Source organism: Adiantum capillus-veneris, chromosome 29 (genome assembly GCF_014529385.1).
Source record: "Adiantum capillus-veneris isolate H3 chromosome 29, ASM1452938v2, whole genome shotgun sequence".
In the NCBI taxonomy this organism is placed as follows: Eukaryota; Viridiplantae; Streptophyta; class Polypodiopsida; order Polypodiales; family Pteridaceae; genus Adiantum; species Adiantum capillus-veneris.
Genome location: NC_140959.1, coordinates 73,355,771 through 73,499,949, shown reverse-complemented (window position 1 = coordinate 73,499,949; position 144,179 = coordinate 73,355,771). Strand labels below are relative to the sequence as shown.

The following is a 144,179-nucleotide window of genomic DNA, read 5'->3' as shown; positions in this document are numbered from 1 at the left end:
CCACCCATTTGCCCCTTCCATAATCTCCTTTTTAATCCCATGGCAAATAAAGAGGCTCCCTTAGACCCCATTCCCTTCCTAATTGGCATGCATCAGCTTCTTCAAGCAACTCAGGCTTTCAAATCTTCAAGTCAAGTACGGACCCAATAGAAACCTCCAAGGAGACACCCAGAAAAGCAAAGATGTTTCATCCAAAGTAGTCAAGAAAGCAAAAGGAAAGTCAAGCAAGTGTTTGTTTCGAGAAATTTAGTCAAAGTCAATGATCCGGTTTGGATTAAAGACAGGGAGTCAACACAGAAAGACAAACACATGGGATGGATAGCTTCACAATGGAGCTTAAAGGAATAGGAGTACTATTAGGTAGCGGACAGATATGGGTGCCAAAACTGCAAGTTAGAGCATATGAAGTAACTTCAGGTCCCTCCCAAGAAAGAAGTCCCACAAGGTATCAACCTCGACAATATCCTAAGATACCTAAGAAGCAAGTATACAACAGAACAACATCGAAAGATGTTGAAGTCTACCACAACCCGCAAGAGCATACAGAAAAAAGACGGATCTCAAAGAATGTTCCTCTTAGACAAGGATTTTACACAGGGTATACAAAGATTTGGCTACCAGTCAACCACAAGCCAACTGCAACTACACCAGACCTGCAGAAAGATCTCAAGAACTCAACAAGATCTAGAACGAAGCAAAGGCAACAATGGAGATACAAAGGTCATCAAGAGATTTGGATTCCTAAGTCTTCCAATGCTCCTAGTCAAAAGCCAAATGCTGATAGCTAGCAGAGGCCTACAACAACATCAAAGACTCCTATCAACATGCTTAATTGGAGAATCAAACAGATAATGGAGTTTTCACATTCAAAGAAGGACAACCCAACCAACGCGAATGCAGATTCAAAGACGATAAAACGGGTATGGCAAAAGAAACCTTCAATGCCAACTTGGTCCTTCACTAATCCTCTTTTTGAGGATTCAAGCTTACTTTTACCTGAAGAAATGTTTGTAGTAAGCACAAGAATGTAAAAAGTCGCAGGGTGCAAAAAACACTCTTTGGCATAGTCAGAGTCGGGGGGCTGCTGAGCCATAAAATGAGCAAAGCATTAGTCCCAAAGCTTCAAGTCATATTAAACTTTGTGCTAAGAGTCGTAGTTATTAGGCTTACTCTCAAGCTGGAAGAGTTGAGCATATCTAAAGTCATGTTGCTCATGCTGGATGAGATGAGCATAAGAGTCGAAGTCTATTAACTTACAATTGGTGGAGTGTCGTAGAGTCCAACACTCACGCACAGTGCACAGTAAGATGAGAGCACATATCCTCGTCAACGAAAACCATTCTTAAAGGGGTGCCATCTTGCAAAGCCATGTCATTTGCTTTTATAGCTACACTATCTTTCTGAAGAACCCCTCAAAATCTTTCTTGCACAACATATTGTTTCCCATGCATTTCTGTGTATGCATAAATAGGATGTCCCATCATTGGACATATGCATTAGACACTCTTTTTTTATTCCACCTATGCACCTTGCGTGGACTACAACAGGCAAACCAATGTTCCATCATGCTACCCTTTCATATTTGCGGTCCTTTTAATTCCCTAATCTATTAGCAAATAAACCCTTGAGTACTTTATTAATATTTCCATGCTATAAGTACTCCAATAATGCGTGTATCCCAAAGGTACCTTTTTCCCACTGGATTTTTTCCCTTTGGTCATCCAGGTTATAGACCCTAATTTAGAACCTCATCATTCTACTTCTCTTGTACATACTTTTTATAAATAAACAAAAGCCTCATCATTATGCTATTACAACGGACAAATGCAACATCATCTCTCACATCATACATATTCGGACCAATGAAGATGCTGCAAAAAATTGAACTTCATCAACAAATCCAACGACAAATGAAGACGATCATCCCATCAAAAACCAATCAAAAGCTTCCCTTGCCTCCACAAACACTTTTCAACTGTACCCAAGGACGGGCACTAAAATCGGAAGGGGGAAATGTGAACGGAGTCAATGTCAGTTATACGGAAGCTGCTAAATACTGAAGATGTGCGAATGCACATCGAAGATCAAAGTGAAGAAGCAGTAAAGATTAAAGTTACACATTTTCCACGTTTTCCCAAAATGGTCATGTATTGTAAATTCCCAAATTATTTCAAGCCATTGTATTATTTTAATGTGTTACGGGCTCAATGGGAGTTCCAAGTTGTAAAGAATAGGTCACTTACTGTGCCTAGGTTGCACATTCAGTAAGTGGTGAGCCCTAAAGGCCTTGGGCGGCTGGACATTGCATATTTTTACCCTAGGTACATAAGGCAGTGTGTAAATGAAATTAGGGTTCTCAAGCTCATTTGTGGAGAGCACTCTTTGGTGAGAGCTCTTGAGGTGTGTGGCTATGGAGTCCTTGAGCTTCTCCTTGCTCATGAGACTTGATTAACATTAATCAATGATTCATTCTCTCACTATGCCTCTCTCATGCTTCTTATGATTGCCTATGATGCTTAGATTATCTAGATCTACAATAATTAGTGGTTAATCCCTCTCTAATCTTGTGTGATTGCTCTCTTTTTTGCTTGTATGTGCATGTAGCTTTGATTGGAGTGTGGTGCTCGATAGATCTATGTGTGTGTGCTTGCGATTAGTGTGTTGCATGATAGGATTAGTATTGTGTGCATCTTGCAATCGTAGTGTGTGTGTTTGGGTTGATTAGAGGTGAAGAGAAGTGGATATGGAGATTGCCCTTCATTGCGGCCTAGCTCCTCCATAGTCCGAGAATCTCACCTCGTAGAGTTAACCATTCGTGTTGCCACAATTAGCTCACTAACCGTGTGAGTGTTTCCATGCCCTAGCCGGGTAGCTCATCCCTTCGGATTGATAATTTTGTTGGTCATTGGAGCTATTGCAACGATGGAACCCCCAACACTTGCTCAACCATGATATACGTGAACTGCCAAGCATGAAACAAAAATCACTTGTGGACACTCGCGTGTCAAAACAGCCAGCCCAATCTGAGCCGGAAAAAGCATATAAGTCTGGCAGCAATGATCTCCCCTTGGGATAAAACAAGCCAAGATGTAAAGTGCCACTCAAGTAGCAAAAAATCCTCTTTACAGTCTGCCAATTCTTAGACCCTGGGCTATGCATAAATCAACTAACTTGTGAGACTACAAACTGAATATCCGGCCTCGTGTTGCATACATAAATGAGCCATCCAACAACAGTTTGGTAAAGAGTGACATCTGCAAGATCACTAGCATCATGAAGACTCGATTTCAAACCTTTCCATGGGAGTGGCAATAGGTTTGCAATCCTCAAGTCCAAACTTGCATAGCAATGTTTCTATGTAACTTTTCTGACACAAGGAAATACCACCATCACACTGCTTAAATTGTATACCCAAGTAATGATGCAACAGCCCCAAATCTTTCATCTTGAAAGTAGCATTCAAATCAGCCTTAAATCAACAATATGTCTCTCATTTGGTCTAGTGATCAGCAAATCATCTACATAAAGAACCACAATGAGAAGTACATCACCCTCACGCTTTACGTACAATGCGCTTTCTGTTGGACTATTACAAAAGCCTCGTTTGACAAAATGAGTGTCAGACTTCTCATACCAAGCACGAGGAGATTGCTTCAACCCATACAAATCTTTGTTACATTTGCACACCTTATCCTCTTGTCCTTTCTTGACAAAACCGTGAGGCTGCGTTACATAAACTTCCTCAAATATGTCACCATTCAAGAAAGCAGTAACATTGCTGACTGATGTACATCCCAACCAAAATGAGCTGCCAATGCACATAGAAAATGAACAATAGTCATACGACGAGTGGGAGCAAAAGTTTCTTCATAATATATGCCTTTTTGCTACGCATAGTCTTTTGCAACAAGTCGACCATCTGACTTGCGTTTCAACTTGTAAACCCACTTTGTACCAATGGCCTTTTTGCCAGGAGGCAAATCACATAAAGTCCATGTGTAATTATCTATAAGTGCATCATATTCTGATTGCATGGCAGCCATCCAATTTTTTGAATTTTGTGCTTCATCAAAAGACGAAGGTTCTTCAACATCATGTAAGCTAGACACATCCAAAGCATAACAATCTGATGCATGGCTAGAGCCTAAACGAGTACGACTAGACAAAGGTGCATCCAATTTACTGTCACGCAATGTATGCACCGGCCATTTTGGCATACCTCTACCTGATCATTTTCAGCCCTTTCCTCATCAAGTACATCATGTACATCTGCATCAATAATAGGCTGATCTATAACATTTTTAGAAACCCCCCCATAGGTTGTACATTTGCTTGTGCGTGTATGTCGCACGTGTCAATGCAAGGAACTTGCCGATACACCGTGTGCGAGCCACAAATGGCTCCAAGCATACAACAAGCCTAAACTAGTAAGCTCAAAGAAGGCGATGGTGTGTCACTCACCGCTCTACGCTTGCTTCATGGAGGATTCCTCGCCGCGAAGAAGAAGGAGCCGCCGCTTCGCCGCGCTCAACCGCTTCACCGCCGCCATGCCGTCGTCGCAATGCTCGAACTCTCTCTCTCTCTCTCTCTCTCTCTCTCTCTCTCTCTCTCTCTCTCTCTCTCTCTCTCTCTCATGCATACACACACACACAAGGAGATGAAGAAGAAGAAGATGGAGATGGAGCAAGAGCACTCTTCTATTGCACAAATGAGAGAATGAGTGAATTTTAGGTTTAGTTGACTTTTATATGAGCTCGCCCCATTCACACTTGGGCGCCCATGCTTAACCAACTAATCCCTTGAATGTTCCAGTTAGAGTGCGCCTCTCATCGGCGATCACTCTTACCCTTTTCCTATTGGATCAACAAGCCCGGTACCTGACTCTACCAAATAAATAATACAATGTCCGTCGTAGGTGATAGGGTGTCCGTGAGCCGTGAGGGTTAACATGCCCCCCTTCCTGATGTAGATTCCGTCCTCGGAAGCTATTGAGTTGAAGCTCTTTCATCGAGGTGGAAGAGCATTTGAGATGAATGTCCTTAGCCTTCTTCAGTCCACTACAAAATCAACAACATTGGCACAGTAATTGCATTCTCATAAGCGCTTAATAAGCATATGTAGTTTTAGGCAGACAAATTGATTGGTAACAAAATTTTAAACAATTTGTCAGCAATAAATATTAAATTGCAATATAATCAAATGCATAAATATATGTAAAGGTAAAAAATTAAACAAGTCTGGGGTCACTAATTTAACGGTCGAAAGGCACTAGAGATCGACGACTATTAATACCATGGGTAAGCTTCTTAATTTTCTCTGGTCAATTAAGTTGTTTAATTGCAAGAGCCAAGTATTTCATGTTTGAGGGCTGACTAGGCTATACCTAGGAGACCTTGTAGTTAAGCTATGATAAAAGGAATTTCTCATGAAATCATCGCCTGACTGATTACCTTTTCTTTGACCCCCCAAATTCTTTTCACAGTGATTCAATTTTGATGTGTGTGCTTATTTTGTATGCCTTGGGTTTTTTGCTTTTCAAGGAAAATCGCCCACACTGGGAACCTCTAGGGTTCTAGTACCATAGGCGATACATGTGAGTGAAGTACCCAATCAAGCTGAGATTTCTCTTCCAGCTTAAGATTTTACATTGTGGCACTTTGATTTTTTGTTTGTTCATTTTCAGCATTTTAATTTTGTAACTTTGGGGGGTCATATAACACTAATACACCTCCCCAGGCTCATCACACAAGTAAACTCCCTTTATAATACTTAAGCTAAAGTTCAATAGGGTCAAGCCCACTAGAAATCCCTAGTACATTTCACACAATGCTACCTAAATCGGATTAAGAACCTAAGTAACCATTGATTATTAGGAAAGCATTCCCCATGGTATTAAGAGAAGATCTCTAACACCTAACTTGGTCAAACTAGCTTAGTCGGATTGCTTGATTTTTAAATCTAAACAAGTGATTATGACAAAAAATTCATTGAATTTAATGTTTGGTACTACGCAAATGCGTTGAATATTATGCTACCAATCACAATCAAAGCAGACAAACATGGATGCAAAAAGATAAGGGGCAATGCTAATGGACAAGAAACACCTGTTTATGTCGATGGTCGCGCTTGATTTGAAGTGTGAATAAGAGAAAGATCCCATGAAGGTCTAAATCCTAACAACAACAACACGTTCCTGTACACACTAAGAAACACAAAGAATACCTCTAGGAGGCACATCAGTGGGAAGGTACCAACACTTATTGAACACAACAAAAAAAACATAAGGAACCCTAACCTAATTATTTGCACTCCCCCTAGAGAGTCAAGGGAATAGGATATTGTAGAGATTGGGGGAAAACCCTAAGGCTAAACCCCTATGCTCATCATCGAGATAAACAAAGTCATCATCCATGAGACCATATGTGACATCCGTGTAGTCATGTAAATCTTCTTCTTCATCATAGGTACCAATGTTTACTAAGAAGGTCAATAGACGCCTATAGTCATCTTGGTCAAAAGGATAGGCTTGTGCAATGGGAGAAACGCTCTCTATTAAGTATGGATCAGTCGTGGTCAAGAGACGTATCAGCCAGTCTAACTCCTCAAAATTCCTCTCACATGCTAGCGTACCTACCAAATCCCATTCACATGCAAGCACCGGAAAGACCATGTGAAACATTTGTGAAAAGTAACGAGGGTACCTCTCACCCAAGGCAGGAGTGGATGACTCTAGCGTACTAGCCATATCTGTACACGCAAATAGATGATGGTTAGAGTGCAAATATTACAAGGGTCGTGTTCTTGTGCATAATGTGTTTTTATGATTTTGTGTTATGGCTCTTGCTCTTTTACTTTTTTATCTTGTTTTTGTGATTATAAGGCTTTATATATACATTCCTTAAGATTGGAGATTAAGAGGTCAGGGAGAAAGGTTGAGAGGGAAGCAAGTGAATGATGGATGTCAACAAGATCATACCGTTTGAAATGATGTCGTCATCCTTTGAAACCAGTTGTTTTAAGTTGTTATAGGTGAAGTCTTTAACCAATAGTTTTCGACCGCTCTATGCGTTTCATCTAGTTGCAAGGGTGGTAAGGTACTCTCCCATGATTTTATTTGCAACATTGTTGTAGGTGGTGAACTTACAACGGGAGGTGTAAACTCTTTCTTGCTTGTATGGATATGTACAATGGTAGGTGGAGGTTGTGTCGAAGCTTCTATTTCCATATAGGAACTACATGAAGAGCAAGAAGCTTCATTTGCTCTCCCTGTTCCTGAGCTAGGTGGAACAAATCGTTCTTTCTTTGGTACCCAAACTAGCTTTAGAGCGGGTGTGTCGCATTCCGTGATTTTTTTCTTTCCACAATCTTCAATTTGTTTTAGAGCCACAAGATTGATCTCACATGGTCCCGGTGACAAGTAAGAGCACAATTTACGTTTTGGCACCCAGATTTGATCATTTCCTTCATAGTAGCATTGGGCTTCCACTAATTTTTTAGGAATCCAACGCAACATTTCTTTACATTTCTTGGGGCGAATGGGACGTCTCTTACCAGGCTTCTGTCTTTTAGCATTGGCTATGGTTGCTAAAGAAGCTTTAGGGACCCACTTGTATGTTTTCTTTGTTATATTGGGATGGGTCTTGTGTGTCTCAAGCTTTATTTCAACTACATCAGTTGAAGCTCTAGAGACTTGGGCTATGGGGACATATGGTTCAACCTCTTGGACATGCAATGTTTTGGGTTTTATTTCCTTAAGAGGCAATATCTCAGGGACTATGGCTTGCGTGGCAGGGCTAAGAGTTGGTTTCTGTGTTGTGACACCCCCTGTCCCCCAATCAATAGTGTATTTGGTGGCTATCATCCACGTGCGTCCTAGGTTTATATTACCCTCCATAGTTCCAACAGGCATGACCAAAAAGTCTTGAGCTACAACCCCATTGCTAACAGAAGTGTGCCAGATTCCAAAAACTGCAGTTTTTTTCTTGTTGACACCCTTGACTTGGATAATACTCTCAGATAGAAGTGGCTTCCCTAACTGACACCACACCCCATATGATAGAAGATTATATTTAGCACCCGTGTCCAAGAAGGCGTTATATAGCACTTTTCCATAGGTGTTGTTTAGCTCAATAGGGTATCGTAGAGGTTAGCATGTGTGACTCCAAGGTTAGCCTCTCGTTTTCGTCTTATACGTTGTTGTCGCTCCTTCGCCTCAGTTTGAGCTTGTATCTTCTTCAATTCTATTTGTGCCTTGGCTGCCTTTTTTGTATGGATGGCACGCAACTCCTCTTGCTTTAAAGGATCATAGTATCTTTTAAATTTGCTCCCATTGAAGAATCCAATGGTTTCAACTCCATCAAGAGTCTCCACATGAATGGTTCCTTGTGGGGTGATCTCACATACTCTATATGGTCCTTTTCCCGCATATTTCAACTTTTTCTTTTCGTTACGCACTCCATACATAAGGACTTTATCACCAACATTGATATCTTTGTTCTTTAGATGACGGTCAAACCATTTCTTCCTCCTATCTTTCTCCACAAGTGCATTTTGCACAGCTAATTGCCTCTCTTCATCTAGCCTTTCAAGGATATATAATCACTCAACTAAGGGGTTACCATCCCAACCTTCTTGAGAAGCTACTCGAAGACTAGGAACGACAAACTCCCATGGCATAACCGCTTCTTGGCCATACACCATCTTGAATGGTGTGCAGTTATGGCAACTTTATACGCAGTACGATAAGCCCATAGAGCTGATGTAAGCTTTAAATCCCAATCTGTGAGATGAGCTTCCACCGTTTTGGTTAAGATAGAGATTAAGGTCTTATTGGTGCTCTCAGCTTGGCCATTTGCTTGTGGATAATAAGGTGTGGATTTATGGTGAGCTATCATAAAGTTGGTAGTGAGTTCTTTTGTTACTCCATTTATAAAATGAGTACCATTGTCACTCACAATCTCAAAGGGACAACCAAATCTTGTAATAATATTCTCAAAGAGAAACTTGGCAGTTGACCTCGCATCGGCCTTACGTGTCGCCCTGGCTTCCGCCCACTTTGTCAAATAGTCATTGGCAATGATAATATATCGAGATTGAGTGCTACGAGCTGCCGGACTAATTGGGCCTACAAAGTCCAAACCCCATTTTTCAAATGGTTGAGTCACTTTAACAGGATGTAAGGGCATTCTATCCTTTCGTTGTGTGATCTTGTAACGTTGGCATTCATCACATCCTTTTGCAAAAAGTGATGCATCCTTAAATAAGGTTGGCCACCAATAGCCTGATTGCAACACCTTTCTAGTTGTTAGTTCCCCTGAGAAATGTCCTCCGGCTATACCCATGTGGTCTTCTTGCAGTATGTATAAATACTCATCCTCACGGGCACAACGTCTAAGAATATCATCCTTCCCTAGCCTGTAGAGAGTTCCCGCAATGAGAGAGTAAGGTTCACATTCTTTTAACAGTTTTCGAGCTCTGTCTTTACGAAGCTCTTTGGGTGGAAAACCATTAACTAGAAATTTCACAATCTTCTCACTCCATTCAGGTATGGTTTCGACTAGGAATAGAGAAGTATCAGGCAATTCATCATAGACTCCAGTAGGGGCTTCACCATTGGGTATGTGAGACAAATGATCAGCCATGACATGTCTTTTATCAGGTCTCACCACAACGGTAATATCAAACTCAAGAAGAATTAACAACCATCGTGTAATTCTTCCCGTGGAACAAGGTTTATTTACTAGATACAACAAGGCTTGATGATCAACATAGAACACAAACTTGTTGGCCAGAAGGTAGTAGTGAAATTTCTTCACTGCATAAATCATACCTAAACCTTCTTGCTTTGTAGTGGTGTAGTTTCTTTCGGCATCATTCAACTGACAACTTGCAAAGCTAATGGGATAGTCCACTTTATGTTCTCCTAGTTAAGCTAGAACACACCCAATAGCAAAGTTCGATGCATCAATATGCACATGAAAAATTACATTCCAATTGGGCACTCGTAGAATAGGAGCGCTAGTCAAGGTCTTTTTCAATGACTCATAAGCATGGTCACACTCCGCAGTTCATTGGAACTCAATAAGAAGCTTATACAAAGGATGAGCTATCTCGGCAAAGTTTAAAATAAACCGTTGGTAATAACCAACATGGTCCATGAACCTTTGAACTCCTTTATAATTTGTAGGTGGTGACAATTTAGCAATGGCTTTAATTTTGCTCTCATCTATGGAAATCCCATTTTTGGACACTATATGCCCTAAAATGACTCCATGTTTAACCCAAAATTGGCATTTGAAAGGGTTTAAGGAGATGCGATACAATCTACACTTCTCAAACACTTTTCGTAAGCATGATAGATGTTCTTTCCAAGAGGAATAAACACAAAGGTCATCTAAGAAAGCTTCACAAAACTCCCTCAAATATTCTCTAAAAGCAGTGTTTATTAATCTTTGAAAGGTAGCAGGGGCATTGGTTAAACCAAAAGCCATAACATGAAATGCGAACACTCCAAATTCGGTTATAAAGGCTGTTTTAGCTTGGTCCTCCAGTGCAATTGTGATTTAATTGTAGCCAGAGTACCCATCTAAAAAGCTATAAGCTTCCTTCCCTGCAACTCTTTCAAGCACGTGTTCTGAATATGGCAAGGGGTAATGGTCCCTCCTAGCGGCGGCATTGACCTTCTTGAGATCCACGCACACTCTGAGTTTCCCATTCTTTTTTGGCACAGTCACTATTGGTGACACCCATTCTGAGTGCTCAATAGGGTATATGAATCCGCATTCCACAAGCTTTTCAATCTCTTCTTGAACGATTTTTGCATATTTAGGATTCATTGGGTAGGGTCTTTGCTGAACTGGTTTAGCCATGCTATTCATAGGGATTGTGTGTTGCACCACGAAAGGTGGAACACCTTTCATATCATGATAAGTGCAGGAAAATATATCCCTGAATTCCTTGAGAAGTTCTTTAAGTACGCACTCCTCAGTCTCGGTCAGATCTTGGGCAATGAAAACAGGTTTAGACTCTTCTCCTAGGTCTGCTAACTATATTTCCTTAACTATCGTTGGACCATCATAGACTCCATTGCTCCCATCGATAGGTTTTCGTTGAGCCTTTGTATACATAACCTTATGTTCCTCTGTGGTATAGGATATGAAATATTCAAGTGCAGGGTGTAAGTCTGTGGGGTCCTGTTGTTCTGTGGACTGTGATTTAACTTCTGATTCCTTTTGTTGTTGAGCTAACTCTCGATTTTGTCGTCTCCTTACGGTACAGCTCAACTTTGGCTTCTCTGTAGCCTCTAGTTGTGCGATGTCAATGGATTGTGGACTACACCACATAACGCTTTGAAGGTATTCACCCCAGTTATCTACCAACTTTCGATGAGCATCACATGCCCCTATATAATTAAGCCATTTTGCGGTAGATTTCTTTTCATTTATTCTAGCACACACATTTGCTCGATATCATGGCCTCTTATATCTCTTACTCTTCTTGTTTAATGCTCGATTACGGTCGATTTCTAGTGAAGACTCACTAGATGAATCACTACTTGTGTCTTATGCTCCCTTGGATAGATTATCATCTAGGTTACCACCACTGGGCCCTAAATGGTTTGTTCCCACATTTGCACTAAGATTTAACTCAGATTCTTCGTCCTCAGAGTCAATTTCAACTGATGATTCTGACCCCAAATCGTGTGGGCTATAGTCTTGTGAGGCGCTACTGGTTTCAATGCCAGTCAAACTTTCATCTTGTAGATCATCAGAAGCTATATGCATTGCTTCTAGCATGCTTAAGGGTACAAGTGGTGGTATTTCATCCCCCTCAGGTGTTACCCAGGTCGTTCCCCTATTTCCCCAAGTGTCTATGGTTGCTGCTAGGTGGACCCAATCCACATTGTCCGACTCGGTCATCCCAGGTAGTACATCCATATAAGGAGAATCTTCCCCAACATCAATGTCCGTTTTACACATGTAACAATACTACAATGGGGCCGAGTGAACTGTGGTGTCATATCTATGATCAATTATAAACCTATTTCCTAGAGGATGTGGTTGACCCGTCACAAGATCCACTCGAATGACAGAATCTTGGAACTGCAGGTAGACATGGTTTTTGGACCAATCATGCACCATTTTTGCTTCCCTCATGAAAGGACGTCCTAAGATCATCTCCGATGCCATGGTGTGTTTGGAGAAATCCATAACAATAAAGGTAATCCTTATTTTATGTCCAAAGACCTTGATCTTGAGATCTTCTAGCATCCCAATAGGTTTAACAATAGACCCATTGGCCATCTTCACTACTATGGTTGTGGTCGCAAGGTGAGGTCTTCCTTGTTTCCCAACAATTTTTAGTCACAATGCTAACCCCAGCGCTACCATCAAGGATTCCCTTCACAGTTAATCCCTTAGTAGTGATTGGTATAGTCGCAATAGATTCATCACCCTCAAAGTATTGTCCCAACTTGTTAATAGGTATTTCTATAACAAGGTTCTCATCTAGGTTGGGTTGTGGATCTATGTATTCCTCCTCTATTGGAATCTCCCCAGCTCCATCCATCTGTGCAAATTGTGGTAGCCCAAACTTCAGTTCTCCATTGAGGAAGGCTCGAAGAGCTGAGACTAGCTTAGGATCTTTATATAGTTTGGACATGATAGTGGTTCTAACTTCTGAAGACATGAAATCCATCAATTTGGCAATGTTTAATGGCACCTTTTGGCCTTGCGTCCCTTGACGTGGGGAAGATGGGATCTCCATTTCTTCGATAGGATCAGGTAGTCCCTCTGTAAACATTCTTTCCATCAAGAAGTGAGTACGTCCACTTTCCCATGACTTTAAGTCACTTTCTTCTTGGATGAGACTAGGTATGTCCAAGGGTCTATGGACTTGGTGAGGTTGTTGTTGTGTAGGGAACACGATGCCTGTAATCTGGATCTTCCTAGGTGCTGGTTCTAGATCCCTTTGGGTATCTTCTACCAAACTCCTTAATTGCTTGACTCGCTCAATCTCCTCTGTAGGGTTTGGGTAAGTTCCTATCTTCTTTTTGAATCCTGGCCATTGTGGCTCATGAAGATCTTCCTTGTTGGTTTCTATGTTAGTGGTCATTTTGGTCTCCATGGTTTCACCTGAATCAGAATCTTCTTCAGCGTCGTTCATATATACGAGGTCGTCACCAGTCCCTATGTTAGTCTTTGAACTGGGGTCTGACTTCGCTGCTTTTTGCGATCTCTTTCTTCGTGTTTTCTTCTTTTTCTGAGATTGGGCAATTGATGCCGTGTCTCTTTCCTCAATAATATAATTTTGTTTTTGGAGCATCGATCGTGTGAGTACGTTTACTGGTACCACGGGTGTACTTGGTGATGGCTCCTCGGTAACTTCAATCAAGTTTAATGGCGTGATCTTTGGTGCATTTGGATTATTTGGACATTGGGCAATCAAATGATCTATGCCACATCGATTACACATGAGTATCGGCATTGTAGACGTGCTCGCTTGATTGGTTTGCATTAGTGTGGCGTTCTTTTGTAGCCTAATAGGACACTCGGCTACACGATGTGGACCTCCACACTCATAGCATTGAAGAGGTGGTCTCTTAAGCAGTGTAATTGATATTTTGGCCTCTTGCCGCAAGAGCAGCTACTTGATATACAGGTTTGACTTGTCCCCAATAGTCCTCCATGTAGTATTGTGGACTTTCTTCAAGCACATCCATCCCATAGGCAATATTAGGATCTATATCTTCCTCACAGCCTTCCAAAGAAGAAATAGATGACTCACAACCCACTTGATTCACAGAAGTGATTCACGGATGTGGTGGTTGCGGTCCTAGCACTGGCAGTGGTAAGGGTGTTGTTTGAACAACATTTTGGGCCCTAGAGACCATGTGTTGTGCTATTTGTTCAAGAGGTGGGGCCGACATCAATGCAGGCACTCGAGGTGTGTCTGTCCATGCTAAGGTTGGTCTATTGGCCATCGCGCGCTTAAATACTATGCAATACTTAGCTTGATGACCATACCTTCCACATGCATTGCAGTTCCCATTGAATTTTACTCTAAAAGTAGGGCATTCACTGGTACTACGCGATCCATAGCATACTGAGCACCATTGCTGCTCCCTTCTTGGATACATATGATTGTTTTGCGGAGCACGATTGTCTCTAAGACTCTCTTGAATAGCCTTGGTGAGATCTGCTAAAGTCATCTCACATATCTTTGGCTCCTTAGCAATAGGCTTTAGGGTCATTGGTTGATGCCCTGATGCTTGCGAGCTAATAGATTTAGTCTCAACAGACACTCTTTCTCCTTGAATCATTAAATTATCCTCCAATTGGATCGCATAGGTGGTGACTGCTTCCCAAGTGGTGATACCTCTAATGACTAGGCCATTGCAGATATCCTCATGTCATAATCCCCTGATGAATTTATCAAGCAATTGGTTATTGTCGAAGCGCTCATTTGGATTACAACGAGAATTCAAATGCCTCAAGCGACTTATAAAGTCTCTCACCGACTCTCCTTTCTCTCGTTGGGCTTTCTGGAGCTGAGAGCTACACCCCAAAGCACTCCCTCTCATATGTATTCTTTTAAGAACAGTCTCCTAAGAGTAGGGTAAATCGTTTTTTCTTCCACCCTTAGGGTTCTATACCAATCCTCAGCCTTTCCACTTAAGGTTAGGCTTAAAGCCTTGCTCTTATGTAGGTCATTGTGTTCTCCTAGAGAATCGCATATTTGTTCAAACACTTCGATATGCTTTCTCTTATCCCCGTCTCCACTAAATTTTTGTGTGAGCTTGGCTATTTGTACTGCCTTACTTCTAGGCTCTCTATCAGGCGCGTAACGCATATTCTTAGCAATAGATCGACCGATAGCTTGAGCAAATGTTGCCAAGTCACCTAAATGAGCAGGCACCGTAGGTGAAGGCGCTCCAGAGACTACATGTGGAGTAGGTATTGGAATTGGGCTTGGCGCATAGGAAGCCCTTGGGTTCCACGTTGGGTATGATGTTGTGCCATGTGGTGGTCCATAGTTCATATGGGTGGCCCTAGGCATAGCAGACGTCGGATGTGACATGCTAATGCTAGCTGGTATAGTCCCATGGAAATAAGAACTTGTATATTGTGGTTGTGGAGCATAGGTAGTTGAAACAATGGTAGGGGTAGGGACTACACGAGTGTGATGACCCATAGGTGCATACGATTGATACACACTTGTAGGTACTGTTACAGGCATTGAGCTACCATGTAGTGGTGCTTTACTAACAAATGAGGTCCATGGCGTGTTTCTCGGCATGCCCATCATTGGGGTAGGCATGGTAGTCGTGGTGTCATCAAGGGAAAGATGAGCTAGACTTGGAAAGGTGAAGCTATCACTTGTGGACTCAGATTGCACTGATACCCCTGGAGAAACAACATATGGGGGATCCATCAGACTTACCAAGGGAGTCTCCATTTGCGATAAGGTCGGTTGTTTAGCCTTCCTTGTATCCAAGAATCTCATGAGACCCATTGAAGGCATGTTGATCCCCTTGTTCTATCTCTCTAACTCAATGACCCTATGGATGACCTCACAAACTCGTTGTTGTTGATCCTCTACACTAGTAGCACCCATTGTGGATTGTAGGACATCTAACCAACCCACATGATAGGTGTGACCTATGTATAGGTCGGTCAGAGTCTCTGTTTGTAATTCGTACTCCCAGTTCTCATTTAAGAACACTCCATCTAGGATTGAGGTGCTAGGGGTGTCCTTTGAGTTAGATGCAATGTTGCTTTCTAGGGGTTGGCCCTTAGCGGCTGCTAAATCAGGAGCACTTGATTGCTCTCTTAGCAAGGATATTGACATAGGAGCTTTCGCTTTTAACTCTCTTCCTTGCTCCGCCTTGCGTAAGCTCTCGACTTCCTTTTCCCTCGCTGCAAGGATATATCGCTCAACCTCTTGCACTTCGGCAAGGCTTCTACCATCGGGTAATATGACCTCGGAGGGAAATAACTCTAAAGAGTCAAGAGGTGCAGTGAATGAAGTATTCACGTGCACATTCTCTAACGGTATAGGGTCTACGTTTGTCACGAATGGAGAATTTACTTCCCCACCCCCCTCATTTACATCATTAGCTCCATGTCGGAGCGAGTGGCTCTACTAAAGGTTTCCTTCAGGCGGCTAAGCACACTCGGCCCGGACCGAGGACCCATGGCATGCATGTCTTGGCTCGAGCTATCGGGATTAGGCATTGGAAAACCCTCCATGACGTCATAGTCAGAGGAAGAGTCACTAGCCGATATGTTCGGGTCTTGGTTTGTACTACCTTGGGTCCCGACCGAGGGTCCATAACTTAAATTATGTGGATATTGAGAACTCGCGTAAGTCAAAATTCTCTCTAGCTGCTCCATTTCTAGCACACGACTAGAGCGCAGATGCATCTGAAGTTCTGTTGTCCTCAAAAAATCAATTTTTAGCTACGTGTAAAGATAAAATTCATAATTTTAAAAGGCGACTGAGGCCTAGGCCTGAGCGTGAGCTTGGGCTTGGGTCTGAGCTTGGGTCTGGGAGATATTCCCGATCCCGGTCCTACCTTTATTTTTATTTTTTATTTTTATTTTTAAGGATAAGGTCACCGCGGCTTGCGCGAGAGCACACACACACTCTATCTACTTACTTCTAACTAATACACCTACTGTTACACACTAACACACTTTATTTCCCTCTCACATATCTACTTCCTACTTACTGTACACAGAAAACTAAAAACCTTAGTACACAGAGAATAAACACAGTACCTTTGAAAACTCCATTAACAAAGAAAACTAACAACCTTAATGCACAGAGAATAAACACAGTACCTGTGAAAACTCCATTAACAAAAAAAACACACAGTATAACACCAAATCCCTCTTCTCAACACACACACCCTCCTTCCTTACCTTTCCTACAATAGAAATTGCACCACAAAAGAAGCACAGAGTGCCATTCAAGCTTAGTGTATGGCAATCCCCGACAGCGGCGCCAAAAATGTGCGCGTATGTCGCACGTGTCAATGCAAGGAACTTGCCGATACACCGTGTGCGAGCCACAAATGGCTCCAAGCACACAACAAGCCTAAACTAGTAAGCTCAAAGAAGGCGATGGTGTGTCACTCACCGCTCTACGCTTGCTTCGTGGAGGATTTCTCACCGCGAAGAAGAAGGAGCCACCGCTTCGCCGTGCTCAACCGCTTCGCCGCCGCTGTGCCGTCGTCGCAATGCTCGATCGCACTCTCTCTCTCTCTCTCTCTCACACACACACACACACACACACACACGCATACACACACACACAAGGAGATAAAGAAGAAGAAGATGGAGATGGAGCAAGAGCACTCTTCTATTGCACAAATGAGAGAATGAGTGAATTTTAGGTTTAGTTGACTTTTATATAAGCTCGCCCCATTCACACTTGGGCGCCCATGCTTAACCAACTAATCCCTTGAATGTTCCAGTTAGAGTGAGCCTCTCATCGGCTATCACTCTTACCCTTTTCCTATTGGACCGACAAACCCGGTACCTGACTCTACCAAATAAATAATACAATGTATGCCGTAGGTTACAACGTCCGTCGTAGGTGATAGGGTGTCCGTGAGCCGTGAGGGTTAACATTTCCTCATTGGAATTTACATTCGTATTTTCACCATTGAAAAGAGGCAACAAAGTGTCATAAATGTCTTGTGAGCTTACATTACTGTTTCTAGTACATGACAGCAAGGGCTGATAAGAATCTTCCACAAACACAACATCCAGTGAAACCAGAATACGCTTTGTTTGTGGATGATACAACCTGTAACCTTTGCTTCAGCACTATAACCAACAAAAATACATTTGATAGCCTTATCATCCAATTTTTTGCGTTGTGTTTGTGGCACCAAAGCATATTCCAAACAACCAAAAACACGCATGTGCCCAATAGAAGGCCTTCTATCATGCCCTGCTTTATATGGAGTAATAGAGTTCAAAGCTTTCGTAGGACACCTGTTTAGTACATAAGTGGCACACATGATGGCCTCAAGCCAAAGAGAATGCGACAAAGCTTGACTTTTGACCATACATCGTGCCATTTCTGTAAGTGACCTGTTTTTCCTTTCAACAACACTATTTTGATGAGGTGTATAAGGCACTATACATTGGTGTTTTATCCCACGACTAGCTAAAAATGCATTAAATTCATGAGACGTATACTCCCGGAATGGAGGGTGCCCATAGTACATTTTGAGACATTTTCAGCCATAGCCAGAAATTGTTTGAAGCACATAAAAACTTCAAACTTCACTTTAAGCGGAAATACCCATGCATGCCTAGAGTAATCATCAATGAAAGTCAGGAAGTGAAGGTAATTTCCCAAGGACGGAGTTTGCATGGGCCCACAAACATCACTATGCACAAGATGCAACCTGCATGTGCCCCTAACTGAACCATCCTTTGGAAACTTAGAATGTTGCATTTTACCCAAAATAGAGCCTTCACAAACATGTTTGACAAGTGCTTCAAGAGGCAGCAAAGAAGCAACCATATCATATTTTTGCAAATGCAGCAAACTGGAAAATTCAGATGCCCAAAACATGCATGCCAAAGTTTTGCATCTGAAATAGCCTTAGAATCCACAACTGTATTTGCAAAATTTTGCCCACACTTGTCATACAAAGTGAGCTTATACAACCCACAACATAATATGCCAGATGCAACAATTTCATCACCAAAATTGAGATCATGGATTGTACATTTGTCATCCACAAACTTGACTACAAGTCCAAGTCTAGCAAGTGCAGATATAGACAAAAGATTCTTTTTGATCCCAGGTACATAAAGTGCATCAACAAGTGTGAAAGAATTGTCATTTGGAGCAATAAGCACAATCTTTCCAACTCCCTGAACCAGATAAGAGGCATTGTTGGCACAAGTGCTTGAATTCCCATGAGGGACAGACTCAAGAGAGGTGAACAAATCACAATGTGAGGTAATGTGCTTTGTAGCACCACTGTCAATGTACCACACATGTGAATCTGCAGCAATTGACATGCATGCATCATGGACAACAGGTTTATAGGTACACTCTGCACTAAAAGCCCATTCTGCATCTACAGCACAGTCTCCTTTCAAAGAAGACTCAACAATAGCTACATTTGTAGTGGAACCACCCTCTTTCTTCTTTGCCTCTTTGGCCTTCAACTTAGGACACTGCTTGATCAAGTGATCATTAGCTTTACAATAATGGCAACGCATCTTCTTTTTTCCCTTATACCTGAATTTACAGACGAATTACTGCCAGCAGACGCATTAGGAAAACTCGCAGAAGAACCATAAGAAGTGGTTGCATTGTTGTTACCACCTTTTCTTTGAGAAGCAATAAAAGCCTATTCAACTGCACATTGTCTAGTCCTGTTTTTTTTGGAAAGTGACTTTTGCAACAATAGCAATGTGCGTAATGCATCAAACTTGACAACTTCAAGATTTCCCTGGCTCATAAGTCTCCAAGTACTAGCAAAAGTCTGGTAAGAATCTGGCAAGGCATCAAGAACAGTCTGCACAAGGGAACTGTCTAAAATGACTTCACCTGTAGAAATAAGTTGGTCATTGATATCCTTGACACTAGCAAGGAAAGTGTCCATATCATCTTCCTCATGCATAATCTTTGATTCCAGCTCTTTACGCAGCAATGCAATTTTGGCCTCATTGCGGCTTGCATAAAGACCAACCAGAATATCCCAAGCCTAGTTGCATATTTCGTTGAATGAATGTGAGGAGTAATGGTACGCTTCATAGACAACGCAATCAATGCATGAGCTTGCGCATCCTTTACATCCCAACGAGCTTGTTTTGCGTAGACAAAACAACTCTAACAACAGCAATCCTTGTAGCAAGACCTACCACATCCTCAACATCGCCTACATCCTGAGAACCAGGATGTACATCAATGCCTTGCACAATATTCTAGACACCTTTGACAGAAGAACATTTTGCATCATGTAAGCCCACAAAGGGTAATTGTCCCCATCCAATCTTTCCTCAGCAGCAAACATCTTGAACACATCTGTGTTGTTGTCAGCCATAGTAAATGTTGCACTTGATGTGAAAACTACCCGAAAAGATGATAAACAAAGCGCGAACAACACGTGCTATATAACAAAAACTGTAGAAGACTGTAAGGGACCTGTTATGCAAAAAACGGCATTGACAAAAAATTTCACAAAATGACGAAATAGCTTGTGCAGTACTTCTTGCAGTGGAAACGGAGGCCAAAATGAGCCCGAATAAAAAATCTAAGCAGACTCAGCTCTACAAGCATTCCGGATATTTTTATTGGCATGCAAAAGCTCGCCAAAGCTCACTGAAATCGGACAAAGTGAGCAGGCGTGTGCTGGAGCTGCTGGCGACTTAGCCCAGGAGGACGCAACCTGCTGTGATACCATTTGTTGGAATTAGGGTTGCAGGAAAACACACACAGCTTGGAGAAGACGAAGGAAGATCTAGGCACACAACAGAGAGTGTATTACTTAGTGTGCAATAGAAAGATGAGAGTGATGGGCATATATACAATGCACGGGGGAAAAAACCTCCTAAAGAGGGAAAAAATGCCCCGGTGGTCCTAGTATGTTCACACAGATCACTACCACATGTATATGGTAACACAATCTACAACCACCCATACCAAGGCATGAATTTGTACAATGGTTGGTAAATCCACAATGAAACCCACATAGATACTTTCCCATTTACCATTAGGAATATCCAATGGATGCAAGAGACCTCCTGCTTTCAGGCGTTCTGCTTTATTTGATTGATATTTTTGGTGGCTCCAATAGCAAAGTTACTAGAATTTGTTTCTAATTCAAATGTTTCAAAGGATCCACAATAGCTAAAATATGAGTTGTAGCTAACGCGTCCTTGAGAGCATCAAAACTTTTATGTTGAGCTTCTCCCCATTGAAATGCTTTCCCCTTGGCTTTCAGTTGGTCCTTCGTCGAAACAACAATATGAACATATTTTTTTACAAACCTTTAGTAAAAACCTACAAATCTCAAGAAAATCTACAACTCTTCCACATCATAATGGTATCCACTTTGGATTTATCCATATGTAGCCTGACAATTGAAATCACATGCCCCAAATAGTGATTTCCTCCTTGAGAAAATAACACTTTGGTTCCTTGGCATATAACTTATTTTGCTGTAACAATTCAAACACCTCAAATGCTCTAAGTGCTCTTCCCTAGAGGCATTGTACACTAGAATTGCATCGAGGAAAACGAATATGGTTTCAAAGCATTGTCCATAAGCATCATGAAAGTTGCAGGCGCATTGGTCAACCCAAAGGGCATAACCAAAAATTCAGTGTTCAAACCTTATTCAAAATGCAGTTTTGGGTATATTTGCAAACCTAATGCATCATACTTAATGATACCTTGATCACAAGTCTATATTTGTAAAGATATGAGTATGGGTGCGCTTATCAAATAGCTCATCCACTCTGGGCAACGGATACTTGTTCTTAACAGTGACACATTCAAACCATGGTAATCTATGCACATGCACATACTATCGTTGTTTTTCTTCACCAATAAGATGGGAGAGGTCCATGGTGAAGGACTGGGCTATATAAACCCTCTACTGAGATAGTTGGCAAGCCGACGTTCCACCTCAACAGCCTCAGAATGACTGATTTGGTAGGGTGGTTTACTTACGGGCTTGCTACCTCCAAACATGTCATGTGGCATAGCACGTGTTGGCAATAACCTTGGTGGAAAATCATTTGGAAATACATCCATATTTATGACTTAAAAATTCAAGGGCGTGTGATACTCTTGAATCTCTAGTGGTCCATCTTTCACTTGAATATCTCACACCTCGACGTCATGGCCATAAATCATCGCTACCTTGGAACGGTGGGAGCTCGGAGTCTGAGGCAAATTGAGTCGTTTCACTAACTTACAAGTAATGAAATTGTGCATACATGCTTTTGAAAACGCTCAGATTTCTTTGAATTTTTTTTTATTTACAAAAAATCAAGAGTTGCACTTTGCCTTCACTTGCCACGGCTACCTTCACTCGGTAGCTTGTCGAATTATCCTTGAAGAGAGAAGATAGGGAGATGTGTACCATGGGAACCCTCTCTTGCATACAAACTCTATGATCCAAAGGCAAAGAAGATACTCATTAATTGCGGCGTGATATTTGAAGAAGGGCCACATGCGATGGAGAAACCAGGTTCATCCACTTATTCATCAAACAAAGAAATAGCTCACCTTTGTGCTAGATCAATGTCAATTGAAAATTCAGAAGGAGGAATTTTTTGATGATGACAACTTAAACAAAACTAACCAACTTGTTGTAGCATCACATAAGAATCCACTACCAAAGTGGGCTTAATAGCTCTTTGATGGTCGAAATGTTCATGTACGCAATCATCATGAAGAGGAGGGTAGTTTGCGAGAGTCAAAGAGAATAGAGGAGCAAAGAAGAGCCTCTACACACATCGTCAACATGGCTCTAATGACTGAAATTGTGGGCTCTGTAAAGGAGCCAACCTCCTCGACGAGGCCATGGATGATCCAAATTGGAAGGAAGCAATGCAGTCAAAGTATGACAACATCACAAAGAATGTCACTTGGGACGTAGTGGATTGGCCACCAAAGAAGAAGGTCATTGACACCACATGGACTGACAAGTCAAACACAAGGCCGATGGCTTATTGCAAAAGTACAAAGCAAAGTTGGTAGCACAAGGTTTTTCACAAGATTAAGGGCGTGATGTGAGTGAAACCTTTGCTCCCACAACTTAAATGTCGTCTAGTACTTGCTCTTGCTGCTACTTTTTGTGGGTTGTTTACCAATTGGATGTAGTATCTACTTTTTTGAATGTACTCAAGGAGGAGGTTTATGTAGAACAACCACAAGGGTTTGAGTTTCCTCATTCAAAATAGAAGGTGTGCAGGTTGAAAAAGGCTTTATATGGCCTAAAGTAATCACCAAGAGCATGGTATGTCATAATAGATAAGTTTTTCAATAAACTTGGCTTTAGAAGAAGTGCTTTTGAAGCAAAGTTGTATGTGCTTAGAGAAAATGGAAATCATATAATTGTTATCTTGTATGTAGATGAGTGGATTATCATAGGTGATCATGAAGAGCTCATCCAACAAACTCGCAAGAGTTTGAGGTCCAAGTTTGAAATGACAGACTTGCGTCTGTTACATTATTGTTTCGGGATTGAGGTTTAGCAATCCATAAAGGGCATCTTCATCTCTCAACAGAAGTATGCAACAGAGATCTTAAAAACTCATTTGGGATGATGGATTGTAAACCTGTGGGCACTCCAATGGAGGTAAATGTGAAACTCTCCATGGAAGATTCTTTTTCCTTGGTCTACATCAAGAAGTGCATGCAGCTTGTGGAAAGTTTAATTGTCTTGTGTAATACTAGATCAAATGCTTGTTTTGCAATTGGTGTTTTTGAGCAGGTTTTCCAACCAACCAAGGGAAACCCATTGAAAGACAGACATGCACGTTTTGCAATATATCAAAGGTACTTTGGTCCAGGGCATCTTCTATGGCATAGGCCCAAATACTCTAAGTGGGTATTGTGACTTTGATTGGGTAGGAGATTGTGATTCTAGAAAGTCAGTTTATAGATATTGTTTCTCACTTGGTTCTAGAGTGTTTTCTTGGATCAATAAGAAGTAGCCAACCATCGCTCTTTCTTCAATAGAAGCAAAGTATAAAGCTGCTTGTTTTGTAGTTTGTGAAGCAGTTTGGCTTAGGAGAGTTCTCATGGACTTAGGTGTTCTTGTTGATCCACCAAAAACACTTCAATGTGACAACCATAGTTGCATGGGATCACCAAGAACTCTGTCTTCCATGCATGCACAAAGCATCCCTGAGACAAAATATCGTTGAAATATCCTTCTCGTCGGAATACCTTAGCTGGACAATGACCAAAAAGTAATCAAAAAATGGCTACCCGATGGCTGGTGGCTAGATTTCAATGGCCGGTGTGCTAAGTTCTACTTGGACTTGGGTACACAAGGGAGGCCACACATCGATGCATGGCCAAGTTCTACTTGGACTTGGCTACACAAGGGCTGCTTCACATGGGCATATAGAGGTTCCCTTACATCTATATAAGGAGGCTTTCTCTATGAGCCATTATGGACACATACACACACACATCCTTATTGAAGGATAGGTAGCCCCTTGTATTCTTACTAGCTCTAGTTGTCTAAATTGCCTCCAAGCTCTATCTTGAGAGCGCATGGGTGGATGACGCCATCATTTTGTAATAAGCTATTCCACATTTCTTACATCGAGGAGTCCTCCAAACCCCTAATGTGGACTGACAATACAAATCAAGAGGAGGGGATCTCACGCACGCGCGTGCACACAGACACACACACACACACATAGAGAGAGAGAGAGAGAGAGAGAGAGAGAGAGAGAGAGAGAGAGAGAGAGGCATGTGTTTGGAGTAGTAGAGAGGGGGTAATTTTAGACTAGGCCACGTGGACAAAGCGAGAGGGGAGAGACCAAATCTTTGAAGATTCCCCATGCTTTTATTTTTTGAAATGGGTACTAACTACTACTACTTGCTCTTTTCCAATTCAATTAGATAGAATCTCCTATTGGAACTGCCTCTTTTCATCATGTAAAATCTTATGCACCTACTCGATATTGATCTCGCCACCACGCTTCTGAGGTTGAATCCTCTATTGTAACCACAACGCTGTGCGCAGCTCGTTGCAAAGTGGGATACCAAATTTGTATAAAAAAACTTGTTCCGTTGCTCATGCTCTCTCACGTAGCTTCATTTGTCCTTTGTCTGCATTGCCTGCTGCCACTTGTTGCTCTACCTTTCTGCCTCGGGTCGTAAAGCGATTTCTACTTTTTGAGCTTCAAAAAAAAAAAAATGACGTCGCTGCTATCCACAACCTACATGTGGCCGCTCCTCCGCCAACTACCATTTTGATAGCACCTACCACCCGCCCATCCTGCGAGATGTCCTTGCCGAGGTCGGCTCCCTTAGCACTAAAGGGCACTGAAATTTAATGAGGCCAAGTGGTGGGGGGCCGTGCACATGAATCTCAAGGAGGTTTAAGGGCTCAAAAAAATGGGCGTCTTGGTGTCGCGCGCAAGATTTGAACCGGGGTGGGGGCCATGCAAGGCTTGCCGCCTATCCAAGACTCTTGTGCGCATATGTTGACCATGATGGGAAACATATGCATGATAAGTAAACGCGGACAGGCTCCCTGCTTGTCCAAGTTTACTTTTCATGTCCTAGTTTACTTTTGGATCGCATCCCGATCTGTGTGTCCTAGTTCCCCTGTCGGTAGATCCCACCGCTTGGGCTTAATTTGGGTCGACTTCCATCGTCCCCTTCATATTCCCATATGTTGACCATGATGGAAAACATATGCATGATAAGTAAACACGGACAGGCTCTCTGCTTATCCACGTTTACTTTTCGTGTCCTAGTTTACTTTTGGGTTGCGTCCTGATCTGTGTCCTAGTTCCCCTGTCGTAGATCCCACCGCTTGGGCTTAATTTGGGTCGACTTCCATTGTCCCTCGCCTTTTTGCTTTGGCTTCAGTTCCAATTCGGCAAGAATCGTGCCACCCTGGGATCTGGGAAAAGTTCTTAATCATCGATCAAGATATAAAAGAAAACAACCTTCACTATGGTCGAGTGTTCTTCCTTTCTAGATCCGTTACGTGCACGCCAGGATGAAGATAGAAGCAAAAGAGGAAGGCTGCAGCAGTCATGGCAGCACCAGACTGGAGCACACTATCAACATCTTAGATGCGGAAGAGATGCATGGCATTTGTGTAGAAAGCTCAACATCCGAGCAGCGCCACACTCTGCTCACAGATCACAGAGGCGATGGCCAGGGAATCACTCAACGGGCCACTTTTAGTGGTAATGCTATTGCTGACAGCTTCGTGTGCACTCGCTTCATCTTCATTCTTCTCAGATTCTTTGGGTAATGATATTTCTTTTGGCTTATCTTGCATTGCCTGTGTTAAGAACTCATGAAACTTGTAGTGGTGCAATGAAGACCTCCTATGAAGTTTTATGTGAAGATGGATGAAGTTTGTCAATGCTGAGAGAGAGAGAGAGAGAGAGAGAGAGAGAGAGAGAGAGAGAGAGAGTTCATTATCGTCCTCGGAGGTCAAATATGACCTATGAGACCAAGAAAACATACATAGATTGACGTCTTATTAGAGGAGTACATGGAGAATCCTGACTAATGTGGATACAACAAAATTGTGACAAATGTCTTTTAGGGGAGGTAGAAGGGGAAGGTGGTTTGGGAGTTTTTGGAGCCCGAAATTCCTCGATGATGGCCTTGCCACCTAGATAGACGGCCCATTTACCGGTTGCTCGTGCTTCGCAAACCTTTTGGAGTTCTTGCTTCTTGACTTTGAGATGGGCAGATGTCAAGGCCTCACTTATCCATACTTTGGTGCCCTTGAGAAGTTGTGCTTGTTGTAGAAGCGTTATACGCTCCTCTTTAGTCTTGAAGACCAAGATGCCTTGATTGGTGCGGTTTGTCATGGTGAACCTTCGCAATCGTATCGGGGTCGAACTCGGTTGGGTGAATGGCTTGGTTGAGCTTGACTAGTGTCGAGGTGTAGTCGTCATTCTCTCTCCACCAAGTAGAGGGCAAGCCACCGATGCGGACGGAGAGTGCTAGTCCTTCCTGTCGGCAATGTTCTTGCATGCACTCTTCTACCTTGGAGAAGACGACGACGGTTGCTTTATAAACTTGAGTGGTAAGGTTGGCCATGCTTGTGGTAAGGGTATGCTCGATTTCCTCAGAAGGTGGTCGTTATCGGCTTTTGAAACTCCAAGGAGGAGAGACGCGTCTCAAGGACTGCAAGACGTGCCTTGAGTTCCGCGTTCTCATCCTTGAGCTCTCGAACTTGAGCATGGAGACAATCCATTAGATCCACCCGTGGGGTGGGCAGGAAAAGTCGTGTCTGCCTAATCGGGGAGAGAGAGCTGCTGCGTTGCATTGCAACTTGGAGAAGCCCAAGAAAGAACTTATACTTTGTAGGTCGAGAGAGCCGACACCGCTAGCTTGCTTGAGGGGTGGGCCGAACTCAGAACTTGTGGCTTTCTGTGGGAGGAGCCCCTTGTTTCTTATTAGGCTTTAAGCAAGGCCGTTGATGTCGGTGGCGGGAGTAGCCAAAAACACCAGCGCTGAGCTTATTGTGGGACAGAGGAGCAAAGCCGGGCTCGCAGCAGAAGCACCACAATAGGAGTGCAACGTTGGGCTGGGCTCAAGGTCGTAGCAACAGAGGCGCCATAGAAAATGCACCGCAGTGACAACACAACAGTGCGCGGTGGATGACGGGTGTAGCTTGGGAGAAGGGGGGGGTGGGGGCGGAGCTTTGGTGTTCATGGCACTCCAACAGGGTTGCCCCCTCGCCCCAGGGAGGCCGAGAGAGAGAGAGTTAGAGTCTGCTACGGCTAGGGTAGAGAGAGAGAGAGAGAGAGAGAGAGAGAGAGAGAGAGAGAGAGAGAGAGAGAGAGAGAGAGAGAGAGAGTGAGTGTTGTTGGTTTTGCAGTCAATTGGTTGGAAGTTGTGTCATTGGTCCTCCTCACATTTGTCATTGGTTGGTCTTGCTTTGGTGGCCAACCAAGAGCTCTTGGCTTCAAGTCGATCTTTGAAAATGTGTTTGCCCCATTGAGACACGCTAGGATGTAGTTGATGCAAGACATATAAAATCGGCTTTTGACTGTCGTGTTGTTGAGTCTTGTAATCCACACATAACCGCGATGAGCCATTCTTCTTGGGATTAAATAGAATAGGAGTAGCAAAAGGACTTAACTCTTGGATGTATAAACCTTCTATCCAACAACTTATCTAGTTGGTGCTGTAGCTCCTCTTTATGAGCGTTGTTAAATCGATATGGAACCTTACAAGTGTGCTCCATCCACAATGGCTATGACCTGAATCACGATCCTCATGATGCCTGGGAGGAAGTGTTGGTGATACATCATCCCAGAGAAAAAAGGGATTCAACTTTTCAAACAACTCACTATACTTTCCAGAAATACCGAAGTTTTTCGATGTAGGGGATTGCAGTGCTACAAGCAGTGCATTCAAAGAGTCTTTCAAACTGCATTGTCTCATTAAAAATTTCCTTTTTGGAGTTTCAGATGGGACTATAAATACCTGGGCTTGTGCTTGGCATACATGTATTTTGCCGAAATCTGAGGGGACTATTAATTCACAGATGTAGAGTTATGCTTCACTTTCTTAGCTTATTGTTCACGGTTTGTTCCTACGCAATGTGGGGTTCTGTAAATAATTGTACCTTTCACAATGGATATGGAAAGTCTTTTTGCATCATGCTATGGCGTGCACGGTTCCGAGATGTGGTGTGTTGGATGCCGCCTCATTGTTCTTTTCTCATTGCTCACCCTTCATTCGTTGTTACTGGATGATTTGAGTGAAGATGAGGAAAGGCCTAGTTCGATAGCTACCTCAGATCTTAGAGGAGTATAAACGTAGCCATCGATATGGAACCCCTCCGTTTGGGACTTTGAGGAATGCCAATTGGGGGAGTGGACTCACATTGATTGGAGCAGATAAAGATTTGCAGATTTCAGCCCCTAGAGTTTTCAGATTTCAGCCCGTCTCGTCGTCGTCCTCATTGTCGTCAACATCGTCGGCAAGTCCAAAGCATTGTAGAGATTTGTGCAATCAATAGTAGACCGCTCTCGCCATAGAGAGTGGGGCCTTCGGAGGAGGGTTTTGACAACATTCTGGTGTCGTATTCTTCTCTCTCTATCTCTCAGTCTCAGCACCTTCATTCACAGTGTTTGCCACTTTGTTTGTGATCATTTGCACTCTCTCACTCAAGGCACGGAAGGCTGTCCCTTCCACAAGTAAAAGGAACCCTTGAGCACAGTTCGGAGCACTCATCTTGAGCAAAGTTTAACATTCACTTCCGCTGCACCTTACACGTCGTCGTTGGCACAGTACCCGATCGCAGGAGATTCCCAGCGATCTCAGTTTTCAGCCCTAGCGTTTTTAGATTTCAGCCCTAGCCTTGCGTCATCGTCGTCGTCACGGCAACATCGTCGTGTCCGTGATGGTCGTCGTCGTCGACATCATCGTCTTCGACATAGACTAGCAGTACTTTGTCGTCGACATCATCGTCTTCGATATAGACCAACAGTACCCGTCTTCGACATAGAACTCGTCGTCGACATCTCCGTTTTCGATAGTACCCCGTCGTCGGCATCATCATCCTCGACATAGACCATCAGCACCTCGTCGTTGACATCATCGTCATCGACATAGAACCTCAGTACCTCAGTACCCCTTCAGTATCTTAGTACCCAGTACCCAACATCAATATCCATTAGCACTAGCATCTCAACGTGTAGTCATTGTAGTAGCATTGTGCAAGAATAAAGAAAGTACTTGCTTTGGCAACAGAGCAAGGGGGCCCTTGAGGGTTGAGCCTGACATCCCTGTGTCGTCTCTTTTCTCTCTTATGTCTCTCTCTTTCCTTCAGTTCAGTTCAATTCTTTCAAGTGAAGTATAGCAACCCTTGTGTTTGAGTGCAGAGTACTAGATCCGAGCAAAATCCTTATTCTCTTCCGTTGCACCTGACACCATAATACTGCATGCTGAGCTTTGGAAAAAGCCGCTTCTTTCCCTTTCGTTTCCTAAGGCGTGCCTTCTCAAAATGTAAGAGCACCCAGTCATCCTCCTTCAACTTCAAGTTGCATCGATGTTTATCTACTGCCTTCTTATGCGTTGCTTGAGACTTCTCTAGAGCATAAAACCCTTCTACGAAGGCCCCACTCTCGTCGGCGAGAGTGGTCTACTTATGATTGCACAAACTGGTACAAACTGAATGCATGTGACTGATGCAAGTCTAGGCTATGTCAACGATGACGACGGGGATAGCGACACTGTCCTAAGGGTTGAAATTTGTAATCTTTTATCTGTTGTCCAAAAACGCTATGGGCTGAATCTGCTGTTGCCGAAAACGCTAAGGAAAACGCTGATTTTGCCGGTCTTTAGGGCTGAAAATCTGCATCTACTGTAGGGCTGAAAACTGATGATCTTTGGGCTGAATCTGCTACTCTTTTAGGGCTGAATCTGCAGGTCTTTTAAGGGCTGAAACTGCTAGTCCTTTTGGGCTGAAAATGTCTGTTCTTATCTATTGAAAACGCTAGGCTTGAGACTCTGCTGAAAACGCTAGGCTTGAGAATCTGCTGGCGATGGGTTGCTGATGCAAAATGCTAGGGCAAGGACTGGATGGCGATGACTACTTGCTGGAGAAAACGCCAATGGGGGATGGTTCTTCTTGCTTGGAGGGGGAACCACCAAGGGGATCTTGCTTGAGAAGTTGCCTGTTGAGCGGTGGAGCTCCTGCTACCTCTTCTGCCATTTAGTGCTAGCGTAGGTTTGCTTATATACAAACTTACTCAATTTGCCCTACCTACTTTCCAACAAAAGTCACTTAAAAATAATAAGTGAAAAATGTCAAAAATAAGTAAAATAGGCTAAATGCACTGGAAAATTCCCCTGAATGATTCTGATGGGAATGCTTATGATCATGCTGTATGCAACTAGAGGATATGCATCTACACTAAGTGACTGGGCATGCACGGTCTACAAATAGACTCACAAAAGTGCCAGATCACTTCTAATCTAGACTGACTGGACGAACTGAACCCTTGTCGTGCTGTAGCTTGTCCATGGACACACAGGGTTGGATGTGTCACGTGACAGCAAGTACTTTTCCCATTGAGTCTTCTGATTCGAAATATAAGACTTCAATAAATCGAAAACCACTGAATTGCCCATTTGTTTGTGAGTGGAATGAGGATGAGAACTGCAACCGCGTGCCAATGTTCTCCCAAATTGCCCTCCAAAACAAACTCGTGAATCGGGGATCTTTGTCTGAAACTATCGACTCAGGCATGCCATGTATCCGAAAAATGTGTGCAATGAACAATCTCACCAAATGATTAGGCTTGACCATCTTCTTTACCGGAATAAAGTGAGCTTGCTTGCTAAATTTGTCAATGACTTTCCAAGGGGCGGGAGAGAATGGGTAAAGACTGTGGAAGTCCTGGTGCCTTATGCTTGTCAAACTTGACCTTTTGACATACTTAATAACTGCGAACAAAGTCATCCATATCCTTTTTGAGCTTAGGCGAATAGAAGTAATTCTCAACACACTTGAAGGTGGTATCTATCCCGCGGTGGCCCGTAAAAGGTGAACAATGGCACTCTGTCAAAACCTTTTCCCTCAAAGGCTGTGTAACACACAACATCGTTTTTCGTATCAAATAGCTGCCTTGTATGGAATAGCCTGAAACTCTCTCCACTGTGTATCCCTGTAAAAATGTCAGCAAAATCAGGATTTGTGGCGTACTGGTCAACCATAACCTCGACGCTTCGATGATGTATCGCGGAAATAGCTAGAGCCAAGGGCTTCCAAGACAATGCATTTGCCACTAAATTTTTTCTATCCCTGGACATGGAAAATCTGGAAGTGAAACTGTGACAGGATGTTAGTCCACCGCATTTGCTTTTTCGAAAGCTGCTTCCGTGACAAGAAGTAGTGTAAACTTTGATGATCCGTAAAGACTGAGAAATCAACTTCGAGTAAATAGTGTCCCCATTGTGTAATATGGATAACTGCCAATAGCTCTTTTTCACAAATTTGTGCTACCATCTGTGGATAAAAGTGCAGCCTATACATGTGTGGCAAGCCCGGAGACATACTAGCCATAGAAGTATGCCGTAGACCTATGTGAAGCAGTAGAGTGGTGTAAATCTAAGACAGGAATCAAATCAATCGTATGGTCCTGAGGACGAGGTGGAGGTAACTCGCTTGATAGGCCTTCTAAGAAACAATCAGCTTGCGTGTGCAAAAATTCTTGTCATTCCTTTTCAATTGAGACATATTTGATCGTTGTTCATCATTCAATTCTTTCAAGAAGATTGAGTAAACAAAAAGATTGGATTTTATTAATTTGGAAATGTCAAAGCCAATACAAGTGGGATGGACTCACCCTTCAATTTTACATCAAGTACAATTTTCCTGCCATTCTCATTCTTCAAAGTAGCTTTCGTGGCCCGAATCAACCACGACGTTGTTCTTGTGGAACGAAGAGACTCCTAGGAGGAGGTCACACCCTTCCAAAGGCATGATATAAAAATCCTCGTGCCCTAAATAACTTCTTGTCACAGAAGCAGCTTTCGGAAAAGCAAATGCGGTGGGCTAACATCTTGTCACAGTTTCACTTTCAGATTGTCCATGTTTAGGGACAGAAAAACTTGGTGGCAGGCACAAGAGGAGAGTGACTCGCTCCTTTGTCAACAGATTACCTCGATTTTTGAATAAGGTCACTGATGTCCCCGTTGGGTTTCAAGGATACTAATGGGCTGACTAGTATTCTGCTATATGACTTTATGACACGGAATTCCCGAAATTGAATATGATTGATTTGTACTCTCTCATTTGACTTGTTTGAGTGCAGGAACTGAAAGACGAAATGACTGCAACATTTCGGTCTCATAAATTTCTATAGACATGATTGCAATAAGGATTAGTCAATCGTGAGGTCCGGACTGGATCTAGATGCAATTACTAAATACGTTGCCGATGGTCATGGTCTGAGATTTGGAATGAATTTTTTTGTGATTTGTCATGTCATGTCCTGTGATGTGACTGTCGTTTTGTACAAATGCTAGATGTGTCGTGTCTAGTGTGTCAGTACTAACAGTCAGTGTCTACTAAGACAGTTTATGGCCTCTGTTTTGCAAGCGTAATCGAGGGCGATTCCAATTCTTTCAAGAGGGGGGTATGTCACAAACTGGTGACGCTGCAAAGCCACCCGGACACAACTGATGACGTGGTTGATTGGTAGACCGTACGGATTCTCGGCATTTACGTTGCAGGTTGATGCAACAGTTGTACGGAATCCCACGATACGTGCTGAGTCGCTGACTGGTGACGTGGCACCGTATGGACAGGTTGATGTGGCATTGTACGGACGCCCACTTTTTGCGCTGACAACAGCGTACGGATTTCCGCAAATTACACTTACAGCTTTTTGTGGCAGTTTTTAGACCACTTGATTTTTAGAACAAGTTGCTTTTGATTTTGAAAGCTTTTGGGGCTGTGTTTTTAACATCCCTTATAACTCTTTATAAGGACCCTAGGGGCTCACTCTACAGAGCATCTAGACGCAGATTTGAGAGCGAGCACCCGCGGGTCGGTTGTACTTTGCTCAAAGATTAATATAAATTTTAAAAATAAATACCGAAAGGGGCGCCAGTCTTTGGTGCCAATATCTTTGACACGGAACTACGCTGAGCCGTGTCGACTCTCTTGTGATCTGTGAAGTATTTTTGAATTGAATCTCTACTGTGTTGCGGTAGAATCTTGAATTGGGGTGTCCAAGTTTGTTACACCAAGTGTGTAGGTTGGACCCTCTGCCATGCGACCCCATGTCTTGCCAACCATGTGACCTGACCAACAGTTCCATGTAAGAGTTTGCCTTTAGTGCTCCTCAATGCAGGTGGATTAGTGCTGCTCAAGTTCCCCCCTTAGGTTCTACCAAGACCAAAGTAGGCTAAATGCGAAACAATCCTCCCATCTCCTGCTGAAGCCACTCTGTGCATCTCTGTGAATTTCCAACGAGTGGATGGGCTCCAAGGGCTACTGTCTGTGGAAGTCGCCTCTGATCCGATGTAAGAAGAGTTCTTTCTAGGGCTCCTCCCCTAGAAGAAGGCCCTTGAGCTTCCCAAGGAGGGCTCTACTCTGCCGTGTTGGATCGACTATACCCAGCCCCCCCTGAGAGCAAGATAAGGTAATGACCTGCCAGGAGACGTTGGCCCGAGCGCACTGTGTCTCTCCCTGTCCACAAAAAGTTCTTGATCAACGTCTCTAGCTGGCTGATACAAGAATTCGAGAAGGTCCATCAAGAAGTGATGTACCACATGGTGGCCAAAAGCACCTGGGTGGCCACAACAGCCCTGCCAGCAAGAGAAACCCTCGTTGAGCTCCAATGTAACAACTTCCTCTTGATGGCTAGGAGGAGGGGGGCAGTTTACTGCTCTGGTGACAAATCCAAGCCAACATGGCAGCCCAAGTAGCGAACATGCGTCCCTGGAGGGATCCAACGAAAGCCCTCTCCAGGCATCCAGTCAGGTATGTGAGCATCACCAACCCAAAACACAACTTTCGCCAGTTGATCAATGCTCTTGACGCACAACAAAACACCTCCAAAGCCTGCTCACACCTGTGCAAGTTTGCCTCACAACCCTCCAAGAACATGCCCGAGTGTCCAGAAGCTCAAACGGGTAGTTGTAGGCCACGCAAAGTGACCTCTTGTGAGGCCAGAAATCTGCTCATCGCCTGTGCGTAGAAAAGAAACAGGAAGGGGGCAAGAGGGCAGGCATGCCATATTGAGCATGCAAGCATGAAGCGTTCCCCTCGCTCTCCTGCCAGCAACACCTGATTGTGAGCACACTTGTAGAGAGCAGACACCCCTCTGATCCATGCATTTGTAAAAGCTTTCCTGCGCAAAGTGCCCTCCAAAAAGTCCCAATCAACTCTGTCGTAGGCCTTCTCAAAGTCGAGAAGGAGCACCATAAGAGCGTCTCCTCGCAGGCGGGCGAGGACAGTTGCCTCCTCAAAGGTGAAGATGTTGTGAAGGATACTATGCTCCTTGACAAAGCCCGTTTGCGTCTTGTGTGATGCTCTCAAGTAGTGGTTGAATTCTCAAACTCAGAGCCTTTGCAAGAATTTTGTAGGGTGAGTTGAGAATGGTGATGGGCCGCCACTGCCGAATCTCAATAGGAGATCCCCCCTCGTTTGGGATGAGGTAGTTCAAACCCTTGCTCATGCTGTGAGGCATCTCCCCAATGTGCAAAATGTGTTGGTATCCACTACATAGGTCCTGTCCAAGCACCTCCCATTACTCCAAGAAAAAGCTGGGAGTCAGACCATTCTCTCCTGGGAAACTACCAGGAGGGAGTGCTCTACGAGCCTCCTGAAACTCCTCTAGCAGGACAGGGCTCTCAAGCATGCATCTCTTGAGTGACGAGGCAAGGCATATGTGCCCATACCTGCTCTGTATGCATCCCTGCGCCCTGACTGCGGCTAAGTTGAGAAGTTCTAGGTAGATGTCAATAGCACTGCCCGTATGTCCTCGGGCTGTGTGGAAACCGTCCCATCATGTCTCCTCAATTGGCGAACTCTGGTCTATGCATGGTGAGGACCCACCATCTCAAAAAACTCTCGTAACTCTGTTGCTCGCTTGGGTCCAGTGAGATACTTGTTGGTGGTAAGCAAACTCATGGTGCCACTCCTCAATGGTGAACAACTCCGTCGAGCGTGCTGCATCTGGTCCTCCATCTAGGGACTACTTGGGTGCCGCTCTTGCATCCTTTGTAGGGAGGCAATGCTTGGCGTAGTCGCTTCTCCTCTCGGGCCGCAACTAGTCGTGTAGTTGACTCTTGGAGAAAGAACCGACTAAGCTCCCTTAGGCCGGTTGCCACTCTAACAGCATTGTCCCGTGCGTATCCAGACTCTCGGTCCATAGCGTAAATACCTGCTCTGTATCTAGCAAAATCCTCTCAGGGATGCGTAACATAACATTGCCACTCCTCTGTCGGCTAGAGTAAGGATCACAAGTGTGTGATCAGAGAAGGTAGTCCTTGCCAAAATGCAAGTGGAACCACCCAAGTCACAAAAGTGCTCACTAGCATGGAAGCAATCTATCTTGGCTAGATTCACTCGGCCTACTCTGTGATCAGATTTGGAAAAAGAGAGGCTATCTGAGGCAGTGCAAAGCCATTATGTTACCAAACATCCGAAATCCGCAAGGTCATACATAGCCGTTCCCAAGCAACCAACTCTACCCCATGTACTGTAGCATGACTGCCCCCAATCCCGTCTAAGGGGTCCTCAAGCATGTTGAAATCCCCCCCAATGCACCAATGCTCTACATGAGGTAGGGACTCCACCAAATGTGACTAAAACTCAGCCCGTGCACTTGCATGGTTGGGCGCATAAATGTTCAAAAAACCCACAAGGCAGCCACATATCTACATAATGACCAATTGGGCCTTGCCTGGTACACTGATGCCTCTGCTCACAATGGCTTGCTACCGTGAATCTCCAATAGTATACATACACCTCCCTGAATGTCACCAGGCCCAGAAGCAGCTGACCAAAGGGGGTCTCATAGGGATAACTGTCACAAACGGGAGTGCATAACAATATAAAATATACTCGGATAAAATAGAATTTATCACTTAATAGTGAAGCCAGAGGATATATACATAGAGAGAGAGAGAGAGAGAGAGAGAGAGAGAGAGAGAGAGAGAGAGAGAGAGAGACATAGTACTGGGGACTAGAAGATGGGCTGGTCCCCCCCCGTAATAGTATCTTTATTACTGAGGAGAAGTCTATACAAGCACTTGAACCGAACGTATTACCACGTTCGTTCTAGAATAAGACTTGATGGTTTTCGGAAGCCTCAGCTTCCGATTCCTAGGGCAAAACCCTATTCCAAGGAACTTCCGTTCCTTATTCCAAATCCTCGAGAATCAAGGTTCTCGCCTGTGGATTTCACCTTCTAGATTCAAGGCATGTCATCCCTGCAACTCTTTTCCGACTCTGTTTCCAGAGTCATCTTCATGCAAAATAACTCTGCTTTCTCGGACACGGAGTGCTTACTTGGGAATCTCAACTTCCGGATCATAACTCGAGAGACTACCTCTCTCCGATCCGTGGATCTACTTCCCAAACTCGGGTACGAAACCCTTGGGCTAATTTGGCTCTAATTCCTCAGAGCGCTTTCTCTTCTCCTACTCCCTCACTAAGAGGAAGTACACCTGCAAACAAATACTAGAGATCCACTTTTGTAGTAGAAAGTGAGACCACTTTTTGCAGCTTTGAATCCCACCTTTCTGTTGTGCCTCCAACCGTGAAGACGCAGCCAGTAGTGCTCTTTGAGTGTGTGTATCACGTGCCATAATCTGCATCAGCGCCTTGCGAGAAAATGTCAGTGCCTCCAAAACACAAAGCATTCGTGGTTGTACGTTTTAGATACCTTAGTATCCACTTCACAGCTTTCCAATGCTCTTTACCTAGATTGTCCATGAACCTACTCACAACTTTCACTACATGTGTAATATATGGTCTTGGTCATACCATAGCATACATAGAGAACCTATCGTTGCAATGTATAGAACTTTAGACATGTGTACTATGTTTTGTCACTTGTATCTCTCGAGCCTCAACTCTCTACTTCTGTAATAAAATCAAATGCAAGCATGATCTTTTTTCGAACATTTCCGTTTCCAATGTCCATGGCCAAATCTTTAATGTTCTAACTTGTAAGACTTAACTTTTAAGTCGTAACTCAATACTAAGTACTAAGGTCTATGTCACGACTCATAGTAGACTATAGGCTCTAAAGATATATGATTTTTTTTTTGCATCGCACGTTACGTCAACGTACGTCTAATTTTTTTTAGTTTGATTAGTACCGCACGTCTTCGTACGTGTAACCATCGTACGTGACCGTACGTGTCAACCCTGTCCCTATCTTGACGACGACACCTTCGTTGCCATCGTCGCAGATCCCTATCTGGACGACGACACCTTTGTCGCCATCGTCGCAGATGCCGAACTTGACGACGACACAATTGTCCTCATCGTCATAGTCTCCATCGTCGTCGCCGACATCATCGTAGACATAGTCATCATCAAGCTCACAACATCTAGACCATTGTACCAGATTTGTGCAATCTATAACATAGACCTCTCTCGCCATAGAGGGGGTGCCCTGTTGGGTTAAAGGCCCTAAATGACCTCTTATTGTACATTTTTATACTTTGTCCAGGTTCACATTGAACTTGAACACATTTTGTAAAGTCACTTATAATAAAAGTGGGAAAACCCACAAACTCATCAATTGAGTTTTCCCCAAATCATATGAGCTCTCTCTCTCTCTCTCTCTCTCTCTCTCTCTCTCTCTCTCTCTCTCTCTCTTTGTGCTTTCGATCTCTAGCGCTAGCTCTCTACTGCACTGTGCCTCCTGCTTCTTGCCCTAATCGTGCACTACATCGCGACGCGCACCTACCGGTACCCTCTGCTTCGCGCTTTCAACTGATAGCAGAGCCCTAGGGTTTCAAAACAGCTGTGCGCAGTCTGCTGGAGAACAAGTTAAATTTGCTCTCCCACAATCAATTTCGCTTCCATCGCGAAGCCTCTTTCTTCCGGGGTCGAAAAGGTTCCCAAAATCGTCAAAACAACCCAAAAAACAAGCTGTTTTTAGGTCAAAACTGGTGATTTACAGGTCAAAACAGCAATAAGCAGGTGTACCAAAGTTGTGGGATCACATGTATTGATGTTTGTCGCGACAAATTGAGTGAACTGAGTACAGGTGTCTGAAATTGCACATTTTAACTGAAATTTCAGATTTGGACTGTTTCATGTAAAGAAATTGTGGCTCTTTGTATGCAAAGTCTTGTGGTTGCTACTGTTTGCTGAAATTTTCAGCCTATTTGTCCCAAAGTGATGACGTGGCGGACAACAGAAACCCTAATTTCTGCCAGAAACCCTAATTTCTGCCAGAAACCCTAATTTCCGGAAATTGCGGAGGCTGAAATTTAAATTTTTTTTTTTTTGGAAAATGATGAGCGACGCAAATTTCGCTTTTTCTCTACTTAAATGAGAAAGAGAGAGAGAATGCTTTTGCTTTCATGTTTTGACTCTCTGTGAGAGAGAGAGAGAGCAATTGTTTTTGATTTGAAGCTTTTGGGGCTCTGCTTTTGGGCATCCCTTGTAACCTTTAAAATTAGTGGTGAGGGCCTCACTTCTCAGAGCATTTGGACGCAGAGTCTGAGAGTGAAACACTAACCGCTCTCTTGTACTTTGATGATTGATTAATACAAAAAGAAATACCGAAAGGGGCGCTAGTCTTTGGGGCCAATATCTCTAGGCACGGAACTCCGCCGGGCCAGTGCAAATCTATTGTGATCTGTGAATTGTTTTGAAGTGGTTAGTTGGTGCTGTCGCGGTTGATTCTTGACTTGGAGTGTCCAAGTTTGTTACAGTGGTATTAGCGCCCGGCCGATTTCTCTTCTACGGGAAATCCGATCCCCGAATTTTTTTCCGCGGCACCTATGGCTTTAGGCAATGATTAGTCGACTCCCTCTACATCTGGAGATGCGGGCTGGGATCACAACGAAGATTCAGACAGAGAGTATGGCCCGCCTCGGCCTACTCAGGCGGAGCAAAGAGAGATGGAGCGTTGTCAATTGATTGGCGATGCAACAAAGATGATGCTCAATTTTGCCAAGGACCCGAAGATGGCAAAATATATGAACCAGACCTCTTTGGAAGAGGTACAGAGGGAGTGGCAGAGAACCACGACACCACTCCCGAAACCCGCTCTCAAGAAACCTTTTGCCTCCAAGAAATATACGGAGAAGGAACTGGAGAACGTGGTTGATGCACGGATTGCTCAGCTTTTCGACGTGCAAAAGAAAGGCAAAAAGCACGGCAAAAAGCAGAACAAAGGTATTGACTTCCCGGGATATTTGGGTCGTCAGTCAACATTCGACAAAGCAAAGAAACTGAAGAAGCGCGTCAAGTTTGAAGGCCTACTAAGTTCTTCTTCTTCTTCTGACAGTTCTTCTAGCTCTTCAGACTCGAGCGAAGAAGACAGGAAAAGCAAAAAGCGAAGCAAGAAACAACGCTTCGGAAAGGGCAAGAAAAAGGCAAGGAAATCTAGGTCTCGCCCAGTGAGTGACACTTCTACAGAGGACTCGTCTACGGACAGTTCAGACTCTGACAACGGAAACTTTTATGCAAACAAGAGGAATTTTTACAAAGCCAACCAGTATGACTTTCTCGAAGATAAAAGCAAGAAAGTCCGAGAGTTTAAGGAAGGTGGCCAAGCACTTAAGTTTGATACTTTTTCGGGATACTTCGATGCTTCAAAGGCTTTGTCTTTTATACAACAGTTTGACATCGCTTTTGCGGGAGGACGCTATTCAGAGCACTCCAAGATTCGGAGAGCTGCCTCTTATTTTAAGGGGAATGCTCGCACTTGGTGGTCCACGCTTCTATTAAGCAAGACTGTCCCAATTACATGGCTGAAATTCAAGAGGCTTTTTATTTCTTCTTGGTTGACTCAAGAGTTTGAGCGAGATATACGAGCTGCTTGGAACCATCTCCGGATGACCAAGAGCGATACAGTGAATTCTTACTGTGAAAGATTTTGGAACTCTTTTCTACCTGCCTCTTCATTCAAGAAGATCTCGTTCAGAGAACAGATTGAGCGGTTTACATTGGGTCTACCTACAGAGATCCGAGACCACTGCTTGGAACAGAAGTCAGCTTCTATTCAGGAGTTGATGAGTCATGCGAAGCGGGGCTTTGCAATTCACTATGGCAGTCTGACCTACCCCACAGATGAGGTCACGACACAACGAACCGGACAGACTTCTGGGAATGAAAGTAGAAAAAGAAAGAGCAACCCAGAGAAAAAGGATGCACGACCCAGACTTACTCCTCAGGAGCGGACTCGCTACATCAGGGAGGGGAAGTGCTTTGGATGCGGGGAAACTGGACATATCTCCGCGAAGTGCCCTAAAAAGGCACAGAAAGAACAGATTGACAAGGACGACGAAAGGCCTGAGAGTTCGAGAGCAGCTGAGGACCGTGTACGAAAAGGCAAGATGAAAACAGGACTGGTTCCAGATTGTGTGGGTACTGATCCCGACACCATGGATGAGAGTACAGAACTTTGCCGAGCTTGGGGCAAAGTGAAAGATCAAGAGACCCTGATTTTCTTTGATGGAGGAGCCAAGGCCAACTTCATTTCACCGGAATTGGCGGTGCGGCTCGAGATTACTCCCGATCGGATGGGACCACTTGCAGAGGCAGTTCTAGCGGCACCCGACAGGGACGTAGCCATTACACCTGTCATTGGCAAACTTCGGTTGCATTGTCAGGGGTATTTGGGACATGAGGACTTCTTCATAATGCCTTTGGAGGGTTGTGATGTTCTCTTAGGGATTCCCTGGTACCACAAGAACAACGCCGTGGTCGATTATCGGGCGAGAAAAGCGACTTTGACTACAGAAAAGGGCAGAACAATTGTACTTGATATTAAACTGAAGGGCGAGTCTGTCCCTATTATATCGGCTTCGGCCATTTCAAAATTAATGAAATCCAGTCTGTTTGTTTACTCGATCTTTATGAAAGAGTTGAGTGATGATGATAGGACAAATATGTCTAAACTTGATAAAGAACGCCAAGATTTTCTACACTCACGCCGATTGCTTCTCAGAAGGCCTGCCAGGAGAGTTACCACCTGCTCGTCCTGAAGATCATACCATTGATCTGATACCTGGTAGTACACCACCGAACCGGTCACCGTACCGTGTGAGCCAAGCACAGAATGAAGAGATTATGAACCAAGTGAAAGACCTCTTGGAAAAGGGTCTTGTCCAGCCTAGTACTTCACCGTATTGCTCTCAAGTATTGTTGGTTTTGAAGAAAGACGGATCTTGGAGAATGTGCATCGATTATAGAGCTCTCAACAAAATCACCATCAAGAACAGATTTCCGATTCCTAGGATCGATGATATACTCGACAGGTTACAGGGATCCTCATGCTTTAGCAGGATTGACTTGAAGAGTGGATATCATCAGATCAGAATAGCGCCTGGAGACGTCTACAAGACAACTTTTCGGACGACTTTTGGGTTATTTGAGTTTTTGGTGATGCCTTTTGGCTTAACCAATGCTCCTGCGACATTTAACCGGATGATGGATAGGATTTTTGGAGAGTACAGGCTATTTGTTGGCACTTTCTTTGACGACATCATTGTTTTCTCTAAGAATGAGGCAGAACACAGAGATCATCTGCTTCAGGTCTTTCAGGCATTACGAGATCACAAGTTAGTGTTTAATGCAAAGAAAAGTGAATTTTTCCTACCAGAGATGCACTTTTTGGGACACATTGTGTCAGCCGCAGGAGTGCAAATGGATCCGGCCAAGATAGAGACTATCCGTAATTGGCCCGACTTGAAGAATGTCCATGAAGTTAAAAGCTTCTTGGGACTGTGTTCGTACTACAGGCGGTTCATACGAAAGTTTGCAGAGGTTGCTTCCCCTTTGCATATCTTGACACAGAAAGGAGTACCTTTTTCGTGGGGACCCACAGAGGTGACTGCCTTTCATACGTTGAAAGAGAAATTGACTACGGGATCTATTTTGACTTTGCCGGACTTGCAGAAGTCATTTGAAGTATTTTGTGATGCTTGTGGTCGTAGTCTGGGTGCGGTCTTGATGCAAGAAGGCCATGTCATAGCTTACGAGAGCCGTTTGTTCTCTAGGCCGGAGATGACAGCACAGATCTATGAGAAAGAGCTTTTGGCGGTTATCCATGCTCTTACTCAGTGGCGGCATTACCTACTCGGAGCGGATTTTACTGTCTTTACAGACCCTCAGAGTTTGCGCTTCTTCTTGTCAGAGAAGCAGCTTTCGGAAAAACAGATGCGGTGGGCGAACATCTTGTCACAGTTCCACTTCCAGATTGTCCATGTGCAGGGACAGAAGAATGTGGTGGCAGATGCTTTGTCTCAGAAACCGTTGGTTTTGGCTATTTCTGCGATACATCATAGGAGCTTCGAGGATATGGTCGATCAGTATGTCACAGATACAGATTTTGCAGATATTTTCACACGGATACAAGATGGGGAGATAGTAGCTGGATACTCCCTTCGGGAAGGCTACTTGATGAAAAAGACTATGTTGTGCGTTACACAGCCGTTGAGGGAAAAGGTTATGACTGAATGCCATTGTCCACCTTTTACGGGTCACCGCGGCATTGCTACCACCATGAAAGGGACAGAGAGATATTTCTTTTGGTCGAGACTCAAGAAAGATGTGGAAGAGTTTGTGCGCAGTTGCTTGGTATGCCAGAAGGTCAAGTTTAACAGGCATAAAGCACAGGGATTGTTACAGCCTTTACCCATACCCACCCGCCCCTGGGAAAGTATAGCGATGGATTTCATTTTTGATCTCCCGAGAACACAGAGTGGTCACGATGGTATCTGGACTGTTATTGACAGATTTAGCAAACAGGCTCATTTCATTCCAGTGAAGAAAACAGTCAAGCCGGATCACTTAGCAAGACTGTTTGTGGCCCAGATTTTCAGATTACATGGCATGCCTCAGACAATTGTCTCCGACAGAGACCCCAGATTTACGAGTTTGTTTTGGAAGGCAATTTGGGAGAACATTGGCACGCGGTTGCAGTTCTCGTCATCGTTCCACCCGCAGACTGATGGGCAATCCGAAATTGCCAATTCAGTGGTTCTAGATTTATTGAAGTCTTATATCTCAAATCAGAAGACTCAATGGGAAAGATATTTACCTTTGGTGGAATTTGCCTACAATAACACGATACACTCGTCGACGGGGAAGGCGCCATTTGAGATTGTTGAAGGTGCTGCAAAGGTTCCACCCTTCCTGAGCACGAAAGATAAGATCTTTGAAGCGGATGAATATACGCGAGATCTGGATACGGCTTTTGCCAAGGTTCGCGAGACTTTGCAGAAGTCTCAAGAACGATAGAAAAAGGCAGCGGATCGCCATCGTCGCGACATGAAATTGAAGGAGGATGATTGGGTGCTCTTACATTTTGAGAAGGCACGCCTACGAAAGAACAAGGGAAAGGAGAGGCTTTTTCCAAAGCTTAGTATGCGATACTACGGCCCTTTCCAGATTACTGAAAAGATAAATGAAGTCTCCTTCCGACTGAAACTGCCAGATACTTGGAGGATTCACAATGCATTTCATGTGAATCTCTTGAAACCTTTTAAAGGTGATGTGCCTGATGATGGGGAGCCTGATGAGCAACCCGAAGTGGAAGAAAACGAGGAGATCCTTGTTCCTGAACAGATTTTGGCACATAAGGATACGAAGAAAGGTAAAGTCCGAAGGCGGTTCTTGGTTAAGTTCAAGAACTTTCCTGCATTTGATGCGAAGTGGATGGAGGAGAAGGACCTAGCAGATACTCCTCGGATTGTGAAACTTTACCTCGATGTTTTGGTTTAGCATAGTCTACTCCAAACGGAACCCAGAAACTCAGCTTGGCCGAAGATCTGGTCCAGTGGGATGCACAAGAGGGGAGTTACTCCACTCCTTTGGCAACAGATGCCTCGATTTTGATACTAAAGTCACTGATGTCTCTTTGAGCTTCAGGGATACTGAGAGCTGATAGTATTCTGCTGGATGACTTTATGAAATGGAATTCCTGATTATGATACTGATTTGTTCTTGACTTCTTGTGAGTGCAGGAACTGATAGCCGAAATAACTGCAGCATTTTGGTCTGATTGATCTCGAATAGACATGGTTGCAATAGGAATTAGTCAATCGGACATCGTTGTGATTGCTAGCTACATTGCCGATAAATCATGGTCTAAGATCCAAATGAATGTTGAATGTCATGTGATGTCCTGTGATGTCTGGTGATGTCCTGTGATGTCGTGTGATGTGACTGTCGATTTTGTACATGTGCTAGATGTGTGTTCCTAGTACGTAGGTACTAACAGTCAGTGTCTGCTAAGACGGTTTATGGGTTTTGTCGGTTTTGCAGGCGTAATCGCGGTCGATCACAATGCTTTCAAGAAAGGGGTATGTCACAAAGTGATGACGTGGCGGACAGCAGAAACCCTAATTTTTGCCAGAAACCCTAATTTCCGGAAATGGTGGAGGCTTTTTTTTTGAAAATGATGAGCGACGCAAATTTCGCTTTTTCTCTACTTAAATGAGAAAGAGAGAGAGAGAATGCTTTTGCTTTCATGTTTTGACTGTCTGTGAGAGAGAGAGAGCAATTGTTTTTGATTTGAAGCTTTTGGGGCTCTGCTTTTGGGCATCCCTTGTAACCTTTAAAATTAGTGGTGAGGGCCTCACTTCTCAGAGCATCTGGACGCAGAGTCTGAGTGTAAAACACTAACCGCTCTCTTGTACTTTGATGATTGATTAATACAAAAAGAAATACCAAAAGGGGCGCCAGTCTTTGGGGCCAATATCTCTAGGCACGGAACTCCGCCGGGCCAGTGCAAATCTATTGTGATCTGTGAATTGTTTTGAAGTGGTTATTTGGTGCTGTCGCGGTTGATTCTTGACTTGGAGTGTCCAAGTTTGTTACACTATTGCATCTCTCTTGTATACACACTTGTGGTTGAATTAAGATGGCTTCTTCCTGTTCCACATCTGACACTAAAAGTTTGATGGAAATCAAACGGTTCGATGGTCAAGGCTTCGATCTTTGGCAAGAACGCATGCAAGGTATCCTTTTTTTACATGATTGTGAAGATGCATTGAAACAGAATAAGCCACCAGGTTTGTCTGACGAAGAGTGGGCCAGGTTAAATAAGAAGACTATGGTCTACATCAAAATGGCTATCAATGATGACATTTTGACGGACATCAAGCGTTTGGACTCTACTTATGCAATATGGCAAAAAGCTAAAGTCGAATTATGAGAACACAACGCCTGTGAACTAGGTGCATTTGATGCGAAAGTTGGTGAATATGCAGCTTGATGACTCGAAGTCAGCTTCTGAGCATTTGAGTGCTTTTACAAGTGTGTTGAGTCAGTTGCAAGACAGTGGGCTTCAACAATTCGATGACAAGCTGAAAGCTGTTTTATTGCTTATGACATTGCCAGATACTTGGGAAACCTTGGTTGTCTCCTTGAGCGGTGTGAGAGGGTCTAATCTCAATGAAGAGATTAGACGCAAGTCTAGTAGAAAAGGTGTTCTGCCTACACTGCAAGAGGTAGAAATCAAAAGCATGATGCAGGCAACAAGATTGAAAATAGAAGTAAGAGCAAGACAAAGGATAAGGATGTCACTTGTTATCAATGTGACAGAAAGGGTCACAAGAAACCCGATTGTAGGTATTTCAAGAAAGAGCAGGAAAGGAAGAAGGAAACGCAAGATAAGAAGAAGAAAGATGAGAAGAAAGGGGAAAAATCAGTAGGTGATTCCTCCAGGGATGTTGAGAATGCAAATGTATCCTCTAGTGTGGTCATTGAGGAGTTGTCAGATGTTGAGGAAATCTTAGTTGCGGCTTTATACCCCTCAGATTTAGTGATAGCTAATGTAGAAGACATGCTTATCTCTAAGAAAGATGTCATTGATGCATTGCTTAGTACTAATGATGGCCTATCCTAGTCATGGATATGGATTCTAGTGCTTCATTCCATTTGACTCCATCTTTGGAGTGTTTTGCTACATATGTTGCAGGCAATTATGGCAAGGTGCACCTTGGTGATAATTTTGCTTGCAATATTGAGGGAATGGGTACTATGCGTTTGGCTCTTAACAATGGTCAAGAGCTTGTGTTGAATGATGTCAGATTTGTACCAGACATTAAGAAAAGTTTGCTATCTGTTGGCCAGTTAGATGCACATGGTTATACTACCATCTTTGCTGGGGGTTCATGGAAGTTGATTAAAGGCTCTATGCTTGTTGCAAAAGGGTCTAAAAGAGATACTTTGTACTATCTTCGATGCAAAGCTTTGCCTGACAAGTTTCTTGCTGTTGCTGAAGTTGCTTCACACACGGAATTGTGGCATAAGAGACTTGGCTATATGAGCCAAAAGGGTATTGATGTGCTTTCCTCTTTGAAGAGGGTTGATGTAAAAGGCAAAAACTTGGATTTTTGTAACGATTGTTTTTATGGAAAGCAAAAGAAATCTTCTTATTACTCTGGTGTCTCTCGCAAAGCTAATCCTCTCGATCATTTTCACTCCGATGTATGCACTATGCCTGTTAAGTCTTTTGGTGGTGCATTGTATTTTGTTACATTCATTGATGAGTGTACTAGGAAAGGATGGGTGCATTTGTTGAAAAGTAAGAGTGAGACTTTTAATGCTTTTAAGAAGTTTCATGCTTTTGTCACTACGCAAAAGAGTACTAAGCTTAAATGTTTTAGATATGATAATGGAGGAGAGTATGTATCTGTTGAATTTCAGCGTTTTTGTGATGAAAATGGGATTAAAAGGGAGTTGACAACACCTTATAATTCGTCTTCTAATGGTCTGGCTGAGAGGTATAATCGTACTTTTTGTGACAGAGTGCGTTGCATGTTGTCCACCGCTAATCTTTCCCAAGAGTTTTGGGGGGAGGCATTGAAAATTGCAGTTCATATTTGCAATCGCTCTCCTAATAGTACACTGAAAAATGACATTCTAGAGGACGTTTGGTTTGGCAAATCTGTCTCTTATGATCATTTGAGAGTATTTGGCTGCGAAGCTTTCGTTCATGTACGCAATGACTTGAGAACAAAGCTTGATATGAAGTCCATTAAGGGGGTCTTCCTAGGTTATGGGGAAGAAGGTGAAATGGGCTATAGAGTGTGGTTACCATAATTTAGAAAGGTAATTCGTAGCCGAGATGTAGTGTTCAATGAGGAAAATTGCTTAAGAATGCTACAAAACCTGATGGTGACAAGAAAACAGTTAGATTTCAATCTTCCGTGCCACCCATTGATGTTGAAAAAGAGCCTCATGATGCATTACCGCAAGCTGAAATTGATAATCAGGCAGTTACCCTTGAGCCAGAAGAGGTAGGACATGATATTGATGCTTCTAATGAGGATGACAGCCACCTGAATTGGTTGAAAATGAATTTCAGCAGCATGATAGAGTTGAAAACGAGTCGCCTTATGATGTAGAACCGTTGCCTGAGAATGTAGATCATTGGGTACGCACGTTAACTCGTTTGAGAAGGCAACCTCAGAGATTTAACCCCTCTTTGGATCATGTAATGTTGACAGACGAGGGTGAACCTCTTACATTTAAAGAAGGCCAAATCATGTAAGTCGAGCAGTGAGTGGGAGCTTGCAATTCAAGAGGAAATAAAATCCTTGTATGCAAATGATACTTGGGATCTTGTGCCATTGCCTAAAGGGAGAAGGCTCTTCCTAACAAATGGGTGTACAAGATTAAGATTGTGGATAAAAACTAAAGTACAAGGCAAGATTGATTGCAAAAGGATATGCACATAAATAAGGAATTGATTTTCAAGAAATCTTTTCCCTTATTGTAAAGCTTACAACTTTACGTGTCCTTTTTGCTCTCGTTGCGGTGCTTGATTTGGAATTGAATCAAATGGATGTAAAGACAACGTTTTTGCATGGTGACATTGAAGAGGACATATACATAAAACAACCTGAAGGTTTTGTAGTTCCTACACGTGAGGAACTTGTATGCAAACTGAAAAGGGCATTGTATGGCTTGAGACAATCATCACGACAGTGGTATAAGAAGTTTGATACTTTTATGCTGTTTCAAGGCTTTAAACGCAGCCATGCAAATCATTGTTTGTATACGAAAAGGGATGAAGATGGTAGTCCCATCATACTTGTTCTCTATGTTGATGACATGCTGCTTGTCGGGAAACATAAGACTAGTTTTGATGCTCTGAAACGTAAGCTAAATTCAGCATTTGCTATGAAGGATTTGGGTGATGCAGAGCATATTTTGGGCATGCGTATTAAAAGAGATAGAAAGCTGAAATTGTTGTTTTTATCTCAAGAAAAGTACATTGCAAAAGTACTTGACAGATATAATATAGCTGATGGTAAGCCTCTTGGAGTACCTTCACCTTCATACACTAAGCTTAGCAAAGCAGATTGCCCAAACGATGAGGTGGCATTGAAAGCAATGAAGGGAATCCCTTATGCATCAGCTTGTGGTTCTCTTATGTATGCTATGATTGCTACTCCTCCCGACATTGCTTATGCAGTGGGAGTTGTAAGTCGATACATGTCGAATCCTGGCAAAGTGCATTGGGAAGCTGTCAAATGCATTTTGAGATATTTGAAAGGTACACAATCAAAGTGTATTTGTTATGGCAAAAGTGACTTAAAGTTGTAGGGGCATGGATACCAGGAAATCTACCAGTGGATATGTATTTGCTATTGCTGGTGGTGCAGTCTCTTGGTGTTCTCGGTTGTAGAAAATTGTGACGTTGAGGACTACTGAGGCATTTCAGCCACAGAGGCTTCAAAGGAAGCTATTTGGTTGGGCAGACTTGTAAAAGAACTTGGCATGCCTGCTCATACACCCGTGTTGGGTTGTGATAGCTAGAGTGCCGTCTATTTAGCCAAAAATACCATGTTTCATGCGCGTACCAAACACATAGATGTGCGATACCACTTCATACGTTAGGTATTGGAGGATGGTCTAGTCACCTTGACTAAGATCCATACATAGGAGATGTTCTCACCAAGAGTCTGGCTAAGGCTCAACATGAGCATTGCATACAGTCGGTGGGAGTTGGTTAACTTAAAGGCATCATTTATGCCTTTAAGGGGGAGGTTGTTGGGTTAAAGGTCTTAAATGACCTCTTATTGTACATTTTTATACTTTTTCCAGGTTCATTGTTGTTTAGGTTCATTGTGTCTAGGTTCACAATGAACCTGGACACATTTTTTAAAGTCACTTATAATAAAAGTGAGAAAACCCACAAACTCATCAATCGAGTTTTTCTCAAATCGTATGAGCTCTCTCTCTCTCTCTCTCTCTCTCTATGTGCTTTCGATCTCTAGCGCTAGCTCTCTGTTGCACTGTGTCTCTTCTCTCTCTCTCTCTCTCTCTACTTTCGATCTCTAGGGCTAGCTCTTTGCTGCACTGTGCCTCCTGCTTTTGTCCCAATCCTGCACTACATCGCGACGCGCACCTACCGGTACCCTCTGCTTCGCGCTTTCAGGCCCTCAGAGGAGGGTTTGAGAACTGCTTGGTGTCGTATCTCTCTCTCTCTCTCTCTCACTCATTCTCAACACTTTCATTCACAATAGCATTTACTTTGTTTGTGATCATTGCACTCTCTCTCTAAGAACGGAAGGCTCTCCCTTCCGTAAGTAAAAGGAACCCTTGAGCACAGTTCGGAGCGCTCATCTTGACCACTATCAACATTCACTTCTGCTGCACCTTATATCTGCCGACTCATCCTACTATAAAGGGTCGAAACGGTTTTTTCACAAGACGGGCACCACGTGCCAATAGAAAAGAACAGATTGAACAGACTTTTAGCACTTCAATAACAACTGAACTGAGAGAGAGAGAGAGAGAGAGAGAGAGAGAGAGAGAGAGAGAGAGAGAGAGAGAGAGAGAGAGAGAGAGAGGGCACTAGAGATGGTCATACTTGGCAGACAGGGTATCGTTTTCTCTTTATTGATGGCCCCTTGTCCACCACCTCCCTCTCACCCTTCATCCGATCGCTCCTTCAGATTTGGGTTTCCATGCGACGGGCTATCATACGCTCACCTCCCTCATGTCGTGAGGAGATTGAGCGCAAGCCTCTCATTTGGAATGCTGCAGTTCTTGATTCTTCGGTTGATCCACCCCGTCAGCTTGGAGAGAGGACTCACATTGATTGGGCTGCCTGGGACACTGGCCCTGTTGCCTCTATGCGGTTGTTTCATGAGACACGTATGCTGGATGCTGATTTTGTGGCAGAACATTATGACATTGGTCGCGGGGTGACAAACGGACTGCTTGAGATTAATTCCGCCGTTCTTTCACAGTGAGATGCAGTCATGAGAGGCACGGTTCAGATGCCTCTCCATTGTGGCTGGGAAGGCCTCTTTGCTCAGAGCGCTCTCTTATTAGCTCGTTTAGACACCATGCTATTCACAGTTGATACTGACCAGTCTCAAGGGATTCATGCTAGATTGGCATATGATGCCACCTCTCCGCACCTTGCCCTTCCCGGAGCTCGATGGGAGGCCATCAGAGTAGTTGGCTCCCGCGGGAAGCGTCGTCTTGTTGACCCCCGTTTCGCTTCCGCTGATGCTGTACTTTGGAGGCTTTGGGTGTGGGAGGGTCGTGTCCTATCTCAGCTTTATTGGGACCCAGGCGAGTGGCATTGGCCTCACTTTGACCCCACCGGTGCACCTGTATCCTTCTTTGAGTACACTGTCAGGATTGGACGGTTAGCATTGATGAGACAGCAGCCAGAGCAGCCCACTCGTATGCGTTTTTGGTTACATTCAAGCCTTACCCATGCCTATTTGCAGCAGTTTTGGTCCGCCATCTGGGATTTACATGCGGCTCGTCGTCTTTCTTTTTTCATGTGGATGATTGCACATGCGGGACTTCCAGTTGGGACTTGGCTAGCTACTATCGGTCATGATCCGTTATGTACTCGCTGTCCTTTGCAACTACTTGAGTCACATGCACACTGTCTTTGGTCATGCTCAGCTTCCCATGTAGTGTGGCTTGCAGTTTGCTTTCTACTTAGTAGAGCAGGTGTTCAGCATGGATTTCTTACTTGGGGATCTGTCTCATGGTTGATGCCGATGCCCGGCCCCCATCTTTTCTACGAGGGCTCAGACACAGATCCAGCCTTTATGCTCACCTTGGCTGGCTATCGGCGAGGGACTTTGGCTATGCTACCACAGATTGCTTGGCAGGGGGATTCTTAGACACGTGATGAAGTTTTTTCAGTCATCACTAGTATTACACTATGGAATGTTTGGAGAGCTCGTTGTCTCCACATTCTAAGTGCGGCTCCATAGCTCCTTCAGGATACCCTCACTGCCATTTGGCTGGACATCATTCACACCCTGATTTGGCAGTGGGATTCTTCCTCAGGTACATCTCGAGCAACTGTGGCTCGCCGATTTGCCTTCCTTCGGCGTTGGGCACGATCCCCACTCTTCTTCACACTTACAGGTGGCCAGATTACGTGGCATTACGCCCCTCCTCGGTGGTTTCTCCTCCACTCGTCACACCGACCACCATGAGATTGTTCTAGTCGAGTTGTCACTATAGTGGCTCTCCTCCTTACATTCAACTTGTACACCCCACGTGATAGGCTATTTTGGCATCCGCTGGGGATTATATTGTACTTAGTAATATACAGCCCTGACTTTTTCCGAGAGAGAGAGAGAGAGAGAGAGAGAGAGAGAGAGAGAGAGAGAGAGAGAGAGAGAGAGAGAGAGAGAGAGAGACGACACGCGACACTGAGTGGCGGAATTCCGCCCCAGAGAGTATTGGCCCCAAATCTTGGCGCCCCTTTTCGTATTTCTTTATATTACTGTTGATTCGCAAAGTACAACAGCGTGGGAGCACCTGCTTTGCAATCTGCGTGCTAAAAGTGCCAGAGAGGGCCCCCAAGGCTCATATTTAAAGGCCCAAAGCATAAAGCATCAAATATGAAAAGCTGACCCCAAAAAATCACTTTCCTTAAATTTCGGAATTTCCCTAAAGATCCGCCGCTAATTCCGGAACGTCTGTACAGGTGCCACATCATCATATTTTGATGTGCAAAGTCTTTTGAGTGTGTTCTGCTTTATTTTTAATGCCTTTATGTCACGTGGGCCCCATCGGACGGGGTCCCTTAAGTTGGTGGGAACTCTTCTTTAAAAATAGGCCACTCGTCAAGACTTTGTAAGTTTGTAAAACTTCTTCTTCTTCTTCTGCTGCTTCTTCGTAGGGTTTCTGATTTTAGGGTTAGGGTTTCAGGCAGAATTAGGGTTTTTGATTTTAGGGTTAGGGTTTCAGTAGAATTAGGGTTTCGGGTAGGATTTAGGGTTGGGCTTTTTGCTCTTGGGCAACCACGTCATCACTTTGTGACATTTCTTCTGTTACTTGTTCTTCTTAGGGTTTAGGTCCCTCGACCGGTAGCTCTGTTCTTCAGTAGGTCGACACGTCAGCAGTTTGTTACATCTCCCCTTCTTGAAAGAGAGTAATCGTCCGTGATTTCAGCATATCTGCAAAACAACTCAAGTTAGCTCAAAAATTTCCGAGTCATTCCGAGGGACAATCAGTTTGCTCTTTTTATTAAGGAGTTAGCTTCTCCTTTCTGCTCTTTTGATCAAGGAGTTAGCTTCTCCTTTCGGCTGTTTTGATCAAGGAGTTAGCTTCTCCTTTCGGCTCTTTTGATCAAGGAGTTAGCTTCTCCTTTCGTCCAGATCGGAACTCTTGATATTCCGGCGTAGTAAAATTAGCCATCACACCCAGACCCTACTGATCTTCCACGAGTGTCTTGATGCACTAAAATTACATACCTAGACAATCTCATCCAATTAGGAATATTCAGTAATTGGCACATCACAATGCAACACAAATGCTTACATATGCATGTTACAAGACACAACAAACAGCGCCGCTGAGCACTCCCCCGAGACAAACGGTCTGTGGTATGAAGCTACTCAACGACTACCTCGTCACTCCCCCTCATTTGACTGATGTACAGTTGTGTGCGTTCATGCTTTTATGCTGAGGCAAGAGCCTCCTTGAGCAGGAACAGGGGTAGCTAACTGATACTCCAAAGCAGGCACCGGTGAGGGTCATAACCTCACCGTACAGGTACATTGTCAGCGCTGTGTATGCGCTGTAAATTGACTGTTTTTCAGCCATACGGATGCCAGAACCATTGGGAATAGTGCACCACTGGTAGAGGACAGTTAGGGGACTGTTTGGGGCTGAAAACAGGGCAGAACCCAGTAAATACAGCGTGCTGAATTTACTGTTTTTGGGCAAGAATCAGAGGGTTTATGCAAGTGGAAGAGAGTTCTAGCAGGCGAATTTGTTTCGCGCAAGTTTTGGGGCTGTTATGTTGCCGAAATTTGGCCAAAACAAGTGGTATCTAGCTTGACACAGATAAAGGATTCCCAAGACTCTTGATTGTAATTTACCCTCCTAAAGAATAAAGAAATACCGAAAGGGGCGCCAATTTTGGGGCCTACAGGTTGTCGGCGTCTGCTCGGAGCATTCTAGCTTCCGAGCCGTGTGTGTGTGCTTAAGTGTTAATTCCTGTTGCAGGTTCTTTTTGCAAAGTGCTGTGTGTGTGTGTCTAAAGTAAAGAATTTCGGGTGAAAGCCAAAGCCTACCGCCCTACCACGGGCCGGTTTCAGTATTTCTTTATATTACTGCTGATTCGCAAAGTACAACAGCTGGGGAGCACCTACTCTGCAATCTGCGCGCTAAAAATTGCCAGAGAGGGCCCCCAAGGCTCATATTTAAAGGCCCAAAGCCTAAAAGCATCAAATATGAAAAGCTGACCCCAAAAAATCACTTTCCTAAAATTTCGGAATTTCCCTAAAAATCCGCCACGAATTCCGGAACGTCCGTACAAGTGCCACATCATCATATTTTGATGTGCAAAGTCTTTTGAGTGTGTTCTGCTTTATTTTTAATGCCTTTATGTCACTTGGGCCCCATCGGACGGGGTCCCATAAGTTGGTGGGAACTCTTCTTTAAAAATAGGCCACTCGTCAAGACTTTGTAAGTCTGTAAATCTTCTTCTTCTTCTTCTGCTGCTTCTTCGTAGGGTTTCTGATTTTAGGGTTAGGGTTTCAGGCAGAATTAGGGTTTTTGATTTTAGGGTTAGGGTTTCGGGCAGAATTAGGGTTTTTGATTTTAGGGTTGGGCTTTCTGGTCTCGGGCAACCACATCATCACTTTGTGACACTTCTTCTGTTACTTGTTCTTCTTAGGGTTTAGGCCCCTCGGCCGGTAGCTCCGTTCTTTAGTAGGTCGACACGTCAGCAGTTTGTTACAGGTTTCTTTTGGGAACCCACTGATGTAGGCCTGGTGCATGCCGACTACCAGGGACGCCAAACTGATGTGTTGGCCCCTCGTGATAACGGCCACAAACCTGCTGCCAGCCCTGCTCTGCCTGGGCACCTCTCTCAGACTAGGTACCCGCCTGTGCTCCCTATGTCTCTGCCTGCTGAGGCCGACCAGCCTTAGTAGGGTGGGTCTGTGGTGCGGGTCGGGGACTCCTCCGTGGACAGGCCTTGGCAAGATGGCCCATCTGTCTGCAAATGAAACACTGGTTCGGAGACCCGAATACTCCACACTCTCTCTGATCGAACCACCACTCACCCGAGGCAGCAGAACCACCTTCGGGAGTGTGTGTGTGTGTGTCTCTAACAAGAACCTGCATTGTGGGTAACCCTGTGGCCTTGACCACAATTGAAGCGGAGGTGTGCCGAGTCTCCAAGACCGTCCCAAACATGGAGCCAATCTTGGAGAGTAAGGGAAGGTACTCCTGCCTTAGTCTTGGAAAGCAAATTGAGATGGGAAGATCTGCCTTCTCCTAAAGCACTTCTGTAGTTGGTTCGAAGCCGTGATGCCAGTGTTTGAAGTAAGCTCGAACCGCCCGAATGCCTAGTGGGCTCATTGAGATCACTTTAGCTGCCATCTCTGGAGACTCGAACTCTATCTGGTAGTAGCCTCTCCTGAGAATCTGCACATTGACGATCTTGCCTACTTCGGTGAGGCGTCGGGCGTGTAGCAGGTCCCGAACCTCGCCTCTGTTGGGTCTCGTGCCAACAATCTAGCAAATGACCAAGGTGCCTGGAGCCGTTCCACCTCAGCCATCAAAAGCTCACCTGCTCTTCTGGCGAAAGAGCAAGTCGAAGGGTCGGCTCCGCGGTGTCGGACGAGGGGGACTTGTGTGGAGTCCCTCTAAGGTGGAATAGGGGCCGCCATTTTGTGTCTGCTGTTGTGAAGAGTAAGGCGAAAACAATGATGAGGGCCACCGAAGTGTTGAAGGCAGCCCACCAGCTATTGGTGAGGGAGGGGAGAGGTTTTTTTTTAGGGGTTGGGGGGGGGGGGGGGGGGGGGGGGGGGGGGGGGCAAGATGCTGCGAGGGTTACAGGGTGGGACGGGGTGTGGGCTGGGCTGGCTGAGGTAGGACGTAGGTGAGGGCAGATGTGCGGGCTGGGGCTGAGCGTGGGAGTGAGCTGAAGCAGGGCGAGGGCTGGGGCGCGTAGGGGGAGTTGCACAAGTCCGGGGGGGGGGGGGGGGGGGGGGTGAGCTTGCAATGGCAAGAGGGAGGGGTGCAAGCAGCAGCGAGCGTAATGATATGAAAGAGTTATTGGCTCTCCCACATCTTGCCAAAATTGTCCATTGAACTTCATACCCTGATCTTTCTCTTGCCTCTCTCCTTCTGCTGCACACTCCGACATTAGGGACAGGTGGGTGGGCAGCTACACATGTGGCCTTAAAAATTGAAAGTTTGGGGCTGATTTTTTGCGTTGTCAATGCTGGGGCAGAAATGGGGACAAATTGAGGCAGGGCGGTCTAGGCCGAAAACTCAAATGCGTTATGGCTGATGCAAGGGCACAAAAAGCCTATTTGCCCAAATTATTTAAAAATAGCAAACTACTTAGGTGGAGATATCTTTGTAAAGTTATCAGTTAAGGATCAAATTTACAGCTTTGAAAATATCGATCTCAAGGTTTGGAGTAAGATGCTCAAGTCTCATTCTACATTTCGCATAACTGTCCAGAAACTTGTCTTGGTTATCAAGCATAATACCATCCCAAGACACATTACTGTACGTTACCAACTTAAAGTTCATTGATGCAATGTTAGTGTCTAAATACGTGTCTTTTGTTGAGGTAGAAATTGGCCGATCCCTATTAGGTTTACTTGAGAATAAACCAAGACTTGAGACCCCCAAGGCTTTTTGTGGAACACTTCAGTATATCCTTTTTAGGACAAAAGCACACAATTGTTCACAGAGACCAATGGTGTGGCTATATTTGAAATCTTGAATTAAGAAAACCCACTTGTACAAGTTGAATTTCTGTTGCATATCAAAAGTCGCTGATTTGGAGTACTCTCACCAAGAGAAGATTGTGTAGACATTGAATGGCTTTTTTGTGCTGAAAGTGCTGTTCATTTCAGCATGGGATATCGGTGGATGATGAACATGGCGGCACTCTTTTTGTATGGCATCTTCGTTCTACCAGGAGTTTTGCAAGGTTTGATTCATCATTCAGTAGAATTTTTTTGCAAATACTATCTTTGTATGCTAGCACTTTATAAGCGTCTCTTGTTGTTCATGTCATGGATGGCACAATGTAATTCATACCTTATTTCTATTTGAGTGAATCTTCATTGTGGATATGGATGTGCTCTTGGAGTCGCAAGTAATTTTGCTTCTTTGCGGCTTTTCTTGTGGGTAAAAGACCTTAATAAAAATAACGGTTACATTAATGGTATGCAACCATTTCTATGCTTGTAGAAGGGCTACAGTGTCACTTCACAGGACATAGAGTTGGACAGTGGGTTACACTGGGACTGGTGGTTCACACTAGACGGACCCTCTGGACGGACGTCTGGTCTGGGAGTGACACGGGGCAGGGTACCTACCGACGACCGACGGTGGCCTAGTGGACCTCGTGGCCAGGTCACCACATGGCTGACATTTATGAGCTGTTGGTGGCTCTTTACTGTGGTACATATGAGTAGTTGTTTGGGGCAGTTCTATTATCTTGTACGTAGTCGTCTAGAGCGGGTCTTACACTGAGCACTGCTTCACCATCCCTGCACATCTGAGCCTCGACACCCCATTTTGTACCTGTGAGCCTTGGGCTGGAGCTGAGTGTGCTGCCACGCCTGAGTCTGTACATGGTTCTTTGAGCTAGTCGAGTCCGCATGTTCTGGTCCACTGTTGTGTCTCTGTTGTTGTTATCCATTGTTCCTGTGTTTCATTCTGTTGAGAGAGTTTCCATTTGTTTGAGTGAGATTGTCGCGCACATTGCACTGAGGGGCACCCACACTGTAGAGAGCACGACACATTATCCGCGCTATAGGTGCTCTCATTTTGGCGATCACGGTGGGACCTCAACTGAAGTCTCACTCTGTTGAGTAGCTGGTTTCTTCGCTTCGCCTGCTTCGCCTGTGCAGCCTGTTGGTCTGGTCCAGTTTCACCCTTGACAGCTTAATCTAGCTGGTCTAGTCTCTCGCCTTGTTGGTTTGGTCCTCTCTCGCCCTGGTCCATCCAGTGCTCGTCCTGGTCTAGTCCTTCTCGTCCTTGGTCTAGTCCTTCCTCGTCCTGGTCCAGGCCAGGTGGTCTAGTCACTCGCCCTGGTCTAGTAGAGTCTAGACCAATGTTCACCCAAGTGAAGGTTGTCTGGCCCAAGTGAAGGTCTTCTTGCCCAAAGCTTGGTGGGGTTGGCGGTTACTGCATGACACATACAAGGAGGTCTTTGGAGTGTCAAAGTGCACTACTGAGTCCTCTGAAGTACTACCACAGACGACGTCAACCCTTGGTGCCCATTAGAAGCATATTAACCCCATCACCCATACCTACTCATACGGCTACCTCCATTCCTTCGACCGGTTCTACATCCTCCAGGTCACCTTCTCCGGTAAGGCTCTCCCCTATTCTGTTACAGCAAGCTAGTGAGCAACAAACTCAGGAGCAAGAGGCCATGGAGGAGCTCACAAGTGTTCTGGCAAAGGTGAACATCAAGTTCCCTACCTTTAAAGGTCTCTCCGCAGAAGATGCAGACGACCATGCTCGGAGGTTTGTCTCTCTTTGCAGAGGTCATGGCCTCAACAGAGAAGACGCATACCTGGTGCTCTTCCCGTCCACCTTGGATGGTCTTGCAGATAAATGGTACAGTCAGTTTGCTGAAAACCACTTTACTACTTGGACCATGTTAAGACAACAGTTCTGTGAAGCTTTCCGACCAGGGGATTATCAAGAGAAGATTCTAGATGAGTTGGCCAACCTGTTGCTCCAACCCAAGGAGACATTTGCAGAGCTCATGACTAGAACAAAGTCCCTGGTCGCCAAGCTGCCTCAACAACCAGGGGAATTCATGGTGAAGAAGTGGGTAGAGAAGGCTCTGCCTAAGACTTCTCAACAAAAGATTAGAGAAAGTCTCCGTCCTGAAGCGAGTCTGGAGGACTTTGTTGCTACTGCTACTAGAATAGAGGGAGCAAGAAGGCAATTCACTGACTCTCCTCAGTTAGATACTGCCCCTGTACTCATGGACAGTCCATCGGATCCCTTGACTTCGTTAAGAAGGGAACTAGAAGCCCTAAAGTTACAGCGAGCCCTTCACGAAGAGAGATCCTTCTCTCTCAGACAGGAGAAGCCTCCACATCAAGAGGCTTATGATCAACTTAAAAGAGAGTTAGAAGAGCTCAGGTCTCAGCAGAGACTAAGGCTATGGTATGGTGTAGTTCATGCCGCTCTCCAGGAAAATCCTCCACTGGACTGTCCCCTTCGCTCTTATTGCCATTTCTGCGAAAAATCGGGTCATGAAGATAAGGATTGCTACTATATAAAGGGATTGCACAAAATACAACGAAGTCTTGGTCCTACTCTCCAACAAGGGTTAGCACCAGCATCCAACATGGTTTCCCACTACAACCATCCCAACTACATGCCACCTTTGCTCAATACCCCTGCTATCCAAGGTATGTCAAGTACTTTCCCGACTCAAAGTTTTTATAATGCTAATGCCACCTCAACCCCTCAGAGCTTCTACACTTCAGCCTCCAACTCCATGCAGCAACCACCTCGTACCCCATTTCGTCCTTCCAATCGGCCCATACTCTGCTACAGACGCGGAGAATATGGGCATTATCAGAGCAAGTGTCCTTTACCTGAGGGGTCCCCTCCTTGTCGTCATTGCCCTGATTCGAAGGATCACTACAGTAAGGATTGTCCCACGCAAAGGGCATCCATGTCTTCAAGCTCGACTCAGAACCAGCAAGAATTCACCTTCCCGAAGATAAACTTGATTATTGTGAACACCGTGCCTCAACCATCACCTGCTACTCATGTGGTTAAGCCACTGCAAGAGGATGAGCCTGCTGGTGTCCTTACTCGGGCACAAAGAGCAGCTCTTGGTCTCAGTCTGCCCACAGGTCCACCTCGCCAGTCCTCACTTCCTCAAGCTGGTCTATTTGACCCAAAGGACGAGTCCTTCAAAATTGCTCAGAGCAAACCAACTTCCCTGTTATCTGACATTGATGGAGCCTTCTTGGAAGCAGTGGCTGACTTGGAACAGATTAAGGCCCCAAAGGGAGCCTAGTTCGAAGGTGCCCAGCCCACAGCAGAAGCCATCTTGAAAAATACTTTTCAGCAGGTGTCACTATACGATATGCTAAGGCTCGACGCCACACTTAGAAGTGACACCCTGTCAGTCATTCACTCTCTGTACCCAGGGGCTGGGCCTAGTGGCGGGCACCTCCCTGTACAGCCCTCAGAGTCTTATTTGATTTCCTATCCATCTGCTCTCCTCACCGATTATAAAAGTCCTTGTCTCACTGTATCTATTCTTGGGCACCAGCTATCCGGCGTCATCGTTGATGGTGGATCTGGAATTAATTTGATGCCCGAATTCACTATGATGGCCTTAGGTCTAAAGCCTACCCGACCTGCTCCTTTCACTGTTACATTGGCCGATCAGAGAACAGTCTACCCAGTGGGCATAGTCGACAAGGTGCCTCTGAAGGTACAAGATTTCACTTTCAACTTGGATTTTGTGGTAGTTAATCTTCCCCAAGTAGAGGGAGGTTATCCCTTGCTGATTGGTAGGCCATGGTTGCGACATACGAAAGCACTTCACGACTGGGGAAACGACGCCATGTGGATACATAATTCTGGCTCCTCGATGCAACCCATTCTCTTAGAAGGTGGTATGGATCCCGTGGTGCAGCAAGTTTCTTTGTCAATGGAAACCAAACCTAAACAAGAACAGCCTATTACATCTGAAGGGTCAGATGAAGATCTGCTCGAGTGGTTGGAGGCCACAAAATCTATGCCTTGTTATTGAGTCTCTATTCACTCTTCGCCTGAAAGAACACCCTCTTCAAATGATTCCACAGTAACTAAATCTAATGTGTCACCTGAGCCTATGAAGAAGCATAGCAGCAGTAAGAAACCTCCTCTACAGGAGTTCACCCCCCCTAAAACATCAACCCTTTTGGTGTCTGCTTCTTTGACCAGAAGAAAGCTCTCCTCTGTGTCTAGCAAACTCCCTTCTCAGAGCCCGTCCTGCAAGATGAATTCCAAGATCTTGATAGCTGTATTGCTCTTGATAGCTGAGTGCTCTTTGTTTGCCACTATCTACCCTCTGTCCCTCCCCCTCTCCCCCTCGCCCTCGCCCTACTCTCCCCCTCGCCTAGTCCCCATCACTACCCTCGCCCTCCCCCTTGCCCACTCGCCCCTACCCAACCTTTATTCACCCTACCCTTCCTCTCTCGTCCCTTCCCAATCCACCTCCAATTGGCCCCTACCCAAATCCCCCTCGCCCCTACCCTCTCCAATTGGTCCATACCCAATCCCAATCCCCTCGCCCCTACCCTCTCCAATCAGCCCCTACCCAATCCAATCGGTCCCTACCCTCTCCAATCGGCCCCTACCCAATCCAATCGGTCCTTACCCTCTCGAATTGGTCCCTACCCTCTCCAATCGGCCCCTACCCAATCCAATCGGTCCCTACCCTCTCCCATTGGTCCATACCCAATCCCAATCCCCTCGCCCCTACCCTCTCCAATTGGTCCATACCCAATCCCAATCCCCTCGCCCCTACCCTATCCAATCGGCCCCTACCCAATCCAATCGGTCCCTACCCCTCGAGTTGGTCCCTATCGCCCCTACCCTCTCCAATTGGTCCATACCCAATCCCAATCCCCTTGCCCCTACCCTCTCCAATTGGTCCATACCCAATTCCAATCCCCTTGCCCCTACCCTCTCCAATCGGCCCCTACCCAATCCAATCGGTCCCTACCCTCTCGAATTGGTCCCTACCCTCTCCAATCGGCCCCTACCCAATCCAATCGGTCCCTACCCTCTCGAGTTGGTCCCTACCCTCTCCCATTGGCCCCTACCCAATCCAATTGGCTCCCACCCCCTTAAGTCCTCGCCCCTACCCACCCCCCCCTCTCGCCCCTACCCACCCCCTTAAGTCCTCGCCCCTACCTACCCCCTCTCGCCCCTACCCTTCCCTCCCTTGCCCTCGCCCCTACCCACCCCCTCACCCTCCCCCTCACCTCCCCTCGCCCCTACCCACTCCCCCTTCCCCCTCGCCCCTATCTAGCCCTCCCTCCCCACCCTCGCCCCTACCTACCCCCCCTCGCCCCTACCCACCCCCTCCCTTGCCTCGGCCCTAACCAGCCCCCCTCGCCCTGGTCAGACTGGCATCCAGGTCAAAATGCTTGCTGGGAGCTCTATCCAGATGGACAGATGCCCAGTAACAAGACTGTTGGTGGAGGTGATGATGCCTTTAACACCTTCTTCAGTGAGACGAGATGGGAGCGGGAAAGCATGTTCCTCGAGCTGTGTTTGTTGATTTAGAGTCCACTGTGATTGATGAACCAACCTGGTTACTTACCCCAGAATTCACTTCATGCTTTCATCATATGCCCCAGTGATTTCGGCAGCTAAGGCCTATCATGAGCAGTTGTCCGTTGCAGAGATAACCAACGCATTTGAGCCATTGTCAATGATGGAAAAATGTGATCCTCGTCATGGTAAATACATGGCATGCTGCACAAAGGGGCAGAGAAATTTTGTGTAATCCTATCACAGCAGCAAGTTTGTGAACCTTTTTGGCTGTTTCCTTGGGGCTTTCAAGCATTCACTTGGTTGCCATCACAATGCCGTTACTGCTTTTCGTTTTGCCATTAAGATGGAGCTTAACCGCATCGCGTTATTACTTGAGCTTCTGATCATCCCTCTTTTCGACAATTTCATCTGCAAGTGTGGACCAGGTCATTTTCTTCTCACTATAGTTATGGAGGATAAAGATGCGTTGGATCCAAACCGAGCATATCTCTTTGCTGAGGAGCCTCAGTCTGTTTTGCGGATTGGGATTCTTGGACTATGCAATCATATTGGGTTCTTGCCTGCAGCCTATTCAAAGGCTTAAGGCGTTGCAAGCAGGACAGTGTTTTACTCCACTTTTGAGGCATGTAAGGTCATGGTTGGGCCTAGCACCTGCTTCAAGAAATGTACGGATGCAGTACCTAGTGGTTTTCTTTATAGTTTTTTTAGTATTCCTCTCACCGAGACGGTGAGCGATTTTGTGGCGGGCAACTTGTAGTAGGGCTACAGTGTCACTTCACAGGACATACAGTTGAACAGTGGGTTACACTCGGACTGGTTCACACTGGACGGACCCTCTGGACGGACGTCTGGTCTGGGAGTGACACGTGGCAGGGTACCTACCGACGACCGACGGTGGCCTAGTGGACCTCGTGGCCAGGTCACCACATGGCTGACATTTATGAGCCGTTGGTGGCTCTTTACGGTGGTACATATGAGTAGTCGTTTGGGGCAGTTCTATTATCTTGTACATAGTCGTCTAGAGCGGGTCTTACATTGAGCATTGCTTCACCATCCCTGCACATCTGAGCCTCGACACCCCATTTTGTACCTGTGAGCCTTGGGCTGGAGCTGAGTGTGCTGCCACGCCTGAGTCTGTACATGGTTCTTTGAGCTAGTCGAGTCCGCATGTTCTGGTCCACTGTTGCGTCTCTGTTGTTGTTATCCATTGTTCCTGTGTTTCATTCTGTTGAGAGAGTTTCCATTTGTTTGAGTGAGATTGTCGCGCACATTGCACTGAGGGGCACCCACACTGTAGAGAGCACGACACATTATCCGCGCTACAATGCTTTCAAGAGGTGTCCTGGACTGTAATGAGGCTTTTTTCAAATTTTTTTCTAGTAGAGCTCCAAGGTCACATGTCGAGCCTAGAGGGATCAATATGCCCTCTACAAATAAAGGTATTTCCTTTCAAACAATGGTAGTCATAATTTTTATCTCAAGTCCTGTTAGTGGTGTTTATGTGTAAAACCCTTTTGGCCTTTGTGGTGCAAGCAAGCCAAGCTTCTCTTCTTCTGGCTCTCTCTACCATGAGATTTTCCTTCTTTTCTCCCTTTCCAACTATGCTCGTGCCAACTGTTCTTTTTTAAGATATTCAGCATTCAGTACTTTTGCCTTCTTTTCTCCCTTTTGTCAATCAGCATTTAGTACTTTTGTCTTATGAGAGAAGAGATTGAAAGAGAGATGTATGAGCCTATGGAAGCTCGCAAGAATCATATGTGTGTACACATGAGAAAGGATCTCCCCATAGAATTGAGTGAATTTTGAACGGAGATGTAAATAGCCTTAATAGGAGAAATGCATGCCAATTTGAGGGTAAAGGTGAGTGTAATGAAATCTATGGTGTAAAAGAAATTGGATGATGTCCTTGCTACTTTTGAATCATGGAAACTGAAAAGGAAAACTACTTAAGTGATAAAGATGCTTTAATTGGTAATCTCAAGGGAGAACTTGCTGGATACAAGAGTAAGCTTGACATAAATGAGACATCTTAGAGCGGTAGAGTGGGTCCGTAGTTGACGTTACATGCAGAGAACGGATTGAGGGCATGGACTGATGTTGTTAAACAACTCGAGAAAAGCGCCAAATGGATAGAAGTGGCTTAAAAGCAAAAAGCAAGTCCCTCACCTTCTTCTTCCAGTATCACAAACGATACAGTAGAGAAAGATGCGATTGTTAAATGTACTAGTTGCGGGATAGAAAGAGGACAACAATTAAAAAGAGGCTACACTGGCTTTATGCATAAAAAGGGGGCAAAAGAAAACTCGTCCATAGATGCATGGCGAGTAGGGGAAGGATGCTTCAAAGGCGAGACCACTTATAATGAATTTTTTTGATTTTGACACACTTTGAAGGGCAAGAAATATTTTTGGAGGAAGATGTCACTCATGCTCAAGTAGCAACATAGAAAAGAACTCACGTCACGTATTCTCGACGAGAGATAGGAAACCGGTTCATAAAGCTAGATCTAGTCACCATGAACAATCTACTGATTTGAAGATTTAAAGTGTCCTATTACCAATCTAGTGTTAAACCTGTCCAGTGGGCTACAAACTGCCCCTGCTACATCGAAATGTGGGGAGACTCTCCCAACGAAAAACAAGATATGTACAAGATGGCTAAAAAAACAAGATATGTGAGAAGAAACAACCATACTGGTGGGTAGTACTGCCATCTAGGCACCCCATGAGCTGAAGAAGGGCCTTCGTGACCAGAGTCGCAAGAAGGCCTCGCGGCACTCCTGCAAACTGTCCCCTGAGTGTATGGATCAGCTCCAACCAAATGTCACGTACAGTCTCCGCCAATGGGATGGGATGGTTCGAACCTCCAAAATGCAGAAACGTCGGGCTCTCCAGATGAACCAAAGTGCTAGGCTGTAGATGAGCTCCCAACAACTCTGATCTCTCTCTGCTCCACTCTTGAGGTAAAAGCTTTGTGGGGGGTTGGAGTCTAGGCAGGCCCTCCTGAATCACAATCATCTTACTGAGTGAAGCCATCTCAAAGCGAAGTGTTGGGCCTGTGAGGGTGGACCAATGTACTAGCTAGTTGTTGAAAGTGCAGGCAACAGTCCAGGAATCCGAAGCCAAACCTGCTGTGCCATGGGGCAGTCCCACAATAGTGGCGTTGTGTCTCAAGTGTATGGTCACAGGTAGTAGATACTGTAGTGTGACCACTATGCACCAACCAATCTCCAATTCCAGTAGCTCGATGGGCAATTAGCCACTGGAACATAGTGTCTGCTGTCCCACAGGCACCCTCGAGTGTGCCAGAAATATCGTGAAACCTTCGTCGTGTGAATGGTCCGCTGCAAATAGGACTAGCATCTCTTTGTGCTGTCACTATGTGACATCCCAGCCGTGCTGTACATTGAAAAAAGGGGGTTCCTTGGTGAACGGCTGGAGTAAAAGGATCCCGCCAGAATTACTCCGTCAGGTCCCATTGCACTCGCACTAGGGGCGGCTCTCGCAAGCCCATAAACCGCTAGTGTCCTGACTTGAGCTGACGGTGTCACAAACTGGTGACGTGGCTGCCCGGTACACACATGCACTGCAAGCTGAAATACTGACGTGGCAAAGCTGTATGGCAGCCCCCCCAGAAAACGCGGAAATCCAGCCAATTTACGGCGCTGCTTTTTGCGGCAGTTTTGGCAGTTTTTAGCTACTTAGAAATTCTACGCTATGCTTGGGAAAATCTTACGCTAAGGCTGCTTTATTCAACGCAATGCAGTAGGAGAGTTTAAGTTGCTTTATTTTATTTTTAAGGGGCAGCTTTTATGGACCGCTTTTGGGGCTCTGCTTTTAGCATCCCGTGTAACTTATTTATTGGTGGTCTGGTCTCTCACTTCTCAGAGCATCTGGACGTAGAGTCTGAGAGTGAGTCCCGACCACTCTTGTGTACTTTGAGTTGTAGATTAATATAAAAAGAAATACCGAAAGGGGCACCAGTCTTTGGGGCCAATATCTCTAGGCACGGAACTCCACCGGGCCAGGTCGAATCAATTGTGAACTGTTTGAAGTGATTTATTGATGTGTCACGGTAGATTCTCGACTTGGAGTGTCCAAGCCTGTTACAGTGGTATCAGAGCAAGACAGATTTCTCTTCTACGGGAAATCCGACCTTTTTACGCGGCACTTATGGCTTCAGGCAGAGATCGGTCAACTTCCTCTCATCCGGAGATGCGGGAAGAGATCACAACGACGATTCACCCGAGGAGTACGGCCCGCCTCGGCCTACTCAGGCGGAGCTCGAAGAGATGGAGCGTCGACGATTGATCGGCGATGCAACAAAGATGATGCTTAATTTTGCAAAGGACGCAAAATATATGAGCGAGACCTCTTTTGATGAGGTGCACTCACAGTGGCGGCAGACCACAGAACCACCCCTCAAGCCGGCTCTCAAAAAACTTCCTACTACCAAGATGTACACAGAGCAAGAATTAGAAGAGGTGGTTGATGCACGAATTGCTTAGCTTTTTGACGCGCAAAACAAAGCTAAAAAGCATGACAAAAAGCAGAAGAAAGGCGTTGACTTCCCGGGTTATTTGGGTCGTCAGTCTACATTTGAATCAGCAAGAAAGTAGAAGAAGCGTGTTCGATTTGAAGGAGTACCCAATTCTTCTTCTTCTTCTTCTGGCAGTTCTTCTAGCTCATTTGACTCGAGCGAAGAAGACAGAAAAGGCAAAAAGCGAAGCAAAAAGCAAAGCTTTGGAAAGGGCAAGAAATAGGCAAAGAAGCCTAAATCTCGCCCTGTGGTTGATAGTTCTACAGAGGACTCGTCTTCAGATAGTTCGGACTGTGATGACAACAGCTTTTATGCAAAGAAGAAGAATTTTATAAAGCCAACCAGTATGACTTTCTGGAAGATAAAAGCAAGAAAGTTCGAGAGTTTAAGGAAGGTGGACAGTCAATTAAATTTGACACGTTTTCTGGTTATAGATGTTGCTAAATTGGCTTTATCTGATAGAAAAAAATTTCTTAATGAATAATTGGATTTATAAGTGAGAGGGTTTTCTCGCTTGGAACACCAAGAAAAATAATTCTAAATGAATTATTGGAATTTTAAATGAGAGGGTTTTTCTCACTGGAGATATCCGAGTACAGAGTATTCCTAGTGCGTCATTCAAAGAAATGACGGGAGCATTGTGAACGGGAATATCTGTAAGGCCACCAGGAACGGTTACTTCTGATGAGTCGGATGGGTGACAGGGAGCATCGGGAAGAAGTATCCGACCATCTAGGAACGGACATCTCTGATGCGTCATAGGATGGGTGACATAGAGCATCGTGAAGGGGATTGTACCGTAAGTTCGGTAGGAAAGGACTAGGTGATGGGTATTCCTGATGCGTCACAAGGTGGGTGACTGGTGCATCGGAAAGGGGATATCCATAGTTGAGAGGAAATCCGAACTGGAAAGAGGAATACGCGTAAAGACGCAAGCACAAGAATAAAGATGGGTTTTGAGAATCTTTTCTTAAAAAGTGGAATATTTTAACGAGTTTTCCGGGAAGAGCATACGCTTTCCCGCGAGGAATCTATGTCTGCATTGCATTTGTGCATGTGGTTGCATCCAGGGACGCCTGGGAAGTGTTGTGAAAAGCATTGTTTTAAACTTATAAGGTTTTATTGAGTTTTTGGGTAGGTTTAGACCAATTTTAAAATATGCCGGCCGCCCACTTAATAAGTGGGCAGCCACTTAGAAAATAAAGCAACAAAACCAGCCAGCGAATTCTCTCTCCCTATTTCGGGTTTAAAAAAAAAAAAAAAAAAAAAACGGCCGCGATCTCTACGCGAGCAGCTACTCGTGCCGTGGCCAAGGAGCTATAAAAGCACCACATGTCCTCATTGAAGGAGGAGTTACCAACGTCAGCAAGAGAAGACTCTATCACCAGATAACGCAAGAGATCGCGAGACTACGAAGCACGGAAGTCGCTTTTCCCACGCAAGAGCGATAGGTATCTATTGTGGATTCGCCATACGAATTGTTGTCGTGTGTTTGCCTGTGTGTTTGCAGGTACTTCATCGCGAAGGAGAAGCGAGAAGGCTTCAGCCTACGCTTGGGAATTCCGGGAACGGAATTCGGAAATTGTCTGCGGAGTCTCGACTCCGAGTACAGACGGAAAAAGGATTGAGAGCTCGTCTCTCGGATTTCCCTTACGGGAAGGAACGACCATCGAGTCAGAGAATTAGAACGGAGGGGTTTTCTCTGGTTCTTGTGCTTGTAAAAAGATTCTCCCTAATAAAGGATTCTCTTTAAGGGGGGGGGGGGGGACCAGCCCATCTTCTGGTCCCAAGTACTGTGTCGATCTTCTCACTCTCTCTCTCTATCTATTTCTCTCTATATCCTTTGGCTTCAATATTAAGTGATAAATTCTATTTATCCGAGTATATTTTATATTGTTATGTGCTCCCGTTTGTGACAATAGAGATGCTTCGAAGGCTTTGTCTTTTATACAGCAGTTTGACATAGCTTTCTCAGGAGGGCGTTACTCAAAGCACTCTAAGATTCGGAGGGCTGCCTCTTACTCTAAGGGGAATGCTCGAACTTGGTGGTCCACGCTTCTATTAAACAAGACAGCGCCAGTTAAATGGCTGAAATTCAAAAGGCTTTTTATTTCTTCTTGGTTGACTTGAGCGTATGAACGCGATATACGAACTGCTTGGAACCATCTTCGGATGACCAAGAAGGATACAGTGGACGCTTATTGCGAGAGATTCTGGAGCTCTTTTCTACCCGCCTCTTCATTTAAGAAGATCTCGTTCAAGGAACAAATTGAGCGGTTTACCTTGGGTCTTCCTATAGAGATCCGAGATCACTGCTTAGAACAAAAGTCAGCTTCCATACAGGAGTTGATGAGTCGTGCGAAATTGGGTTTTGCCATTCAGTCAGGCAATTTGACCTACCCCACAAATGAGATCATGACGCAAAGGGCCGAACAAACTTCGACAAATGAAAGTAGAAAGAGGAAGAGCAATCTAGAAAAGAAAGAAAAGAATACAAGACCCCTTCATAGAAGCTTCGGGGAAGCTAGAGTGTGGTTGTATAGGTGTTTGGGTACTTTTTAGAGGCTGTAACAGTGAAAAACACTGCTTTGCGTTTTCTCGCTAGCCCACAGAAAAACTCCAAAATTACATGGGAAGTCACCTCTAACTTGTACTTTTGGTCTATATAGGTTATAGAGCGGTTATGCTGTCGAAATTGGGCCAAATTCCGAAGTTACAGCCCTAGATAGGTTTGGACAGCTGGTAAAGTTGCTTGGGGATTTCCCATCTCAATCAAATAAAGAAATACCGCAAGGGGCGCCAGTTTTTGGGGCCAACAGGGTGTCGGTCAGCATTGCGCAGGGCATTCTAGCCGCTGGACGCAAGTGTTGAGTCTCTTTCTTTTCCATCAGTACTCTTGTGTGTAATTAACAGGTTGTACATTTGGTACCCGCCCTTTATTGTGTATTGGCTGGTTTTAGAGAGCCTATACATGGAGTCAATCTAGCACTGTATGCATAGCCTAGTCTGTGTGATCCCTGCCACACAATGGAAAAGAGAAACCGACCGTTGTGTCCAATGCATTTGCATCTCTGGCTTCTAAGAAAAGAACATGTACTCTGAAGCAAGTTTCCTCAAGGTTAGAAAATGGGTCGCCAAGGAAGCATGTAGAGTTGTCGTCGCAAAATTCTCAACACGGGTGAATGTCAAAACTGGTCAACCATCGCAGGACTAACTCAAAAGGGAAGTGCGTATCAAAAGTGGTGTCCTCAGATAGGGCTGTCCCTCCCGCTGTAGAAGAGTGTCCAATCGTCTGAATTCATTGAGGAACCATCAAATGATTCCCTTGCTTCGTTGGAACCCTCATATGCACTATCATTCGATTCCCTTTCTTCTCCGGAATCCTTTGATGAACTTTCATTTGGTTCCCTTGGTTCATTGGAGTCCTTGGATGTTCTATCATTTGATTCCCTTACTTCTCTGGAATCCTTTGATGAACTTTCATCCGGTTTCCGTGATTCATTCTCTTCACCAAAAGACTCTTGCCTTGTTGAGGTGGACACTAGCTTGTCCGTATAGTAAGTCAATGAGCCAAGACGCATTCCAAAACCTTGCTTGGCATGTCCAATAAGTCTCTGAATAGAGTCAGACTTCTGTTGCGGACAATATTGTCGAATCTCTTTTGGCAAACACAACAAAACCGCTTAATTTGGTCCCCCAAAGTGACTCTCTGAAATGAGGACATCGGCGAAAAGGTATCCCAAAACCTTTAGCAGTAGTCATCCAACGTGTTTTCTTAGTCATTTTGTCACAAGATGGGCACCACGTGCCAATAGAAAAGAACAGACTGAACAGATTTTTAGCACTTAAATAACAACTGAACTGAAAGAGAGACGACACGCGACAAGGAGTGGCAAGATTCCACCCTAGAGAGTATTAGCCCCAAACCTTGGCGCCCCTTTCGGTATTTCTTTATATTGCATCATCAAAGTACAAGCCGGTACTCCAGACTCTGCACTTCTCCAAGAAGCATGCCAGAGAATGAGCCCTAACCTCATATTTAAAGGCCCTTGGCTTGAAAAGCAGTTAAAGTGAAAAGCCTTCAAAACTCAAAAGCTTTTGGTCCAAAAGCAAAGCCAGAAAGCTGCCATCGTAAATCACGGAAATCCGTTCAACTTGCCACGTCATTAGTCAGCGCAAATTTCGAAAATCTGCCTGCTGCCCTTAGGGTTAGGTTAGGGTTTTTGCAGTTTTAGGTTAGGGTTTCCAGAATTAGGGTTTCAGCAGTTAGGGTTTTGGCATAAATTAGGGTTAGGGTTTCTGCTCTCGGGCAACCACATCATCACCTTGTGACAGTTTAGGCCCCTCGGCCACATCTGTAAGTTGGCTCCATTCTTTAGGCTTTGACACGTCAGCAGTTTGTTACATCTCCCCTTCTTGAAAGAGAGTAATCGTCCGCGATTACAGTATATCTGCAAAGCAACTCAAGTTAGCTCAAAAATTTCAAAGGGTCATTCCGAGGGACAATCAGTTTGCTCTTTTTATTAAGGAGTTAGCTTCTCCTTTCTGCTCTTTTGATCAAGGAGTTAGCTTCTCCTTTCGGTATTTCTTTATATTGCATCACCGGTACTCCAGACTCTGCACCTTCTCCAGGAAGCATGCCAGAGAATTAGCCCTAACCTCATATTTAAAGGCCCTTGGCCTGAAAAGGAGTTATACTGAAAAGCCTTCAAAACTCAAAAGCTTTTGGTCCAAAAGCAAAGCCAGAAAGCTGCCAGCGTAAATCACGGAAATCTGTACAGCTTGCCACGTCATCAGTCAGCGCAAATTTCGGAAATCTACCTGTTGCCCTTAGGGTTAGGGTTAGGGTTTTTGCAGTTTTAGGATTAGGGTTTCCAGAATTAGGGTTTGCAGGTTTTAGGGTTAGGGTTTCCAGAATTAGGGTTTGCAGGTTTTAGGGTTAGGGTTTCCAGAATTAGGGTTTCAGAAGTTAGGGTTTTTGGCAGAAATTAGGGTTAGGGTTTCTGCTCTCGGGCAACCACGTCATCACCTTGTGACAGTTTAGGCCCCTCGGTCACATCTGTAAGGCTTTGACACGTCAGCAATTTGTTACACATTTTCAAATGATGCCAACCTGTGATGACATCTTCTTCATATTCTTCCAATATCCAAGCTGAAGCGAACATTCTCTTGAATTTTACCCACTTCGTAGGTGCTTCTTTGTGTAACAACAGAGTAGACTACCGTGTCTGTGCATTTCCTTGCAAGTAAGATGTTGCCCTTCGCGTTCTGAGAACTGACTTCTTGAGAAGGCAACGTCAAATTGTATAAACTCAAGGGCAGAATGGTGTCTTGGTAGCCTGAAAACGTGTCAAACCTGATTGCTTGACCTCCATCCTTGAACTCCTTGGTCTTCTCTTTGTTTTTCTCACTATCAGAAGAGGACGGGCTCTCCTCCTCTTATGTGCTAGATGGCCTCCCATGCCTTCTAGACTTTTTCAAAGATCTGCTTTTCTGGCTCTCTCTCTGCTTCTTCTGCCTATTTCATCCTCTATGGAGCTAGAGGACAACGAATTGTTGGAACTCTCTGAAGACAAAGAAAAATCTGAGTCATCCTCGAAACGAACACGCTTCTTGGATCTGCTTATCACCTCGAGAGTTGATTTTCGAACCAAATAACTAGGAAAATCGTCCGATTTTCTCTTGTTACAAAGTGCTTTAAGCCCTTTCTTAACTGGTTCATCTTCTTTTCAAGAGCTTGTCAAATTCTTTCTTCGAGTATAGTTTCCGCTTTTCAGCTCTCGGCTTTCTTTTAGCTTGCTTCCCACTTTGAGAGGCGAATCGACGGTCTCTCACCATCTCGAAAGAATCTCATCCATTGAGGTGCTTCACACATTTCCGGCTTCCGAAGTACTTGATCAATGTTTTTACACACCTGACAACCTGCAGTTGACGTTTGTAGTCACAAAATGATGACGTGGTAGTGCTCGGACATGTACACACACCCTAATAAAGTTGTCCCAACTCTAGGGATTATTGGCGAGGGGCACAAAGTGACACTAGGGGCATTAAATTAAAGAAAGCGGCTGGTGACGTGGCTGGCGTACAGATTTTTGCGAATTGCACTGGTTGTACGGATCTCCGCAAAACGTGTTGATTGTACGGATTTCCGCAAATCAAACTGCCAGCTTTTGGATATTATTGCTTTTGAGTTTGAGAAGCTTTTGGGGCTCTTCTTTTAGCATCCCTTGTAAATTGTTTATAAGTGGCCTTAGGGGCTCACTTCTCAGAGCATTTGGAGGCAGAGACTGAGAGTGAGCACCCGCGGGCTCTTTGTACTTTGCTCACAGATTTATATAAAAGTAAATACCAAAAGGGGCGCCAGTTTTTGTGGCCAATAGCTTTTGGCACGGAACTACGCCGTGCCGTGTTATCTCTTGTGAACTGTTTTGAGGTGAATCTCTGTTGTGTCGTGGCAGAATCTTGACTCGGGGTGTTCAAGTTTGTTATAGTGGTATCAGAGCACGACCAATTTCTCTTCTACTGAAAAATCCGAGCCCTATTTTCACGACACTTATGGATTCCAACAAGAATGAGTTGACTTCTTTTGCATCTGGTGATGCGGGAGGAGATCATGCAGAAGATTCTAACGATTTAACAGAGGAAGAGTACGGGCCACCTCGGCCTACTCAGTACAACTTCAAGAGATGGAACGTTGACAGCAGGTTGATGAGTGCACAAAGCAGATGATTAAATTTGCGAAAGACCCTCAGTTTGCAAATTTTTTGTCTCAGCAATCCATCACTGAAGTGCTCACTCAGTGGCAGAAAGCCACTGAACCACCAATCAAACCGGCACTCAAGAAACCTCCTTCTCCGTGGATGTTTACAGAACAAGAACTTCAGGAGGTGGTTCAGACTCAGATCAGTCAGCTTTTGGATACCCAAAATCTTTCCAAAAAGCAAGTGAAAAAGCGCAAGAAGGGGACTGACTACCGTGGTTATTTGGGCCGTCAATCTTCTTTTGCATCTGCAAGAAAGCAGAAGAAGCGTGTACGCTTTGAAGGATACCCAGTTCTTCTTCTTCCTCTTCTTCTTACAGTTCTTCTAGCTCTTCGGACTCGAGCGAGGAGGACATAAAGGGAAAAAAGTGAAGCAAAAAGAAAAGCTTCGGAAAGGGCAAGATAAAGGCAAAGAAACCCGGATTCCGTCTAGTTTCTGACAGCTCTACAGAGGAGTCATCCTCTGACAGTTCGGACTCCGATGACCATATGTTTTATGCAAAGAAGAAGCACTTTTACAGAGCCAACCAATATGACTTCCTTGACGACAAGAGCGAGAAAGCAAAAGAATTCAAAGAAGGTGGACACTCGATAAAACTTGAATCCTTTTGTGGATTCCGAGATGCTCCGAGGGCTTTGGCCTTCATCCAGCAGTTTGACATAGCTTTCCCTGGAGGGCACTACTCAGAGCACTCCAAGATTAGGAGTGCATCTTTTTTCAAAGGACATGCTCGAACATGGTGGTCCACTCTTCTTCTGAGGAAAGAAGAAGAAGCCTTTTGAATTTCAAGTGGTTGAAATTCAAAAGGCTCTTTATTTCTTCTTGGCTGACCCGAGAGTACGAACGGGATATACGAACCTCTTGGAACCATCTTTGGATGACCAAGGGAGATTCTTTGAACGCTTATTGCGAGAGGTTTAGGGACTCTTTTCTACCACCCTCTTCATTTAAGAAGGTCTCTTTTAAGGAACAGATTGAGCGGTTTTGATGCGGACTCCCTATAGAGATCCGAGACTACTGCTTGGAACAAAAGTCAAATTCTATCCAAGAATTAATGGGTCATGCGAAACGGGGTCATCTCTTGTGAACTGTTTTGAAGTGAATCTTGACTTGGGGTGTCCCAAGTTTGTTACATTTGTACTCTGCTCTAGCAAAATTCCCAATCGAAAATTCGCCTAAATCTCTATTGGTTTCTTCAGTATGCACTCTGGAACTCAACTTTTCTTCATCTCCCCGCAAACCCAAGGTCAGAGGGGTGTTGTCTCTATTAGATTCTCCGTGAGAACTTGTGTGCTGTTGAAAGGATTGGATTCTTCCTAGAAGAAGAATCGTTCTGAGGTCTAATACCACTGCTACAAACTTGGACACTCCAATCTAAAAATCAATAGCAACCCACGAACAGAAATTGCTAATCACTGAACTTTACGAAAGAGAGAAGGAGAGTCCACATGGCACAACGGAGTGCCGAGCCAAGACGCACTGGCCTGAAAGATTGGCACCCCCTCTTTATTATTATGCTCGCAAAGTACAACTCTTAAGGGTCCAACTCTCTCCGAGACTCTCTGCATCCAGATGCTCTGCAAAAGAGTGACTCCAAGGGCACTTATAAACAGTACAAGGGATGCCCAAAAACAAAGCCCCAAAAGCACATAATCCCAAAAGAAACTGCAACCAAAGGCAATTGGCCTCAAAAACTTACGTAAACTGCCCAAAAACAGCCAGCAGCACAAATCTGTACAGCCTGCCACGCCAACATATCAGCGTGATTTATAGAACCTCAGCCAGAGATTAAGCTTTTGATTTTTAACGTTTTAGGCCCCTTGACCGGTGTTAAGGTTTTAGGATTTTAGGCCCCTCGATCGGTGTTTTTTAAGTTCTTCAAGTTAGTAGGGGTTAGGTTTTTTTTAATTCCCTACCCTTATAGGCCTCTCGCCTAAATCTTCAAGATTCAAAACTTCCTTTGTTCTTCAGTTTCAATTTCTCTTGTCCTCTCGGCCATTTCTTTCCAGTTGGGCACGCCACGTCATCACTCTATGAGACAGAGGACATCGACACGGTTATGTAGCGACCGATGCAAGCCTCTCCGGATTCTAATACACATATCCACCATTTTGTATGTAAGGTGCAACGGAAGTGAATGTTGACTTTGCTCAAGATGAGTGCTCCGAATTGTGCTCAAGGGTTCCTTTTACTTACGGAAGGGAGAGCCTTCCGTCGGAGAGCCTTCCGTCCATTAGAGAGAGAATGCAATGATCGTAGACAAAGTGAGAGAGAGAGAGAGAGAGAGAGAGAGAGAGAGAGAGAGAGAGAGAGAGAGAGAAGAATACGACACTAGACGGTTCTCAAACCCTCCTCCAAGGGCCCCCCTCTCTATGGCGAGAGAGGTCTATGCTATAGATTGCACAAATCTGGTACAATGGTCTAGATGCAATGGACTTGCCGACGATGTCGACGACAATGATGATGGCGACGAGACGGGGTGAAATCTGGAAACAGTAGGGGTTGAAATGTGCAAATCTGCTATCTGCTGAATTGTGACACTGTGTCGGCGAGGACGGCGATGGTGACGACACGACGACGATGCGCTGAAAATGTAGATGCTGAAATCTGCGAACAGCGAGCTGAAACTGAAAACGCTGGCTGATTTTACCGTGCGGCGAGGATCTGTTGTCAGAAGGTGAGATCTGCAAGGTTTGGGACTTGATCTGCGGTGTCTAACTGCTGAAAATAGAAAACGCTGATGCTAGGGCTGATTCTGTCGCCGGGAATCTGCAAAACGCTGATGTTGGTCTGCAATTGCAAAAACACTAGGCCTGTTATACTGTGATCTGCTAATGCCAGGGCTGATCTGTAATCTGCAAAACGCTAGGGATGATTTTGCTGAAAAACGCTAGGTGGTCTTGTTGGCTGAAAAAACACTAGGTTGTCCCGTCGGGTCTTGCTGAGAAGGTGCATTGCCAGACACTGGGTCTCTGTTGCCTCTAGTGCCAAAAAATGCTAGCGCTAGCTTTTCTTATATATCCACTTAGCCAATTTGCCCTACCCAGTTTCCCAACAAAGTTACTTCTTGATAATAAATGAAAAATGGCTAAAATAGGGAAAATGGGTTCTGTGTACTGTAAAATGCTCATGATGGCTACTGATTGTCATGTTGATGATCATGTTGTGTGCAACCAGAGGATATGCAACTACTCTAAGTGCCTGGACATGCATGGCCTATGCATGCAGGGCCTGCTCACAAGCTCACAAAGGTGCCAGAACACTTCGTAAGTTGACCTGAACCCTAGACTTGAAGTAGCTTGTCCACATGCACATACGGTTAGATGTGCACGTGATATCCCCTCCTTTTTGAAGATGGCGTCGAGGGAGATCGCCAACAATGTCTAGAATCTGGGGAAGGACTCTTCGCCAGCCCACTCTGATACGTGAGTCATGCGATACTTGAACTTCATAAAGGTCTGCAACACTTGCTTCTGTGGGCCACGCTGAAAGCGACACAAAATGATTTGTGGCTGCTTCAATTCTACAACTACGTCTATGGATGTAGATCCACCTTCTTCAAGAATCTCCGAGGAGGAAAATTCTTGAAACCGCTTCCAACACAAAATCATGAACATACCCATTCCATGTAGAGTGATTGGAAAAACACTATGCTTCCTAAATGATTGTGCATGCAATTGAGATAAACCAAGTGACGGAGTGCCAAACTGCTCACCAAACACACGCAAACAATGAATCTTGACTTTTCGGATCTAAATCTATCAACTGTGGTAAATCATAATGAAAATGCCAATGCTTGATGGAAAAATTTTCCTGTGCTCTTTCTGAGACTGTGTCATGCAAACTGTTGTTCTTTTCGATAGAAATCCGCATACATCCGTGCTCATCCATGAGTGAATCATGTGCATCGTACAATACGGCATGCCTGTGGAAAGGGAACACGTAAAGACGGTGACGAAAATACAAGAAATCGTCACGAATGAAACACTCGAACAATGCGTGTTGACTAATCATGCGAACACATAATACTTCTTGAGTGGGTTCCTTAGATCTCGACTCGAGAGCCAAGATGAGGAACAATGAGGCTAGCTTCACTAGAAAAAGCATCAACCAAACCATCATCCTTGTGAACAATCACATCAATCACATCTTTATCATGCAACTCATCATGCTTGTGAATAATCACATCTGTATCATTCAAATCATGTGTATTGTGCTTTGGAGAAGAAAAGACTGAGAGAGTCTCCTTCTCCTTTTTCTTTTCAAGCTTCGCCTGCACATTAGAAACGAGAGATGAAGAATGAACAACTCTCTCCCCACGAATGACAATGGGAGAGTCACTTTTGGCATTGAAAGTGAAAGTATTGTCCGCCCAATCAATGAGAGGGTTATGCTCACAAAACCAATGCCAAGAAGCATTTCACATCCTGAAAGAGGAGACACTACAAATTTTCTGTGGAAGGACACTTGTTGAACCGTGAATAACACATCAAGGCACTCTCCTGTAATGAGAGAGTCCATATCGGGAGCGAAGCCCGACACCTCAAAAAGAGATGTCTTGCGAACCTCCAAGCGGGTTCTTTCGACAAGAGAGACACCATGCATACTACCAGAATCAAACAAGACCACCATGTGTTGACCATTCACACACTTCATGAGGGACTCATCAATGATAGGATCATGAGAAACTTGGGACACATGAGTGTTCTTATTTATGGCATTAACAGAGGATGTGGGTTCTTTAGATTTGTTAGATTCAATCTTAGGACATGTTTTCTTTATACGACCTTTGATGTGACAGTGATAACATCGAACTTCCTTAGAATAAATGACTTGTTCTTCTGCCGTGATGTATCCTCCTATGATTCCTTGTGCAACATTTATATGTGGGGTGAGCTTAGGTTTAGCAAGTGTGTTAGCTTTACCCTTAGATTCATTTTGAGTGTTCTTTTTTGAAAGACTAGATGAAGATTGGCTAGAAGAGTTACCGTTCTTACCATTCTTACCGTTCTTACCGTTTTGAGGGTTCTGAGGAGTCTGAGAGGTACTTTTGAGACGACTTGTTCTCCTTAGGCTTTCCCTTGTTGTGCTTCATCTTTTGTGCGAGAGCAATCGCTACCACCTTGTTGAGATCTATTGGATCGAGTACCTCGACATCATACTTGATATACTTGTCGAATCCATAAAGGGATGCCTCCTTGGGCTCATCATTCGATTTGTGTAATTGGGTGCCGAGTTGCAAAACACGATTAGAGAAGGACATAACTGGCATACCATTTTGCTTGAGACTGCGCCAATCGTCTTTCAACCGTGCTAGGTACTGTGGTGGCATAAACCGCGCCTTGAGCGTGTCTCAAAAGTCGGCTCAATTGAAGGAAATGGGCGTGCCTTTCTCGGCTTCCTCTAGGTGTGCGGTCAACTGTGTCTCTTGCCAAGCGTGGTACCAATTAATGGCATCACTGGCAAGATACATGGCTGCCGTCAAAACCTTGCTATTTCCTATCTTCTTAATTGTCGCAAAATAAGCATTAAATTGATGCAACCAAGAATGAATAATAGTAGTATCCATCTTACCGTCATACTTACTCAACATGATCTTCTCTGTAACGGGGTTGTTGGAGTTCGAATCTCTGCTTGCTACTTGATGAACTATCAACATCTTTGACCGGCTCGGGCTTCGAGGTGAGTACTTGTAGGGCCAACTCTTGTATGCGTTGGTCTCTCTGCGCCTCACGCTCTAACTCCAAGGCCGCTCGTTTGTCTTAGGCCGCTAAGCGTGCTTGCTCACACTCACGCTCCAAGGCCGCTCGTTTGTCTTCGGCCGCCAAGCGCGCTTGCTCACGCTCACGCTCCAAGGCTACCCTTCTGTCTTCGGCCGCCAAGCGCGCTTGCTCGCGCTCACGCTCCAAGGCTAATCGTCTCTCTTCACGCTCGCGATCCAATTCTGTCTCTCTTTCTTTGCACTCGTGATCCAATTCTGCCTTTCTTTCTTCGGTCTCCAAGCACGCTTGCTTAAGCTCACGCTCTAAGGCTGCCGCTCTTTCTTCGCGCTCGCGATTCAAGGTGGCGGATTAAGCTTCTTGTCATAGCATCATGTCCATTATCGACTTGACCAAAGCCTCCATAGGATTTGGTGCAAACGGTGGCGTAGATGGGGAAGGGGGAGGGTCGGAAAAACCTCCTGGTGGGGAAAATTCTTCTTCGCCACCTCCATGCTCATCACCTTCATGCGAAGTATCCATTCCGCTTTGGGTGATGACCATACACTGAGATCTTGGGTACTTAAGTCCACGAGGAACTTGGGTTCTTGTGGTTCTTGGGTTCTTGAGTTCTTGAGGTTCTTGAGGTCTTTCTTTAGCTTGTAATTTGTGTTAGAGAAGGCTTTTCTCTTACCCGAGCTCTACTCTTTCCTGCGGGCACACCCCTTGGCGGCCTTGCGCTCACACCAAGGTTGCTTTTCCCACCTCCCGTTGATTGACTGGCCGCTAAGTGCACGGTCCGCTCTCAATGAGTGAAAAGAGGACCAAGGGGAGGCCGGACAATGTCATGAGGACGTGGCAACTGCTAACCTTAGTTGTTGGTTTCTTTCCAATGATTTTTGTTTTATTTTTGAGACCCTCTTTTTGAAGTTGCAAATGGTCGGACATGTATGGCCAATGTGAACGGTAGTTTCACCCGCAGACGGGAAGTTGGGCGGCACTGGAACTCGTAAAGTAAAAGGATGTCTAGGCTCAGTTCAAGATCATGTAGGTTCCCCCGTCGCACTTAGCAAGTTGATGGATACTAGGAAGTGAACTCAATAAAGGCATAAAGTCAAGGTGGGATCACAAACAGAAAGTATCCGATAGTTGGGTCACATTGCACTTTTGGATGCGGTCCCAATGAGGATAGATGGTCAGATGACCAGTGGGAGCCCAATGGAAGCATCTCCTAAAAATTAGGGAACTGCTATTTTGGGCCGTGAAATGTGTTCGTGTCATTACCTTCGGAATGACAAGGGGAACATTTTATACTCTGTTGCAAAGTCAACTGATGCACCAGTTGAGAGATTTTTAAGCAGGAAGCCCAATGCGGGGAAATTGCATGTACGAGTGCCAAGTGGCACTTTTTGGCCAATTTACCAAGTTTGGGAGAACAGAACTCGTAACTGACTTTTTGGAGCAATTTTGGAGGCTGTTAACACTGATTTTCAGCCATTTCTCTCCATTTTTGAGCTTCTCTTGACTTTACATAGGACCAAGGAGCTCATTTTCAACATTGGAAGGCATCATATGTGTGTTTACAAGGCTGTTTTGCTTCGTTTTCAGCGATACGCAGTTTTTGGAAGCCATGGAAATCTTCCCCTTTTTGCATCTATTAGTTCACAGATGCATTACAGGTCAAGGGCAGCAGAGGGGGCGCTCGATTTATGCTGGGGGGATGCTTCATTGAGAACCTGTCTCACAGGTTAAGAGCTACGGAGTGCTTGCTTTCCTCTCTATGTATACTGTGGTGCTAGGAGTGATGACCAACACACTACACACTGCTCTCTCTCCCCCCTACGTGCAGTTATGTGATGCCCCACAAGAGGGTTCTTCATTTGATTGATGTACAGTTGTGTGGGTTCATGATTTTATGCTTAGGCAAGAGCCTCCTTGAGCAGGAACAGGGGTAGCTAACTGCTACTCCAAAGCAGGAACCGGTGAGGGTCATAACCTCACCATACAAGTGCATTTTCAGCGCTGTGTGTGCGCTGTAAATTGACTGTTTTTCAGCCATACGGACGCTAGAACCATTGGGAATAGTGCCCCACTGGCAGAGGACAGTTAGGGGACTGTTTGGGGCTGAAAACAGGGCAAAAACCAGTAAATACAGCGTGCTGAATTTACTGTTTTTGGGCAGGAATCAGAGGTTTTATGCCAGTGGAAGGGAGTTCCAACAGAGGAATTGGTTTCGCACAAGTTTTGGGGCTGTTATATTGCCGAAATTTGGCCAAATCAAGTGGTATCTAGTTGGATATAGACAAAGGATTCCCAAGACTCTACAGGACTCTACTTTGTAAATTTACCCTCTCAAACTATAAAGAAATACTGAAAGGGGAGCCAATTTTGGGGCCTACAGGTTATCGGCGTCTGCTCGGGGCATTCTAGCTTTCGAGCCGTGTGTGTATTCAAGTGTTAATTCGCGTCGCTGGTTTCCTTTGCAAAGTGCTTTGTGTGTGTGTCTAAAGTAAAGAATTTCGGGTGAAAGCCGACGCCTACCGCCCCACAGGCCGGTTTCAGACAAACCCTTCTTTCTTGGGTTTGCTATCACTCTTCAAAAACACGATTAGGAATTGACACACCGAAGTGGACTTGGGTTACGTGCGACCGCAACAAGCAAAAGAAATTCTTGTGGTTCTTTCCTTGAGTGATACAGAAACATTGCCAAAGCTCTGATACCAATGTAAGGTGCAGCGGAAGTGAATGTTGAACTTTGCTCAAGATGAGTGCTCCGAATTGTGCTCAAGGGTTCCTTTTACTTACGGAAGGCTCTCCCTTCTGAGACTGTGTCATGCCAAGGAAGAGACATGTAAAAGAGATTAACAAAACGCACAATCGGTAAACAATGTGAATTCCTTGAATGCAAACTTTTTTTCTTTTCGAGAGGTATCCGCATACATTCGTGCTCATCCGTGAGTGAGTCATGTGCATCGTACAATACGGCATGCCTATGAAAAGGGAACACGTAAAGATGGTGACAAAAATACAAGAAACCGTCACGAATGAAACACTCGAACAATGCGTGCTGACTAATCATACAAACACACAATACTTCCTGAGTGGGTTCTTTGGACCTCGGCTCAAGAGCCAAGATCGGTCCTGCGTGACTGATCATATCTGCAATGAGGTTAGCTTCACTAGAAAAATCATCATCTAAACCATCATCCTTGTGAAAAATCACATCTCTATCATGAAAAAAATGTGTGTCGTGCTTTGGAGAAGAAAGGACTGAGAGAGTCTTCTTCTCCTGGTTCTTTTCGAGCTTCACCTGCACATTAGAAATGAGAGGTAAAGGATGAATAACTTCCTCACCACGAATGATAACGGGGGAGTCACTTTTGGCATTTAGAGTGAGAGTATTGTCTGCCCAACCAATGAGAGGGTTATGCTCACGAAACCATCGAATGCCTAAAATCATATCACATCTTGAGAGAGGAGACACTACAAATTTTCTATGGAAGGAAGCTTGCCGATAGTGAATAACACATCAAGGCATTCTCGTGTAATGAGAGAGTCCATACCGGGAGCGAAGCCCGACACTTCGGGAGGAGTGGTCTGGCTAACCTCCAAGGGGGCTCTTTCTACAAGAGAGGCACCGGTCACATCATGCATACTGCCTGAATCAAACAAGATCACCATGCGTTGACCATTCACATGACCATAACACTTCATGAGAGACTCATCAACTAGATGATCATGAGAAACTTGGGACACACTAGTGTTCTCATTTATGGCTTTAACAGAGATGTGGGTTCTTTATATTTGTTAGATTCATTCTTAGGACATGTCTTCTTTATATGACCCTCCTTAGAATAAATGACTTGTTCTTCTGGTGTTATGTATCCTCCTATAATTCCTTGTGCAACTTTGTCATCTGGGGTGAGCTTAGGTTTAGCAAGTGTGTTAGCTTTACCCTTAGATTCATTTTGAGAGTTCTTTTCCAAAGGATTAGAGGAAGATTGGCTAGAAGAGTTACCGTTCTTACCATTCTTACGATTCTTACCGTTCTGTGGGTTCTGAGGAGTCTGAGAGGTACTGTGAGGAGACTTGTTCTCCTTAGGCTTTCCTTTGTTGTGCTTCATCTCCTATGCAAGAGCAATCGCTACCGCCTTGTTGAGATGTACGGGGTTTAGGACTTCGACATCGAACCTGATATACTCGTCCAACCCGAAAATAAAAGCATCTTTGCGCTTCGCATCCGATTTTGCATAATTGGGTGCCAAGCTGCAAAACACGGTTAGAAAAAGGACATGACTGGAGTACCATTTTGCTTGAGACTGCGCTAATCTTCCTTTAACCGTGGTACTGAGGTGACATGAACCGCGCCTTGAGCTTGTCTTGGAAGTTGGCCCAATTGAAAGAAAGGGGCACGCCTTCCTCGGCTTCCTCTAGGTATGCGGCCAACTGTGCCTCTTGCCACTCTTGATACCAATTAATGGCATCATCGGCAAGATACATGGGTGTCGTCAAAACCTTGCTATTTCGTGTTTTCAGTGTTGTCGCAAAATAAGCATTAAATTGATGCAATCAAGAATGAATCACATTAGCATCCATCTCACCGTCATACTTACTGAATGTTAACTTCTCAGTGACGGGGTTGCTAGAATCCGCTTCTCGACTTGTGCTACTTGATGACTCGTCCACGTCCTTGAGTGGCTCGGACTTCGAGGTGAGTACCTATAGGACCAACTCTTGCATGCGTTGGTCTCTCAGCGCCTCACGTTCTAATTCCAGGGCCGCTCGTTTGTCTTCGGCCGCTATGTGTTGGGCTTCGCGTGCTTGCTCACACTCAAGCTCAATAGCTGCCTTTCTTTCTTTGGCTGCTAAGCGCGCTTGCTCACGCTCACGCTCCAAGGTTGCCATTCTTTCTTCCGCCGCCAAGCATGCTTGCTCACACTCACGCTCCAAGGTTGCCGTTGTTTCTTCGCAGTTGTGCTCCAAGGTGGCACGTTGCGCCTCTTGTTGTAGCATCATGTCCATCATCGACTTGACCAAAGCCTCCATAAGATTTGGTACAACGTGTAGCGTAGATGGAGAAGGGGGAGGGTCGGAAAAAAATCCTCTTGGTGGGGAAAATTCTCCGTCACCACCTTCGTGCTCATCACCTTCACGCAAAGTATCCATTCCGCTTCGGGTGATGACCATACACTGAGATCTTGGGTACTTAAGTTCGAAAGGAACTTGGGCTCTTAAGGTTCTTGAGTTCTTGAGGTTCTTGAGTTCTTGAGGTTCTTGAGTTCTTGAGGTTCTTAAGTTCTTTAGCTTGCAATCGGTGTTTTAGAAGGCTTTTCTCTTACCCGAGCTCATCTCTTCCCTACGGGCGCCCCCCTTGGCGGCCTTGCGCTCACACCAAAGTTGCTTTTTCCCACCTCACGTCGAGTGGCCGGCCTAAGTGCACGGTCCGCTCTCAATGAGTGAAAAGAGGAACAAGGGGAGGCTGGACAAGCCCTTCTTTCTTGGGTTACCTGTCACTCTTCAAAAACACGATTAGGAATCGACACGCCCAAGTGGACTTGGGTTGCGTGTGACCTCAACAAGTAAAAAAAATTCTTGTGGTTCTTTCCTTGAGTGATACAGAACACTGCCAAAGCTCTGATACCAATGTAAGGTGCAGTGGAAGTGAATGTTGACTTTGCTCAAGATGAGTGCTCCGAACTGTGCTCAAGGGTTCCTTTTACTTACGGAAGGGAGAGCTTTCCGTCCTCTAGAGAGAGAATGCAATGATCACAAACAAAGTGAATGCTACTGAGAATGAAGGTGCTGAGAGAGAGAGAGAGAGAGAGAGAGAGAGAGAGAGAGAGAGAGAGAGAGAGAGAGAGAAGAATATGACCCCAGATGGTTCTCAACCCCTCCTCCAAGGGCCCCCCTCTCTATGGCGAGAGAGATCTATGCTATAGATTGCACAAATCTGGTACAATGGTCTAGATGCAATGGACTTGCATGTCGACGACAGTGATGACGAGGATGAGGACGGGCTGAAATGTGAAAACGCTAGGGCTGAAATGCTGAAATCTGCAAAATGTTGACTTTCTGCTGATCTCTGACATTGTGTCGGCGAGGACGGCGATGGTGACGACGCGACGACGATGCACTGAAAATGCAAATGCTGAAATTTGCGGATAACGGACTGAATCTGAAAACACTTGCGGACTCGACGGTACGGCAAGGATCTGCTGCGGGTAGGTGAGATCTGCGAGGCTAATGGTTGAATCTACGGTGTCTAAGTGCTGAAAACTGAAAATGCTGATGTGCTGGGGTTGATCTGATGCCGGAAATTGCAAACGCTAGGCTAGGTTTGCAACTGAAAAATGCTAGGCTGATCTGTAGAAAAAACACTAGGGAAACTGTATCCAAAATGCTATCTGCTCTATTGGCTGAAAACGCTAGGGTCTCCTGCCGCTCTTAACTGAGAGGGTGCATTGCAAGTTGCTGGAACTTCTTTTGCCTCTTCTGCCAGATAGTGCTAGCGCTAGGTTTCTTTTATAGAGACTTAGCAAATTTGTCTACTCACTTTTCCAACAAAGTCACTTATTAAATAATAAGTGAAAAATGAGTAAATCGGGAAATGGGTTCTATGCACTGTAAAATGCTCATGATGGGTACTGAATGTCATGCTGATGATCATGCTGTGTGCAACTAGAGGATATGCAACTGCTCTGTGCTTGGACATGCACGGCGTGCGCAGAGGCTCACAAAGGTGCCAGAACACTTCCTAAGATGACCTCAACCCTAGACCTGAGATAGCTTGTCCACATGCACATAGGGTTATATGTGCAGGTGACATCGTATCCGTTCTCTGAGATACACACCCACTTTTTATATATGTCCCTCTAGGGCTCTTGATACCCAACGTTTACAACGCTAGTAATGTTTTTGTTTACTTAGTTCTTTCTTTCTATTTATCCAGACCTTGTATCAAATTCATTATGATGTAGCTCTATTGTCTCATAGGTCGATATGGCCTTTAGAAGACGTTAGTATAACATATCATTTCATTTTATTTCTCTCCCCTTAGCGAAAAAGTGACAACAGCAATCAGAACACAGTAGCCAAATGAAAGCTAGAAGGTATGAATTTTAGTGCTTCGGAAAAGCGTTGTGTGTGTGTGTGTGTGCGTGTGTTATTATTTATATGGCTTGTTTTACTTATATGCACATAGTTCTTCGGCAAGTTTGTTGGATAGAATTTTCAGAGACTCTTGGCTTCTGGGAAGGTCTATCAGCCAAGGATGTCCTCTCAGTGCTTTGCTTTATGCTATCGCCACTCACCCCCTGCTTATGTATTTGGATTTCTTGACTTCCAGTGGTAGATTGCATGGCCTAGCATTACCATCTGGGCAACACTTAGCCGGCCAGGCTTATGTATTTGGATTTCTTGACTTCCAGTGGTAGATTGCATGGCCTAGCATTACCATCTGGGCAACACTTAGCCGGCCAGGCTTATGTATATGACTCTTTATTTATGCCTCGTAATCACCATGATGATGTGGAGCAAATTATGCTTACTCTTCACTTGTTTGGATTGGTGGCATGCCTTAAAATTAATTTTTGTAAATCTAAGCTGCTTTGTTTGAATGAGTATGATTGGCATAAGATATTATGGCCAAGGGAGATTGTTCCTCCACACGTCGTAGTTCGTTATTTGGGTTATCCTCTCGCTTGAAATGCATCAACTACACAGAAAATGGATTGGGTTCTCCAACGACTGTATTCCAAGTAAAGTTATTGGAAATTGTCCACTTGGCTACCACACGTGTGACTCAAGATTGTCCAGTGCATTCTCATGGCTTATGTGCAATTTTACTTACCTTTGTTATCTTGGTCTTGGTTGTGCTTGCAATCCCTCATGTCTGGTATTTTGGAGCATTTTTGGCGCACCTCGTCTCACAGAAAGGGATCTGCGGTTTTTATCTATGGTTGTGCTTGCAATCCCTCATGTATGGTATTTTGGAGCATTTTTGGCGCACTTCGTCTCACAGAAAGGGTTTCTGGTTGTTATCTATGGACGAATTGTGCTCTCCCAAGCGCCTTGGAGGACTGAATATTTTGGATTTGCGAAGTCATGTTCTGGCTCAAAAAGCTATCCTATTGCCAGTCTTGGTGGAACAACGACAACCTTGGACATTTGTGTGTGCATATTGTCACACCATCATTTGGTCACTGGTAGCCAACATATTGGGAGGTCATTTTTGGCAAGCTTGAAGGGCACATTCCTGGATGTCCCTTCACTTCTTCTCTCATTGTTGATTGGAAGGCTATCACCTCACATTTGGAATGGCATGGCCGACAATCCTCTCTTGGCAATTCCCTTCGATTGGAGAGCCTGCATTGGAGCAAGGCTCCCTCTTCGACTTTGGTTCAACGGTTTCCTCGCCAAGCATATTTTCTTTCGCAAAAAGGAATATGCCAGGTACATCAAGTGGTGGATGGCACGGGTCATATTCTTTCGTTCTCTGATGCGGTGTCTCGTTTTCGATTGGGGCTTCATTATTCTCATCTTTGGCGAGAGATTTGAAGGTTGCTTGCTGATCTCTCACCTATTCTTCCTATGAATGGGGACTCCCGCTGATCGGATTGGAATCTTGCCAATACCAGCCTGGAATGCATTTCAGCGAGCAATGTTTATGCTCTCTTGCAATCTGATGCGTGGATTGTGCGTCACGGTGATCAGCTGTGGTTACTCTCCAAGTTATCCTTATGGTGGTAGTGAACATTATCTAGCATTTGGCAGAGTCATCTCCCTTTGAAGGAACGTATTTTCTTGTGGCGCTGCTTGGTAGGGCTTTACTTGTTGGTAGCATATTGCATGCATGGCATATTGCGCCTTCTCGTTGTTTTAGATGTCGTGAAGCTGAGGAGACCGTGCCACACTTACTGTGGGTTTGTCGCTACTCCAAATCCTTCATTCAGGTGTCAGCTGCTCTTTGGCTCCATTTTCCTTCCGGCACTTTTCACAAACAGTTTTGGCTTTTTGGGGTGCTTTGATCTCCGCAGTCTTAGTTTGCAGTCTTTTTTGGCTGGGTCAGATTTTGGGTTCTGTGGGCCATCTGGCGACATCGTAACTTCTTGATGTTTCAAGGCACTGATGTTGATCTGTTTATTTTAAACCGTCGCTTGGCCAAGCGCTGCAATTTGCTTATGATGTTGGGGACATTACTCTTGATGCATACAGGATTTACTTGGACTGTTTCTAGCCCTCGGAGCCTCATGGTGCTCCACTTTTTGTATCTCTTCTTTTTCGCAGGTTTTCCTTGCTTCGAGGTTTCCCACTTGTAAATTATATCAGCAAGATTTACAAAAGAAAAAGTGTGTGTGTCTATTAGATGGTCTCAATGAAATTCAGATAAGATTTCTTTCAAATGCTTGCTTTTGCCCTTGTTTTTGGTTGTTCTGTGTGTTTTGTTTTTATAAGTTTAATTCAATGGATCAATTCAGAGTTAAAGCAAATAAGCTTAATTCAATGGTTTTAATTCAGAGTTAATTGTGGTATAGTTGGCTGGCGGTACTTTTCTGATAAGCGGATTCATCGAGGCATCCCATATGGAAAAGACGCCAGAAACAAGTTAGTTCTAAGCTTCTCACTTGGAATCTTCGATCATGCTGTATCTATAGAACATCACAGTTGGTGCATCCTTTGGAGGGAACCCCCTTGTTTCTGACAACATGGCTGGCAAAGTTAAATGTATCTTTGTGTCTGTGGGTTCTAAAAATGGAGGACTGCTTCATATATCCAATTGAAGCTTCATCGGTGAAAGGATGGCACTCTACATGTCTGAAACAAATTGTTTGACTCATTTGTATAGCTCAATAGAATATTCCAGTAGTACCGCCACTTTGCTTTGTTTAGGTACTAATACAACCGTCACCTGGCTATTTCTACATGTCTGAAATGAATCGTTTGACTTGTTTGTATAGCCCAATAGGATATTCCAGTAGGGCAGCCATTTTTCTTTATTTAGGTACTAATATAACTGTCAACTGGCTATTTCTGCAGGTTTGATCTCTACTTACCAGATATGCTAGAAACCCGAAGGCCAGTGGTGGTGTTTGTGTCTGGTGGTGCTTGGATCATTGGGTTAGTTTCTGCATGATATGAAAAACTGCTTATTGTACTTTTCATATCTTTATACGGCTGTGCAGATTCAGCTTTATGAAATGTGATGCATTGCTTGGTTGTGCCAGTTATAAAGCATGGGGCTCACTTTTGGCGCTTCAGTTGGTGGAAGAAGACGTGATTGTTGCTTGCATGGATTATAGGTGAGTTCTTGCAACTTCATATTTGACTTGTTTTTGTACCAGATACTAGGATGTTGTTCTCTACAATCACCTTTAACATTCTTTTATCTGCAGGAATTTTCCCCAAGGGACTATTGGTGACATGGTGGAGGATGTCTCACAAGCAATTTCTTTCATTTGTAATAAGATTTCCGACTATGGTGGTGACATTGAGAGGTGAATAACTGTGGTCACTATTGAATACAATCATGGCATGCTTTAAACTCAGTATGGTATTCAGACAGGCTATATCTAGTTGGACAATCTGCTGGAGCCCATTTGGGAGCTTGCACATTAATAAATCAAGCAAAGAAGGAATACGACACAATCACAATGTGCACAAGTCAAGAAGAAATTGAAAGAGGAGAGTTCTTGCTACCATGGAGGGCGTCTCAGTTCAAAGGTTATATAGGTATTTCAGGCGGGTAAGTTTATGTTCATCCGAAGTGGAATTGTGAGGAACTGCTTGGTCCCAAGGTCATTTTTGACTTTTCATTTGTGTCGTTGTGTGCACATGTGTGGTGTTGCGTGCTATGTCATATCGAACTCTTGAGCTTGAGCTGGAATGTGTGCCCATGCTGCACTCACGATAGTTGTGCTGATGCCATGTTGTGGATTAGGCGATCTCTCAGACCTGTGGCAACCTGGCTACGACCTGGGGGTTGAACCTCATGCTTCATTGCCCTCACTGCTTTGGTGACCATCTCTTTTTTTTAATTAAATTTTCAGGTATGATCTAATTAAGCTAGCAGACCACTTCCATGGAAAAGGGATGAATCGGAATCTATTCCTTCGGTAAGTTTTCAGGGTCAGAATTCTCCTTCCTTAATTCATGTCTATTGATGAACATTCATGCAATTGCAACGTAAGTTGAAGAATTATAGATGGGTGTCAAGTTTAGTCATGATAGTCACAGTGATAGGAAACAATGGAACGTAGGGAATGGACCCATGAGAAAAATGGTTATCCCTTTAGCCTCTCAGAGTTATAAATGGGTAGAGAACGAAAAATAAACAATGTCTTCCTTTTTTGAAAAAGAAATACAGCACAAAACAGAAATTGGCAGGGAATGCGATGGAAATGCCGATAGGGAACTGAAATATAGCAAAGGGGTTGGATATCAGGGGTCTGCTTGCTACTTTCTTGCTTGTTTCTAATTCTCTACATACTGATTCTACACTTGAGTATCTTAACCAAGCCTTGGAACTCAAGTCTCCACTGTGTATGTGCTCTTTTAAGTCCTAATTTTGGCCTTCCTGATCGCAGCCTTGTGAAATGTTTCTATGCTGGTGCTTTTTGGTCCTTACCCCTCTGAAAATCTATGATTGACTATAAAACATCTCTCTTTTGAAACAAAGTGAAAAGTGTCGTTTACTGAATTTGAAGGTTGTAGGACTTTAAATGTTGTGTTTGGATATCTTCAATTACCCATTGTAACGATAGCAATTATTATCCACTTGCTCAAACTTGCACTTTCGACCAGCCAATGTTCCTAGAGGTCTGTAATACTTTCATTCTGGTAGTTACAGATACATTTGAAATATTTTATGGGGAACTGTTGGCCCAGTGATAGTATCTGGCACACTCCTTACACAGTAAAAGTTCAGTAATAAAGCTAAGTGTGGGAATTGAAAAAACAGAGAAAAGACCAGAAAAAACGTGGAGAAGAGAGGAGGAACAGCCGCAGGTGTGTTTTTGCTCATTTTGGAGCCTGTTTTGGCCGTAATATGTTCATCCGAGGTCGGATTTGAGCACTTTGACATTGTAGACTGGGGTTTTGGGCCGTTCCGGACGCGATGGCGCTGTCCATTTTGCCAAATTCCTCCCTCTTTTTCTGCTGTTTTGGCTGTGTAAGTTTCTCCTATGAGCGAAGTTTCTGCTCCAGTTTGTGATTGTATCTGGTATCTTTTACCCATATTGTGTGAGCTGTTTGCCCCATTGGTGTTGGCCCAAGCTCATTTGTATCTAAACATCATAAATTCTCCTCTTTTGAGTTGAGTTTTTTGTCTTGTCATTCGCTTCCTTCATTATTATGAATTGCCTGTCATGCCTCATTTATATAAATTCATGTGGTCCTTATGCATGGATTTTTGGCACTCACAGAACTTTTTGGCCCATACCAGAAAATTTACTCAACAAGTATAATCAAGGTAGGATGTGTACAACGAACGGATCCATTCATACGATACGGGTATGTGGTTTGGTACATATGGATTGTGATTCATATTGCACATATCTACCTCGTGTCAAGGTAGGATATGTACGAGGGCACAGATCCATTCAGGTTGTGAGCTTAGAGAGTGCCTAGAGGGAGACTAATGGGGCTGAAAGTCTGAATGAGATAAGGTGTATTTGACACCACTTCAAAAGACAAGCTATAGAGATGAGTAGGCACTCGATTATCCCTTGCATGCAAGGTCGTGGTTATTAACCACTTTTGAATGGCCTCAGTGATTTTACTTTCTCTCTTGCTGACGGTCTTGCAATTCTCGTTTGAAGGAGCTAGCATGGCTTGCAAGAATTTTCATCCCCTATTCACCCAGGCATCATATCCTACATCCCTGGTTTGGTACTGGTCGGAGGTAGCTAGCTACGCACATCCCATCATTGATTGTACTCCTTGAGCATGTGGTCATACCCTAGAGTGAGAGCTCCATATTCTTCATCATGACCCTCCCCTCCACCCATGTTTACACCACGTCTGTTTTCTCATTGTCGCACGTTTATTCATGTTATATCTTTGTTATTTTCAAGAGATCTAGCATACATATTGATGTACGTTGATCTATCTCATATGCCAACTTTGGCCTTTTGAAAATGCTAATAAATCTTTCTTCCTTTCTTTTCGTTTCTCTTGCTTTTGTTGGCTTGGTTTTCTGATTTCTTGGCACACATTACACAGGTTAACACATTACACATGCTTGATTATGCTATATACTTTCTTGGGTTTGTCGGCAAACACTACTCCCATTTTCTTACTTCTTTATTTTCTTGGTCGTATTGCACACATCTTTATTTTCTTGGTGCACAAGGGGATTAGAAATGGAGCTAAGTGAAGGAGGGGGACAATGCAATGAATGTGGTTAACTGACAACTCACTGACAAGATCGGATGCTTTGTACTGAAGTCAGAGGTGGAGAATCAAGATGAGGTGATTGTAAAGCTCAAATCCGCGTTGATGGAAGTACAAAAGAGTCCAAGATTCAAGGAGGGAGAAATTTTGTCCCAACATTTTGAAAGAGGTGACAAGAATTAAAGTAAGACATGCAAAACCTGCAAGTCAACAAGGAAGAGCTCACAAGGCCAATAACTGAGAGCCTCGAGGGAAAGGTGGAGGCAACAAGGGGAGGTAGGAAGAAGAAGAGGTTAAAGAGGAAGCCCAAAAGGAGAAGCTACTTGTAGTCTCATCTTGGTCATTGGAAGTTTCTCTGTCCTTACGCTCTGTTTGGCGTTTGGGTTTTAACTTTAGGGAGAGTTGTATCTATACCCATTGGAGCATAGAACGCCTCTTGTGTGATTTGGGCCTCTGTATTTCAAAGCTTTCTTGATTTTTGAATTATTTGAATATTACAGATCAAAATTACGTGCTTTGAATTGCTTTGCTTTTTCACATTTCATATTTCTTTGTGAAATGCACTAATGGTAGGTAGCTTGGCGAGGTTGCTACCATGTTTTTGTTAGCACAAGCTTGCATTTGATGCTTCTCGGCGGAGACCTTCTGGAATCAGCAAGGTTGGATAGCATGCCTAACAGATCACTGCAAGATAGCATACGATTCTTGGGATCTGCTAGCAACAAGCTATGCATTTTACCTTTTTTATTGAGAGGTTGGAGCCTATGATTGTTTGTGTTTTGTTTTGCCCCGGTTGAATCTTTCTTTGTACGTTTCTTTGGCATCTGGACTGTTCAGGAATTTTCATCAGAATAATTAACTCGTGCCTAAAGAAAAAAATATGAGAGCTAAAATGTCACGTTATTTCAGCATCATGGAAGGTGAAGATTCTCTTGCCTTGTACTCCCCAGAGATTTGCCTGCAGAGCTTTGAGAATGTGAGCAGGTTTCTACCGCCTTTCTATTTGTTTCATGGAACTAAGGATCATTCTATTCCATACATTTCCAGGTAACCTCATTCTAGTGTCATTCTTGAGGAAACATTGTAATATCTTGCAGCAATTAAATGAGTGAAAGTGATTATTGTTCTTGCAGTACCACATTTGTGGAAGCCCTCAGGTCTGCAGGTGTTCAAGCTACCATCACACTCTATGAAGGCAAGTCACACACAGACGTATTTCTTCAGGACCCGATGAGAGGTGGCTACAATGCTCTTCTTGAAGACGTTCTTGTTGTGCTGGATGTTGGCGACACAAAAGATCCTTCAACCCGCTTGCAAAGGAGATTGGTTCCTGAATGCTTTTTGAAACTAGCTCACTTAGTCAGTCCTTTCTGATACCAAGATAAGGACTCTGTGCCAGTACCCACTATTTTACCATTTTTTCTTCGTATAAGCGTGGGCCTCTCCAGGGAGACTCCAAATCAAGAGAACTGAAGAGCAATTAGTCATTTCTAAGTGATCTTTGCAGACAATTCAACTTTTGGTGGTTGACTCAGTTATTATGCTATATGCCACGTTTTAGTCCTCCCATGTAACTCATGCAGGGTACAAAATTTTGGTGTAATTAGCACTTTTATGAGAAGAATAGATATACGAGTGTGTTCAAGCTCATCATTTTGATTTGGTATCGTTTCTCAAGGAGAAAGGTGTGTGTATGTCGGTGGCATTTATGGGGGCTCATTCCTTTTTTTGACAATATTATGTCCAAAATGTTGATTTTGAGTCTCATACCTTGTTGAGCTTTGGATGATACTTAACATGGAAAGCTGGTTGGTGTCCTCTGCTGACAGTGGGGAAAGGACCCTTGCTGTCCTTTCCCAGTAATGTGGGCAACTGGCGCAGGCTGGGAGGACACAATACGGGAAAGGACAGTAAGGGTCCTCTTTTGTCCGTCAAGGGTCGGAGGGCCAACACGGTGAGGCCGTCAGTAGTGGACACATCAGTGCCGTTAATAGCAGGGCTACTGCAGGACTGTGGCTACGTTGACTTCGGAGCCATTGACTGACTGAGTGCTGATCTGTCAACCATCTGACGGTGCTGCTGTGGATTCTGGCCAGGAATGCTGAGCAGATGGATGGCTGGGAGGGTCTGTCCCCCTCAGCCGTGACCTTGATGAATGTATTGCCAAAGTCTATGCATGATTCTTGTGATTCTTAAAGTTTTTCATGTGAAGGAGGGAATAAATAAGGTTAAGCAAGAAGGGCTCTTGCTAGCTTTCTTTTTTTGGTAACAAAAAGTGGCTGTACACTATGTACAAAGAGACCTCTGGAAATGCTCAATGGCCTATCACCCAGAGGATGTACAAGACGGGAAATATAATTTGAGGGCTATGTGTACATCAAGGAGACTTGGATGAAGAAGGGCTGTTGCTAGCTGGTCCAAGTAAGTTCAATTAGGATCAAACAAGTTTAGGCCAATTCGAATCATCAATCCAAAAAAGTCCTAAAACATGTATTGAATTAGATGCCAAAACTATACTTATCCTCTTTATTATAGAATTGGGCTTCTGCCTTGAAGTTCTCATGCAATTAATCTCTCAGCTCCATATCCTTCTAGATATTTATTTACCCATCTTTCTTGGTACAGTAACCCTTTTGAGATGTTTGCCATCTTTCTTGGTAATGGTAACCCTTTACCAATTTTTTGTATAAGCAACCGATTGACCAAAACAATTTACAATCCCATGCAACTTTTGCTCGAGTGGCTTGTCGTTTGTAAGGCCAAATCAATTTTATTCATGTTAGGTTGAAATCTTTTCAAATTTTGCATTGTGATATGCTGAGTCAACAATGTTGGGATATAGCAATTTACTATACGCTGATTTTTTTTTTTTCAAAAACCCAAATTTATCGCTAAGAACCCTATTTTGAAGATGACCAAAATTAAAATCCATTTGTGTTTAGTGTGTAGGGTTGGTTGAGAGGATCAACTATGACTTCTCGAACGTCAAATTTAAAATAATTTCTAGAATTATTGGCAATCCACAATCTAATGGAGGTGCACAACAATTTTAACACGAGATTTTGCGTTTTTGAAGGTTCCTACGATACAAAACTTTGCATGCTATCCATGACCAACATTAAAAAATAATCTTAAACCCTTTCACAAGCTCTCTTTTGTTTAAAAAATCCACCCTCCTCTCGTGTGTCTCTTTGCAACTGCCATTCACCTCCATCAAGCTTTCTATTGATTCTACAACCATGCATCCCATGGCTCTTCCCTTGTAAACTCCCAACTCTTCTCTAGCATCTCATCACCTACTTCAACCCACAGTACTCTCTCCATCTCCTTGCATATGTTCCTTCTAAAGTAAATTCCTTATCAACATACTCCCCCACTTACAAACTTGAGATTAGTTTCCAACTATCACCATTGCAAACTCTATGTTTTATATGAGACCAAATCAGTACTTTTTTGTTGTACAATGCTAAAGACAAAAATGGTGGTTGGGAGCCTTTAGCCACCAACTCGCATTGTGTTTGACAAAGAAGCATTAGTAGTGGGGACCCTTGACAAGGCTCTTTCAATACAAAACCCATAAGGAGAATGGTATGGTTGCAATTGTCCAACACAATTTTTCAATTGCTAACATGTGTTTGAGAGACAAAAACTAGCAAAAAAAACATTCCCTTTGATGTGCTTCTAGATATTTTTCCTTCACCAACATTGGCTCAAGAACTAGCTTTGTGATGCCTCTTTCATACTTTTGAAGCAATCCATATTGATATGGTGATGGTGTTACCTCTTGCCATAGTTTGAAAATTGCTGCAAAAGAGGGTGCTTTCTTATTCACTTTCTACGTGGTTCCGCTAGTTTATAAGGAAAGTTTTAGATGCTTTAGCCACCGCCCACACAAAGTTATGTTGACACTATATTAATGCTAGATTTGTGTTTTATTTTTGCAAATGAAACATGGAGAGTTTGGTGAGTGTGCAAGGCTCGTGGACCAAAGGGGATTTTCTCTTATTCATGAACTAACATTTTCATGTCCTCGATGCTTTCTTTCAAAAAATACCTTCTTGTGGATTGTACCTCCCTTTTGTAATATAAATGTGAGAAATTTGATTGTCAAGTGCATTTTGTAATTTGTTTGTTTTCATGTCACAAATTAATAATCTCAGTTTTCAAGTTGAATTCATACAAATATGCTAATGTAATCTTTGGTTTTGATCATAGTTCATGCATGTTCAAGCTTGTACCAGATGCATAAGACTCACTTTCAATTATTTCTTAATGAAGGATGCTAAACTTGGTGGTAGATTTGGTTCCCAATGTGGTAACTGTGCCAAATTGGGGGGGAGGGGATGAGGGAGTGTTAGCGGGTCGCTCCAATGGACGTCTATAGTATAGCTATCAAGCACTAATGTAAAGATTTATAAAGGGGGATAAGCATTTGTTGCCTTCATAATTAGGACATTAAATTAGAACGCTAATCTATAGGCAATGTAAGCAAGCACAAGTACAAAAAAACACTCTATAGATAGATTGACAAGATGTAATCATTTTGGTGTGAGTGCTTATATAGCACCATGAGAGGTAGGATATCATATCTAGCATCAAGCCACATCGTAGTACATGGTAGGAGGTGGCACTCTTAAGTGAAAGGTAGTGACATGCAGGTGGAAAATAGGTAGTCGTGCAAAGTGCATGGAAGTTTCCCACTAGAGTGTGTAGAGTAGTATCATTAGAGGTGGTTCACATAGGGTGGATTAGGTCTAACTCTAAAATTGCCCCCTTAAACCTAATTTCATGTGAGGATTCCTTAAGATGCACCATGCCTAAATCAAGGCTTTCTTACGTAACTGGATACATCATGTTTTCTCACATTCGGATTCATTGTTCATCCTTAGGATAATGGGAACCTCCTTGGTTTTATCGTGTCATATTGGTTGTGTCAAAGTCGTAGTGATCATTATGTCACCATCTCTTAATAGCATAAAAAGTATGCATTAATATCTTTTTATCCTTGTATGCGATTTCGGAATGCCACATTGGTTTGATGAGTTTGAGACACTTTCCATGCAAAAAAACCTTAACTTGTTTAGCCAATTCATGGGGATGGGAGCCTAAATAAAATGATGACTTGGTGAGATGAAAGTTGAGCCACCCAGTTGGTGACGAGTGCTATGAGTGGGTCGAACCCGAATGCTTTATAGATGGCAGTTTTGGTGGCATGATAGAAAAACATGCAAGAAAGCGTATTCCAAGAGATTCTTGGTGAGAGCCTGTGAGCTACAAACTTTACATGTTACATGGAAGGCAAGCAAGATCGAAGGCATTTGACAATGGTGTTTATTTAGTTGCTAGCGCTAGGTGGAAGGTGTGGGTAGCATTGGAAAGCCTATTGTGGTCATAATTGCACGAGGCCTTGGGCTTGTATGGTGGTGGGATATGAGTGAGCTTGACGATGATAGCTTGTTGGAGCTTGCACAAAGATGATGAACAAGAAAACAAGAAAAGCTTAGTGCTAATAAAGTCAAATGACCTTTAAATCTGTTAAATGCTCATGGTTACATATCAAGCACATGGGCATGGCCTTTACACCTAACATGCATGCAATTAAGGACACCTAGCTTATTTCTAAAATTAGACACCTCAAAGAGAAATATTTATAATAAGATAGATAATTTTAATAATTATGAAATGAGCCTAGTCATAACTAAATGAGACTTACATTAAGCTCTGATACCACTTGTAAGACTTGATTAAGGCAAATAAACACTTGTTGCATTCATAATTACAACATTAAATCAACACGTTAATCTAATTATTATTATTATTTTTTTTGGGGGGGGGGGCGGGGGAGGGGTGTGTCATGTTTAATGCCTTATTAATGAGAATTGGGGAAGATCCCTTTGGAAACAAGAAGTAAAGCGAAGGGGTGCTACAGACATGGCGAGCTCGATGGGGCAATAACTCAAATGCGACTATCATTTGGATTCCTGAACCGAAGCACAAAGAACTCCCTTCAATACAAGCAACATTGGAAGGTAGACAACTGAATATGAAACCGGCAAATCGCTTTAGGTGGGTGCCAATCAGCAACAAAACAGTGGCAACCAAGGAAGTAGAAAGAAACCTCCAAAAACCGGCAAAACAAAGCTACAAATGGAAAGCAAAAGAGATAAGGTCTACGGCCAATTCCGCCACGCAAATTCTCTCCAAGGAGACACCTACGCCCACATCGACAGGAGCGGCAAAGCAAGCAACTTTTGCAAGAAAGACAATCAAACAATGACCAGTAGAGTTACAGATCTTACTTGCAAAGAAAACAGGAAACCTCGACGGCGAATGCCAATAAGCATCTTGCTTATACTCTTCTCTTGCACAACATAAATTTTTCCATGCATTGACCGAGTATGCATGATATAGGGCCACATTACACGGCCAAGCATTAGCACAATTTTTTCAACCCATGCACGGCACATACTCCGAGGCGATACCTTGTCATCTAGGAGGACTCCGGCTAGGAGGGGGGGAGGCATTCTCAAATGCGGACCCAATGGTAGAAAGAGCCAAAAAAAGGGCATGATTTTCGACTATTTTAAGGGTTGTTGTTTGATTGCGAAATTTTCTGGACTAACCCAAGTACATATGCTCTTATACAGCATGAATCTATAGGTATATGGGGCCAAACGCCAAATCAAGTCCCTAGGTGTGTGTATATAAGTAAAAATAGCCATTTTTCAGGCAAAATATTGGTAAAACGGAGAAATCCGGTCATGAAAATTGGATGTGAGTGTATATAATGTTTTGCGGTGATGTTTTTGATTTATTATGATTTTTGGGAATTTTCTGGGTTTGATTCTATTTTTCTTTCAATTTTGCTAATTTTTGGCAGAAAAACTTTAAAAATACAAAAAGCAGATGAAAAATGGTCGTAATGAAATAAAAATAAAAATGGGGATGATTAGTGACTATAGAACATTCTATGGTACAGTGGGGGTGCAATTATGAGATTGGAGCGGAAAGTGTGTTTTGGCCAGATTTTGACCGAAATGCCAAATTTCTGGTAAACAAGGAAAATGGAGTCCAAATCAAGAAATTTTTGAGCCTAAACAGCATCTCGCAAGAAGTTGGGAGCACATGTCAAATTTCATGAAAAGTGGTTCGGGGACCCCCATTATAAGAATTTTTCACTTCATTTTAAGCTCATTTCCATTATTGACCTTTGAGAGAGAGCTTCTTCCACCTCGAGCGAACGGAACTTCCAGCAGCTTCTATGACGCGCACGACTACCTGACAGGCTTCAGACATGAGAGGTAGGCTCACCACCTTGAGCTTTTCGCGCATGTTTGTCGTTTTGTCGCGAAAACTAGCGTAGGGTTCACACAGAAAGCGGGCAGTAGAGACCTACAAGTAGAAGTGGCCACCTTACAGCTAGCCCAAAAGCAACGAGACTTAATTGGCATCTTACCCTAGCATAGGAGACTAGTCTTGGATGTCGAAAGGCAGTAGAAAACCATCAGGAAAAACCCTAATTCCTAGAACCCTGCAAGAGGCCACCAAATGGGAAATTGGCGGAGAGGCGCCCAAATGCTACCAAAATTCATGGGTAGGAGAATCTCGACATGCTCGACAAGTCTATGTAGCCCACATGACCAAAAGGTGACCCGAAGCGGCACTAAACTTCAGAAACGGCATCAGACACACAGAGCGTCAAATAGTTCTCGCGGCCAAAACCGCATGTCCGTTTGCCACCAAACTTCACGAGCGGCTTTCCTAAACCATCAAAAAACAAGTCCTATGGTGGTAGACCACCACAAGTCATCGAAGACATGTAAACGCAACCACGGGTGCTTCTACAACGACAAATTGCCAAATGGAGCTCCGGTGAAGCCAAAGTCGACAAAAACCATACGGCAAGGATCGCCAAGGGATCGGGAAGCTATGGAGACCAACATCAAGAAATTTCATCGCCGAAAAGCACACCAAAAGTCAAAAAATGGCTCAGAGGCTCTGAAATCCACACAGGGAGTTACTTTCTATCCATTTGACTTTTTTGTTGAAATTAGGCTTAAAAGGGACTCAGGGGGACTAAGGGCAGGCACCAGTGGCAGTTTCCATAAAAAAAACATCAGGAGACATCCTACGCGTAGGATGTCTCAAGGCCATTTCTGGGCACAAAACCCAACATCTCTCATCACACACATTTTCTGAATAGCCTTTACATGCTAGCCACCAATTTTTATCACATTTGGACCAAAATTGACCTCATATGCATGATAAAACGCAAAGTCAGGGCATAGAGGCAATAATGGGCCATAGACCTACCAAAACTTGTCCAAATCACCTGAAACTTGCACAATACATTCATGAGCACATAGCCAACCAATCTGTGTGGTCACCTGCAAGAAATGATGAAGTAGACATCCTACGCGTAGGATGTCTATTTGGCATTTTTGGCCTACAGAGGGTGTTTTTCCATTCGAGATCTAATCACATCACCTTCAAGAGCTCATATACCAAGTTTGAAGCCATTCTAATCATTTTTGATCCCCAACACCTTCAAGATACACTTTTTGAGCCCAAAAACACTACACAGGGTCTTAACAACATCAATTGTTATCCAAATCAAAATCCTAGAGCATGGCCGTGTTCCACATACCAAGGACTACCCACAGAACAAATCCCAAGCCATTTTGATGAAATAGACATCCTACATGTAGGATGTCTCCAGCATGTTTTTGATCTTCTGTGGAAAGAATGACATCAGGGGAGCCATTACCATGGTGCAAGGAACCCATATATCAATTTTCAACCCATTTGGATATCATTTGCTACCTGTTGTGGACTTTCTACCCAATTTGTGAGCCTAAAGCCTGAATCTGCCCAAAAATCCACTTTTTGATGCCCAAATCCAATTCCAATTATAGAGCCATGTTAACAGGCCAAGGACCCCAGCATGCCAAGTATCACCAAAATCTGATGAAAAAGACATCCTACGTATAGGATGTCTAAATGAAATTTTTTTGCCAGAATTGTACTGTGAGCACATGCACAGTTTCACAAGTTCCTTTTAAGTTTGATTTTCAATTTTCAAGTCATTTGGATAGTTAAAAATCAGTTTCTCAGATGATATGGAAAAAACGCTAACTTCGGACTACTGAGTGCAACAGGATCTATGGCAGCCGCAAAGTCACCGCGGCAAAGAAGAAAAGGATGACCATAAAGGATTATTTGGAAGAAGTAGAGCCCTTCGTCATACCAGAAGGAACTCTAAAGCCAACCAACACGTGGATCCAAGAAGACTTGCTAGAGTCCAATGATCTAAAGATCTACCAAGGCGTGTTCAAAGACACCGAAGGAAATGTAATAGAGCTACCCATGCTACTACGGGATCTCAATGAGTTTGTCAGAAGCAAGATGGCAGAGTATCTAGAGAAGATTGATCTCCACAATTATTTTGAAGCTGTGCCGGCAAGAATCGACATAAAAAGAGTATGGGAATTTGTGATGACAATCAAAGAAGATGGAGTGGCCAGAGTTACGAATCTGCAGGGCAAGCCAGGCACGGAGATTATAATCACAGAGAGAGTAGGGGCAGCTGCACTAGACCTCTCAAACAAAGGGGATAGTGTAACCAAAAGACGAGACGAAGTCAAGGTGTACACTGAAAAGAAAGGCAACTACACCTTCGAAGACATTGCCAACCCTAAAGTGGCAATCATGAGCCAGCTTTACAAGCAGTACTTCCATATGTGTACAAAGCGGCCACACAAGTACAGAATGCTGCCTGAAGCAATTGCCACAACCTTCACCTGGGCAATGCAGAAGATCAAGCCGAAAGTAATAAACTATGCAACTTATATACATGATAATCTGGTAAATATGGGCAACAAGAACCCCACATACATTGTGCCGGGTGAGCTAATCACTAAAGTGATTTATGGGGCCTTGCACGCCAAGGGAAGAAGGCTCCACCCTCCATCACAGAACGTCTGGCTGTGGCTCAAGGAAGATAAGGAAGATGAACAACCCAAAGCACCAAGGGTTGCCACTAGGTTGAAACGCCGGTTAGACACCGTGCAAGAGGAACAACCAGAGTTGAAGAAAGGAAAGAAGGAACCTGTACAAGTGCTTGTCAAAGAGACGAAATCCCAGAAGGCGGCACGGCTAGAACGGCTAATGGAAAGTTTCAGAGCCGAAAGCGCCCTCATGGGAGATTTGAGCGAGCTATGGAATCCGTCTCTAGAGGCAATGTCGGGATCATCCCAAAGGGTGCACAGAGACATATTTGAAGACTATATTAAGAACTTTGAGATTCTGGATGCCACGATGGAAAATATCCCACATGTACCATTTACAGAAGTAGAAGTGGATCAAGTCTCACGGCAACTGCTAGAGGAGCAGGAAGGCCAAGAGAGAGAGAGGAAGACAGGGATTTCAAGAAAAAGCCAAAAAATCCATTGTCCAGCCCTGAGTCAAGCCCACCGCCCTCACCACCTCCTCGTAGCCCTCCACAGACTCAACAGAAAGAGGAGCAAGACAAACCTGAAGATCAAGAAGAGTCAAAGCAAGAACAGAGCCAAGAGCAAGAACCAAAAGAAGAAGCTAAGCCTAAAAGTGAGTAGCCAGAGCCAAATGAAGCAAGGTATAACACATTTCTAGACCTACTAGCTGCCGGATATTCAAAAGAGGAGGCTGCCACAGTCGCATTTGACTCGGCAAGCACAAGGCCTAAAGAGCAAATGCAGAGCCTGCGGTTAGTGGAGCTAAAGGAGATGGACATTGATACAGTGGACCTGCACCCACCCACCAATGATTGGGATGTGGTGATGACTAAGCTAACCAGGCTAAGGGCACAGTCAATGGCCACAGAAAGTGAAATGGAAACTCTCAAATCCACTGAAGTGCAGATAAAGCTTGAAATCGACACTTCACAAAAACAAAGCCAAAGGCAGATAGAGAGAGAAGCAGAGCTGCAAGCAAGTCTAGCAAAGGCATTGCAAAGATGCCAGGAGATGGAAAGAGAAAATCAGGAAGCAGCTCAAAGACTTCAAGGAGCCGAAGAGTAATATAGACAACTCAGCAAGTCATTGACAGATGCAGAGAGGGAAAGGGATAACCTAACCCTACAACTTGCTGAGGAGTCCAAGGAAGTGGAGGCCATGCAGAATGCCAAAGAGAAGGCAGAAATAGAGCAGGAGGCTAGCCAGGATGAGGTCCTTGAGCTCAAGGACCAACTTAAAGTTAAAGATCAAACCATCCAATGGCTACGGGTATCTCTAGCCAGAGTCAGAGCTACTAGCTCGACTCACACCACTTCAGAGAGCCAGATTTATGAAGAACAAATGAAAGAGCTCCAGAAAGAGTTGACCTTAGAGAAGAAGCAAAGGCTGATGATGGCAAAGGGGTCAGTGGTCTTGCAAACACGCATGGAAGAAGAGCACAAGGCAATGCAAGATGAGCTGGAAAACATCAAGAGAAAGCTCGAGGAGGCGGAGAAGATAAACATCGATTTGAACGACCTCCTCGTGAACATGGGAGAACAAGTGAAGCAGAGAAACAAACATTCCAAAAGCAGATAGAAGAGCTGAGAGGCCAGTAGGCAGAAGAGCATGCAAGCACAGGGCCAACAACCATGGAAGGCATAGACCTAGAGAATGTGGCAGATCTTGTGGACACACCCATGCAAGAGGAAATCCTTGTAGGACCCTCTCAAGAGCCACAAGATCTGACACAAGAAGAGGAAGAGAAGCTGCGCAAGGCCATAGAAGCATAAATTAGAGAAACGGCCAAAGAAGCTTTGGAATGGGAGAAGAGGGTTTTTAAATCCATGACCATTCAGAAGATAGACGCCAGCAACCTTCGGTGTGAATAGCTACATCCCTCTCTCCCATATCCTTTGTTAAAGTACGAAGCTGCCATGATCAACAAAAGAATCAGAGAAGAGCCAACAGTGCCACTGTACACAACAGATATCTCCAAGCCTGAAGGGGTAAAGTTGATAGTCGACTCCCAGCCTAGGTGGAGAAAGGCATGGCTAACAAAGTATCCACAGTACCTAATCCATTTGGTAGAGGCACCCAAAGTCATCAGAGATAACCTAAGCTTCTGCCCTCTACCAAGGATGAGGACGTGGAAGGCCCATGAGCTACTGCAAAGAAGCCAACCCACTTGGCTAAACTATCTGAAGCTACCAGGCTTGAAGGCAAGCGAGAGAATAAGTGTTCAATACATGGTGAAAACCCTAACACGGGCTCCATCAAATTGTTCACTGGCTCGCCTGACCTATCTTGCATAATGATGAGAAAGATCTGCAAAACCCTATTGGCAGTCTTCGAGACGTTCAAACTGGGCCAGGCGATAGACAATATCTTCTTCTTTCAAGATACTTACAAATGTGCATATGATCTGTCTGGTCAGCCTTCCAAGGAGGTGATACATGCATTATATCAAAGGATCATGTTTTTGCCATCCAATCACCTCCAGGATTTTGAAGAATCTTTCTACACTGGCTTCTTCACAATCAGCTCTGATATATTCGGCCCAACACTACTGGCTCAACATGCAAGATACGACTCACTGCTCAAGATGCGAGAAACCATAAGATGAAGAAGCATCTCAAAAACCATGTCGGGGACAATATGAGCAAGGAGGGGGGGAGTGTTAGAAGCTGGACACACCCTACGGAAATGACTGCCCGCCATATTATTGTTTTTTGTAATTATTCATTTATTGAGAAAAACCAGACATTTCACCTTGTAAATATTCATTTAGATTGAGTAGATGGTTAATTTGGAACTTTAGGATTTGAGACTTGTAAGGTATTTATACCACTTTTTTGACCTTAATGAAAAACCCTTTTGTCATTTTAAAAAGTTTGAAGTTTGTGAGTGAGCGTACTGTGTACGAGAGAGAGTGGGAGCTTCATCTTGATGCTACGCGCATACTGGTGGTCGGAATCGAGTGCGGAGAAGTGCAGCGTGTTGCCCCCGACGAGAGCTACACGCCAATAACTACATTGCGTGCGTACGGTCAGGTTTTGCGAGCTCCATCTACGAGCTTCATCTGGTGATTCGATGAGCATACGTTGTCTGATTTTTCATTACAGCATATCCACGCATTTGCATTGAGTAGAGCTACACATTACGCACTTTAGATTTCGGAAACGAAGACCTACAAATTTTGGCCAGACATCCGACGTGATTTTGCAGCAGGTGTTTTGGGTTGGAGTTTTGGTTCATAGACCTTAGTGAGAGCGACCTATTGGTGTTAGTAGGGTCTCCTTCAAGTTTTGTGGTGTTTCGAGATTGTTTGATGGGTGTTCGGCTCTACAAAGCGTTGTAGGAAGTTTCCTCTTATGCACTCTTGAAGGCTGTAACTTAGACATTGGACAGAGACCTCTGTAGGAATAAGTTAGGAGTCGGTCGAGTGTAGGTTGACACCCTATGATTGCTTCCACGCGCCTGCAGGTCGAGCTTCGCCCTTAGCTGACAAATCTTGTTACGTGAGTTCTCGCCATGCTGACGTTCGTCGCGGCATATCCATCCAACACTTGGGGAATAATTTGTCATGTTTCACGAAGATACATAGGAAACTATGCAGAAGGTTTACAGATGCCAAACATCAACAATGCTACCAAAAGTGTGCCTTCACAGTCCCAAAAGGTGAGACTGAACCAGAGCCAAACAATTTTAAATTCTCATAATGGAGAATGCTATATTGATCACCCTAGGAAGGGGGGAGCTGCAAATTCAGCAAGCTCAGCTCTAGTACCAAAAAATGCTACACCAGCTAGAAGCCCAAGAACTTCTAGCCAGAAGATCCCTTCAAAGGAAAAACCATTGGAGGACCATATGGTTGTTGGTAGTTTTCCATTGACCCAGAAACTAGAAAAATCTACAGAAAAGGTCTTCTATGAAGATCATCGGGGACAAAAGTTTCAGTTGATCTCCACAAGTCAAAGTCAAAAGCCAACAAATCCCATAGTGCTCAAGCAATTTCATGAGACCAAGCTTGCATATGCATATCGAGATGCAAATGGCAATGATTCTCAGCAGGTTCATGACCTTGTAAAGCCCCTACGGATGCTAAACCTAAAGTCAAGGACTATCTGAAGATGACGCAAAGCCTCAAGCTGCCAGAACAGGTGATAGAAAAGTCAAAATCAATGAGAGCTAAAGTCCAAAAGCTACACAAAAGTCACCACCAAAATCTCCTTGGAAGAGACAGATTCTGCCAAAAAGTACAGTGGATCTTCTAAGATCAAAAGTTACTTAAATGCAGGCACACAATACTCAGCAAATGCAAGAAAAAGGTGCAGTATTACAACAAAATGAGCCTTCATCAACGGAAGCAAGTGATCAAGACAAAGCCAATGTAGAAAAAGTTTAACCCACGGACACCGCCACCACAAAAGCACTCAATACAAAAAGAAATCCTGAGAAGATCAAGTGCAACATCACCAGTGAGAACAAAGACTGTTTTCAAGCAAAGTAAAGCTATATTTTTTGTTAGACAAGAACCTCATGTCCTTTCACACTTGGAAAAATTGTGGCCAACCACAACTGGAAGATGCTCCTAAATTTGTGAGCATATCTGGAGACAAACGATCACAATGCTGGGGAATCATCTCCACCACCATTGAAGTAAGTTCACAAATCATCACAAATCAATTCCATGTGATCACTGCAAAGGATATGACAGATGATATCATAATGGGAATGCCAATGGCCCAGAAGATGTTAGAGATGCAAAATGCAAACATGACGGAGTCATCACGGACAAGAAAGAATGAAGACCAAGACTGGTCATCCGCGGACGACAGCACAAGGTCCTCAAGCACAGTTAAAATGGAGACTTATATCAAAGAAGATCTTATTGAAGATGATTCATCTCCATCAATCAGAACTTCAAAAGAGCTTAACAAAAATCAGGCAATATCAAGTGCAGATTAAACAGAGCAAAGAGCAACTACGGAAGCTATTGACCAGAGAATGCCATCAAAGCCAAAAGTTAAGAAGAATGAGGTTTCAGACAACCAAGAAGCAATAGGAAGTCCAAAGATCAATCACTCATTGCGAGCTAAATCAGCTAATGTAAGTCAAGTTGGAAAAGAGAGTCTCAAGCTACTCTCCATAGAGACACAATCAGATCAAAATGAGACCATGGAAAAAGCAAAACAAATACAAAGATCTTAAATAGAACCAACAATGAGATTAGCTATAATTCTCTGTAGTACAAAAGGAGCAAGTGTCAGATGCAATGCTCTACTAAATAAAGAAGCAAAATACAATATGGTTGCAGAGAACATCCAAAGGATCCACCAGGTCACTCTATGCAAACATGATAACAAAACAATGCAAGGTTTGCATACAAGTAAAAAGAAATGGTTTCTACCCTTAGCATCCAAAATCATGAAGAGCAGGTGAAGTTTTAGGTGAAGCCTTCAAAGGGAATGCTTGCAGATGTCATCCTTGGACATCAGTGGTTAGACCAACACAAGGCCTACAAAGAAGATAAAATTCTAATACTCTAATTTCCAAGAGGTAGCCAACAGCAATTACAGGTACCATTAATGCTAGATTTAGAGTTGCAGGAGTCAATAGAATCAAAGACAAATCATGCAGATAAATGTAAAGCTAAAGTGTAACTTCCATTGATTAGCAAAGAAGGTGTGAAAGCATATGCCTCTACATCAAAGAACCCTCATGGATCAGCTTCTTCAAGCAAGTTAGGCTTTCAAAACTTCAAGTCAATTATTGACCCAACTGAAACCTCAATGGAGACACCCGAAAAAGCAATGGTATATCGGACAAAGTACTCAAGAAAGCAAAGAAAAGTTAAGCAAGTGTTCATTCTGAGCAGTTTAGTCAAAGTCAATGATCCGATTTGGGTTAAGGACGAGAAATCAACACAGAAAGACAAACACATGGGATGGATAGCATCACACTGGAGCTTAAAGGAACAAGAGTAATATGAAGGTAACAGATAGATATGGGTGCCAAAACCGCAGGTTAGGGCATATGAGGTAACTTCAAGTCCCTCCCAAGAAAGAAGGCCCACAAGGTATCAACCTCGACAATATCCTACGATACCTAAGAAGCAGGTATACAATAGCACAACATCGGAATATGCTAAAGTCTACCACAACTCTCAAGAGGATACAAAAAAAAGACGGATCTCAAAGAATGTTCCTCTTAGACGAGGATTTTACACAGGTTATACAATGATTTGGCTACTAGTCAACCACAAGCCAACTACCACTACACCAGACCTACATGAACATCTCAAGAACTCAACAAGACCTAGAGCTCAACAAAGTCAACAAAGGAGATACACAGGTAATCAAGAGATTTGGATTCCTAAGTCTTCCAATGAACCTAGTCAAAAGCCAAATGCCAACAACCAACAAATCCCTACAACAACATCAAAGAATCCTATCAGCAGGCCCAATTGGAGAATCAAACAGAGAATGGAGTTTTCAAAGTCAATGAAGGACAACCCAACGAGTACAAATGCAAATTCAAAGATGATAAAATAGGTATGTCAAAAGAAACCTTCAATGCCAACTTGGTCCTTCACAAATCCTCTTTTTGAGGATTCAATCTTACTTTTACCTGAGGAAATGTTTGTAGTAAGCTCAAGAATGTAAAAAGTCAAGTCGCCAAAGTGCAACAAGCACTATTTAGCATAGTTAGAGTCGGGCTGTTGAGCCATAAAATGAGCAAAGAATTAGTTCCAAAGCTTCAAGTCATATTAAACTCTGTGCTAAGAGTCATAGTTATTAGGCTTACGCTCAAGCTGGAAGAGTTGAGCATATCTAAAGTCATGTTGCTCATGGTGGATGAGATGAGCATAAGAGTCAATTGACAGTCTATTAACTTACAATTGGTGGAGTGTCTTAGAATCCAACACTTACGTATAGTGCACAGTAATATGAGAGCACATATCCTCGTCAACAAAAACCATTCTTAAAGGAGTGACAGCTTGCAAAGCTATGTCATATGATTTTATAGATACACTATCTTTCTGAAGACCCCTTAAAATCCTTCTGGCACAACATATTGTGTTCCATGCATTTTTGTGTATGCATAAATAGGATATCCCACCATTGGACATATGCATTAGACACTCTTTTTTGCTTCCACCTATGCACCTTGAGTGGACTACAACAGGTAACAAATGTTCCATCATGCTACCCTTTCATATTTTCTGTCTCTTTATTTACATATCTATCAACAAATAATCCTTTGAGTACTAATTAATATTTCCTATGCTAATAAGTACTCCAATAATGCACGTATCCCAAAGGTACTTTTTTCCTAATGGGTTTTTTCCCTTTGGTCATCCAGGTATTAGACCCTAATTTAGAACCTCATCATTCTATTTCCCTTGTACATACTTTTTATAAATAAATAGAAGCCTCCTCATTATGCTATTACAGCGGACAAATGCAACATCATCTCTCACGTGAGACATATTTGGACCAATGAAGATGCTGCAGCAAATTGAACCTCATCAACAAATTCAAAGACAAATGTAGATGATCAGCCCATCACCAACCAATCAAAAACCTTCCACAGCCTCCACGGACACTTCTTAACAGTGCACGAGGACGGGCACTAAAATCAAAAGGGGGGAATGTTAACTGAGCCGACATCAGTTAACAAGAGATGCTAAAGATCAAAACCTTATGAATACACATCAAAGATCAAAGTGAAGAAGCAGTAAAGATTGGAGTTACACATTTTTTATTTTTTTCTAAAATGGTCATGTATTGTAAATTCCCGATCTATTTCAAGCCATTGTAATATTGTTAATGTGCTACGGGCTCAATAAGAGTTCCAAGATGTAAGCATAGGTCACTTAGTGTACCTGGGGTGCATATACAATAAGTGTGGAGCCTCAAAGGTCTTGGGCACCGGACATTACACATTTTAGACCTGGCTATAGTATAAAAGCTAACTTTGTAAAATTTTAATCAAGTTTTGGATAATGAAATACACAATGTGAGCTAGTGGCGCTCACTTCTGTCCTTCTCGTGCTTCCTACTCCCTCCCCGATTGTCACATTGCAATCGCGTTTGTTGCATTGCAACCGCCGGTAAGAGCTCTACGGATTGACGTAAACACATCATAGTAATTCGTAGTTTTTGGTGTCGCCGACCCGCGGCCTAATTTCATAATAACTAGGAATTTACACTTTCAAATAAAAAACTAAGCATAGGCGGGGTATGGAGGCATTATTGCTAAGCATTTAGATGCATTCTGGGTCAAAAAGGACTAGGTCAAGAATCCACTGCTGTTAATAATCGCGATTTTGGAACTTGACTTAAAGTGGGGTTTGAAACCATAAGCATGTGTGCTTAGGTCTTATAAACATGTCCTAGAAATTTCATTATGTTTGGATGTCATTTGATGCTGTAACGGATGTGATTTGTTTGATGATGAGCGATTGGCTTTTGGTGATTTCAGCCACTTGAGTGTAGCTTGAGTTAGATGCAAGTTGTTAGTTGTTTTCCAGGAGATTGACAACCTCTTGTAGCCTCTAGGCACTAGTCGAGTCAGCTTCATCCCATGGATTGACAATTTAATCGTGGTTCTCGCTAATACTGCAATAAGATAGGACGGTGAGGTTAGACGTGCATGCCATAGGCACCCACTCCCCATTAGAATCTCTGGTGTTGTACAAGACAACCCTTTCTACCTTATCTTTTGGCTTTTTGTGATTAGTAGAGTTTGACATTTCTACAAAGAGGAAGTGGCTACAATAAGAGGGTTTAATGGTGGTTTTGAATGCGCTAGAGATGAAGGAAGAAGTAAATTTTTTTGGAGAGAGGGAGATTGAAAGGATTAAACCTTCAATGGAGAACCTACGAGTGCAATACTAGAGCCATGTCAAGGAGACAAGAGGTGGTTGATAGGTGCTCCAGCCATGGGAAGCTTGGAGATGATGATCTAAGAAGGTGTACCTAAAAGGGTAAAAGAGGGTTAGAGAAGTATACCCCAATGCTACAGCCATAGCCATGGATAGCTTGTGGATGATGGGCTATGAAGCGGTAGAAGAAAGGGTAGAAGAGGTGCTTGGTAAAGTCTCCACAAGTGCTCCAGCCATGGAGATCTTGGGAAGAGAGGACAGTGGGGGTGTATATGAAAATTGGAAAGCACGTAGAGAGAGAGAGAGAGAGAGAGAGAGAGAGAGAGAGAGAGAGAGAGAGAGAGAGAGAGTTTAGATTGTGAGCAGCTATGGAAAGATTCCATATGTGTTGGGAAATCACATAGAGAGAGAGTGTGTGTTTAGATTGTGAGCAGCTATGTAAAGATTCCATATGTGTTGCAGCTATGCAAAGCTTCCAGATCTGTTGTAGCTCTGAAAATCTTGGGGAGAGAGAGAGAGAGAGAGAGAGAGAGAGAGAGAGAGAGAGAGAGAGAGAGAGAGAGAGAGAGAGAGAGAGAGAGAGAGGAGGAGGAGGAGGAGGAGGTAGAATGGAGGATAATGGCTGAGAAATGCACATTTTGTGAAAGAAAATAGATTTTTGACCATGTATCTGGTTAGGGGAGCTTTTGGGGAGTGAAAAGTGAGATTTAGAGATTTTTGATTTTTTTTTGAGATTTTAGGGTCACTTTATGGCCACCCATGAAAATGGAGGGAACCCTCCTCCCCCCCCCCTTTCCCCTTTCTTCCTCTTTCTAGGGGACAAAGCTATAATGAGGGGAACAAATAGGCCCCCATGCCCCCTCGTACCCTACTTTTTTGAGGTTGAAGCTGTGGCCACCACCCTCTTCCTATTGGTCCATGCTTAATCACCCCTCAAGCTAAGGGCCCTTTTGGGGTTCATATTTTTCCTAATGTGCTTCCTTGCAATAGGGATGGAAGGGTCAGATACATTTTCATGATTCATACAACCTACTTGATTATACTTGAGGCTAAGCATTCATGCAATAGAAATAGTAATATACACAAAGCCCTCCTTAATGGGGACACAAAAATTGAGGTGGTCCATGATGGAGAACAAGAGAAGTGACCTCTAAACAATACTCAAGGATCCTGTGCTACTCAAACCATAAGCAGAAAAGACAAAAAAAAACCCACATACCTAAACAAGAAAAGGGGCACTACCTAATTATGGATAGGAACTAGGATACAAGAAAGTTTTTGTCTATGATCGAGAAGAGGCATGACAAAACACACACAAGAAATCTTACACAAACACATGCATCAAGTGAAGCAAGAAAGGTATAGAGCAAAGGAAAGAGAGAGAGGAATGGATTTTGTGCAATACTTGGTTGATGACTTGCATGGTGAGGATGTTTCTTCTGAGTCTATCACGAAGCTTGCAGAAAACTAAACCAACACTTAGTGAATGCTAAGCATTTCCATCAGGCATACATTTCCTTAGGGTTGTGCAAAGCCTCTCACCACAATGGACAAAAATTAGGTAATAAAAAAACACTAAACACTTTCAACAAGCTCAATTGACAAAACTTAAAGTAAAAAAATCACCTTGAATTCACCAAACTGTGTTTCATAAATGAGTGGAGGAAGATTTGAAAGCTAAACCATGCATTTTAAATAACAAAACTCTATTTTATTAATGATGGAAGAGCATATATAATAGTGATTTGGAGATGTGACAATTGCTCTCTCTTACTTGCAATGTGTAGCAACAAAACTATAGTGCACCAATATGTAAAACTCACAATATAGTGACCACACCTATTCTCTCCTCATGTATATACTGTTGGCCTACTATGTGAGATATGGTTTACAAGGAAGGAGAGGGCCCTATTTATAGATTAGAGACCCCTCATTAAAGGTTTTTAATAATCCTATTTTACAATCTAACAAATTGAAATTTTGATTTTCTGAATATCAAAATATGGTAGGCCTTCTTTGTGTGCTTGAGTTATGAATGTGGGCTCAAGACAACGGCATTATTGATAATAGATGAAGATGAAATATAAAGAGTTAGAGAAAGATAGAGAGAGAATATGGTAGGACTTCTTTGTGTGCTTGAGTTATGAATGTGGGATCAAGACAAGGGCATTATTGATAATAGATGAAGATGAAATATAAAGAGTTAGAGAGAGATAGAGAGAGAATTCTTACCATGTACATGGCTCGAGGTGAGGTGCCTTTTAGGTTATGCCAATGGATATTTGTGTTAGTAGGTTAGTAACTTGAGAGATGAGTAGGTGAAGAGGTTTCCACTTTTGGAGCATAGAGACATCATGATCTAGAATTGGTGCTTGATCAATATAGAAATCTGCATATGCTTCATGTAGCCACCTTTGATGAAGCTCCTCGAAGTGTATTTAATTAGACACATAGTTTATATTTGCCTTCGTTGGATAGTCAAACACATAGTAGGCTCATTGTTGGGCAAATGCATGCAAAAAAAAAACTCATTCCTCCTCTATGTTTTATAGGCTCACCTAGCCCAAAGGCCCGTATTGTAGCATCACCATTTGAGTAATCAATCTCAACAACCTTGACACTTGCTTTTGGGCTAGGTGTTACACTATGACCATCTATTGTAAGAAAATTGGAAGGTGGGTTACTCTTAGGAAAATATTGATTAGACAGCCCATGAAAAGGCATAGATTTAGTAGCGTTCAACCACTCAAGTACAACTACTTCTAGCTCATCAGGTGGATAGTTTGCTCCAATTCAGGGCTAGAATCCATCCATAAAGAAATATGTTTGCACCATTGGATCCATCCCTCCTTTACAACAAATGGGTTTCATTGGGGAGCCAAGAGTATGTATCCACATGGTGTCATTGCCCCAATCATGTAATAATTTAGTGTGACATAGCCATGGTACACCAAAGAGAAAACAAAATCCTTCCTCAACCTAGGAAGACAAACCATGACAAAATCCAAGCTAAAGGTGAAGTATTGCACCTGTAGAGGCTCTTTGTCTACTATGCCCAAGGGGTAGATATTCCTCTGTTCTGCCACAATCACTATGAATGGGGTGGGAGTAGTTGGATAGAGGGCCAATGCCAACATAGTCAACTCAGACATCAAGTTGATGCCAGATCCATCATCCCTAATTATCCTTGAGAATTGGCATCCTAGAATAGACATATTGAGACCAAGACTCCTATAATCAATGAGGCGAGCAGCATGAGTAACTGCACAGGGAAGTGCCCGCCACTTGACCCTGCACCAAGGTATTGACATGGAATGATTAAGGGTGTCACTTAGAAGATTTTCATCCAGACGGATCATGTCAAAGAGTGACACTTGTTGAAAGGTTCTCTTCAAGATGGTCTCAACAATAAGATTTTCTTTTTCTACTAGTGTTTTCTCTGGTACCTTGATCTTCCGTAGGTCAACTACTACTTCCAAGAAAGCCCCATCAATATTGAAGTGCATAGATAAAAAACTTTCTTGGAACTAGGGGAGGGTTTGTTGACTATTGGAAGTACAGTATTCACTAGTGAGATAGTCAGTGGAAGAGTGGAACATGTTGGAAGGTTGAGACCGAGGGCTACCCTCTAGGCAGGAGTGAGGACATCAGTGGGCTCCTCTACCTGCTCAATGAGGGGCCACCACATGAATAGAAGGTGAAAATTGAGGGATGGTGCTAATTGCCATTAGATTGATTTTGCACAATGTGAATTCAGGTTGGCTTTGACTTGGGCTCAAAGATGTAGATGTGCATTGTTTTGGATAGTCCTTATTGTAGTGATCTTGAGCCTCAAGGAAATGAAGGCAAGGAGGAGATCCTTTGGGTAGGGGACATTTTATTTGGTAATTGTTTGAGGGGGCTCAGTACATCATCTATCACATCTCACAAGAGATGGTTTCCTGACTAAAATGTCACTCTGAGGGAAAAAGTGACTTGACTAGGCCATGAAGGCATGCCAAGAGGATGCCAATCTCTTGTTTGAGCACAATACACTCCATGGGAACAATCAATGAACCCTCTAATTGTGGAAAACTTGGTTTATACCTCTTTGATTGAATCACACATCCACATGCAAACACAGCAGCAAATCAACTCCAATCAACACCAAACTTGGCATGCACATTCCTTACTAGGTTAGAAACACTTTTGGACCAACAAACCTCAAATTTGCACACTAGGGAAGATAGAAATTTTATATAGAAACAAATTTGAGGTCATCAAATATGATTCTAACACACCTATACTTTAGTTTTATGTCTCATTTTAAAAAATGGGACTTGAATAATTCCCAAAAATTCCTAAATATGAGTTTGTTAGCCTTTTGATTTTGAACATCACTTACTTGTTTCTATTCGGGGTAGCCGCACCCTAGCTAAAAGTCTGCTTGCTTGATTTTACGATGCCACCTCTTCTTGCTAGTTTTCGGCTACTTGTTGCCTTCGAATACTTTCTCTTTACCTTTATGGGCCCTAGTTCCCCACTTGGTTTCTGTATCCCTTTCCATCCTTGATCTTTTATTGGAGAAAACTTCAAAATCTTGCTTATCCACTCCAATGATGTTCAACCTAGGGACTTCACCACCATCTGGAGCAGCCGATTGTACTTGATTCTTGACTACCTGCTCTCTCGGGCCATTGAATTGTGCTTGGTCTCTACCTCTTTCAAAAAATTGATAAATATTTCCTCTTTCTCTTGGCGGATGAGGGCAATCCGGTGCATAGTTTCCTTCTTCACCGCAATTGTAACACAGGTAGTCTTGCCTTGCCCTTACTCCTCTTGACTGACCTCTATCCATCATGATGAGTCGCAATCCCTACATTTTCTCGGACAAATCTTGCATGGTTTGCGTCCAATTCTGTGGCACAATGGCTATACCTCAGCTCCCATGGTTCTCATCATGAACAACATCTCTCAGACCCTGAGGTTGGATAGGCACCACCGCTTCATAGCCCGACATGCCCTTTTCAATCTTCTTTTTTATCTTCCTACTTTTTGCTTTTGCAGTGGCCATTGCACCATTTTTTTTCTAAGATTTAAAAATACACTTTTTCCCTCACTTTAGGATGTAGGCATGCCATGAATTTATCCAGCTTGAAGTAGTTTCCATTGGCCAATTTCATGGCACCCACGAACTCTGCCCATCACACTTCAAAACGATCCAAAAACAAACTAAATTCTTCACTTACATCTTGTTCTAGCGCCTTCAGTTTGGCATCTATCTCAACTAAATATCATAGGGGTTTCTAGCATACAGGGGATCCTATGGCCTTCATGCCATAGGGTTCCATATAGAGCATAGATCGGTTCTTACTAGCATAGAGCGGACCCTACGGACTTTAGGCAAAAGGGTGCCAATGTAGAGCATGGAGAGGCTCTTACTAGAATAGAGGGGACCCTATGTCCTTCAAGCCACATGGTGCCAATATAGAGCAAATTGTGTTTTTTACTGGCATATAGAGCACCCTATGGCCCTAGGGCCATTGGTTGTCAAAAATCCATCATGAAGGGTTTCTTCAAATTGAAAGCATAGAGGGCACCTTATGGCCCTTGGGGCCATACGATGTCCATTATGAGATTTCGGAGGTCTTTTGGAGGGCCTTTTAGAAGAGAGAGGAAAAAGCGCTCCTCCAATGAGAGAAGAGCCTACATTACGTAAAAAATTGATTGATATTAAGAAAAATATAAAAAAGGTGTCAGTAGTCCTTGAAAATGGACGCCTTTTCATTCAATGCAAATGTCTTTTTCATGATGTAGGCGATGCCCATTTAATATGGCTTTAGTCATCATTGAAATTTAGAAAAATAATAGAACTATCAAATGGTGTTAAAGTTTGAAGCTTTGGACACCGCCAATCTGTCTGGAACGTCCAAAAACCCAAAAAACACCTATCTACTTGCCTCAATTTGACACCCGAAGAGGGAGAAATGGCCAAAAACCCCTAAAAAGGGGATTTTGGATCATGGCGCGCGAGGGACCGTCTGGAGAATTCTAGATGACCCTCTCTGTTCCTCGATCCAACTTTTTTATTTTTTGCCTCACGGTGCGCGGAGGGCCATTTGGAATTTTCCAGATAGCTTCCCGCGTGTCCTGAGGCAAAATCTCATTTTTAGGGATATTCTGACCGTATTTCTCCCAATCTGGGTGTCATATTGACGCAAGTAGATAGACATTTTTTAAGTTGTTGGTCATTTTGGACGTATTGGGGGTGTCAAAAAATTCAAATTCTAACACAAACTGATAATTTTGTGATTTTTTTAATTTCAATGATGACAAAAACTATATTAAATGAGCGACACATGCATTGAATGAAAAAGTGATCGTTTTCAAGGATTTTTGAAAAGTTAGCTTCACTTTTCAGAGTGTTCAGTTGTCCTTTTGGACGTATGCAACAAGTATATTTTAAGAATATTTTCTAGAGAGAGAAATAGAATTTCTTAGAAGGCCCTCCAACAGACCTCCAAAATCTCCTAATGATTATAGAGCATAGAGAGGTTCTTACAAACATAAAGGGGACCCTATGGCCTTCAGGCCTTAGGGTGCCAATATGGACCAAATAGTGCTTTATACCTGGGGCCATAGGTTGCCAAAACAATGAGGGTTTTTTTGAAACAATGTGGGCACCTTGTGGCCTTGGGGCCATAGGATGTCAATATAGAGCATAGAGCATAGAGCATACAACATACAACATAAAGAGCTTCTTACTAGCATAGAGGGAACCCTATGGCCTTCAGGCCACAGGGTGTCAATATGGAGAAAACAGAGGTTCTTACTAGTATAGAAGGGACCCTATGGCCTTCAGCCCCATAAGGTCTCCTCAATATAGAGCAAATAGTGTTTTTTACTGGCACAGAGAGAGAACCCTATGGCCTTGGGTCCATAGGTTGCCAAAAATCCCTCATAAAGGGTTTCTTCAAAACATAGAGGGCACCTTGTGGCCTTGGAATCATAGGATGCGTAGAGCAAAGAGAGGTTCTTACTAGCATAGAGGGGACTCTATGGCCTTCGGACCATAGGGTGCCAATTTAGAGCAATAGAGGAGACCCTATAGACTTTAAAACACATGGTGCCAATATAGAGCAAATAGTGTTTTTTACTGGCATATAGAGCACCCTATGGACCTAGGGCCATTGGTTGTCAAAAATGCATCATGAAGGTTTTCTTCAAATTGAAAACATAGAGGGCACCTTGTGTCCCTTGGGGCCATAGGATGTCATTATAGAGTTGCATAGAGAGTTCTTACTAACATAGAGGGGACCTTGTGGCCTTCAAGACTTAGGGTGCCAATATAGACCAAATAGTGCTTTATTCCGGCATAGAGATCACTCTATGGCCTTGGGGCCATAGGTTACCAAATCAATGAGGGTTTTTTCAAAACAATGAGGGCACCTTGTGGCCTTGGGGCCATAGGATGTAAATATAGAGCATAGAGCATAGAGAGCTTCTTACTAGCATAGAGGGAAACCTATGACCTTCAGGACAAAGGGTGTCAATATAGAGAAAATAGAGGTTCTTACTAGCATAGAGGTGACCCTATGGAATTCATCCCACAAGGTCTCCTCAATATAGAGAAAATAGTGTTTTTTACTGGCATAGAGAGCACCCTATGACCCTGGGTCCATAGTTTGCCAAGACCCTCATGAAGGGTTTCTTCAAAACATTGAGGGTACCTTGTGACCTTGGGGTCATAGGATGTGTAGAGCATAGAGAGGTTCTTACTAGGATACGTGGGGACCCTATGGCCTGAGATCTCGGCTCTTACTAGCATAGAGTGAACCCTATGGCCTTTAGGCAAGAGACTGCCAATATAGAGCATGGAGAGGCTCTTACTAAAATAGAGGGGACCCTATGGCCTTCAAGCCACATGGTGCTAATATATAGCAAATAGTGTTTTTTACTGACATATAGAGCACCCTATGGCCCTAGGGCCATCGGTTGTAAAAACTCCATCATGTAGGGTTTCTTCAAATTGAAAACATAGAGGGCACCTTGTGGCTATTGGGGCCATACGATGTCATTATAGAGCATAGAGAGGTTCTTCCTAACATAGAGGGGACACTATAGCCTTCAGGGCTTGGGGTGCCAATATAGAACAAATAGTGCTTTATACCTAGGGCCATAGGTTACCAAAACAATGAGGGTTTTTTGTGAAACAATGAGGGCACCTTGTGGCCTTGGGGCCATAGGATGTCAATATAGAGCATAGAGAGATTCTTACTAGCATAGAGGGAACCCTATTGCCTTCATGCCATAGGATGTCAATATAGAGAAAATAGAGGTTCTTACTAGCATAGAGGGGACCCTACGGCATTCAGCTCACAAGGTCTCCTCAATATAAAGCAAATAGTGTTTTTTATTGGCATAGAGAGCACCCTATGGATCTGGGCCCATAGGTTTCCAAAAAAACCTCATGAAGGGTTTCTTTAAAACATAGAGGGCACCTTGTGGCCTTGGGGTCATAGGATGTGTAGAGCATAAAGAGGTTCTTACTAGCATACAAGGGACCCTATGGCCATAGGGTGCCAATATAGAGCATAGACCGGTTCTTACTAGCATAGAGTGGAACCTATGGCCTTCAAGACAAAGCGTGCCAATATAGAGCATGGAGAGGCTCTTACTAGAATAGAGGGGACCCTATGGCCTTCAAGTCACATGGTGCCAATATAGAGCAAATAGTTTTTTATATTGGCATATAGAGCACCCCATGGCCCTAGGGCCATTGGTTGTCAAAAATCCATCATGAAGGGTTTCTTCAAATTAAAAGCATAGAGGGAACCTTGTGGAACATAGAGGGGCCCTATGGCCTTCAAGCCTCAGGGTGCCAATATAGAGCAAATAGTGCTTTATACTGGCATAGAGAGTACTCTATGGCCCTGGGGCCATAGGTTGCCAAAAATATGAGGGTGTTTTTAGAAACAATGAGGACGTCTTGTGGCCTTGGGGCCATAGCATGTCAATATAGAGGATAGATCATAGAGCATAGAGCATAGAGAGCTTCTTACTAGCATAGAGGGAACCCTATGTCCTTCAGGCCACAGGGTGCCAATATAGAGTAAACAAAGGTTCTTACTAGCATAGAGGGGACCCTATGGCCTTCAACCCACAAGGTCTCCTCAACATAGAGAAAAAAGTATTTTTCACTCGCATACAAAGCACCCTTGGGGCCAACCCTATGGCCTTCGGGCCTTAGGGTGCCAATATAGAGCAAATAGTGCTTTATATCGGCATAGAGAGCACTCTATGGCTTTGGGGCCATAGGTTGCCAAAACAATGAGGGTTTTTTGGAAACAATGAGGGCACCTTGTGGCCTTGGGGCCATAGGAAGTTAATATAGACCATAGAGCATAGACCACAGAGAGTTTCTTACTAGAATAGAGGGAACCCTATGGACTTCAGGCCACATGGTGCCAATATAGAGTAAAGAGAGGTTCTTACTAGCATATAGGGGACCCTATGGCCTTTAGCCCACAAGGTCTCCTCAATATAGATCAAATAGTGTTTTTTACTGGCATACAGAGCACCCTATGTCCCTTGGACTATAGGTTGCCAACAAACCCTCATGAAGTGTTTCTTCAAAACATAGAGGCCACCTTGTGGCCTTGGGGCCATAGGATGCAAATAGAGAGCATAGAGAGTTTCTTACTAGCATGCAGGGGACCCTATGGCCTTCAAGCCACATGATGCCATGGTGTTGGTGTAGAGGCTCTAAAGGGGGATTTAGGCCATTCAAGGGATACTACTTTGAGGTTCCTGTAATGTCATAAGAAAAACTATGATCAGAGTACCATAGGGTGCCCTAGATACACTTGTAAAACCATTTTGTTGTCACCCTTTGGACCTAGGACCACATGGTTTAACATAGAGGGGACTCTATGGCCCTAGGTCCATATGGATGTATTAATATCCATATTGTCTAAGTATGTGTCATTCTTTTTACAAAAAATGTCTCAGAAGAGAATGTCAAAGTTAGTTGATGCAACAAGCTCAACACCAAGTTCTTTGTATCTAGATTTTCAGTTACCAAATGGTGGAAGTGATGAGAAAGTCCACTTGTTCTTTCAAGATAAAGAGCAATTGTCCTTCAAGGACTATGGTATTGTTAAGGAGATAAAGAAAGATTTTTTAAAAAATTGAAATGTCTCCATACCTTGGAGTAAAACTACTCAATGGTGACTCCTACTTGTTGAGGCCTGTGGCCTTTGCTCAAAAACTGGTGAATGTTGATTATGAAGGAGTGACAATCACAAAAGCAAAGTGGGTGGAGCTTCAAGATGATACTCCAAGTGATAAATTTAGGGACTTTCATATTGAGTACTTTAAGAAAGGCAATCAATATTTTTAGGTAAATTGAGCAGCACAAAGAAGAATAAGAAGTGAAAGAATGAAGACACAATTAAAGGAAATCAATCTAAGACTCTCAAGGAGAGTCAGACTCCCTCACTTGGAGACAATAGTAGAAATATGGCCGAAGAAATTTTTTTAGTTATACCCTTATAGACTCAAGAAGCAGGAGATTCTAGTGGACTTGCAATCCTAACAGCTGAAACCCCCTCAGTGGCAGTGGTTGTGGGCTTAGTATCCTTAGCTGTGTCGGACTCTATTATACAGCACAAAGAAAAAGATCTTGATAAAGAAGTTTCCAAAACTTCTAAGAGTGGGCTAGATGGGTTTTGAAGTGCACACTATTTTAAATTGGTGTAGAATTTACCTTGATCCCGGTTTAGCAATGCAACCTTGCACCAGATGGTTATAAATGCAGACCATTGTCAGATGTGTATATGAAATATCTCTTGAAGCAATTTGCAGGAGGGCACTCTAGGCCAGTCTCCAGTGCAGCAGACTTGATGCCGTATAACCCAATTACTAAAATGCCTTTACAAACAGCTGAAGTGCATGGAGACAAGCTATCAACATACCACTACTGGATTCTAGTTGGTCCGCATTCCACCATAGCGGCTATAGCTTTTTTGCATAACAATAGCACTAAGTATGCTTCAAGAAAAGAGTTCTACAAGTTTAGAATTGCAAGGATAGTTGTAGACAATCCCAAAGAGGTTGCCGTTCAAATTTCCAAAATGGAGAACATGGAGACAATAACAGCAATGAAACACCAGCCTTATGTGGAGGTCTTGAAGCATGGCCGTAGTCCATGGCTTGCATAATCTAAACCAACAAAACCCAAGGCAAGAGTTCCTATCGGTCATCCGACTCGAGCACCTTGGGATGTAATTTCCACTTCCCTATGCTTGTTTTTGTTACAAATATGTTGTTTCTTAGTAGCATATAGGGCAACCTAGGACCATAGGGTGTGAACAGAGAGCACACAAGGTTTCTTCCTAGCATAGACAATACCTTGTGGTACTAGCACCATAGGGTGCAAACATGAAACGTTAGGGGTTTATATTAGCCTTGAGGGCACCTTGTGGCCCTAGGACTATAGGGTGCCAACATAAAGCATATTGCAGTTCTTATTAGCATAGAGGGACCCTATGACCCTGGGGCCATAGGGTGCCTATATAGAGCATGGAGGGCTACCTTGTGACCTTGGGGTTATAGGGTGCCATCATTAGGCATAGAGGGTTTGCTAGCATAGAGGACACCCTATGGCCCTAGGACCATAGGATGCCAACATAGCCCATGTACGATTTCTCTTTTACAATAGAGGACATCTTAGGGATCTAGGGTCATAAGATGCCAGCATAGTGTATAAATGGCTTCTTATAAGTATACACGTAAACATAGTGCATAGAGGGAATTTTACTAGCATAAAGGCTGCCCTATGGCCCTAGCCCTATGGCCTTAGGGCCATAGGGTGCCAACATAGAGCATAGAGGGCTTTTTACTAGCACCTTGTTGCCCTTGGGATATCCATAGTGCCATAAAGTGGTTTTTGTATATGTAGTAGATAATTCTCTCACACAAGACACCTTGGCCACCATCTGGCCCTTGGGCCATATCATAGTAGCATAGAGGACACCCTATAGCCCTAGGGTTTCCTTCTAGCCCTAGGGCCATACACTGCCAACATATAGTCTATATGGTTTCTTTGTAGAGAAAACCTTTTAGCCCTACACAATAGAGTGGCAACCTAGACCATATAATGTATCTTACTAGCATAGAAGGCACCCTATGACCCTGGGGCCAAAGGTACCAATGTAGGGCATAAAGGTTCTCTTCCTAGGATGAAGGGCACCTTGTGGCCCTAGGGCCATAGGGTGCCAACATAGAGAATAGAGGGTTTATTGCTAACATAGAGGGTCTCTTTATAGGATAATGGGCACCCTATGGCCCTAGGTCATAGGGTGCCAATATAGAGTCTCTAAGATGGCACCTAGGCTAAGGTGGTCTTTGCAAAGGTGGTAAGGAATACTCTCACTAAGGTCACATTTTCCACCCATGGCCCTTGGGACCATAGAGTGCCAACAGAGAACGTATAGGGTTTCTTACTACGAGACCATATAGGGTTTCTTACTAGCATAGAGAGCACCTTACGGCCCTGGGGCAAGAGGGTGTCAACATAGTCAAATGGGGTGCAAACATAGAGCATAGAGGGTTTCTTACTATCATGGAGGACACCCTGTGTCCTTGGTGCCATAGGGTGCAAACATACAACTTGGAGGGTTTCTTGTTAGCATAGAGAGCACCCTATGGCCTTGGGGCCATACGGTTCCAACAAATAGCATAAAGGGTTTTTTGCTAGCATAGATGATAGCTTGTTTCCTTGGGGCCATATGATACCAAAATAGAAGAGTCTTAAGAAGGGCACCTAGGCCACTAAATCACCTTGGGGCCATAAGGTGGTCATTATGGGGAATGCTCCTAAAGGGTTTCTTGACCAACCTATGGCCTTTGGGCCATAGGTTACCAACATAGAGTTAAGATGGTTTCTTACTAGCATAGAGTGCACCAGGTGACCTACGGTCTTTAGATGCTAATATAGAGTTTCAATGTTTTCTTACTAGGCATAGGGGGCACTCTATGTCCCTAGGGCCATAGGGTGCCAATGTAGAGTGCAGAGGTTTTCTTTCTACCATAGAGGGAACCTTGTGGCCTAGGAGCCATTTGATGCACCCTATGGCCCGGGGGCAGTAGGTTGCCAACGTAGAGCATAGAGGTTTTCTTTCTAGCATAGAGGGAACCTTGTGGCCTAGACGCCATTTGGTGCTCCCAACTTAGAGCATACAAGGTTTCTTAGTAGCATTATAAAGGGTACCTTGTGTCCCTCAAATCTCCATAGGGTGCCAACATAGAGCGTAGAGGGTTTTTCTTACTACTATAGAGGACATCCTATGGCCTTGGGGCCATAGGGTTTCAATATTGATCATAGAGGATTTCTTACTAGCATAGAGGGTACCTTGTGGCCCTAGGTCCATAGGGTGCAAACATAGAGCATAGAGGATTGCTTACTATCATAGAGGGTATCTTTCTTGTGGCCCTAGGCCCATAGGGTGCAAACATCTATAGAGCATACATGATTTTTTACTAGCACAAAGGGCACCCTATGGCCCAAGAGCCATAGAGTGACAACATATAGCATAAAGGGTTTCTTACTAGCATAAGAGGCACACCTTGTGGCCCTCGGTCCATAGGGTGCCAACATAAAGCATAGATGGTCTCTTACTAGTTCTCATAGAGGACATCTTGTGGCCCTATGACAACCCATGGCCTCAGGGCCATAGGGTGACACATAAATAAAGTACCATATGGCTTTGAAGCCATAGATCTATTTATATGTTGAGACTTGCTAACAATCCTAACCCTATGGCCTCAAGGCATAAAGAGACATATTTTGGATTATCTTAAATTCAAAGAGATATACACAAAGAGAACCCAATGGCCTAAAGGCCATAAGAAACTTAGTCAAGGAAATCATCCAATGCAAGAAGATAGTGAAATAGAAAATGAGACTTGTGTTCTAGAGCTTAAAGGCATAAAAGTTTCCCAAGTATACTTCTAGATGCCACCATCATAACCAAAGAACTAATGTAGTTAGATAAAGATTAGGAATCTCTAGACAATGAGGAGCATAAAATAAATTTGTTGTAGATGTGTTGCGAGTTAGTCAATCTGTTATTTGCGATTAGTTTTTTCTAAGAGACATATTTTGGATTATCTTAAAGTCAAAGAGATATACACAAAGAGAACCCAATGGCCTAAAGGCCATAAGAAACTTAGTCAAGGAAATCATCCAATGCAAGAAGATAGTGAAATAGAAAATGAGACTTGTGTTCTAGAGCTTAAAGGCATAAAAGTTTCCCAAGTATACTTCTAGATGCCACCATCATAACCAAAGAACTAATGTAGTTAGATAAAGATTAGGAATCTCTAGACAATGAGGAGCATAAAATAAATTTGTTGTAGATGTGTTGCGAGTTAGTAAATCTGTTATTTGCGATTAGTTTTTTCTAAGAGTGTGACAAAAAAGTATCAAATGTCGATACTTTGGAATCTAAAATTAGGTGTTCTTTAAACTTGCAGTCCTTCAACAAGATATTGCGGCTGAGAAAGTTTTACTCGAGATCGTTGGTATAGAGGATGCTCATGCCATTGACCCTACTGAGAAAGATTCTATCAATCTCCATGTCAACCAAAGAGTTTTTGAAGAAGATGACAAGAATCTACAAGTTTTTGAAGGTCAACCGCTACAATGACTGGAGATAAATTTAAAGAGTAATCCAATGGAAGAAGACAGTGAAAGTTCCAGAACATGTGCAAGGCAAGAAGAATAATCCAATGAAAATATTCTAGTAGCCCAAGATTTGGGAATTGGATTGCATGGCAATACAATGGAAGTAGAAGGAAATGCAAGTTCCACAACATGTGCAATGGAAGAAGGAGAATCCAACACAAATATTTTAGCACCCCAAAATTTGGAAATCGAAGTGCATGGTGAGTCACACCTTCCATCCACCAACAAACCAATGCTGACTATAATAGTGAGCTTGTGTGGATTGTTCCTGAGGAGATGCTGGAAAAATTCCAAGAAAATGAAGAGCTTAAAGTTTGTGGACATGAACATATTGTTCTTTGTCCAGGGATGCATTGAGTTTTCAAAGGCTCTACTTAGCGATTTCAATGTAGGGATATGGTCGACTGCTAATGACATGCATGTTGTGGACATCATCAAGATTTTAAAAAAGGAAGCTAAAGAAAAATTTCCATTCTTTATGATCTGGGGGCAAAGACAATGTCAACCATGCATAGAATCAAGGATCACTCGCTTAGATAATCCAAGAGTAGAAGCACTTTTCAAACCGTTGGCTATTGCATCATCAAAATTTTGGCTTGATGAAAGAAGATTGCTTCTTGTAGATGATGAACCATTAAACGGATTTGTGAATCCTACATTGAATTGTATTTTTCCACCATCATTTAATGCTGATGATAAGGAGGATAATATCCTCCTTGGGGAGCTGCTACCATATGTCAAAGCTCTCAATCATGTTAATGACATTCGCTTACGGGGTCTCATTTATATGGACAAGCACTCATAGCTCAAGATCAATTTATACACAAAGGTTGTTGCAGAGTGGGAGGAGAGAAATCTAATTTTCCTAGGAAAAAACTACTCCACGGGCAGGCTACCAGAAGTTTCTCGCCCTCTTCACGATGGTAAAGTTGCAACATCTAGCACCAGTGGAATGTCCACTCGAAGTCAAGACAAGAAACTTTCAGCACGTGATCAAGAAAAAGTAAGGATCTTAAAGAATTTCAAATTCTTATCAGCCTTGAAAGGTACATAAGCAATTATGCTTGCCCAAAAATTGGGATACAAGGAGCCTGTGATCAGAGTACATGAAGCCAAGAATTACATAAAGCATATAAAAATTCAATATGATCTCAAATAGCCCTATATCAAGAAATGATGGAGCAATGTTTTGTAACATTTTGTCATTTACAAAGATCTTTATGTACTCAGAGACTTTGTTAGAGTGCTTAGGGTTTCAAGATATATGAAGATGTAAATGATTAATAGTTTTTTAATTTGTATTTCAATACTATATGTAACATTTGAGTTTCGCGTGCCAAATGCTCTTTTTTAAAAAAAGGTTTTATAGTTGTTTTTTTTTTAAATTTGAGTTCATTGTGCCATCAAGGACAATCTACATGGTCATAAAGTCAAATCTTGTTCTATGACCTTGGGAGATTTACACTTTATGGTCTCAGCACCCTATGACTCTAAGGCCATAGGGTCATAGTTTGGCATGTGTTCTTGCATAAGACTTACTAAGTGTAACCACAAATTAGCACCCTATGTCCCTAAGGTCTTCAACACACTTAAGATCTCTATATTAAATTTTTTTAAAAATCATTTCAGGGCTTCTAAGAAAAAATGTTTTGCTATTAGATTATCACAAAATAGAGGAGCTCCCTTTCATATTACATCAGATATCACATTCAAACCAAGAGCAATGGTTTCATTATCTACTAGCATCTATCAAACAGGAGAAAAAAATGCTTATCTTGGATTTAGAGGGTGTTCTTCTTGCAGCATTTGAGCTTCAGTCAAGGCCAACCTAGACCAAATACATGTGCATTGTAGAAGATAACAATGAGGTGTATGCGGTGCGTTCGGATGCAGAGTATTTCTTAAGATTTTTCTTTGAGTTCTTTGAGGTTTGGATTTGGAGTTGCCATTAGTTACAAAACGCTCAGCACATCATCAAGACTTGTTTTCCTACACAGTCACAAATTCAAGATGATTATGGATAACAGGTGCTGCCAAAATTCAAATTTCAGGATCGGTTACAAAAGAGCCTATCACAAAAATCTTTCGACCATATCAAAGCTATTTGATTATCTCGATGGGGGTAACACTATAATATTTGATGATAAGTCCATACCGAGTGATGTGGAATATGCAAGATTTTTCCATAGTTTTGGAACCAACCTACACAATTGCTGCAAAGTTTTTTAAAAGATGAAATTGTTCCATGGTTATTTGGATGGTTGTATGATAAAGACAAGAGAGACTATACCATAAGAAATTTTGTAATGTTCCATCCAGATCCAGAGACTCACTATGTAATGCAATGTTATATGTCTCAAAGGATTCAACATCTCAAGAGAATGAGGCCACCTTAAGTGTACTAGTTAAGTATTCTAAATAGAATCTACCAAGTATTTGGCATTGTGTACTTTTCAAATTTTAAACTTGATAAAAAGTTGTGGGATAGCTTGAAAAATCTTTAAAACTATTTTTTTAATGAAGTGTATCCTATTGTGAGGAGACTTCTCTCATTCAAGTTCTTTGGTTTCATTGTTTGATGCTTCTATGGTATTGTTAACTTTTTATTGTTAGTAATTGTCTTTATTAAGTGATGCAAACAATCAGAATGTTCTTGACATTTGGTAGTGTTACAAAACGGTGTTTTTTGAACACACTCAATCTTGGAGATATCATACTCTTTCTAGTTAGTAATTTGTTGTACATGCAATGAAGACCATCATTTTTATGAAATTGTCAAGTTGGTGGTAATCTTTGTGTCTATACTTTATACTATTTTGACATAATTGATGTACACGATTCGTATTACTCACATCAAATGGTGTTTTTAAACACCTCCTTTTTTTGAGACACCATCTAGAAAACCTTTGAATGAAGTTTTAAAGCATGTACTTGATGTAAAAATCTTCATCCTAACATAGATTCTTTGGCACAAACTTATATTAAGAGTTTTTATATATGTTAAGAAACAAATTCAAAGTTAGAATTATGATAGTTTATCTAAGTAAGTGCCTCATTTAACTTTGTATAGTTAAATAAAATACCATTTTGGAATTATAGGTGCAATAGAAGACATCTTATGGTCTTAGGGCCATATGATACTCTATATTGTTGTTTAGATTTGTTAATTGTTTGTGAACATAGAGCTTAAAGGGTTTTTCTCACTACCATAGAGGATATCCTATGGCCTTGGGGCCACATGGTCTCAATACTGAGCGTAGAGGATCTCTTACTAACATAGATGGTACCTTGTGGCCCTAGGTCCATAGGGTGAAAACATAGAGTATAATGTATTTCTTACTAGCAAAGAGGGCACCCTATGGCCTGAGGACATATGGTGACAACATATAGAATAAAGGGTTTCTAACTAGCATACGCGGCACACCTTGTGCGCATGGGGACATAGAGTGCCAACATAGAGAATAGAGGGGTTTCTTATTGGCATAAATGGTCCTAAGACAACCTATAGCCTTGGGGACATAGGGTGGCACATAAATAAAGTCCCATATGGCTTTGAAGCACTGGATCTCTTTATACGTTGAGACCTACTAACAATCCTAACCCTATGGCCTTGAGGTCATAAAGAGACATATTTTGGATTATCTTAAATTCATAGATATATCTACAAAGAGCACTATATGGCCTTAAGGCCATAAGTGCAATAGATGGCATCTCATGGTCTTATAGCCATAGGATACTCTATATTATTGTTTTGACTTTTTAACTGTGAAATATTAGTTTGAATGTTGTTAAAATCATCGTGTATTTATGAAAAATAATAGCATGCCACAAAACCATGAACAAGTATTTTGTTATACGTGGATTAAAGTCACCAAATTTATGAAGAGTGTTTAATAGTATTTGTCTTCACATATTATCTTTTTTAATTGCTGTAATTAATCTATATGCTGCTTAAAAATCATATCAATTGGTTTTTTTGACACCTCATTTTTTGAGAAGCTTCTTCTAGAAGCATTTGTTGAAGTTTGAAAAGCATTGATGTCATACAAATCCTTTTTCAAAGAACTATATTGGAGGTTTATGTTTAAATTTTATAGTAGATAATTTAAATTAGACTTGTACAGTCATGACAAATTATCTAAATTAAAGGCAACTAGAGCTTAGAAATCATTACATAACACAATCCTAGCATACATGTTTAAAATTGGAGAAACAGGATTTTTCCAAATTATCTAAAATGGTGTTATCTCGTGATTCTTGAGAATAAACAGATGGTCCACATCTTCCCAAGATCGTGGACCGTCAATCCCACTTGACAAGGGGGTGTCAAATAGTCTCAAGGCTTTGCAAGCTTTCATGAATTTTCCATGTTGTGAATGATCTCTGATCTTGCTGCTTAAAGCTAAGGATTTGTACACACATGCTCGTGTTTTGTTTGCATGTATGTGCGTGTGTATGAGAGAGAGAGAGAGAGAGAGAGAGGGAGAGGGAGGGAGAGGGAGATGGAGGGACCCATTGTCTCTATGTGTGTGTGTCTGTGTGTATCAAAGTTAGAATCAACATACCATCATTTGCTCAGGTGCTGGAGCGTTGCACGAAAGCCTTCCACCTTTACATTACATTAATGAAGCACATCAAGCTCAATGATTTAGTGATGGGATTCTAGTGATTTATTGTGGATGTTATGCACATATTGTGTGTGTGTGTGTGTGTGTGTGTGAGAGAGAGAGAGAGAGAGAGAGAGAGAGAGAGATAGAGAGAGATGTTGTTGCTTCCAAGATTTTGTTTGTGAGTGAGAGTGCTGAGAAATAGAAAATGGTCCATGCAATTCATCCTCTGTGTGTGTGTGTATGAGAGAGAGAGAGAGAGAGAGAGAGAGAGAGAGAGAGAGAGAGAGAGAGAGAGAGAGAGAGAGAGAGAGAGAGAGAGAGAGAACGCATGTGTAAGTGAGTGAATGAGAGAGAGAGCCATTCACTACAACCTATGTGGTTGAGTGTGTGTATGTACCACACAGAGAGAGAGAGTGAGAGAGTGAGAGAGAGGGGTTGGGGGCTAGAGGATAAGCATTGATATTACAATGAAAAATCGACAAAGTGACGATTGACAAAAGCCTCAATCGAGAATCAACAGTTGACATCGAGGACGACATTTTGAAATCGAGAATCAGGAATCAATGGAATCGGAAAAGTTCAATCCGATGAATCCAAGGCAGAAGTTATGTAAGCCCAAGGTAGGAGTGGACTTCAACAAACAGCAAAGGTAGACGATGGGAGGCAATTCTGATAACTCTTGAGTGTTGTTGAAGGTCTAGAAACTAGATTTGTTTAAGCTTTATGGGTGCTCTTGCCTTCAAATTGTCTTGGAATTTAAAAGTGAATCTCAAAATTCATAGTGGTATTACAGGAAACTTAAGTTTTTTCAAGCACTTAAAGAAAAGTTAGAGATTTTGAGACAAATCTCACAATTTTGTAGGGAGAGTTGTACTAAATTGAGTTGAGGCAGAGTGCTTTCTCCCAAAAACTTTGAAAACTTATGTAAGAGAACATTTAGGAGCAAATTTATTATATTTGAAGGCGTTAACACTCAATTTATCTATACTTCGTAGGTTTCCTCACCTTCAAATTTAGAATTTAGACATAAATTTCAAAATTTGGAGGAGGGACTATACTAAACCTTCGATTTTTTTAGCATTTGGCTATACTACATTTTTTCGCCAAAACTTTAGAGGCAAATTCACTATATTTGAAGGCTTTTCCACTACACCTCTCTTCACTCTATAGATTCTCTAAATTTTAATTTAGGTTCTATGAAATTTGTAGTTTCTTTGAATTTTGGAGGTATTCTCACCTTCAAGTTAAAATTTAAGGCTGAGTGCTCTACCTCCGTGGCCCGAGTCATGGGTTTGAGTGTAGCCAGGAGACTCTATGCACTCATAAGGACATTTGCTTTGACTTGCACGGGATTTGTGCAATTGGAACAAAAAAGTTGTTATTCTTTTTGCATTCACGTCTCTTTTGGAGCATGGGGATATTCACTTTGTGAAGTGAGTGTTGCTTTTTTTAAAAAAAGGGATAATATCTCAAAATTTATGGGTGGGATTATACCAAACCTAGGTTTTTTCCTCCAATTGTTAGAGGTGTCCTAACCTTCAAATTAGATCTTACAAGATGTGGCCTATCCTATGGATGGATGGAGAGAGAGAGAGAGAGAGAGAGAGAGAGAGAGAGAGAGAGAGAGAGAAGGGGGAGGGCGGGGGGGTCCTTTTCTTGGTTCCCAATCCACTCTCTTTCTTTCTTTACCTTGGTCCCCCACTCCCTGGTCCATGCCCTTTCCTTTTGTCAAGTGGCAGGGGTCTCTAGGTGCGTTAGATATAGTTGAGAAAATTTGAAGGTGGGATTTCACTAAACCTAGGTTTTTCTTGAGCACTTTGATACACAATTGTTTTTCTCTATTATTCAACAGTCCATTATCTATACTTATTATTATTTCAATAGTCCATTATCTACACTCCGATACACAATATTTTTCCCTGTTATGCAATAGTCCATTATAATGGAGCTTGAAAAATTAGAGGAAGGAGAGGGCCTCCAAGCATTGCCTTCTAGTTGAATTGCATGGCCTGTTGTATCAATGTCAAAATTGTGATGTTGAGTCCCTATTGGGTCATCCTCCTTTTTGTAGACACATTAAAAAGACTTCAAAAAATGCATGAAGTGGTTCAGATTCTACACAATTCCATTCTTTCCCAATGACCTACAATAGTCATGATCGTGTGTTTGAAAAAACATGTGTGTGTGTGTGTGTGTGTGTGTGTGTGTGTGTGTGTGTGAGAGAGAGAGAGAGAGAGAGAGAGAGAGAGAGAGAGAGAGAGAGAGAGAGAGAGAGAGAGAGAGAGAGAGAGAGAGACCCAATAGACTGCACAAATCCAACCTTTTCCAATAACGGACACAATGTATAGCCAAAAATTTTTTCATGGCTGCTTGCTTGTATGTGTGTATACACACCTTCACACACACTCTGTGTGTGTGTGTGTCACCATCTGTGTATGTGTCAGACACACATACACACACACATACATCTCCCACTAGCAAGTAGATAGAGAAAGAGAAAGAGTGAGGTGGGTCACTAGGGCCAGGACCAAGACCTAGACCATGGTACTTTTTAGTGATCACACATAGGTACGATATGCCAAGCGGAGGTGCCGTGATGTTCAACAACAACAACTCGGCTGTGAAGTGGTGGCGAAGAGGAGACAAGCATCATCTGTTTCCATGGGAGCACTTGGTAGTAGCAGATAGGTGCTCAAGCTAACGAGTGTACATGGATTTTCTTCTTAAAATGATTCCAAGGGCTACAATTCCATTCTTCTCACACTTGGGGGGGGGGGGGGGGAGAGAGAGAGAGAGAGAGAGAGAGAGAGAGAGAGAGAGAGAGAGAGAGAGAGAGAGAGAGAGAGAGAGAGAGAGAGAGAGAGAGAGAGAGAGATCCAACTACCATGCTTTTCCTTGTTGCAGCAGCGCGTGCGGGTCACATACTAGTCTCTTAAAAATGCAGCTTAACAAGTGATAAAATCACGAGGCATGCCTTCAAAAAGAATATAGCTTATCTACTGATATTTTAAAATGAGAAGATTAGCCATCCACATGGTAGATCTATCTTTTTGTTAGAATTCTGGAGATCTACTTGCATCATGCGTGTCTTGGCAATGATAACTTGTCTACCTGTGGCTCAGGATTGAATATGGAGAGTGACCTGCACTCCATACTTCAATACGCTCTATGAGGACCAAAAAACTCGTCAATGTAGAGGCAAGATTTCCATGCTGCTAGCAAAGAAAACTCCATCAAAAGATAACAGTTGTAGCCAAGTGAATAGAAGAGAACATAGATCCTCCTTCACCACTGCAATACATGGAACATTCCTATGGAGAGCAATGGGGGTAGGGTCATTTTAAAGTAGGTGAAACAACTGAAGACATTGAATCTCTATCCATGAAGGAGATTGCATCCAATGGTGGCTCTAGATTAGCCACGCCTTGTCTAGACAAATGCGACGACGAGATAAACCTAGCTAGCACGAATGAGCTAAAGAAGAGGGAGGAGAGAATGTAGAGATGGGATTTCCCATGCTCTAACATATCTCGTCAAACTTTTAGTAAATTGTTGGCATACATATGTTCTATCGATTGTATCCCCTTCATACAGGAAGTAGAAGAAGCAAGTAGAGGCACATCGATTACAAGAGAGGTGAATCCGTCCCATCTGCTAATTACAGAGTCCAACACCAACACTTCAATTGGGTTAGCAATAGTAGCAAGCAACTTGTATGTAAGCTCTAAACCAAATATTTTGAATAATTGATCTAGGGACAGAGAGCATCCATAATCAATCCGCATAGGCACTACAAGAGATAAATAGGAAAATACCTCTAGAGTAGCATACCATTGTAAAAACATATAAACCTACAAAACGCTCCCAAATTTGGGAAAACACAATTGCAAAAGACAACTCCAACTAAAAGATAATGCCTCCTAATTAAAGCATGGTTTGTAATAAAAACTGTAGACCTTTAATTGACAAGCTCAACTATCAGTCTCAAAAGCTGCCAAGAAATTCATGCCACACAAGATGTACTACGATAGATCTGTCCATCCATATGACATTGCTGCAGGTGTACTCGTAGCAATCGATATTGAGAGAGAGAGAGAGAGAGAGAGAGAGAGAGAGAGAGAGAGAGAGAGAGAGAGAGAGAGAGAGAGAGAGAGAGAGAGAGAGAGAGAGAGAGAGAGGGAGAGGGAGAGAGAGATGTTGAAATCAATTGCAACCGCTTCTCCTCTCCCTCTAAACTGCATAGGAGAGAAAAAAATCACGTATAGCATGGCACAAGCATAGGCGGAGAGAGGGACAACAACCCAAGAGAGAGAAGAGATAGATACTAGTAGAGGAGAGAGAGAGAGAGAACAATGGAGGGCAATCAGCCTTGGAGAGAGAAGAGCAAGAGGTACATGAAATTTTTGCAGCCAAACCTGCTTATACACACATTGCACACCTAGATCATAGCTATCGATGCTCTGCCTTATTTCTTGCCAATATGAATTGGGGCAACAACCCAAGAGAGAAGAGAGAGATACTGCACTTGAATGCTAGATAAGAGAGAAAAAGATGGAGGGGGGCAATCAACCCTTGAGAGATAAGAGCTAATAGTGATCCATCTGTAGAGAGCTAATAGCTGCCTATTAAGAACCTACCGCCTAGCTCTCTCGATGTCACGGACTGGCTTTGCCTTGTATACATAGAGTCCTCCACATCCCTCTTGAATGACATCTTCACCTCTTCTCCTAGTGCTCTGATTGCCTCTATCATCCCTAGTTTGCTTCGTCCACATTCCTCGCAGCCTTTGGAGACATCAGACCACACGTTGATGGTGGATGTGAATTATACTAATCTCCTTCTACCATTATTGTAGATGGACTAGGCTTAGCATAGGGTGTAACATTCACTAGTGCTTGGTCATCTATGGCTCCTTTTGAATGCATGTACTTCACAGACACTACATTATGACCTGGATACGAAGGTTGGTGACCCAACGCGGGGTGAGGTCTTTCCATACCCATACGTGGTCTTTGAGCTGGTTCCATGTTAGGCTGGTATCTGTACATGGGTTGTCCTTGTGGCCTCATAGGCACGTACTGAACATTCCCATCATACTTTGGTCAGTAGTAGCACTCATTGGTCTCATGGTTGGTCCATTTACCCTTGATTGCACACCATTTCTGTGGTCTAATTGGTTGTCCCTATACACTCTTCTAGGGTTGTATGCTTCTTGCTACACAGTATAGCATTAAATTCTTTGTTTACCAGTTCCTCTAGAAATAATGATACCAGTCTTTCTTCTGCAGGTATCTCTAGCTCTGGGCATCTGGCAATGTATTGTTTCATTCGAGTTGCACAATCCCTAGCAGACTCACCTTGTTTCTGTTTAAAGTTATAGATTTGAGCTACAATATTGTGTTTGATCCCCGTTTTGGAACAAGCAGCTACAAATCCTTGAGCTAATGTGTTCAAACATGATTGACCTTGGTGGAATGTTTTGGAACCATGTCAATGCTTTTCCTTCTAATGTCATTCCAAACCCCTTGAATTGAGTATGTAAATCAAATATGCGTTCTGCTCTTAACACTTTCTTAAAGCTTGCTAAGTGGTCGTATGGATCCCCTGATCCACTGTATTTTTTGACCCATTTTTGAAAATTAGCTGGTCTAATGTCTCTGTTTGGTTCAACTCCTGGTCTCCTTGCAGTTGGTCCTGTTCCGAGTCCTTCAAACCAGTCTGTTGGAAATAGTGACTCATGTAGCCTTGGACTGGCCTTAGTGTCACCCGGTTTTCTGCGTGATGAGGTGGTTTCTGGTTTCTTAACATTTCTCTCAGAAGATCTCTCACGGTGTTTATCTCTTGGAATATTTTTTGGTCCTTGGTCCAATATCCAATCCCTTATCGGATATCCTTGATATTTGGTTTGTTCTACCTCCTCAGGAGTTATCATAGCAAAGTTGTTGCTATAACAATTCCTAAATAGATAGGTTGGTAGATCTGCTGATTCCTCATCCTTGATCTTGAAGATATAGATGATCCTCATGGGAATTAGTTGTCCTCACTTGGCATGCGAAGTCCACAAAAGATCTTTTATCATTTCTATCCTCCCAACAATAGACTCCAATCCTAGTATTATCAGTATCAAGCCGTTTCAAAGGCTTCAAATCAACTTGATTGCATCCCTCAAATTCTAAAGTTGGTGGTCCTTCTTGCGGCCATATCTGGAATTATGGTATTTACTTCTAACCCCCATTTGTCTATCACGTCAGGGTTTTTGACCTGCAAATACTGAGTTTTGTTTCTATGTACATTTTTCCTTGTTTGTTTGCCCTGATTTTCTCTTCGAACTCAATACCATGGTCATCAATGCAAATGGGATACTGTTCATTAGGATCCAGGTAAACCTGAGCTCCATGGCGATTAGTCTATAAAAAGAGAGTATATGCTTATAGCGCTTTGTCATTCCGGTTTTTGAGCGAGTGGAATAAGAAGACATTTCAGATGTTGAATCCGAAAAAGTGGCTGATACTTCTTCAACGATAGTGTGCAAAGAATTACCTTGATTCACACTTTCTTCGGTGGATACTCTAGTGGAGGTTTCTCCAAATATGCCATGATTTCCTAGTACACAACGAGATCTAAGGTTCATAAAGACTTGTGAATCCCTGGATAGAGTACTTACCGTCAGATTGACTTCTTGTCAATTTCTTCCAAAAGGCTTGACTTGATTGCAACTTCTGTCAAGCTACCGATTCCTCGTCTACAACATGATTCCTATATCAATTTTTGATCAAGTTAACTATTTTATCACGAAGACTATGTAATTTTTGCTAACTATTGTGATCGGTCTATGTGTATCACTTTAAATCGAGCTATGAGTCATCAGTTGATATTTTCAGACTCGACTTCGATAAAAATCAAAGGATTAATCTGCAACCTGGAAACTGAGTGAACATGTACCGATTTGGATCCAATTGAACCAAAAATTGCCCGATGCCTTTGTATTATGCTGGTCTAACACTGTACAAGTTTAAAAGTCAAAAATGGTATCTCTCTGTAGCAATAGTAAAAAAACGTGATTATTTACTTTTGTCAATTTTTTGCACTTTTTGGCTTGGTTTGCCAAGTATACAACCTGTTAAGGTCCTTGGACAAGTTTCAACAAGTTTGGCCAAAATCTGTTCAAGTTCATGAATTGTTTTGTGTCTGCAGACTGTGATTTCAAGAATCTGGCTTAAGACTTACTTTTGTGATCCAAATTTCACCAAAATTGATTTGTGTGGTCTACTTGATATGCTTGACCTTGCGGTATGCTCAAATATGCAAGATTGTCACTTTTTTTGAAGCAAATGTAAACAATCGCGATTATTTACTCTAGCTAATTTTTTGCAAGCTTTTGTCCCAATCTTGACATAGGTCTATTAGGCACCTCAACTTAAGGTCTCTAGCCACATTTCATCAAGTTTGGACAATTTTTGGTCAAATGGTCATCAGTTTTCTGTCAGACTGACTTTGGAAATTTGGTCACAATTTTCAATCCAATGATCCAAATCTCACCAAATTTGGTTTGTGGGCTCGTTACCACATGGAAAAACTAGTGGTATGCTAACTTGGTCAAAAAAGTTGAAAAATTTGCCAGAAGTAAATAATCACGATTATTTACTTTTGGCAAATTTTTGTTTCTTTTTGGTCAACTGAGCATATACACATGTCTATCACATCAATATAAGCCTATGAATCAAATTTCATCAAGTTTGGACTATTTTTTCCCAATTTACACTCAAGTTCTCGAAAGTCAGTACAAACTTTAGTTTTTACCTAGTTTTTTTCCAGTTTGATGATCCAAATCCAATGTGCCTTTACAAAAGTTGTTTGTACACATGCAATGAGTAACTGGTGTCAACCTTGGTCAAGTTTGAACTGAAATTTAAATAATCGCGATTATTTACTTCAGGCTTAAAATGAACCATTTTTTCACTTTTTTCATGGATAGTCTTGTCATGAGTTATTTTAAGCCTAAGAATCAAGTCAAAACTTAATTTGGCCTAGAATGTCAAGAAAAAGTAAATAATCCGAGTTTTTGCAAACTCTTTAAATTTTTACCTCAAAGTGTCCTTGAGCTTACCCACTGGTTCAGACAACATTTAAGCATACTCCCCAGTTGGAAAGTCGGATTGAGTGGTTTGGAGTCTTTTTGTGCTATTTCTAGCTGTAGACCTAAAATTTTGCAACTTCAAATAAAAACTCACAATGATTCTTTCAGAGAGAGCAACATTCTGAAATCCACGTCGGATCCTACTTACCCTACTCCTAGGTTCTCATGCAATGTGGTTGTGGAAAGTGTCCACAAACACTCGTTTTCTTGTTTTTTAATGGTTTTTTAAGCATTGATCTTAAGACTTGTCTCGTCTATCAATCATTCTCAAAATCCTAATCTAGTTCTACAATCCTACAATCTTAAAGGCACTAGACAAGTACAATTACTTCCAAGCTACCTCTACACAACAAAAGACGAAAATCTTAAGTTAAGCGGTTTCTAAAAAGAAATCTTTTACTCTAGGAGATCCAAGAGGAAGTTAAAGGATAACTTCACAATACGCTTGTGTTTTTACCTAGTTTAGGTCTCTTCGATCCCCGACAACGGCACCAAATGTGGGACGGGTGTCTAACCTCACTCCTATCTTATTACAGATTTAGCGAGAATCACGATTAAATTGTCAATCCATGGGACAAAGCTGACTTGACTAGTGCATAGAGGCTACAAGAGGTTGTCAATCTCTCAAAAAACAACAGACGACTTGCATCTAACTCAAGCTACACTCAAGTGACTGAAATCACCAAAAACCAATTGCTCATTGGCAAACAAAACACATCCGTTACAACATCAAATGACAACCAGACGTAGCGAAACTTCTAGAACATGTTTATAAGACCTAAGCACACATACTTATGGTCTCAAATCCCACTTTAGGTTAGGGTGCCAAAATCCCGATTGTTAACAGTAGTGGATTTTTGACCTAGTCGTTTATACTCCATAATGCACCTAAATGTTTAGCAATGATGCCCCAATATCCCGCCATGCTTAGTTTTTTATTTTGAAGTGTAAATTCCTACTTATGATGAAATTAGGCCGCAGGTCGGCGACGCCAAAAGCTACGAAATATTGTGAAGTGTTTATGTCAATTCATAAAGCTCTTACCTGCAGTTGCAATTCAACAAACGCGGCTACAATGTGACAACCGGGGAGGGAGTAGGAAGCGCGAGAAGAAAATAAGTGAGCGCCGTTATCTCACACTGTGTATTTTATTATCCAAAACTTAATAATAACTTTTAAAAATTGGATTTTATACCATAGCCAAGGTTTTTGGTGTTCAAAACTAATAATTTGGGATCTCTAACTAAAGATAGGTAATGACAGGTTGATACAATCTAGAAGCTTGTAGTCTCGGCTCATCAATTACAAGGTTTATCCAAAAAATAAGAGTTACAATGTTCCCGATTTATAAAAAATAATAAGTGTTTTTACAATGAAAGCTCTGAAAAATGGTATCCGAGTTAGCTTGCTGCTAACAATATCACCACAGTCTCAACCGTGGTAAAACCAAAGGTACGTTGTGGTAATCCATGCATGAGTGGATCAATGAACGCAACACCACAACTAAAAAAGGACTATACCGAAGAGGAAGTGTCTAACCTTCGGGTGCTTTGCTCCCCTACTTAGTGCCTACATACATGCATAATTTATACATGTATATATGTAGACACAAATATATATACAATTACGTAAATGTAGCCATCATTTTGAGTAAAGATAGAGGGATATGCCCGTAAATGTAGCCATTGTCTTGTTTTGTATACAGTGCGAGAGTGCTCTTGCTTCTGTAGAGTGATTTGAAGAAGAACTTCTTTATTGTTCTTCTTGGGCAACATCTCTTCACAACAGCTCCTTGTTCTAGGTATTATTGTGCACATTGCATGCTAGCCTCCATTTTGAGGTATGGTACTGTTGAAAGGAGTCCAACCTAATGCTGCGTCCATGGGCAGAAAGAGATAGGAAGAGAGAGAGAAAGATAGAGAAGGGAAGGACAAGAGAGTCATTAGGGCCAAAAACGGCTAGAAAAGGATTGTTTGTTAATCTAAGGATTAAGGAATAGTCCACATATACAAAAGTATGGCACTCTTGTCTCCTCTAACTTCAATTTTGGTGATCCTATTTTGACGGAGAACGGCTAAATGTCTTGATCATAAGGTTGAAACTGCTATATTTAGGTGCTTTTCGCAAGTAAGCTCATTAAATTTGAAGTCTCATCTTTTATTCTATTTTATATTTCACAAAATTGTTGTCTAAAGATACGAAAGCTATGTGAGAAGGCTCTAAAAAAAAGGCTATTAATGACAAATCACCTACTTTTTTCAAACGTATACCTTTTCACTTTCCCTCTATTTTGTGAGAGGTTTGTCTTTTCGTCTCTGTATTTTCTCTTTCTTTTCTAATCTTTGAGTTTCCATGGAATCTTCTGCACATTGCCCTTCGATTAACATAACTTCTTGTGACTTTCATAACGTTAGAGAGGATGATCTTTGGAAACCCATGTCTTTTCGTGTGAATAACTAAGTAACAATGATTCCTTCATGCAAAGGTGTACACAGAGTGAAGAGAACTAAACGTGATAAAGTAAAAAACCATTGGAAAGGTCGTGTTCTTGGTTTCAAAGTGACCAACAATGGCTAGCTAGCTAAGGTTCAACATGTGTGGCCAAGGATATGGTGTTCAACTTCGACGAACATCCCACACTGTAAGTTAAAAAAAAACAAACTATTATACAATGAATTTTTCATTCTCCCATTGTTTTTTCTCATTTTTTGATTCCATTTCAGATATATTTCCTTCAATAGCTCTGGAATGGCAGCCTGTGGAGAGTCTAAGTGGGACATTCAAAGCAATGCATAAAGGGATTGCAGATGCTATGTATGTTGTTGACAAGCCATCTTATTTTTACAAAACAATGGATTTGTTTGTCTATTTTGCAGAATACAAGGTTCCATCATGAGAAGGTGCATATGGAGAGCTACATCATTCCCACCATAAGTTCACTTGACTAGGAAGCTCTTTATGCATGTACTATATCAAGCTTTAAATCCAAGATCAAAGAAGACATCCTTAAAGCTATGTCACCCGGAAGGATATCAAGAAGGATTAAAGTTCAATGGTTCTTGCCTATACATGTCTTTGTGGCATGTTTCAAAATAATGGACTTGCAAAGGACAAAGACGATGTGGCTTAATAGAAGACTATCTATGACTGAACTGGATAATGTACTTGGAGACGGATGGAGTACCAAAAAAACTTTCCATATTGGCGATGTCAGAAGTTTTTTGGAGCAAGGGATTGCACATATGTACATACACATGCATGATGCATCAAATAAAGGATTGCCCATTTTCCAGAGCTAGGTGGTTATGCGGGGCCCACATGTGTACAAGTAGGACAACATGTACATAGTGCATCGATTTTCACTATCACCAGTACCAGTGTGTTTTTTCTATCATAATGAGGAGTTAGTAGCGCATAAAAATTCTCCAGGAAGCTATCCGCAGGCTGAAGACATGAGGTAAGCAGGTGCATCAGATGGCATCTAGTGGCGTGAGGACGTCGAATGGGATCAATACATGCACGTGGATAAGTACGGACACAACGTGGGTGTTTTCTTGTGATAATTATGCAGAAAGGTCATCATGAGGGCCATCTTTTGGGGCCACTTCACATGGTGGCGGGATGAATTATTGAAAAAAGTTGAGTGCTAGGTACGCGGATGATGCAAAAAGGTGACAACTATGCACTACGAGGTCAGTTTTTGGCATGTTCGGGGTCCGTTTGAGGTCATCTAAAAGGTCAAGGGTGCCCAAGTAATAAAGCTAAGTGTGGGAATTGAAAAAACAGAGAGAAGACCAGAAAAAACGTGGAGAAGAGAGGAGGAACAGCCGCAACTATGTTTTGTGGGGTTTTTGGAGCCTGTTTTGGCCGTAAACTGCTCATTCGAGGTCGGATTTGAGCACTTTGACATTGTAGACTGGGGTTTTGGGCCGTTCCGGACGCGATGGCGCTGTCCATTTTGCCAAATTACTCACTATTTTTTTTGCGGTTTTGGCTGTGTAAGTTTCTCCTATGAGCGAAGCTTCTGCTCCTATTTGTGATTGTATCTAGTATATTTTACCTATATTGTGTGAGCTGTTTTCCCCATTTGTGTTGCCCCAAGCTCAATTGTATCTAAACATAAAAAATTCTCCTCTTTTGAGCTGAGTTTTTTGGGTGTGTGTGTGTGTGTGTGTCTCTCTGTGTGGAGTGGATAAACAGATAGTCTCTCTACTCTCACTCCATAGGTGTGTTCCCTGTCTCGGCCAGGTGGGTTGTGTAAGCCGAGTGGTGCCCCATAGTGTGTGTGTGTGTATCTTTCCAAGAGTGTGTGTCGGGTCATTATAGAGGCGTTCTGTGTGTTTCCATCCCGCTCACATTGTTTTGGCGCCCCCACGGAGGATCTTCTTTGAGTACCTTCTGCTTCGAGCTTCAAGCTTCGAGATTCGGGATTACAGGTTGTAGACTACAGATTACAGGTTGCAGACTACAGGTTACAGGGACAGATACAGGTACAGGTGATTCACACAGGTACAGGTAGCTAGAGTAGAGTGATACATTGACGGTGGTAGTCACTTGCAGTTGCCGTGGGTATGCATCATTGGGCGCCTGTTTGAGCACATTATCTGCTGGTATTGTATGTTAATTGTGGAAACTTCCATCGTACTCCTTTGTGGAGCCATACTTGGTTTCATTTGGCAGTCCCAGCCATTTCTGAGACTTGGTCTGGAAGATAGTCATTTCTGAGACTTGACTCTATGCGATTTGCATTAGCCTTTGTGAGAGGGTCGATAGCGTGAGGTTTTATTGAGATGGGGGATTCTCAAATGTGGAGATCCTTTCGGTGATACAGGTAGCTGGAGCACCCTTTTCGTGATCTCGCCATAGGCTATGTACTAGTGATTCCTAATTGATGCTCGGGTTCTATTATTGGCAGTTTATGCATACATATACAGTCTATATTTTGGGTTCTTACTGCTCTACTTCTGGGGAAACTCTGTCAAAATTTTTCCAAGTTATGATGGCTGGTTTTTTGGTCTTTTGAGCCATTTATGCTGTTGTGCTGCTGAAATTTTGGCAAAATCAGAGAATAAGACAGGTGTGCTTTCTTGGGAGCTTCATGGTTGGCTTTAATGGATGATTAAAATGGCCCTCAATTCACTCCTTTTCATTTAACTCAAAGGATCCAGATAAATGTTCATGTGTCCAGGAAGATTTGTTTCCAGCAACGCATAGTCTTTATGTTCGTGCCAAAAAGATTAAGAGATATATTGGAATGTCCTTTGCCTGTTGTAATTCCGATG

At 43.1% G+C, this 144,179-nt stretch overlaps 2 protein-coding genes across 4 annotated transcripts; both read left to right on the top strand.

Annotated features, from left to right (window-relative positions):
* Window positions 1-25,607: 25,607 nt before the first annotated feature.
* LOC147419401 (putative isoprenylcysteine alpha-carbonyl methylesterase ICMEL2) lies at window positions 25,608-94,217 on the top strand. 3 transcript variants are annotated; one of them, XM_086505896.1, is made up of 10 exons: window positions 25,609-25,995; window positions 56,764-56,840; window positions 88,703-88,772; window positions 89,205-89,285; window positions 89,393-89,467; window positions 89,561-89,662; window positions 89,731-89,910; window positions 90,215-90,280; window positions 93,468-93,605; window positions 93,692-94,217. In XM_086505896.1, exons 1-10 carry the CDS (start codon window positions 25,739-25,741, stop codon window positions 93,930-93,932), a joined length of 1,287 nt encoding a protein of 428 aa, XP_086362022.1. In that variant the 5' UTR covers window positions 25,609-25,738; the 3' UTR covers window positions 93,933-94,217. The 3 variants fall into 3 exon arrangements, with proteins under 3 accessions (XP_086362023.1, XP_086362024.1, XP_086362022.1); XM_086505897.1 differs by lacking the exon at window positions 56,764-56,840 and having other exon boundaries at window positions 25,608-25,931; XM_086505898.1 differs by lacking the exons at window positions 56,764-56,840; window positions 88,703-88,772 and having other exon boundaries at window positions 25,608-25,995.
* Window positions 58,296-73,438, top strand: LOC147419402 (uncharacterized). The gene is made up of 2 exons (XM_086505257.1): window positions 58,296-58,915; window positions 73,168-73,438. Exons 1-2 carry the CDS (start codon window positions 58,296-58,298, stop codon window positions 73,436-73,438), a joined length of 891 nt encoding a protein of 296 aa, XP_086361383.1.
* Window positions 94,218-144,179: the final 49,962 nt, after the last annotated feature.

Coding starts and splice junctions, on each gene's coding strand:
- LOC147419402 (XM_086505257.1), top strand. CDS start 58,296: ATGGAGGAGCTCACAAGTGTTCTGGCAAAGGTGAACATCAAGTTCCCT. Junction 58,916..73,167: donor AGGGAACTAGAAGCCCTAAA/GTTACAGCGAGC, acceptor GTGTCGTGGCAG/AATCTTGACTCGGGGTGTTC.
- LOC147419401 (XM_086505896.1), top strand. CDS start 25,739: ATGAAGATAGAAGCAAAAGAGGAAGGCTGCAGCAGTCATGGCAGCACC. Junction 89,286..89,392: donor GGTGGTGCTTGGATCATTGG/GTTAGTTTCTGC, acceptor TGGTTGTGCCAG/TTATAAAGCATGGGGCTCAC. Junction 90,281..93,467: donor AATCGGAATCTATTCCTTCG/GTAAGTTTTCAG, acceptor ACGTTATTTCAG/CATCATGGAAGGTGAAGATT.